Source organism: Natator depressus, chromosome 11, assembly GCF_965152275.1.
Source record: "Natator depressus isolate rNatDep1 chromosome 11, rNatDep2.hap1, whole genome shotgun sequence".
NCBI classification, from domain to species: Eukaryota; Metazoa; Chordata; order Testudines; family Cheloniidae; genus Natator; species Natator depressus.
In genome coordinates this window covers 4,740,819-4,884,997 of record NC_134244.1, presented here as the reverse complement: position 1 = coordinate 4,884,997, position 144,179 = coordinate 4,740,819, and the positions used below count along the sequence as shown (strand labels likewise).

The window sequence follows — 144,179 nt, the reverse complement described above, 5'->3', positions numbered from 1 at the left end:
AGGTAGAATCAGGAACATGTTCTGAAATGCATTACCTCCTCAGGAATTCCCAGTCTCTTGGCTGGAATCTTTTGGATGTAGTTTTTAAACATCTCTTCACCAAGTTCTTTATAGTTTGCAACAGCGGTTTCTGAAAATATTACTCCCTATATTGAAAACAAAAAGCACAGTGAGATCAAAGTATTGTTGCATAAATTTAAATTCTGAAAAATTTAAAACCCTGACACATTTTTACCATCTAAACAGCACTTGGCTGTGAGTTTTTTAAACTGGGCTTGGACAGAATAATGAGACACTTTAGTTATAATGCAGGTAGCTATTAGCATCTTCATTATTAAACAGTGTCATTCAAGTCATTGGTTACTGTTATGCTGGTCTTTCCATTCAAAATCCTAGTTTTCCCAAATTTGCAATTAATTCCTCAATCTCAGCTCAACAGCTCCAAACATTGGGTATAAAATCTGAACCCAAAAGATTTTTTTTGGAATTACAAATAATTAAGATTTGCTTTTATTGAAGGAGAGCAAAATAATCCAAATAGGACAGCCAAAGGTTTCTTCTTGTCTTACAGACCCCTACACTGGCTTTACTATGTGTGTTCTGGTACCACCCAGAGTCCCAGCCAGATTCAGGGCCCCATGTTTTAGGTTCTGTATTGATGTAGAGAAAGAGACTGTCCCTGCCCTGAAGACTTTCCACTCTAGATTAAGAAGGTTGTAGCAGATAGAAGGGATGGAGGAGGGAAGATGAAAGTAACAGCAATTGGAACATAGGGTTACATGACCAGCTATGTTCATAATCTGCATGTTTCAAGACTGTTGGTTTTTTAAACAGGAGAAATGTTCTGAATTCCAACCAAAATTTTCCATGCCATTAATCCATAGTGTGACTATTAAGGTGATAGGAGTCTTACAGGAATGTGGACCACAGCTTTTTTGGGAATTAGGGGAATAGTGTTTAATGCACAAGCAAGTTATTTCCTTTAGAAACACACACTGCTTCCCTCGTACATGTTTCCTTGGTGCCCCGCCCAGATCCTGCAGTGAAAAGTTCTTGGGGGTTACCGCAAAAGTGGTGCACCCATACAGGATAGCTGTGCATATCTGTGTGTCTCCTGACTACAATATGGATTTTCATAATTGACACAGTAATGAAACCATTACAGGCTAGCCAGTAAATAACTGTCCTCTAATGTTAATACATAATTTGATATATCTGACAATTATAGTATTGTGCACTGGGTACACGACGTATTAAAATGCAAGCACTGTGTGAATTAAAAAATATATGTTTACTTATCCGAGATGCTGCTTGGCATATGCAATAATGTATAATTGATATGATTAAATGGATAATTATTAAGTCTTTTTAAAAAGCCAGACACACACATTATGTCTCATTACACACAAGCTATGTTAATTTATTTCCCCAAGACTTAATAAACCTAAGAAACTAGGCAAAAATCTCAATGTTTAACCATCATTCAGTAGTTCTCATTGCAAATATATGATCAATTAAGTTTCACAGGAGCCGGAATGCAGCAACCTCTGAGGAAGCTTGAGTTTCTCTACCTGAATGGAGCTGCACGGTCTGCATCCAATTAAACAGCCCATCCCAACACCAACAATACTGCTTTTTTCTAGATAGGAAGCTTAACTGGACACACACCATCCCATAAAGGCAGAAGGAGGGTCCCCTTGCTGGCCTGTTTCCCAACTCTGACTTCTGTAAGGGAGAATGCAACATGGATTTTGAATGGGAAAGTACTGGGGAAAATTCTGCTCCTCCCACATATCTCTCACCAAAAAATAAATCAAATTTGCAGAAACAGACTCTGGTTTAGGATGCAACTTATAACAACTAGAACTGAAGCAATATCAACATTCAAAGCTAGGGCTGCCACGTCTCTTAATTCACAGCAGCATGCATTTGGAATAGGTAGTTAGTCTTTCCATAACATTATTTAAACCAATTACTCAATACATAATTAATTCCCAGTGATCTGGCAAGCATGTTCTAGCTAGCCTGTACATTGGATTCCTGTCTGTGTTGTGTTTCATTGATACGAATCATGAATAACCACCACCCCCCACTCTTCTATAGTGAATTCTTCTGCACACGCTAAACATCCATTTTTGCCCCCAAATAACCCCATTTTACGTATGAGGAAATTATGGCAAAAGAGTTTAAGAACTTGTTTGACATCCTAGAGAGAGAGATTCTGTGTCAGAGCTGGGGACAGAAGCCATTTCTCAACTCCCAGTCCCTGCACCATCACCACATAACTGTCCTTTCTACATAGCACACCTCCTGAATCACACACTCGTGTACCCCCCATTGAAATACCGAGTGTTGTATATGTTTTCAAAATGTGCTTTTGAAAGACATTTCTCCCCCACTCCCAAGTATCTTTCCCCTAAAGAAGAAAAATAGGGGAAGTGCTAATGTAAACACAGAAGTGGAAGTGATTTTACTGACCCCATGTTCCTGACAGACAGACCATCCAGTCAGTGCAAACAGACTCAGAGGGCCTTGAAGATGTTAAGAACACTTTAGAGTGGTGATGCTAAATGAAATTGAGCGTTCAAAGCAGACATGGGGATTTAGCCAACGTCCATAAATTCTGCATTTCTACCCCCCACGCCAGTTGGCTTTGAAAAATCTTAAACCTGGGACTATATCATTGATAAGTCTGATCATATTGTGTGTTGTTACTTACAGGGGCTACAGAGTTGATTCTCACTCCACTGTGGGCCCACTCTATGGCTAAACTCTTGGTTAGGTTATCCACTGCAGCTCTTGCTGCTCCAGTATGTCTATCACAGAGAAAGAAAGGAAAGAATCCATTTCAACAGATAACACTGTGCTCTCTCTCACCACCCCATTGAAGAATGTAAGAAAAATGTAAGTAACATAAAACAGTAACTACAAAGTTTTTGGCTGAGCCAGACAGACAATTGTATCTTCCAGCTTACTAAACAAACTCCAACAAGCTTGTTCTCCTAAGGAACAGCAAAGAGTCCAGAGGAAGCTTTGCTGAAAGACTACAGGTCATAAGATGGGTATGTGAGATGATACTACGAGGGAACCCCAGTGAACAAAATAATTACACAGCTGGACAGGTAAATCAAGTGCAACTGAAACCCAGAAGTTAATTTGCCAATAGTCATGTGACTATATAGAAGCCCAAAACATGATTAACAAGCCAGACACTGCCCCTTAGAGTGACCTGATGAAACCTCTTTCCATTTTAGTTTTATAGTAAATGAGACGGGGCTCAGGCTCTCCAGCTCTAGGTTTATTTTCCAAATGTGGTATTGGTATATTCTCAGTGAGAGCTCACACATCGGTCAATTCCAGAGCAAACTGAAGTGCGTGCACCACCTTGTGGATCTCTAAGTTATCTTTACACTGACTAGAACCAGACAGATTCCAGCTCTTAGATAGTAAGTGAAAAAAATACTAACAAAAAGTATAGCAAGTGCGTTATGTTGGTTTGTCTATGACAAGAGGCTCTGCTGGAGTTGCATTATGGTTGGGAGCTACCTATGAGCTGTGTGTGTGTGACTTCTACCTACTGTTCATACTCCCCTCTGCAGAGCCTTGGCACCTGTTGCTGCCAAAAATGCAACAAGAGAAGGAAAACTGCTGAAAGTAGATACACACGATCTCCTGCTCAAGAGACAAGGCACAACAGTGAACACACAAAGGAGTCAGCCTGTACTGATCAACCTTACTCCGGTATTTCCACTCAGGATTAGGGGCAGTAAAATTCCTGATCCTGTCCACTCCACAGCTTTCAGCAAATAAACCCCTGATGCTGTACATGAGAAGGTCATTCCAAAACAGATATCCGCATGGTGGGGGTTGGGGGAGGCTGAGTGAGGCTACCTGCAGGACAAGGTCAGAACGTGCTAGGGACACTCTGTGATGGGGTGTACCAACCCTGCACCGGGCCACTGGGACAGGACCAATCACTGTGGGTTGTAGCCAGACAGCCAGCCCCACCCCCCTCAGACCAGCATTGCTGGAAACACACGGGAGCCAAAAACCACAGGGCACTTAACATGAATTCCAGCACAGCCTTTGAAGCTGAGAGAAGCACAGGTGTGCTGCTACAATGTGCCACTGGGAACATATACAACAATTGGGCTCACAGCAGGCAGAGGCGCTGTGACAGACATGGCTCTTAGCCCCTACTAAAACAGCATGATGCACACACACCAACATCCTAGGTGGGAAAATATTTACCCTGATAAAAGAAGTGTCCAGTAGTCGAAACTTATTGTTTCTCCCTTGCAAGTGTGAACTACTCTTGCGAGAGCTGGCGTCACCCCGACAGACCAGCCCCAATTTAGCATAGAAAGGAGAAAGAGAATAAAGGAGTACAGAGGTATAAGTAGGGGACCTACAGCACCATGATTTTGGAGTGCTTTTCACTATCTATCTGCTGGTCAGATAAGTGACAGCCTCCCAAGGCTTCTGCAGCTAAGAGGGTCCCTAAGCCTTGTCCCTTATTCGTCTTTCCGCGGAATTGAGTGACCGATCCTGGCTTGGCACCGCTGGAATCGAGAGATGCAAGGAGGGTAAGAAGCACCCACACCTGATCTCCTATCTTTAGTGTACACATATTTTGAAATAGAGCTCTATACTTTGTTTTCTTTCTTTGGGATTGTAGCTTCAGTTTTGTAACTTGTTTGTGTGTGTAACATCTCTACACTTAAATAAGTAGGCACTAGCAATTTTGTAACCACATGATTAGAATCTAGTTTAATAAATTTTGGTAACCATTTATGCATAAGCCTGACTTGTTTCTCTGGTTTACTGTAAAGCAGCCAACACAATTAAAGAACCTCAGCCGTTTTGGCTATAAAGCCTGGCCATTAGGTGAGAGTACTAAGAGCCTAGCGTTGAGTTGTGCCGCCTCCACAGGGCAAACTCTTGGGGCACCTGTCAGTCAATCCTGACTGCCCGCTGCGAAGGAGCTCTGAGCTCTAGCAGTTAAAGTCACGGGTGTGGAGAGGCTCTTAGTGCTGCCATTGGGGCACCTGTCAGTCAGTGTTGACTGCCCGCTGCGAAGGAGCTCTGAGCTCTAGCAGTTAAAGTCACGGGTGGTTAGGACCTTGGGGCATCCGTCAGCCTAGCCCGGGCTGCCCGCCGCGAAGGGACAGTGCGTCCTAGCGGTTAAAGTCACGGATGGTATAAACGGGCATAGCTGGCACCTCACCAAACATCCCTGGCCATCGGCTAACATGGGTCCAGGATGCCACGCCCCCTCCCCCCTGCTGCACATGCTCCAGGTGGAAGGGACAGATAAAAGGAGGCAGCCCTGCTCTGTCCTGGCTGTCTGAAGAGGAGGAAGGATGTGTGCTGCAAGCCCCTGCAGAGGCACCAGCAAATCCCGAAGCAGTGGGAACCCTGGACCCGGACTATGCTGCGGACGACCAGCCAACCGCAGAGACTGACTAGGAAGCTGAGCTGCTGCCAGCCCAGGAGATTCCTGAGATGAGCCTTGCAGTAGGAAGTGACACAGGGAATGTATTAGAAGCCGATGCTTGAACCTTTAACCAGGAATTTCCCAGCTTCATAGGGCCCTGGGTCAGAAACCGGTGGAGTGGGGTGGGCCCTGGTTCCCCTCTTCCTCTCCCCCCACCCCCCGCACTTGCCACTAGGTGTGGCTACTGGGGGCTAAAGCCATAGACTGACTGACTGCTCTGTCTCACCCATAGTATCAGAGCCCCATAACTGTTATTGCCTGCCCCAGCCAGGAGGCTTCAGGCCTAGACTATTTGCTTTGCTCTGTCCTGCCCAGGGGTTGCAGACAGATTGTTTGCTCTGCCCTGCCAAGAGGATTAGAGCCCCCCAATTGCTATTGTTTGCCCCAGCCAGGAGGCTTGGGAGGCATAAACTGAGTGTTTGCTGGTCCCTGCATCCCCCCTCATCGAAACTGCCTGATGCAACAGGGAGTCCCGATGATTGTGTGACGGGGTGTACCAACCCCACACTGGGCCTATGGGGGTGTCCCCGCTTCACACGCAGGGCCCCCTGTGAGACACTCCTTCTCAACCAACAACCCCCACAAGACCCAAAATCATGCTACAACTAGAGAACAGATAAACTAGTAAATCCACAGTAGAAGAGGACAGCAACACTCTCTGCAGAGTACGACCAGTGCAGAAGTTGCATACACAGAACTCACAGGCAACTTTCACCCACATCACAACTTTTAAAAGAGGCTTCACTTACAGGCTACGCCTACACTGTGCCGCACTGCAGACTATGGGGGTGTGAACTGCAGAGCGCACCAAAGTGTTGCATGCTAACTGCCCCAGGTGGATGCTGTTGGCGTGAACTAACTGGTACAGCAGCACCCCGTTTATTTGATCTAACTGGGGCTGGGACCAGACTGGATAATCAAAAATTCAGATAATCTGGAAAATGGGAACACGTGAGGCTGCAGCGCCATCTAGTGGCCATAGGAGAGATGGCCTGCTTCTGGATGTATGGGCTGGTTGTTCGGTTAATGCGGAGAGCTGGATAATGGAGGGTCGGATAAACGAGGTTCTACTGTACCTAGTCCCAATAACGCAGTCCTCTTTCAAACAACACTACTAATTCGTGCCAGCAGCATCCACGAATAGGGTAGGGTAGTTAGCGTGCAACCCTTCCTAGTGTGCTCTGCAATTCACACCTGTGCACAGTGTAGACAAGCCCCTGGTTTTGTATAGTCCAGCTGGTGTGGAACACAGATTCAATCTATTGCTGCAGCTGTCTCTAAACTCATGATAGATCCCTGTACATACAGCAAATACACACAGAAAGACATGTGGAAACAGTGTGTCAAGGAAGAGCAGTAACTGCTCTTCCAAGCCCTGTTGCTGCCTAGTGCATGAATATTTTCTGTAAGAATAGCCCCTGTTCAAAAAGGAAGCCCTGCTGGGGTTGCTCAGCTGAAAGTGGTTAATACCGCTAGGTCAAAAAGGATAGGAAAGGTAAATAATCTTACGACATGCCAGGAAACCCCTTCCACATGTCAGCTACAATGTTGACAATGGCTCCTCCGTGCTCCTGCATCCAAGCATTGTACACTATATGAGGGGAGGAAAATAACCTACTTAGCATCTGCCTCTTTTCAAATGATTTTTCCTAATGATTAGCACACACAAGTGGGAGTCAAGACTCCTGGGTCTAATCCCAGCTCTGCCACAGACTTTAGGGACGCAAAATCACCTTGCGTCCCTAAACCACAGTCCCCACATCTTGAAAATGGGAACAACATGTATGCGATGTCAAGAGCAATTCATTAGTGTTTGCAAAGAGCTTTGAGAACTGCTGGTGGAAGGATTAGGATCTTGATTCCCACTAAACTACTTTGCATTCATAATTAATAACATGCACTTTTCTATCCAAGGATCACAGTGCGCAAACTTTACATTTAGCCTCCCATCCCTACTGTGAAAGAAGTATTAATTCTATTTGACAGATAGGGAAATCAGGCATTAAAGAGGTTAAGTGACTTGCCTAAGGCCACGTAAGTCTGTGGCAAAACCAGAAACAGACTTTTTGACTCCCAGGCCTGGCTGTAGCCACAAGACCATCCTTCCACTCTTTTCATAACAAACATAGAAGATATATATTTAGTTTAGGATGAGATTAATGAAACAGGCATCCAATGTGATGCAACTGTGTGCAGAGAGGAGGTGGGGGAACAACAGGCAGCCTTTTAAAGTTATTTGCCTACTGGTATTTCTTGCCACATCCAGTCCTCACCTGCCTTGCAGCAGTAGAAGGTCCCAGTCAGATTCGTTTCAATGACAGCATTCCAGCCCTTTGAACCGATGGCTTCAGCAGGACTGGGGAACTGGCCCCCTCCATTATTCACCAGGAAATCGATCCTGCCATGCAGATCCAGGGTGGATTTTACCAAAGCTTCCACCTAATAAAAGTAATTAAAAAAAAAAATCTATAAGAGGTCAATTGGTTTGTCTGTCTATCCCATTTTAGCAGTGTGTGCTCCCCATCTACAAAAAGAATGTGCCAATGCACTTACCAGCCTTCCACAAGTTCAGTGGTTCTCAAACTTTTGCATTGGTGACCCCTTTCACATAGTAAGCCTCTGAGTGCGACCCGTCTTATAAATTAAAAACACATTTTTATATATTTAAACACTATTATAAATGCTGGAGGCAAAGCGGGGTTTGGGGAGGAGGCTGACAGCTCGTGACCCCCCCATGTAATAACCTCGCAAACTCCTGAGCCCCAGTTTGAGAACTCCTGCACGAGTTCTTCTAGGCAACAACCTTGCAACTATACTCAGGCTGTGAGAGCTCAACTTGACAGCTTCAATTAACAGAGGACTGGGCAGAGTCAGTATTTGGATGGGACAGCTCCCAAAAATAACCCAGGTTCTGGAAGTGTCAGTATTGAAATAAAGGGAAAGCTGTGCAATTGGAGGTTATGTTTTTTTGATAAAATGTAAAAATGAAGCATTCAAATTCAAAGTTACTAAAATTCCTATGGCACTTTTCCTGAGATTGGCTCCTGGCCAAATTCCACATAAGGTAATTACTGATGCCTTCCAGTACTTAAATTCACTGCCGTTTTGAATGGATACAATATTTTTAATTCACTTACTGTTCTAAAAGTGGCCATATTGTGTTGCTGGTTATAATGGCTATTATATCCCATCCTCAGAAAGCTCTGCACTTCAGTAGCTGAGGGAGTAATCTTTACACACACACACACCCCTTCATTGTCTAAAGGCCCTTGCTGCTTGCTAAGGGCAGTAATATATCAAACAACAACAATCAGCTTTCTCAAGTGAAACAGGAGGCTATATTGACTACATTCACCACAGACAATCTTCCTGTGTCACACTGCCTGGTTTGGGACACAGCTAAGAATGCCAAAATACAGGGCAAGTACTCCAGACTTGTGGTATATTCCATGAGATTTCACCAAACCAGTAACAAATGTGCACTTCCAAAATACTATACAAGTTAACATGAAGCCACAAACAGTCCCCTTCAGGCATACTAGCCCCACATGCACCACTCAGACAAACCAGACTTCTGTGATAAATGATTATTAAACCCATAAATCACATATATTAGGTTCTTTCAGCTCCAGAGACCCAGCCACTTACCCCAGGTCAAAATATACTTCAAGATTTCACCCAAAAACCATGCTGGTAACCAATCCTTTAGTAAACTAAAACTAAAGGTAAAAGAGAGTTGTTAAAAGGTTAAAATGAATCATATCCATTACAGTTGATTTCAGAGTTTGCATATCGGGATCATAGTAGTGATGTTAAATCTGCTAACTTGCAATTAGTCTCTCTGGTTCACCCAAAAGATTGGGGAGTCCTCAGTCCATTGTTCAGAGCACCCCTTTGTTAGAAATCATAGTCCAGAGATGTGGAGCAGGAAAGAGACAAGGAGGTGATGACACAGTTTCCATATATACCCTCAGCCTATGTGCATGGAAAGTTACTGGTTCAAACAGAGTTTTGGATCACAGGTCCTTATATGCCATTGCTGAGTCATAGGGCATCCACTGTCTCCGTGCCCCCGAACTGTCTTTAGGAGGGGCCCACTGGAAGAGTTGATTCTCGTTAATGGACCAGTCTCGATGTAAATCTGCATTATGGGTGTTACCCAGGAACACCATGATACACAGATTTAAACAGGATAATAATACTTAGCAGACTATAACTTTTCCATCGATACTTTACAGGGCATGCTTTGTATAAGATTTATCTCAATTGTGCAACAGTGGTGATACATCAGTGGTTGCAACAGTGGTAATCTTTCTTTTCTACAGTGTCATATGATTGACAGTAACAACATCATAGAGGAAGGAGTAGGAAAAGAATCAAAACCATCCTAGTGTTCTCTTCAACAACTGCCAAAGGCATATTTGACTAAACAAATATGTTCCTATCTCCTATATAGGAGGAGTGGGGAAGTAATAAGAATACTCCAACAGTACTTATATTCAAATACTGTAAGAGGGTTTTAGAACAGACCATCTATTGCAATTTGCTACCATATTCTGGAGGAAACCCTCACAGTTCCCAGTTGAAAAAGAGGTGACCTAAACATGTCAGAGAGCCAGGAATTCTTAGATTTAATCCTACCTGATACTGACCTTCTCAGAGTATTGGGATAATCACTTAACCTTTCTGCCTCAGTTTCCTTATCTGTAAAGTGTAGCTTTTTATACTTAAAGCCTTGTCAACACAGGAGAGATAGTTAGCGTGTAACGTAATGTAAGACGAACTAATAGCGTGCCCACGGAATGGCTGTGCCCATTCAATTTGCATGTTTTTGTACATGACAGGTGTTTGGTGCACACTAAGCGCATGGCAGCCTGGGAGGGTATTCCATGATCCTTTGCTTCATTGCTGACCCCTGTGCATTTTGGGATTTTTCTCACTGTGCATTGTCAGATCATAGGAAACGCCAGGCAGAAGGCAGTGGAATTCTGGGACATAGGTTTAAATCTTAAAAAAAAATCCCATAATTCTGCTCTCTCCTTCCCCTGCTTCCTCTGTTTCTGGGTAGACTAGTGCCATTTTTGAATTACTGTCGGTAGCACCAACAATGCTCTACGCTATACTGGCAACCGCAAATACACCAAAGCCGGTGACAAATATTCGCCTATTTTTCTATTAAAAAAAGAAGGAATTGGAGACCATTTGAACAGCTGCCCATCAAATTATCCCTTGGATCAATTATTGTGCTCAATTTTTTCCTATAACTCATTTCCCTGTTCTGCATTAGCTGTCATAACAAGGTTCTGAGCACTGTTTATCCCCAGCCAAAAAGAAGATGCAGAGAGTTAATCTAGCATCTGTGGTCACAGAAAACGGACAAAAGAACGGGTAATGGGAATGTCCTGCTGACCAGGCAGATTCAAGAGCAGTGCAATCCTACAGGGGAAAGAACATCATTCACCATCCTTCTCATATACTGAGCTGGCAATATACAGAAGCATCAGAAACAAGAGGGCAGCGTGTGACCTATGTCTCACAAATAGAGCCACTAACTTAGCGCCACATCAACTCAGTAACTATGCCATGGGGGCTGGGGAGAACAGGGAAAGTACCTTGAACTTGACAGAGTTCAAACAAACGAATACAAAGTCTAACAACAGATAAGCTGCTAGTCACTGAATAAAATATTCAGTCTACAGCACGTTAAAAAAAGTTAAAACTCTGTAAGTACCAACTTTTAGCTATTACTATGTATTAGGTGAGTTTCTTTGGGCAGAATGTCCATCTCTTACTGTTCTTCACAGGAATTGTTAACATATTATTCGTGATTTTTTCAACTGCTGTTCAGTTGACTCCTGGCCTATCAGTGAAGATGAGGTGGGGAAAGTGTGAGCAGTACAACTGGGTGAGCTTTTTAGTCAACAGAATAAAAACAATGAAGTAACATGACAATGAAAATAAATTTAAGACTAGAGCTTAATGTCCTTACTTAAGTAGGTGCTTTTTTACCTGCCTAAAATTCCCCCTGGAGAGTTTCAATTTGAGATGGGCATCTTCACCTTTTGTCCTGAACTGTGTGTAGTGTTGCCATATTCTGTTCAACAACAGCTATGTTCCTCTTCAGAAGTAGCTGCATTTCAGTAGCAGGTGAAGTGACTCTTGTACACACTTTGGATGACAGGTATTATATGGCTGAAAATTTATATCCCCAAATAAAGACTTAAGATTGTAAATTAATGGAACATTTACAGCTGCATTATTAGAGTATTAAAAAGGTCAGAGTCAATTTAGTTATGAACTACAACTTACTAAACATCACAGTGAGGGGCACTGCTTAATTCTGGGAACTAAACAGCAGCCTTCCCCCATTATTTACCAGAACAGACATAAAGGAATACCAGTGTGACTGATACCAAGTCACACTGCTTTAATAAGGTGGGTGAAACTGTTGTAACAGCAATGAGAATAAGCTTTGCTGTAGGAAAGGAGATAAACAAAGAAATGACTGAAGTCTGAATTAAATCAAGTTTACTAGTGATTGAAAGCCAACTTGGTGTACCCTCTGGGCAGAATGCTGGGACATGGCGGGAGAAGAAGGAAAGTGCCTGCCACATACCTAGTGACTAGAAAAGGAGTACTTGTGGCACCTTAGAGACTAACACATTTATTTGAGCATAAGCTTTCGTGAGCTACAGCTAACTTCATCGGATGCATGCTGTGGAAAGTACAGAAGATCTTTTTATACACACAAACCATGAAAAAATGGGTGTTTATCACTACAAAAGGTTCTCTCTCCCCCCACCCCACTCTCCTGCTGGTAATAGCTTATCTAAAGTGATCACTCTCCTTACAATGTGTATGATAATCAAGGTGGGCCATTTCCAGCACAAATCCAGGGTTTAACAAGAACGTCGGGGGGGGGGGGGGGGGAGGAAAAAACAAGGGGAAATAGGTTACCTTGCATAATGACTTAGCCACTGCCAGTCTCTATTCAAGCCTAAGTTAATTGTATCCAATTTGCAAATGAATTCCAATTCAACAGTCTCTCGCTGGAGTCTGGATTTGAAGTTTTTCTGTTGTAATATCGCAACTTTCATGTCTGTAATCGCATGACCAGAGAGATTGAAGTGTTCTCCGACTGGTTTATGAATGTTATAATTCTTGACATCTGATTTGTGTCCATTTATTCTTTTACGTAGAGACTGTCCAGTCTGACCAATGTACATGGCAGAGGGGCATTGCTGGCACATGATGGCATATATCACATTGGTGGATGTGCAGGTGAACGAGCCTCTGATAGTGTGGCTGATGTTATTAGGCCCTGTGATGGTGTCCTCTGAATAGATATGTGGGCACAGTTGGCAACGGGCTTTGTTGCAAGGATAGGTTCCTGGGTTAGTGTTCCATTTTCAACTGTGCCCACATATCTATTCAGGGGACACCATCACAGGGCCTAATAACATCAGCCACACTATCAGAGGCTCATTCACCTGCACATCCACCAATGTGATATATGCCATCATGTGCCAGCAATGCCCCTCTGCCATGTACACTGGTCAAACTGAACAATCTCTACGTAAAAGAATAAATGGACACAAATCAGATGTCAAGAATTATAACATTCATAAACCAGTCGGAGAACACTTCTGTCATAAATATAAAAGGAAGGGTAAACCCCTTTAAAATCCCTCCTGGCCAGAGGAAAATTCCTTTCACCTGTAAAGGGTTAAGAAGCTAAAGGTAACCTCGCTGGCACCTGACCAAAATGACCAATGAGGAGACAAGATACTTTCAAAAGCTGGGAGGAGGGAGAGAAACAAAGGGTCTGTGTGTCTGTTGGTATGCTGCTTTGCTGGGGATAGAACAGGAATGGAGTCTTAGAACTTTTAGTAAGTAATCTAGCTAGGTATGCGTTAGATTATGATTTCTTTAAATGGCTGAGAAAAGAATTGTGCTGAATAGAATGACTCTGTCTGTGTGTGTGTCTTTTTTGTAACTTAAGGTTTTGCCTAGAGGGATTCTCTATGTTTTGAATCTAATTACCCTGTAAGGTACCTACCATCCTGATTTTACAGGGGTGATTCCTTTACTCCTATTTACTTCTATTTCTACTAAAAGTCTTCTTGTAAGAAACCTGAATGCTTTTTCTTTGTTCTCAGATCCAAGGGTTTGGGTCTGTGGTCACCTATGCAAACTGGTGAGGATTTTTACCAAACCTTTCCCAGGAAGTGGGGTGCAAGGGTTGGGAGGATTTTGGGGGGAAAGATGTGTCCAAACTACATTTCCCAGTAAACCCAGTTAGAGTTTGGTGGTGGCAGTGGTTATTCCAAGGACAAAAGATAAAATTAATTTGTACCTTGGGGAAGTTTTAACCTAAGCTGGTAAAAGTAAGCTTAGGAGGTTTTCATGCAGGTCCCCACATCTGTACCCTAGAGTTCAGAGTGGGGGAGGAACCTTGACAACTTCAATCTCTCTGGTCACGCGATTACAGACATGAAAGTTGCGATATTACAACAGAAAAACTTCAAATCCAGACTCCAGCGAGAGACTGTTGAATTGGAATTCATTTGCAGATTGGATACAATTAACTTAGGCTTGAATAGAGACTGGCAGTGGCTAAGTCATTATGCAAGGTAACCTATTTCCCCTTGTTTTTTCCTACCCCCCCCCCCCGACGTTCTTGTTAAACCCTGGATTTGTGCTGGAAATGGCCCACCTTGATTATCATACACATTGTAAGGAGAGTGATCACTTTAGATAAGCTATTACCAGCAGGAGAGTGGGGTGGGGGGAGAGAGAACGTTTTGTAGTGGTAAACACCCATTTTTTCATGGTTTGTGTGTATAAAAAGATCTTCTGTACTTTCCACAGTATGCATCCGATGAAGTGAGCTGTAGCTCACGAAAGCTTATGCTCAAATAAATGTGTTAGTCTCTAAGGTGCCACAAGTACTCCTTTTCTTTTTGCGAATACAGACTAACACGGCTGTTACTCTGAAACACACCTAGTGACTGAGGCCCTGTGTGTTCCACTTTGGTGTGACACACTGGAAATCCTGCAGCAGTTTAGATACATAATGAAAAGCTTCTAAGTAAAGACACATGATCAGTCCAGTAGCTCATTATCTAGATACAAAAGGGATGGGAGCTATGCAAATACCTTATCTAATTTGAGTTTAAGTTCTGTTTCCCAGAGGAGTACAGGAGGCAGATTAGAATAGCAGGATAGACATATTTTTCAGATATTTCTGCTAAAGTGGTAGACTGTGAAAGAGTTATTATTTTTGACATTTAAATGGTCATGTTTATGATATCAGAGTAAGCACCCCATTGAGCAAAATGGGGTACTTCAGACCTCTCATGGTTATTGTTTCAGGCTGTCACTCAGGAAGAAAGACAAGGTGGGTGAGGTAATATCTTTTATTGGACCAACTTCTGTTGGTGACAGACAAGCTTTCAAGCTTACACAACACTGCATATTAAGGATGAAAGCATTTGTACTGGTTACACTAAGAGCTTACCAGTTTAACTAATAGTCTAATTTTTTAACTGATACTGTTAAACTGGTGCAAGGGGTGGTTTGAACACTTAATTGACCTAAGCCTAAAATAGCTTGTAGAGCACAATTCTGCAGCTGTGGAGGGCCCTGGGCCCTGCTTACAATCCACCCTGGCAGATTCAAGGAGTGGAAATAACTTATTCTACACAAAGCCATATCCATCCATAACACTAGGTCTTTCGTGGAGGAAGAAAGTAATAAAAGAGAAAGTGGGGGGGGGGGGGAACTGAACATTTTCAGATAAGCTATTTACTCTCCAACACAGACCTTCTGGGGGATTTTAACTAAAAACCAGATCATTCTAGTGTCTACTGCCTCACCATTTTGTCAGCAAAATAAAAAATATAAATAAAATAGTCCTGTTTTTTGTGTGGCTGCCTTTGTCTCCAATCCAGCTCAGCAGCTTCCATACTTTCACACTACAGCTGTCCTCTAAATAATTCACCAAATGAAAGCACATTTTGATATCACTGCAGGGTTTCTTCTGGTTACAGTAACCACAGCCAGTGCAGTGAGAGAGAAAGATTTATCAGCAGAACCAGTTACAGCTCACAAGGGGGAAAATAAGGAAAGAGTTCTGTATTGATCCTGAATTTGAAATTCTCCCTGTATAGATTTTCAGTGTTCAGCTCATGGAAACTTCCTCTGGAAGCAAAAGTAGAGATATACATTGGATTATTCAATCACCTAAAGCAGTGGTGCTCAAACTTTTTCAGTCGCACCCCCCTTTACCAGTAATGGAATCTGTCCACACACACACATCCCTCCAAAGCCGGGCTGGGGGCAGAGAGGGAATGAGGGAAGAGTTGGGCTGGGAGCAGAGCAGGGAGCTGAGTGGAGCTGTGGCTGCAGTTGGAGAGGGAGTGAAAGCAGAGCTGGGCCTGGAGGAGGAGCTGGTCTGCGGGCAGAGCAGGGCTGGAAGCATAGTGCTCCCTACCCATCTCACATGGGGGCTGGCCCCGGCTCCACCATGCGCCCTCCTGAATGTTCCTCCATGCCCCCCTTGTGGGGCACGCCCCACAGTTTGGGGACTACTGACCTAAGGGGTCAATTTTGACAAAGGTCAAAAAGAAGAACTAGAAGACCAGGGTTCCAGTCTGTGCTCTGACACTGAATCGCTTTGTGACCTTGCACTAACCACATCACATTGTGGTAGTTTCATCATCTCTGATATGAGGATAATAAAGTGACCTACTTCAAAAGAGAGAGGCATTGTTAGGATATAGATATTCAGGCCTGTCTGTAAAGGCCTATACTCTAAAAATTTAGGTGTATTCTTATCACTTAGCTAGTTATAGAGGTATAAAAGAAAGAATCAAAATCACTGTCTGCCAGTGTAAGGTCCTTCTCTTACTGTGACAGTCTGAGGCCCTGTGCTTAGGCGAAGATCTTTGGCTAAGCAGCAGAGGCAGCCATAAGCTGGGAAGCCACCGGTCACCTCCTCACATTCCAAACTAGTCACATTGAAATAAGGTGCTATTGGGCTGTTAGGAATACAATCCTGTCCTGATAGTGTTATACCAATAAATTAAAAACCAGCAGGATCTTATTAAAGGGAAAAAGGCAAAATACCACATTTATTGTGAATACAAAAAGAATCATAGTAAGCAGTTAGTTACAGCTATAACATTCCATTCAATCTCGAATTTATTCACACACACACACACAGGTTCTGCAAGGTTGTTATCATAGTTACCAGCCTTAGGAGTTGCTCATGCCAAGCCACTGGCCAGGTGGCCTGGACACAAGGAGGGAGCAGGGCCTTGTCAGATGCTCATCTGATGCTCCTGGAAGTTGCTTTGCAGAATCAGACCCCAAAGTTCTCACTTTTTAGAGTCTCTTCTTATAGGAATTTCTTCCTAGGCCAGTCTGTGGGAATTGCTTCATCATGCTGTTGCTGAATCAATCAGCAGATGGCACATTCCTGATGGCTCCGTGCTGCTAGATGTTATCTTGTTCTTTGGTTCTCCCATTCTTGAGGCTGTTGGGTGGATTCCAGTCTGCCCTCCGGAGGTCCTCTGGTTATTTCCACTTGACGCCTTCTTCAGCCGATGGACACTGGATTCTTAGGCTGGCACCTCCCTGATCATTCAGTTATTATCCACACCAAGCATCCATCCACATACATCCTCTATCTCTATTTTAATCACAATTGTTAATACAACAAAGGGGCGGGGAGTCTCTGGGTGCTGTTTCTGTTGTTAGAGTATTGCTTTGAGTCTCTCTCTGTGCGAATTGCTTTGAGAACAGACTCTGTCTTAGAATGTACTAACACAATTAGCAGCTTGCAAGTTTCACACATAGAGGGAGAGAAACAGTACCAAAAACCAAGAGACCTCTTAATTAGTAATACCCTGGAATTTAAACTATGGGGAATCAAACTCATTTGTGATTTTAATACAGAACTTCTTTAATATGATCCAACAATAGTGCCTATCGCCTCCAGAGAAAGGGAAGTGCCTAGAAGATGTAAAAGGAAACTTGGTTTGATAGCATCCTGTCTGGCAAGAACTCACTTATCAATAGCTGGGATATGAAATTCTCATTTCTTTGTTGTTCTATCACTGTAGTCCCCACTTCCCTACTGTTTATTTGTGTGTATAATCTCTGTCTGGTTCTGTGATTGTTTCTGTCTGCTGTATAATTAATTTTGCTGGGTGTAAACTAATTAAGGTGGTGGGATATAATTGGTTAAATAATCATGTTACAATATGTTAGGAATGGTTAGTTAAATTTCAGTAAAATGATTGGTTAAGGTATAGCTAAGCAGAACTCAAGTTTTACTATATAGGCTGCAGTCAATCAGGGAGTGTGGGGGGGGGAATGGGAACAGGGAATGGGGATGGGGAAATTGGAATCATGTTTTGCTAAAGGGGGAAATGGGAACAGGGACACAGGCTCTGTGTGTCAGAGCTGGAAAGGGGGACACTAAGGAAGGAAACTGGAATCATGTTTGCTGGAAGTTCACCCCAATAAAATTGAATTGTTTGCACCTTTGGACTTCGGGTATTGTTGCTCTCTGTTCATGCGAGAAGGACCAGGGAAGTAAGTGGGTGAAGGAATAAGCCCCCTACCTGGCATGTGTGGAAATATGAATATTAGTGAACTTAAAACACATTAAGAAACTCAGTGAGTAATTGATAGAATCATAGAAGAGATGGGTTGGAAGAGACCTCAGGAGGTCATCTAGTCCAACTCCCTGCTCAAAGCAGGACCAACCCCAACTAAGTCATCCCAGCAAGGGCTTTGTCAAGCCGAATCTTAAAAACCACTCAGGATGGAGATTCCACCACCTCCCTAGGTAACCCATTCCAGTGCTTCACCACCCTCCTAGTGAAATAGTGTTTCCTAATATCCAACCTAGACCTCCCGCACTGCAACTTGAGACCATTGCTTCTTGTTCTGTCATCTGCCACCACTGAGAACAGCCTAGATCCATCCTCTTTGAAACACCCCTTCAGGTACTTGAAGGCTGCTATCAAATCCCCCCTCAATCTTTTCTTCTGCAGACTAAATAACCCCAGTTCCCTCAGTCTCTTCTAATAAGTCATGTGTTCCAGCCCCCTAATCATTTTCGTTGCCCTCCGCCGGACTATCTCCAATTTGTCCACCTCCTTTCTGTAGTGGGGGCCCCAAAACTGGATGCAATACTCCACATATGGCCTCACCAGTGCCAAATACAGCAGAATAATCACTTCCCTTGATCTGCTGGCAACGTTCCTACTAATGCAGCCCAATATGCCGTTAGCCTTCTTGGCAACAAGGGCACACTGTTGACTCATATCCAGCTTCTTGTACACTGTAATCCCCAGGACCATTTCTGCAGAACTGCCATTTAGCCAGTCGGTCCCCACCCTGTAGCATTGCACAGGATTCTTCCGTCCTAAGTGCAGGACTCTGTGATTGTCCTTGTTGAACCTCATCAGATTTCTTTAGGCCTAATCCTCCAATTTGTCTAGGTCACGCTGGACTCTATCCCTACCCTCCACCATATCTACCTCTCCTCCCTAGCTTAGTGTTATCTGCGAACTTGCTGAGGGTGCAATCCATCCCATCATCCAGATCATTAATGAAAATGTTGAACAAAACTGGCCCCAGGACTCACCCTGGGGCACTCCGCTTGATACCGGCTGCCAACTAGACATCGAGCTGTTGATTACTACCTGTTGAGCCTGATGATCTAGCCAGCTTTCTATCCACCTTATAGTCCTTTCATCCAATCTTTTTTAACTTGCTGGCAAGAATACTGTGGGAGACCGTATTCAAAAGCTTTGCTAAAGTCAAGGTATATCATGTCCACCACTTTCCCCATATCCACAGAGCCAGTTATCTCATCATAGAAGGCAATCAGGTTGGTCAGGCATGACTTGCCCTTGGTGAATCCATGTTGACTGTTCCTGATCACCTTCCTCTCCTCCAAGTGCTTCAAAATGGATTCCTTTATGACATGCTCCATGATTTTTCCAGGGACTGAGGTGAGGCTGACCATTCTGTAGTTTCCCAGATTCTCTTTCTTCCCTTTTTAAAAGATGGGCACTATAGTTGCCTTTTTCCAATCGTCCGAAGAGCGCGGAGAATCAAAGGCTAGCAATTGTGGCATTTGTGGATCAAGACAATGGGAGGCCCTTTCACCCGAGATGAGGGAAGTTCATTATGTGTTATCAGCTGCTATTTTAAAACACAATGGAAATCCCTTACTCACGATTTGTCAAACCATTCTTCCACTACAGACTCCATGCAGGATAGATATGGAGTATTTTTATACCAATGTAGGCTACATTTAACTGTCAGTGGAGGGAGTTACAGTAAAGCTTGAGGATTTTAGGTCTCTTGGAAAAGAAAGCTATTCATCAATGCTCAGATGAGCTACAGTGGTCAGCATTACTGAAGTGACAGCATACAACTTCTCCTTCCCAAGGGACCTTGTCGGTTAGGTTTAAAACCAGCTGGTTGGATACCTGGGTTTTAGCATCAGCATCTCATTCCCCAGCCTCCTCACCCCCGGCAGTTTTTGCAATCCTGAAGTAGGGGACACGGACGCAGTCCAGAGAACGCTAAGAGCAATTGGTTGATCGCAGGCACACCAAGAGTCCCAGCTTAGCTATGCCTGGAAGGAAGAAAGACCTGGTGGCATTGCAGGTACTAGGACCCTCTCCTTCACCCATGTCGAGGCAGTGGAGAAGCAGGAGCTGGGCAGAGAAGGCCATCCTTTTCCCATGAAGGAAGAGGAGAAAGAAGCCACCAAAACTCTCCTGGCACCTGTACCCTGATTGTGCAGGTGGCAGAGAAGGAGTCTCAACTCCTCCCATTTTCCACTGCTACACAGGAGATGTGGGGAGGAGGACTCTTCCTCCAAACATCAGTCAGTCAGGGAAGAGCCTCTTCCCCTCTCAGCAGCCAGGAGGAAGGATTGTGGGGCTCCTCCATCCCTGCAGCCTACAGAGTGGGGTACAAGAGCTAAATAGTGATAGTTTCCTTGGAACTTGGGGGGAAAGGGTTTGGCCTGACACAAGGGATACACAGACACTTAGTTTAGATCTTGGCCAGCAGAAGCCGAATGCACACTCCCTCCCCCTCGCACCTGTAACAGCAAGTGTGGGATACTGACTAGTATTCAGTCCAAATTACTAAGATCACTACTGCCTCAGGAGCCCATACTGGTCACCACATATGCTCTAGTCCAAAGAGAGTCATTAGAGACCCAAATTTGCTGTTCCAGATGAAACATCCCTTCATGCACGAAAACAAAATAGGGAAACCCGGATGCTCTTTACACAGCCATGTTCCATAATTCCTTTTCCCAACAGCCTTAACAAAACAGATTTGCTACATTTTACAAAATACTGTCTGTAAAACAACTAGAAACAAGACAATGAGGCAGCAGCACTGTCTTTTTAATTAAAGGAACCTGACAGGTGAGGCACTATTTATGAAAGCCTTTCATTAGCAAGCAGGATTATTTCTTGCATACTTGGTGAAAAGACATTTTAGCTAGAAAGCAAGAAGGCCCCTGAGGATAAAGATTAAAAGAAACATCAAAACTTGCATTCATTAAGTTATTCCCTTGATGTCTAGCATAAATCTCCTCCTGCAGCACTCAATATGGCTTCTTCAGCACTTTGGAGGCTGAAGAGAGCCCTGACAGCCCAAATACAAGCGCTACATGTGGAGAGATGTATCCTCAAAAGCTTTGTGTGATGCAGTTTCAAACTAGGCAGTCAAGACAGAACGAACACTATGTCATCTTCAAAAGATGATTAGAACAGCAGAATAGGAGATCTTTTGGCAATTCTGAAAGCAGTTTCATCCTCCTTAGAATTCCTCTACTCAAGAATCTCTTCTCCAATTTCTCTGAACTGGAGTTACAACTGAGATAAAATTCTTACTTGTCTTTGGAGCCATGAAGGGGTCCAGGAGAGAAGAGATGCCTTGTGTGACACTGTATGGAATAGCCTGTTCGATGGCCCATCAAGGGTCATCAACTGTACAATAAACCCATTGAAAAAAGCCAGAGACTACCCCGATGAGTCAGCAAGCCATGTAGGGGCATGCCAATGGTCAAAGAACTCTAAGGCTTTTCCATGTGCTGTGAAGCTTGTGTTTGGGATACAGAAATTACAAGCCTCATGGCAAAAGAATACAAAAGGCAGCAGCAGCATCTCCATTGTGTCTTCATTCCTCTTCTTACCTCTGGAGTAACTTTTCTACAAACTGAAGAAGCTCTGAACAAAGGACTGAATGACCCATCCAAGCTGTGGATGTGTTCCAGAGGGACTTTCAAGCCCGCAAACTCACCAATATTGCTAAGAACCTGATACATGGACTTTGAATCTCTGTATGTATTTGAGTGCTTTATCAAATAACTCTCTTCTTGTTCTTTCATTTTTCTTTATAATAAACCTTTAGGTTTAGACACTAAAGGACTGGCTTGCAGCATGGTTTTTTGGGTAAGATCCAACCCAATATTGACCTGACAATGTGGCCGGCCCTTTGGGGACAGAAAAACATCTTGTTTAGTGAGCAGAGTTTTTTAAATAAGTTCTCACTGAACTGGACTATGGGCTGCTCGGGAGCCAGAGAAGTGGAATGCAATAAAGGGGGCTGTGTGATTTCTTTTTTAGCTTCTTGATAACCAGTGTAGGGGACCAGGAGCACAGTTTGTGACTGACTGGTGAGTCCAACTTCAGTGTTATCCACCAGTTTTAGGAGAATCTGCTCTCCTTTTTGCAGACTGCCCGGACTTTGGCATTTTCAGTAAGGGCTACCCCAGGCACACCAGGTCACACCTTGCTCGTGTACCTGATCTGTCTGGCTTTTTGTTTTGTATTTTTTAAATAGGAAGGCTTACTTTTCCAAGTGTTTAATTTGAGATATCACAAAGATGATGAGATTGCAGCCAAAAAAGACACTGGTCTTGTGTTTTTATAGTGTAATACAAAATGATACTTAAAACTGCTGTGATGAGTCTTTTATCCCAGTCTCAACTATACTCAGGCCTAGTCCACAGGGCCACAACCTCTTCCCAAGAATCCTCCATATCTGCACTGGATCCCTCCTCTGACAGCGCCACATCTTAGCCATCATCCCTCAATTCAAGGACAGACTTCTTTTAGAGCTTAGACAGAGAGATTGCCAGTGAGCACCCCAAAAACACTTTCACCGCACTCCCTGCAAGGTAGCCAAATGCACTTTAGACAGCATTTACAGCCACTGTTGGCCTGAGGAAGTACCCTGGTAACCTCCACTCACACAAGTATGATTTAAAATTTGAGCAACCTATTGTTCCAGTTATCTGTTTGATCTTAGGAAAGAACTAAATGGTGATAATGTAGTAATCCTTGGAAAGCCCAGAGGTAGAGAATGTAAAACACACACAACTTAAATGGGGAGCCCACGAATACAACAAATAGCACAGAAGTTAGTTAAGAATTACAGACTGTACCTAAGGAACATAGGATGAAAACTGCATTTTCTTATTCAGGACTTCTCATGGATATCAACATTTATTTGAAATCAGACTATATATTAGGGAAGGAAGTACATCTAGTTCTGCTGTCCAAAGTTAGAGAAGGTCCAGAGAAGAGCTCATCAAAAAGAAAGTTCACAGTGATTTGATCCCAATCTGTGAGTATCTATGTGGGGAGGAGATATCTGATAGAGCAGGGATTGGCAACCTTTGGCACATGGCCCGTCAGGGAAATCCGCTGGCAGGCTGGGAGAGTTTGTTTACCTGCACCGTCCACAGGTTCGGCTGTTGCCACTGGCCACAGTTAGCCGTTCCAGGCCAATGGGGGCTGCAGGGAGCGGCAGCCAGCACATCCCTCGGCCCGCACCGCTTCCCGCAGCCCCCACTGGCCTGGAACAGCGAACCGCGGCCAGTGGGAGCTGCGATTGGCCAAACTTGCAGACACTGCAGGTAAACAAACTGTCCCGGCCTGCCAGCAGATTTGTCTGACAGATCGTGTGCCAAAGGTTGCCGATCCCTGTGATAGAGGGTTCTTTAATATGGCTCTTGTTATAATTTTGTATGCTAATATCTGGAAGTTGCAGCTAGACATTCATCCTGGAAATGTAGCACAGATTTTTAACAGTGAGATCAATCAATCATTAGAACTAAGTATTTTGAACAAGACTGATGCCTTTATGAGAGATGTTCTAATTCAACCAGAACTTGATGCAAGAATTTTACCCAGTAATTCCATGGCCCATATTATGCCAGAGGTCAGGCTAGATGACCACAAAAAAATAAAAATGAAAACTATCAAATATCTAATGGTTACTGCATGTGGCTGCAAGTAGGGTCTCTGCCATTCTTTTCCTACCTCGATGGATTCACTGTGGCATTGTGGATAAAACACTTCTCCGTACATCAGTCTTTAAAATGGGGAAAATACCTATAGTAAGAACACTGTAACAGTGCTATTCCTATTTGTTTCTTCAAAAGTGATTTTATTAGGTTCCTAAATTCACATTTAGGCACTTAAATAAGTGTCCTATTTTCAGCGAGTGTCCAGCAGCTTCCATTAACTCACCTTTCAGATGGATGCAAAAGGTTAGTGACCATCCCTAGGAAGAATCTTAAGATGCCAATGCACTCTTTGCAAGGGAAGGGGTTCTCTACCTATTGTCTCAGTGCCTATTTGACTCTGGTATTTCTATCCCCCCTACTTAGATCGTCCTTGTGGCTTCAGTAACATAAGTGGTCTTTTGCCATCTGTCCTAACCTATTATGTAGCATTGCTGATGCTGGTAGATACTGAGCTGAAATTCACTGGCAACTGAATTGAAACAGTGTGGACAGCCCCGTAGGGCCCAGCTCTTCCAGTTGAAAGGCACCAGGTACATTGCTATAAATCTCTTAAGACATTATTAGCTGTTCTGTTTTATTCTATTATTTTGGGCTGGTTGGTTTACGGTAGTAAAATTGACCAGACGGGTTTAGAATGTATATCGCTATTGAAGGGTAGGTATATGCTTTTACATTTTGTTGCGTTTTGAGGCTTTGAGTGCTTAAGGAAATTCACCAGATGAGACAAGGACCACCACCACAGATCAGGAAGTTTAGGTGTTTCCATGAACTCATTCAAGATTGTGTGAGAATAAAGGTCAGACTCAAATCATTACATTTTTGAATGTTTATTTATAAAGTGTAACAACAAGCAGGCAACTCAGACTTCATTCACCTGCCAGACTTCAGAGAGATCTAAAAACTAGGACTGAACATGAACGGTTTTCCAAATTACTAAAGCTTTCTCCAATTTTAAGTGGATATTAAGAGACAGATTACTTGTCTCCCTCTCCTCTGCTCTCAAGCAGGCTTTATGACATCATCCAAAGTCTTCAATCACTTCTTAATTCAAAAGAAATTGGCAAGCAGGATTCAGACAGTTAGTTAACAGTTAATCGAGCCTGTGTCAATCACTTTCAGTCTGAGCCTCACGATCTACAAGCATGAAGACCTGCAGCCATGAGAAGCATTTAGGATTTTCAGCAAGTTTTGGGTCACATAGAAGACCATTCAAATTACAAGTGTTTTTTTTTACAAGTGCTTAAAGAGTCACCGAAAGGAGGTGACTCTCCTTTCACACAGCTGTACAGTACATACTCCAAGCCCATATCACAATGATTTTCCTTCAGCCAATGAAGAAAGATTAAATTCCTTTGGCCTACCTAGGAGCAGCATCGGGGTGCTGTCCAGACAGATTGCTGCAGAGCAACAAGAGGCATACCAATGCCCAGTCCAGGGATGAGTACACTAGCTCCCTGCCTCAACCACTTTGACCCCATGTCCCCCCCACGATGGCCCTTTACAAGACTTCTGAAAGAATCAAATACTGCTGTTAAGCTCCTGAGGTTTGGCCTGCAAAGAGTCTACATTAGCTATTGAACAAGGCTTCCCCTCAGATCAGAGTAAAATCAGGCATTTTGAGGTTGGGTAGTAGTCAATGTTTGACTTCTCTGTCCCATCAGATGTTGCCAGGCCCTGCCTTCTCATGAGTCAAGAAACGAGCAGCTGACCATAAGAAACTGCAGTAGGTATAAGTGGGGCTAGATGTTGAAGTACAGTGATTCTTACTCACAGAGACGGTTAAAATAACCATCAAATCTGACAGGTTTCAGAGTAACAGCCGTGTAGCTCACGAAAGCTCATGCTCAAATAAATTGGTTAGTCTCTAAAGTGCCACAAGTCCTCCTTTTCTTTTCATCAAATCTGAGGTGTCAAATACATTTTTACCAGGGCATATTTGCAGGGGCCATTGCAGGTTTGATGTTCCTCCGCTCCCCACCCTCCCCCCACACACATACACACTTCTCTGGAGCACTAAGTAGAACCAACCCATTAAGGATCAGGTGGGTGTATCCAGTGTAATCATTTCCTGCAGTAACAGGCAACCTCTAGGAAACGGTTAATTTCAGTCCTTTCTGTCTTCTCTTCCCCTGCATCTACATTTTTGTAACAGTAAATCAAAAAATGCTACAATGCCTTTACCTGATCTATGGCATTCATTCTTCTGAGTAAGATCACAGAAGAGCCTTTGAGGATTGAGACAACTTTAATAGCCTCAACACATCTTTAACATTTTAAACACAAGAGTAATTCATCTGGATTACCTCCTCTTCTCTGCGGATGTTGCACTGTATGGGGGTCACTTTGACTGGATTTGAGGAAGAGATTTTAGCAGCCAACTCTTTTGCAGCAGCTTGTAATCTGTCAAGTTTACGAGAGGCAATAACTATATTGCAACCTGTCAAAACAAAACCAAAAACTCTTTAGACAGAAGCTGTTCAAATAGGATAGTTGTATTAGACATTTAATAAGGTAGAGATTTCTTGTAAGACTGACAGCTCATTAATAGTTGCTGACAAGTTAGAGATCAGCAGTCAGTGTTACTTTCTGGTCTCTGAGTTCACATCTCTTTCCCTCATCTAAGCTCTGGAGGTAAGAAGGATCTACAATCAGAGCCAGGCTTATCTGCAGGGTCCCAAAGTGCTAGAGGGAAACTGATTGAAAATTTGGCTGCAATGTGGCCCTCGGGCTAAAAAGTTTGCCCACCCCTGTATTATAGGCTAATCAAGGTGAGTATTTTGAGGCAAGGCCTGGAAGGATAAGTGAAGCAGGACAGGTGATTAAGTGCATGGCACTCCCCCTCACCAAGTCAATACTGGCACACTTGCCACGGCACCTTAGGCAAGTTACTTAGACATGCTGCATGCCTTAGTTTCCCACTCAATCTGTGCAATATAAACCTAAATTACAAGTTGACAAGAGACTGAATTAATGTTTGTAAAGCACTGTGACAGAAGGTGCCTGGGTGGCTTCCTCCTGCACCCCTCTGGGGATCCCCATTTTCTCCTCCCGTAGGGCCCACCTTGTGCACTGACTCTTTGGAGGGATCCCACACCCCTTCTCCCCCACCTCCTCAGAGAAGTACTCCCCCCCAACATCAGCTTTCCCACTGCAAGGGCTTCCCCCATTCTTCACCCTCCCTCCCCCTGTCTGAGAGGCCCCCTTCTTCGTCCCCCCCAGTCCAACGGCTCCCCCCCATTCTTCAACCCCCCCCGTCCAACGGCTCCCCCACCCCCACTCCTCAAGCTCCCCCCTTCTTCACTCCTCCCCGTCCAACGGCTCCCCCTGCCCCCACTTCCTCGGTCCTCGAGCTCCCCCCTTCTTCGCCCCCCCCAGTCCAACGGCTCCCCCCGCCCCCACTTCCCCGGTCCTCGAGCTCCCCCCTTCTTCGCCCCCCCCGTCCAACGGCTCCCCCCGCCCCCACTTCCTCGGTCCTCGAGCTTCCCCCTTCTTCGCCCCCCCAGTCCAACGGCTCCCCCCGCCCCCACTTCCCCGGTCCTCGAGCTTCCCCCTTCTTCGCCCCCCCAGTCCAACGGCTCCCCCCGCCCCCACTTCCCCGGTCCTCGAGCTCCCCCCGTCCCACGGCTCCCCGCTCCGTGCAGGGCCCCCCGGCCCCACCTAGGCCCAGCAGGTCGGCGCTGATGGCCTTGCCGATGCCAGTGCCGCCGCCGGTCACGATGGCCACCTGGTTGCGGAACAGCCCGGCAGCCAGGACCCCACAACACGCGCCCCCGCCCGGCGCCGCCATCTTAGCACAGCGCCCCCCCACCCTTCCACGTGACCCCGCCGTGGCCCCGCCCCCTCCCAGACACCGCCCGCGGCTGAGGGCGGGAGGCTGCTGCGGCGGCGGCAGAAGCATCGTTCCCCGGTCAGCGGCCCCCCAGGACGGGGACAGCGCCCTCTGCCCGCCCCCAGGCAGGCCCAGCCGGGGGCAGGAGTGTCCGACCCCGGACCCAGCTGGGGGCAGGAGCATCCCCTCCTCCCACCTCCCATTGCAGACCCCCCCTCACCCCCATTGCAGAGCAGCTGGGGGCAGGAGCATCCACTCCTCCCACCCCCCATTGCAGACCCCTCCTCACCCCATTGCAGAGCAGCTGGGGGCAGGAGCATCCACTCCTCCACCCCCCCATTGCAGACCCAGCTGGGAACGGAAGCATCCGACCCCCACGCAGGGGGCCAGCAGGTAAGTTTGATTTCATGTCCGGTGATTTTTGCTATCTTGAAGGTGATTTTCTCTTCTGCATTTGACTCAGTGTAACTGGCCGGCTGTTTATTCCCCGTCCCCTCCCCCGGTTGCACCTTTGCAATTCCCAGGTAGGGGAGGTGCAGCAGCAGAGTTCTGCCCCGTTGTACGTGGTGCTGCGGTTTTAAATACGTGCTGGGGGGAGAGGCACCACACCTACAAACTCTCCAACAAGCTGCAGTGGGCGATCTTCCCTGCGTAGGAGCAAGGGCGCACATTCCACCTTGCTCCTAATGCATTGTCTTACCCGGTTGAGTGTACAGATGTGAGGCTTATTCGTTAAGTCCATGCGGCTGCAGTGTATAGAGCATCCCTAGTCTGGGTGTGAGGGCTCCATGCATGCATTTTGGAGACATGTTCCTTCCACGCCTGCACGTTGGAGAAGGCTTCATCCTTGCACGTGCGAATGGCTTATGCATCTTGGAGAGAGGGATTGTATGGCACATGGGCATTTGACGGTACCCTGCTGGCATGCACGTTGGAGAAGAGTTCCCCCATTGCACGTGAGAGAATTCCATATATGTATGCAGGTTGGAAAGGGGTTCTCCCTGCAGGCATACTGGCATGTGAGTGAGCAAACTTTAGACAGAAGGGCGTTTTTTAGCCTGTCCCTTAAAATAAAAGGATGCTCGCACTTCGAATATAGCAAAACAAATGAAATGGGGCTCAGCAAACCCTGCCCTATTCTCCTGGGCACCGGGCAGGGCTGTGCAAAGACCTGCAGAAGTCTGTTGCTGCCTCTGAAATAAAGGGGATTTATGGCCATGCGTTCGGTGACACCTTACAAGAGGAAAGGCGATATTGACTACAAATGGCATTTGCTCCCTTTTCCAAAATTGTGGTCTTGTCCAGGTCACTCAGTCTCCAGCTCAATCAATAAAGCCCAATGTCTATCTTACTACTATAAGTAACTATTACTTGCTTTATTGAATGGAATAAAGAGACTTGATCAGATGTGTGTGTGTATATATATATTTTCTCTTTTGCTCTTAGAGGGCAACAAATAGGTCCCACCCAGCAGCTGAGATTGCAATTCTGTAGATCAGGCACTAGGACAAACCCCCTCAGCCCCCACCCCCTCTTATTCTGCTGTCTGATCTATTCTTAGCTGCATTTCTCCCCCTTTGAAGCTGGTGGATTCCTGCCCACTTCCCCTTGAAGAGGAAATCGTTTTTTAAAAAAGCAAAAGGGGATTATTTGCACATGCATGTATATTCCTCTTAAACCAAGGAACGGTTTTTCATAGGCAAAACCCTGGCAAAACTCTGGGTGTGTGTTTTGTTTTGTTTTTAACCTTATTAACCATAAAATAAAATGCATTGCTCTGAAGTTGTATTTCTTGGAGCTTTATCCTTAAATGACCTTGTGCTTTTTAACAATTCTTAAGAATTTTTCAAAGCCTTCATCATAAGATATAAATTGCTCACCAGAAAAAATAGCACTTGCATTCATGTTAAGCGTGCTTAAAATAATATTTTTATCTCAATTTATCTCCTAACTCCTTACTTACAGGATCATTCATACACATCCCAACTGAGTTATGCACCTATCTGTCTATAGCTTTCTCTAAGCAAATAGCAGCTCTTTAATGTTGTGTGTCTCTCGAGAGGGAATGATTTTTTCAATTATATTTATCTTTCTATGTCTTCTCACTTATTTTGCACAGAGCTAGAGAAAGGCAGCTTGCAGTTTTCTCTTATTTTGAATTGATTCTCCATTATTCTCAAATAATTCCCTAATTTTGTGTGTTTTAATACATGTCAAGGATGGTATCTAGTAGTTTGTAATACTTGAGCCCCATACTCTGAATGGAAAATTCTCTCTTTAGAAACAGCCATTGGTGTGATGAAATCTAACTATTATTGAAAGTGATATAATCTGATCCTTTTAAAATGTCTTGAACACAGCCCCTTTTGTGCTAAAGAAAAGGCAGAGCTCTGGCATTTTTAAATAGTTCCCTCAACAAGCCCAATATCAGTTATTCAGTTGCTGCAGGGAACATTCAGCATTATTTTGAGTTTTGCCCAACAAAAAATAAACGCTGGACAGATCTTTCCCAATCCAACATAGATCATTTTCATTTTTAACCAACATTGGTGTGCCTAGTAGATCCTGTGTGTTGAATAAAGTGCACAGATTGGTTTCTCTGGTCATCCCATTAGATGAGAGCACAAAGATTGAAAACATCATTAACAATTATCTCTGCATATTTTTTCCCGGTAAGAGGTTACTTGGTAGAAGAGGTAGTACTAGCCGGTAAGAATAATTCTCAGTCATCTGTACTAATTAAACAAGTAAGTCAGCTAACAGCTTGGTGCCTCAGTTTCCCGCTCTGTAAAATAAAGGATAATGATAAATAAATGAAAATAAAGGATAAAATAAGGATAACGATTATTTTCCTGGTAGGTGTGGTAAAGATTAACCCTTTAATAATAAAAGCACTTATAGTATAGCACCTTTCATCTGAAGATCATAAACTATAATATGAAGGAATGTATACATTCACACTTTACATATAGGGAAACTGAGGTACAGTTTGCAACTATGCCATTGTTCTTCAGCAAGTCAGAGACAAACAGGCTTGGAATAGAACTCCGGACTTCTGATTCCTAGTCTATGCTGTAACCATCAGACCATGCTGCCTTTCAGATTCATTAATGTTTCTATAGCATTTTGAAGTTCTAAAACACTGTATTAAAGAGCTCAATTGAGGCAAAGTATAGACTGCTGTGGATGGCACTCTAAGACATTCTTTAATTATCTGCCACGTTGCCATGATCTTGAGGCCATATAGAGCCCCATTAATTGCTGGTGGCTGCTGTACATATCCTAAATAGACTATATCAGACAGATCTTTAATTATTCCCGGGGACAAACACTCATCTATGTTTGCAAACTAGGTCTTCAGCTTCCAAAGCACCTGCCTGACTACCAAGCCACAAGCCATTGAGTAAAATCTACACCACTTACATGTTAGTTTTATCAGAGTGAAGAATATCAAATGCCTTCTGTCATAAATATAAAGGGAAGGGTAACCACCTTTCTGTATACAGTGCTATAAAATCCCTCCTGGCCAGAGGCAACATCCTGTTACCTGTAAAGGGTTAAGAAGCTCAGCTAACCTGGCTGGCACCTGACCCAAAGGACCAATAAGCGAACAAGATACTTTCAAATCTTGCTAGGGTGGGGGGAAGGTTTTGTTTGTGCTCTTTATTTACGTGATTGTTCTCTCTTGGGACTGAGAGAGGCCAGACAGAAATCCATTTTCTCCAACCCATCCTAATCCAAGTCTCCAATATTGCAACCAGTAGAGATAAGCCAGGCAAGGCGGATTAGTTTATCTTTTGTTTGATGTGAATTTTCCCTGTGTTAAGAGGGAGGTTTATTCCTGTTTTCTGTAACTTTAAGGTTTTGCCCAGAGGGGGATCCTCTGTGTTTTGAATCTGAATACCCTGTAACGTATTTTCCATCCTGATTTTACAGAGGTGATTTTTTTACCTTTTCTTTCATTAAAATTCTTCTTTTAAGAACCTGATTGATTTTTCATTGTTCTTAAGATCCAAGGGTTTGGGTCTGTGTTCACCTGTACAAATTGGTGAGGATTATTATCAAGCCGTCTCCAGGAAAGGGGGTGTAGGGCTTGGGGGGATATTTTGGGGAAAGACGTCTCCAAGTGGTCTCTTTCCCTGTTCTTTGTTTAAAACCCTTGGCGGTGGCAGCATACTGTTCAAGGACAAGGCAAAGTTTGTACCTTGGGGAAGTTTTTAACCTAAGCTGGTAAGAATAAGCTTAGGGGGCCTTTCATGCGGGTCCCCACATCTGTACCCTAGAGTTCAGAGTGGGGAAGGAACCCTGACACCTTCACTCTCCCATCAAGAAAAGTTACTTACTTTTTGCTGAGATTTGCAATAGTTCTTAATCTGTTAGAAATGCCATAGTTTAAATGTTTAAAAAAATTAGATCAATGTTTTGTGAGCATTTGCCTTAACTGTGCCCTGCAGGGACAAGTTCTGTGGGGTAGTGGAGAGCTCCACTTCTTTCCCTCCCTTAGGACACTGCCATTTATGAAACAGAAAACTACCCACTAAGACCTGGACCAAACCCACCAATGTCTGTTCATGTTGCCACCACAAGTAATGACTCAGGTTCCTACCAGCCTGCGTTGTGTTTGAACCAGTGTATTAAATTATTTCTTCACAGCAGAGTTTACCCAGGCTCTTACCCAGGTGTTGCCTCTACCCTGACTACTGTCCACACACACAAACCTCTCATCTGGGTTTAGAGGTGCTTTAAACCCAGCTTGCTGGCACAGTTAGGAGATATGGGTTTGAGCCTGGGTTCTGCTTTAACCCAGGCTGGTAACACACCCATTTTGCAGTGTGGACACGGACTAATCAACATAGGTGCTGATAGTCCTCCAGTGTCTTCCCACAGTTCCTTCTGGGCCATACTTTCTTCCCCGCTACGTACACCTTCCTTCTGTACCAGAAGTCACCTTCTAGTTTATGTACACCAGTTTGGCATTTAAACCCCACATTGTATGCAGCACTTCGACAGTATTTGAACAGTCTTTGGGAAGGAGATAGGGGAATGGACCAGGGAGGATGCAGTGGAGGAACCAGTGTGATTTCCTTAGCAAGGTACCGTGCTGCCAAGATGCCTTCCACCGTGTCTCATGCCTTGCATCTGCCTCCTGTTGCCAACATGAAGGTTGCATTAAAGCCAACAGCTGGATCAGATCATCATTCACAGTAAACTCCATGCCTGGTCATGGGTTGCAACAAAGGCGGAGGACAGGAAGTTGTTTACATTAGTGAGCTGGCAGGCTAAGAACACTTCCACACAGGTCTGTCGTTCCTGGGCCAAAGTTCTCTCACAATACACAGTGAAAGAATTCAGAGAACTTAAGGCAGCGCTAAGAGCCAGGGGATAGCCCCCCAGAAGTCCTAGCCTAGCTCCTCAGGTGGGCGAGTGCAGCACCAGCGTGGATGCAGTCACACAGGTCTGGGACATTTTAAGCTTTTGCAGTAGGGCCTCTCTATCCAGGCTAATATAACCTGGGTACTAAGACCTGGTGATAGTCTCCCAAGCTGACTCTGCAGTGAAGATGTACCCTTAGAAGTGATATGTTCTGTGTCCTACTGCCGATCCCCTGAGCCATCCAGTTCCTCCCTTTAGAGGTTCTCTCTAAATATCCTAGATGATATTTATTGTGTGACGTGTAAGCAGTCCTGGATCACTCCCTGTGGACACTTCCAGTTCTGTCAGGTTACCCCGTGTAGCTGTTAAGTAACTCTCTGTGGGCCAAATCCTGGTGTTCTTACCCAGTTTACACTCAGGCAGAACTCTGAATTGAAGTCAGTGAGCATATTGGCCTTGTGTAAACATTTTTCAAAAAATCCACCTCTACATTTGGTTTTAGACAGCCGTCTCCAGTGGACCACACAGCAGTGACCTTTAGCTTTATAATTAAAAAGGAAACTCTTTTTCCTCCATGTACCTTTCCCCCCACATGGGTTCTCCCACACATTGCCTTGTTAAGATAAGGACTTGTAAGTCTCCCACCCCTTCATTCCAATAACCACATTCCAGCCCTTCCCCCTTTCCAAAGTTTTCTAAGTGGCTACAAATTGTGACTCATCCTCTCGTTGGGTTAGCAGAAGCCATTATCACAGCCCATGTTGCATTATGGGTCAGCAAACCCTGGGTACAACAACTGGCCATCAGCAGGTCTTTCTCGCACATGCACTCCATTTAGAGGTGGTTCAGCCCTAAAGGTGGGGTAGCTAGGGAAAAAACAGCTGTTTCCAAACTCTGCTTCCATGTCATCCAGCAAATAGCATTGCCATTGGGCTGGCAAATGAAATCCTTTCAAATGAGCCCTCAGTGTCTGCTGTGTTAAACATGCAGGACTCTGAGCCCACTGGCTGAAGTAGGAAAATGGGGACGTGTGGGGGTGTAGAGGGATGGGTGGAATTGGGGCGAGGAGAGGAAAAAGTGTCTTCACTTTGTTTCCAGAAGAAATGTAAGCCCAGGTATTAGGTTGAGATTTTCAAAGCAGTCTAGCACATCTTCTATTAAAATTATTTGTGTTACCATAGCATCTAGGAGCTCTAGTCATAGACCAGAACCCTACTATGCTAAACATTGTACTGTGAGACGTGTGTCTAAATCTCTTAGATTGCTTTGAAAATCTCAAACTTTTTCTCCCCAGAGGTTATTCTAATATCAAAACCTCGGGTCTCTTCAAAAGCTCATGTACACGTGTCACTCGTTGAAACTTCTGGCACAAGATAATACATGATAGAAAACCAGTCTCATTCCTGTGGATAAACTTGGAAGCTTTGCATTCTTTGTCTGAAAATGAGGACTTGTGGCACCTTAGAGACTAACCAATTTATTTGAGCATGAGCTTTCGTGAGCTACAGCTCACTTCATCGGATGCATACTGTGGAAATTGCAGAAGACATTATATACACAGATACCATGAAACAATACCTCCTCCCACCCCACTCTCCTGCTGGTAATAGCTTATCTAAAGTGATCATCAAGTTGGGCCATTTCCAGCACAAATCCAGGATTTATTACCAGCAGGAGAGTGGGGTGGGAGGAGGTATTGTTTCATGGTATCTGTGTATATAATGTCTTCTGCAATTTCCACAGTATGCATCCGATGAAGTGAGCTGTAGCTCACGAAAGCTCATGCTCAAATAAATTGGTTAGTCTCTAAGGTGCCACAAGTCCTCCTTTTCTTTTTGCGAATACAGACTAACACGGCTGTTACTCTGAAATTTGTCTGAAAATGTTTCTTTCTCCTCTTCTACCAAATCTGGACAAAACAACCTGGAGGCTGGGGTGGAATACACTCTGGTACATACTATCTTTGTCCTAAATAGGTAGATAAGCAGTGTTCGGGGATCCTCCATAAGGGAAAGTTTTATGCAAGGGAATTTAACAAGGCATTTTGTTTGGCTTTTTTAAAGCACAGCTTTTCTTGTACAGTGTCTGCCAGAGTTCAATAAGGCTGCTTTGCACGGCAGTGTTATCCCTTGACATTTGGGAAAGTTGTGGAATAATGGAGAAAAAAGAACTAATTCATAAAACAGATATTCTGTAAAGCACCCTCAGTGGAACGACTTAAATAAATCCTTTGAAAATGTCATCTAGAAACAACTGAGTGATACTTTGGAAAACTCCTTTTTAAAATGTTTTGGCTGTAATGTATCCTATAGAATGTTACTAGCAAAGAGTTAAGACTGTCACAAAAAGGAAACGCAAAAGAGGCCCAGTTCAGTGGTCTGAGTATAGGGCTGAGAGCCGGGAAGTCCTGAGCTCTAATCCTAGCACCGTTACTGATTCACTCTGTGGCCTTGAACAGGTCACCTGAGTGTCGTCACCTGAAAAGTGGGGCTAATAACAAGTATCTCTCGGCGGTGTTGGGTGTCTCAATTAAAGAATACCTGTAAAGTGTTCTGTGATGGTCAGCTATCTTACTGTGTTTTCCCCTCTGTTCTGTTCCTTGAACTGATATGTTAAACCACTATGCTCTGATCTTTGAAATTCTGCTACAAGATTGACGTCTCCTGTGATGCTTGCTGGGCATGGCCAGTTGGCAATGGCCTGGCAGAGGGTCAGTGGGATTGCTTATCACTTCATTTTGAAAAAATGTTTAAGTGATTTGGAACCATCAAGGTATGCACAGAGAGGAAGGATGGTCCAGTGGTTAGAATCCTAGCCTGCGACTTCAAAGACTTGTGTTCAATTCCCTGCTCCACTACAGAATTCCCGTGTGACCTTGGGCAAGTCACTTAGGGCTTGTGTAAATGAATGTGTAGCTCACTGCAAGCTTGGATGTAACTCCATGTTGCACTAGCCTGCTGGGCACTAAGCAGGGGCGCTGGAACAATTTTTATAGTGAGGGTGCTGAGAGCCATTGAACTAAACTGCAAACCCTGTATATAATGGAAACTACTTCAAGCCAAGGGGTGCAGCAGCACCCCTATTTAGGGTTGCAGGCGTCCGGTTTTCGACCAGAACGCCCAGTCAAAAATGGACCCTGGTGGCTCCAGCCATCAAAAGTCCAGTCGGCGGCGCAGTGGGGCTAAGGCAGGCTCCTTGCCTGCCCTGGCTCTGTGCAGCTCCCTGGAAGCAGCCGGCATGTCCGGCTCTTAGACGCAGGGGCGATCAGGGAAGCACCGTGTGCTGCCCCCAGTGCAGGCTCCGCAGCTCCCACTGGCCGGGAACCACAGCCAGAGGGAGCTGCGGAGGCAGTGCGGGCAGTGCACACCGTGCAGAGCCGCCTGGCCTAGGGGCTGGACGTGCCGGCCGCTTCTGGGAGCAGCGCGGAGCCAGGCCAGGCAGGGAACCTGCCTTAGCTCTGCTGAGCCGCCAACCAGGAGCCGCCTGAGGTAAGCGCCGCCTGGCTGGAGCCCGCACCCCAAACCCCCTGTCCTAGGTTGGAACCCCCTCCCGCAACTCTGCCCCAGGTCAGAACCCCCTCCCGTACCCTAACTCCCTCCCAGACCCTGCACCCCCACCCGCACCCCAACCCCCTGCCCCGGGTCAGAACCCCCTCCTGCACCCTAACGCCCTCCCAGACTCCACACCGCCTCCTGCACCCTAATCCTCTATTCTAGCCCTGAGCCCGCTCCCAGAGCCCACACCCTGAACCCCTCATTTCTGGCTCCACCTTGGAGCTGGAGCCCTCACCCCCTCCCAGACCCCAACCCCCTGTCCCAGCCCAGTGAAAGTGAGTGAGGGTGGGGGAGAGTGAGCAGCGGGAGGAGAGGGGGCTCGGAGACGGGGCAGGGGTAGGGCATCAGGGAAGGAGTGGGGCAGGGGGCGGGGCAAGGGTGTTCAGTTTTGTGCAGTTAGAAAGTTGGCAACCCTACCACTAGTTCCAGCACCTGTGGCACTGCATGTCTGTGTGGACCCTGCTGCTGTGCGCGAAACGTTCCCTACTGCACTTTGATCGAGCCTGCTTTGAAAGGGGAGTAGGTCAAGGCACGCTAGGGGGACTTTTTAATGTGCAGCAGCCAGTGTTGCCATAAGTACTGATAAAAAGGACTTAAGTATAAGTGCCAAGTACACATTGCAGAAGTCCTTATAAGTACAGGTGTGCTGTGGAAATCGTGCTTATGTATTTATAAGTAAAAGTACAAGTAGAAGCACAAGTACTGTCAACTCCCGTATTCCTTGCAATTGTCTGGTCTATGTATGGACAACTACCTAAATAATGTGAACACATAGTGGAAGAGAGAGAAGAAGAGTAACAATGAAATGTTATTCATATACATGAACAATGGATTAACAATGAGAAAATATCTTATAAATGTAAATACGTTCACACACGCATGCCCCCCCGAATGTGGGACAGTTGGGAGGGATGTGATTGTTTGAAAAAGCTCTTGCAGAGAGGGAAAAAGTTGTTTGTATTTTAAATACCTTTTAAAGTGTACTTAAGACAAGTACTAAGTACATAGTATTTAAAATTCTTAAGTACAAGTATGTAGTGTGCTTCAAAACAGGTAAGTACAAATGTACTTAGGTGCACGGGAACTCTGGCAGCAGCGGGATCCACATAGACACTTAGAGTGTGGCAGGCTAGTGCAAGGTATATTTACACCCCAGCTTGCTGTGAACTAAGTGTTCGTTTAGACAGGCCCTAAATCGCACTGTGCCCCAGTTCCCCATCTGTCAAATGGCGATCCTGGCACTTCCCTGCCACGTAGGGATGTTGTGAGGGTGAATCCAGTAAAGATTGTGAGGTGCTCAGATACTATGGGAAACAGAGGCCAGATAAATACCTTGAATAAATGAGCAGACATAAAGCTGGCACATGTAAATACCAGCTCTTATTACGGTTACCTTCTTCCCTCTTATTGTTTTGCATGTTCATTTGTTGCACCATACAGTCTAATTTCAGACAAATTATTCAGGGCAGAGATCTTGTCTTGCTATTTGTTTAGACAGCATCTAGGAAGGCAGGTTCCTGATTTGCTTGGGACCTTGGTGTGCTACAAATAAGTAAGAAGGAGTGCTGGAAGCGCTCAACATACTGGATGTATTTATCTGTTTTATTTTCTGTGACTATAAACATAAATAAGTACAAAACTGATGCTAGTTAGTGTCCACTGCTCACGCTGTCGTCTCACCTCGGCTCTGTTATGAACAATCCCCAAAAGGCTGTGGCCAGAACAGAACCCTGTTTTTAATGTACCAGGGATCAAAGGATTTTCTTAGCTTTCTGAGAGGCTTTTTCTCGTACTCTGTTTTCGTGAGCAGAATAATATCTTATCTTTTAATGGAAGTAGGATCAAGCCTTTGCATTGACTTAAATTAGTGCAGGAGAAAACCTTGAGACCCTTGTGTGATAGAGTCTAATGTTGCCATGGCCGCCCTGATCAGCAGTGCTACTGTGAAGCCCACCCAGGGTTCTTCCGTCTGTGTTCTCACGGAGATTAATAACCAGTTGCTTGGCTAATAAACTGCTGCATGCTCGCTCTGAAGCCCTGGCCATTGTCCTCTTCCTTACCCCCTGTCGTGGATTATTAGATTCGTGCCTGCTCTTGTGCTCTCATGGGGAATGCAGTCTACTCTGATGATATGCGTATGGAAATTATCATGCTCCACCTACACTTTGAGACTTCTGCGGGGTGGAGTTCTCACTGGGTGATCGACAGAGGTCAGTGCAGGAAATCACCTCTGAAGCAGGACTGCCAAAGCTCGCCAGCGCCAAGTGCCACTTTTGCAGAGGTGTGAGGGCTGCACCCACTCTGCATAGCTTTTGCAAAGAATGAGATGCTCGTTACTGTGCTATCTGCTTGTGTCTGTGTCTTACGGAGCCTTTTTTTGAATGGGTAGAAACTGCTCATTGTTCGAGTTCACTAGTGCTGAGTACCAAATCCCAAGGCATTCCCAGAGAAGAGGAGCAGGCTTGGGCTCCAACCTGTTAATTCACCCGGGCCCATGAACTGCCCCAACATCTCTGAGTTGACAGCTGAACCAGAGGGTGGACTGTACTCTGGGCACCCTATTCCTAAAGTGTTGCTTTTATTGATGTGAGAGAGGGTGCCATTGCTTCCCAGGCAGGCTGAGCATGAGGGCAGGCAAAACACCAGCCAGATGTATGGTGGGGAGACAGCTGATTTGTTTGTGGTGCGGGGTGATCATAGTTGTGTTTTTTTTTTTTTTTTAAGTTCAGAACAGACACCCGTGATCATCTAGACAGACCTCCTGTATAACACAGGACTTCCTGAACTAATTCCGGTTGGAACTAGAGCAGATCTTTTAGAACAACTCCAATCTTGATTTAAAATTTCCCTGAGATGGAGACTGTAGCACAGCCTTTGGTAAGTTTTTTCCAGTAGTTAATTACCCTCACTTTTAAAAAATTGTACCTTATTTCTAGTTAGAATTTGTCTAGCTCCAACTTCCAACAACTGGATCTTCTTGTAACTTTTGTCCAGTAGATTGCCAAGCTCTCTCTTATCAAATTTCTGTTCCCCGTGTAGGGACTTATAGACCACGATTAAATCACCTTTAATCTTCCCTTTGATAGGCTAAATCAACTTCAGGAGCCCAAATTTGTTAGTCTCTAAGGTGCCACAAGTACTCCTTTTCTTTGTGTGAATACAGACTAACTCGGCTGCTACTCTGAAAACTATAATACATGTTTTCCAATCCTTGAATCGTTATTGTGGCTCACCCTCTCCAATATATCGGCACCCTTCTTGAAGTGCAGATGCCAGAACTGGACACAGTATCCCGGCCGCAGTGCCAAATACAGAGGTAGAATAACCTCCCTACTCCACATTCCCCTGTTTATACATTCAAGGACAACATGAGCCCTTTTGGTCACAGCGTCACACTGGGAGCTCAGGTTCAGCCGGTTATCCACCATGACCCCACATCTTTTTCATCGTTACAGCTGAGGGCGCTGCATTAGTTTTGCCTTCAATTTTTGTGTGCGTTTAACCTAGGTCACAGCTGAATATACTTAAAAAACAAACCAACCCCTTCCCCCCCCAACCCGGTCTGTGGTTTTAGGGCTGTTTTTAACTTCTACTGGCAAGTTTTGTGTGGGTTGCTGTCCAAGGGTTAGGAGACTTTCTGTCTACTCTTTGAGGCAGAGTGGGCTGAACACAGGCTGAGAACCTGGAAGTCCCAGATTCTAATCCCAGCTTAGTTTCTTTCTGTCTGTCCAGTTTTTTAGGGGGTTGCCTATCATTGTGGCATCTGAGTGGCGCCAGGCCACTGTGCTGCAGTTTTCCCCATCCCAGAGGGGCATTAGGGTTAATCAGCTGCTCTGTGTGCAGTGTCTTTCAGGTGCAAAGCATGATGTAAGCTTTATGTATTAGTACTGGACTTTTCAGGAGAACCTTAGAAGAGTGTATTTATGTGTCCCAGGCAAGTCTCTGAAGAATAGCACCACTTGCATGAATTTACTCCCCAGCCATTTGTTCCCTCAGCATGCGTTTTTTGAAAAATCCTCTCTCAAAATTTAAACAAGTGCCTGTGGACATGGACAACTTCCAGAGTTAGTATGTCAAGAGCGGACTCTTTGCGCTCTCTCTGAAATCAGTGGGTGGTTTGAACTGGAGGGCAGGAGTATTTCTCTATTCTTGGGTAGTCCATTGTTCTTTTATATTGATTAAGGTATGGAGTGTTAACACCTAGTTAACTAACTTCCCAAGCACACTGCTGCTCTATGTAAATGAGACATTCTACAATGCAGAGAAGCAGCAATGTCCCCAGGAAGGAATCACTTTTTTTTTCTCAAAAAGAAAAGGAGTACTTGTGGCACCTTAGAGACTAACCAATTTATTTGAGCGTGAGCTAGCTCAAATAAATTGGTTAGTCTCTAAGGTGCCACAAGTACTCCTTTTCTTTTTGCGAATACAGACTAACACGGCTGTTACTCTGAAGACTAACACGGCTGTTACTCTGAACTCTTTTTTTCTAGTTGCTTTGTATTTTTAACCCCCTTCTTTCTTTTATGTGACCCCTCCACAGGCTCTTTCACAAGGTGCAGAAGGGGGCAGGAGAATTGCTATATGATTTTTCTTTGCCTCTATTTAGGATTGGATGGTAGTACTATCCCAAACTCTACCTAAAACCAAACTTCACCCACAAAAGACACCATGCTAGATTGGACTACCACTCAGAAAAGACTCTGCACTTCTTCAAAATATCATCCCTATTCTTTCTTGCCTGCTTTAATAAGGATTGAAATGATTTAAATCAACATTGTTAACTTTACTAAGGTGTAAGAATCAACCCCTCCTTGAGATGGCGTGGCATTTCATCCCCTGTTGGCGCTCCTGTTTCAGGCAGTCTGTCAGGAACATTGCACTGGTTTCACTCCGCTGACAATTTGAAGGTTCTGTTTGCAGCTGTAATGGCTGGAGGCTTGTGCCAAGATTTGCAAAAGTCCTAATGATTTTTGGGTGCCTAATATATGCATATTTAAGTGTCCTGCTGACCCTATTATTGGAATACCTCTTTGCACACTTCCTGATGACTAATGAAAATTTATTTTCTATATGTAAAACTTCAGTGATCTTTTGATTTTCAACTTTTCAAGCCACCCAGAGGCAGCTGAACACAGTCTTTCCTCAGGTATTCAAGTAAAACAATTAAAGTTTTTTACTATAAAGCTCTGTGTGTGCATGTGTATAAGAGAGAAGCATAAATAAAACTTTAGATCAACCAAAATAACTCCCCCCCCCCCCCCAACCCGAATCCCCAAAACGTGTGACTTTGTATTTGTGGGAGGGTCATTTTAGACTATATAGCTGAATCTAAAAATGTTCAACTTTTTCCCAGCATTTGTTTAAATAAAACAATGTCTCCACATTTAATGGGCTGTAAATTATGATGATGTCTTTAAATTCCTGTTGAAGGACTGCTTCATGCATTAGGCAGGACTTTAATGCTCAGTCATGCAGAGTCTTCTAATCATTTAAATGTTCAACCTAGATCTGCATTGCTGTATTTAGATCTCCACCAAAGTATCTGTGCCAGTGCTATCTCACAATCGGTCTCTTCATTTCCTAGATTCGGTCTAGTCTGAGAATTGCATGGATCCTGTGGATGCAGGATGGATGTAGGGATCATCCACCAGGATGCAGTTTACACTGCTTGCATGCTGAGGGCCTGTTCCTGTGTCCTTTACTCAGGCAAAACTCCCATCAAAGTCAATGGCATTTTTTTAATATTAATAGTGGCTTTGCTTGAGTAAAGAATCAGGCCCTGAGTTTTTTATATGGAATGGTAGTAAAAAAATTTCTACACAACCAAAATACTTCATTGTAACGTTTTATTTTTCCTGGAGTCGTCTTGATTTCCCACCCCCCGCCCCCCCGCAACATAAAACTCACATTTAAAAAAATCCTTATGCTTGTTACTAATAGAAATGCAGATTATTAAATTGCAGGGTTTTTAAAAATCCAGTTGACTTTTCACTGTGTATCACATCATTCAATTACTATTTGCATTAACCTCATCTTGCATAATAAATCTATGGTTTATCTAGATTAAGGCAATTTGCACCATAGTTTCACTGCTGCAATGGTCCAGTAGGGATCCTAAATTAGTTAGTTTCATGTATGTTGCTTGCCAGTTTCACCTTTTTGTTCTCCTGCCAATGCTGCTGTTTGGTTTTGCTGGCATTGCAGAGGAATGTTAAAATCTCCCAACAAACCATGCTTATTTAGTCTATTCCTATTAAACACCCACTCCCATCCTGGCGGCTTTTGTTTCCTGTATTTAAATTTGGAACATACATTTAAGCCTGGTCCATATTAGAAAATTTGTATTGGTGTAACTAAATTGATTTTAAAATCAATAAATGTAGATTCACATAAGTCAGTTTAAATTGCTCTTAAACCAATTTTGCTTAACGTGGTAAGTTAGCTGGAAGTGCCTCTTTAAAAATCCGCAGGAACCTGCTCTTATACATGGAGTTAAATGTGACACTCTATTGATTATTTGTCCTCTCTCATTTTAGGTTGGAAATGGAGGATGTCTGTTGGATGCTGTGAGTAGGATGCTTTCGCAAGCCAGAGCATCCCTGCTAATCATTGCCTGATCAATGGCTCAGAAGTGCAGGAGCTGATAGATTTTTAAACACCTCCTCAGAGATGCCTGATGAGACGCTTCAAAACAGCAGCGGGATGGAGGAAGCAGTGCAGAGGGAGAACAAGGCTGGAACACGCAGCCCGCACCGAGGCTCCCTGCGGAGAGCTGTGGCTACGGCAGTGACCTTTGATGGAGAAGCCACTATGGACAGAAGGAAAAAGAAAAAGAAAGAGTCCCGTCCAGAGTCTATTATAGTTTATCGGTCGGAGAATGAAAATAAGGTGGAAGAAGAGCAGGCGGATGAGGAAGGAAGGGAGAGAAGTTCAGAAGAAGGCTCTAAGTTCTTGGGAAATTCCGTGGCAGATGGTACGTATCCCCAGAAGCTGCAGCTGACACCCAGATTCCACTAGCCATTGAGCCACTGAACAGTAAAATATATTGATCCATGTGTAAATAGGGTCACTAACTCTTGCCTGTCTTTTTTTTTTTCCCCCAAAGGTATGGGGAAGGATAAAACTTCTGGAAGTCTATCCTCCTCTTTTGCGGCTGAGTGCTCTGAACCGCCATGGGCATCCATGGGACTTGAGGGTACAAGCCCCTTTTCAGATGTAGTTTTTATTAGGGTAGATGCTGCGAGTTATTTTTTGAGCTTCCGTATCTTTACTTTTTGGAAAATTCGGCATTTTCAATTTACAAATCAAGCGGGTTTTTTTATGGTTTCAGGACGGGTGGGCTGGTCGGGGAGCACAGGAGGAGAATCCAGGGCCGCCTTTCCAGCTCCGCTACTGACTTTTGATGTGACCTTTGGCAAGGCACGTTAACTTCTACTCCTCAGTTTTCCCTGTCTCATAATAGCGGAGAGGGAGTTTGTGAGGCTTCAGACATGAAAGTGCTTTGAAATCCCAGATAAAAGGCACCAGGGGTTATTTTTTGGTCTGTTTTCTTAGCCACTTATTTGTTTGAATATTCTCCCCATTGGTCCCCCTCTTCTTAAATCTTTTTTTTTTTATGTAGCTGCTAATTTAGGGCCTGATGCAGAGAGATGTTGAGCACCCCCTCCTCCCATTGACTTTGGGATCAGGCCCTCTTCCCTACTTAGAACTGCATGTAAAGCAAATGGATGGGAACTCGGGCTCCAGGTTGATCAATTCTAGAGGCTCTTTCTGGTATAGTGCCATAGGGAGAGGGCATTGGCTGCAGCCTCCTGTTGATACAGTCTCAGCATAGCTTCCTCTTTGGAAAGGGACTCCTTGTCAGGGTCAACAGTGAGCACTTTCAGAGCTGCTTTCACCCAGAAGGGCATATGGAGATCTCTGCACGGGGGCGAGTCCCTGCCAGGTCTTCCAGCCCTGCCCATCTATTCGGACCCATAGCTGATAAGGGAGGAGAGTGGTGTTGTGTGTGGGGTTTTTTTTTTTGCGGGCAGGGGGTGCTAATAAATAAGGAAAATTGCAGTGCATGTTTATTCCATCTCTTTCCCTGTGCAGAATGCACTGCTGGTATTCACAGTCCAGTTAGATCGCTGCATCTCAAACCTACTGTCCTGCTGTGTTTTCAAGCCTCAAAAGGTTTGCAGACAGTGGACACTTCAGTTTTAAAGTATGTGCCATTGTCCCTTCATTGATGTCATAACTGAATTGCTACTTTCCCCAGGGAATATCCATATCCTGTTTTAGGCTTGCAAACTTGTCTATTCCCACCTCTGCCCGTGCCTTCCTCTGACTTGAGCAACCACTCCTCCGCCTGGTGTCCCATTCAGGCAATAAGTCTGCTTGGGCTGGTCAAGCCAGCTAATGATCCCTATATTCTTCCAGGACTGGGCTGGGGATAGGATTTGTTCCGTCCCTCGCTGTGGAACTCCATCTCCCTGTTGGCTGCCTTTAGATTATGCTGCATGTCCCAGGGACTTCCGTTGTCTCTTTCTTGCTCGTTTTTGGCCCCTTCCTTTGCTTTTTGTTATTTCTGTTCTCTTCCTGCCCCTTTCTTCCCCTGACTTTCACCAATGTGGACTGGATCCTTTGTGGTGGTGACTGGTTTGCCTGGGTCTGTCCGTGTGCCACATCGTTTGATATTGGGCCCTATTTGGGCTGATTGACTTTCCCTTTAATTCTTTTAAAATGTCTCTCATGTGTTTATGGCCCGTGGAGGGAAACGTTTGCAATAGGTGCCTTACAGAGCAATGAAATAAATATCTTTAACTGGGACTGTTGCAACTCCCTTCTCTGTGGCCTCTACAATCCCAGCTCTCCAGCAAGGACAGATTGCTCCCACCTGCCTTTTCATAGATCCAGAGAATGTAACCACCACCACCTTCATGAGCTACGTCGGATTGCCCAGACTTGTTTTGAAAACTCTCTGTGGACTTGCTGCAGCCTAAGTAACAGACCTGGGGCCAAATTCAGAATTGATGTGTAAGGGCGTATAACTGGGACCCCTCTAACCACTGTGTAAGGCAGGGTTGGGCAAACTACAGGATGGATCCGTCCCGTGAGCTGTTTGAGCTCCCACTGGGGAGCGAGATCTGGGGGTTGGCCCGCTCCGGCTGGGGCACAGGGTCGGGGGCCGTACCACGTGGCTCCCAGAAGCCACGGCATGGCCCTGCTCCGGCTCCTACACGCTCAAATGGCCCCTCCGGCCCTCCAATGGGAACTGCAGGGGCAGTGCCCGCAGATGGGGCAGCGTGCAGAGCTGCCAGACCGCGCCTCCATGTAGGAGCTGGAGAAGGGACATGCTGCTGCTTCCGGGAGCAACCTGAGGTAAGCGTCGCTCGGAGCCTGCGCCCCTGAGCCTCTCCCCACGCCCCAACCACCTGCCCCAGCCCTGATCCCCCTCCCGCCTTCCAAACCCCTCGATCCCAGCCTGGAGCACCCTCCTGTACCCCAAATCTCTCTTCCCCAGCCTCACCCCAGAACCCACACCCCCAGCTGGAGCCTGCATCCCTTCCTGGACCCCAACCCCCTGCTTCAGCCCAGAGCCCCCTCCCGTACCCTGAACTCCTCATTTCTGGCCCCACCCCAGAGCCCTCACACCCTCCCGCACCCCAACTCCAATTTTGTGAGCATTCATGGCCCGCCATACAATTTCAATTCCCAGCCATGGCCCTCGGGCCAAAATGTTTTCCCACCCCTGGTGTAAGGGGCTCTGAGTTGATGTAACTTAGAATGCTTAAGAATGGGGGCTATTTTAACTTAGTCTTATACCCTTTAGTTGCTTTTCTTGCTACATCGTATCCCTTGTCATGCAAATTATACCAACTTAGACTTTCCTTCCCCCCACTTCTGAATTTGGCCCACTGAGTATATTGTGGTTGGTGTAACACGCATGTTGAGGGGACCAGAAGAGAAAGTTGCACCATTTTAGAGTCCCCTGTGAATCTGGCCCATTCTCTTTCCTCTACCATCTCCCCTCTCTTCCTATAGCAGTTGCCTCTTGTTTTTCCTTTTACACAGCCTCACCAGTACAGAACCTTCTCCACTCCTGTCCTCACAACCAGCGTCCCTGGATAGCTCCACATTTTCTTCCATTGTCCTGTGTGATCTCCTGCTTGCATCTCTTAGCTTCCCTTGCCCTGCCTTTTTTATATTATTATTATGATGATGATTTGAACTCTAACTGTATTGTCTAATTCCACGCAATGTCTCTGGGGATTTGCATGAAATGTACTTTAAAAAATAGTTCTCTTGAATGTTGATGAAATTTATCTCCATTTCAAGGTGCCTGGAGCATGCCCTTAGACAGCCGATATGTTACTTTAACTGGAACTATCACAAGAGGGAAGAAGAAGGGCCAGATGGTGGACATCCATGTTACGCTAACGGACAAAGAGCTACAGGAGCTGGCTAAGTCAAAGGAGCCTCCAAAAGATGAGACACCAGAAGGGAAGAAGACTTGCGATGTTGGATTGGACAGGGGCCCCCATGTCCTGCTCTGGAGCATCATCTGCCTTCCTGTCATCTTTGTAGTGTCCTTTGTGGTTTCCTTTTACTACGGGACCATCACTTGGTACAACATCTTCTTGGTGTACAACGAAGAGAGGACCTTCTGGCACAAGATCACCTTCTGCCCCTTACTGATTATCTTCTATCCTATCATAATCATGGTCATGTCTTTCTTCCTAGGCTTGTATACGGCAGTTACTCAGATTGCGTGGTCTTTCGGTGGCTGGTGGCATGCCGTGAGTGATATGGAGAAGGGATTCTGTGGCTGGTTGTGTAGCAAGCTGGGCCTAGAAGACTGTTCCCCATATAGCATTGTTGAGCTGCTAGATTCTGACAATATCTCAGGTAGTCTGTCTGGCAAAGGCTCTGCACAGGGTGTTGAGACTTCAACAGTTTGAGGCTTTGTCCTGCCTGTCTCTGACTTTCTTGTTCACATGTATTCTGAATGGTGCACCACACAAAGAACTATGCTGCCTTTTTTATCTTGGAGCACACACGTAGAGAATGAAAACTTGGGAGTTGGGGGGAAGAGGGGACGTGAAATGTGTACAGAGCACCAAAAAATGCCGGATGAGAATCTGGCATTTGTTGTCAGGTGAACATGCATGGTTATGTCATAGGGCTGCTTAGCTGATCTCTTTAATATTTGGTTTTAGCAAATCACAACTGTGTGTAATTGTGAGAAGATCCAGGTGTGTGGGGTTAAGGTGGGAAGCTGTACAGGTATGTTGGGAAGAGTGGCAAAAGCCCCGTACTTCTGCAAAAGGCCGTTCTAGTTTTCGGGTGGAAAGGATGGACCATATAATGAATATAGACCTAGCTAAAGGAGTCTGTTCTCTGGACAATCCCTGTACCCAACACCTGCTGAAATCAGGAGATCTGTGCTTATGTGGTGCTAGAGGCTAGATTGAAAAGTGCATGGTGTTACTAAAGTTGTCTTAGAAACCAGTTGTGACAGGTTCGGTCACAGAGACCCCCTTGGGACTGTCACCTGATGTGCTGAGACTATCTCTGAGCCATTTTTCTCTACCAGCGTGGGATTCCAGAACCCTGCCTTGTTGACACAGACACGCTAGCCTGATGCAAGACAGACCCAGGTCTGGTCCATGCCCCTAAAGACTTTAATCAAAAACTGCTCAGCAGGTCACCTATCTCCAGCACCGAGGCACCCAGTTCCCAATGGGAGCCAAACCCCAAATAAATCTGCTTTACTCTGTATAAAGCTTATACCAGATAAACTCATAAATTATCCCCCCTCTGTAACACTGATAGAGAGATATGCACAGCTGTTTGCTCCCCCAGGTATTAATCACTTACTCTGGGTTTATCAATAAACAAAAGTGATTTTATTAAGTATAAAAAGTAGGATTTAAGTGGTTTCAAGTAATAACAGACAGAACAAAGTAAGTTACCAAGCAAAATAAAACAAAACACGCAAGTCTAAGCCTAATACCTTAAGAAACTGATTACAGGTAAATCTCGCCCTCAGAGATGTTCCAGTAAGCTTCTTTCACAGGCTAGATTCCTTCCTAGTCTGGGCCCAGTCCTTTCCCTGGTACAGCCCTTGTTAGTTCCAGCAGGCATTTTTGGTGAAAAGCAGGGGCTTTCTCGTGACTGGGACCCCCCCCTTTGTTCTGTTCCACCCCCTTTTATATCTTTGGCACAAGGCAGGAATCTTTGGTCTCTCTGGGTTCCCACCCTTCCTTCTAAATGGAAAAGCACCAGGTTTAAGATGGATTCCAGTATCAGGTGACATGTTCACATGTCCTGTGAAACCCCTCCATTCTTCCGGGGCTGGCCCGCACTTATACAGGAAGCCTTTCAGGTAAATAAACCATTTACGACCAATTGTCCTAGTCAGTGGGAGCAATCAAGATTCTAAACCACCATTAATGGCCCACACTTTGCATGATTCCAGTAGGACCTCAGGGTTATACTTCATATTCTTAGTTTCAGATACAAGAACGACACATTCATACAATTAGGATGAACACACTCAGTAGATTATGAGCTTTGTAATGATACCTTACAAGAGACCTTTTGCATGAAGCATATTCCAGTTACAACATATTCACACTTCTAAACATATTTTTGTAAAGCATATGGAGTGCACCGTCACACTGGTGTGTTGGGAAAGGTGTTTCACAAGTTCACACAAATGCAACAAACCTTGCAAGTAGTCTGGCTGCTGCAGCGAAGAATGTATAGTGGTTTGAAAGGCAACCTCCATTCTGAATATCTGGTTTGGTGTGCAAGCAAAAGCTGAGGTTGTGTCAAAAGGTTCCTCCTTTAGCAGCATAAGAAAGAAGCATCTCCACTGAACAAGAACCAGGAGTTTGTGCTTGTGAATGCGGAGTGTGTTTGTGTGGAGCAGTAGCACATGTGGTTAGAGCTGCACAGATGGTATGTGCAGAGGGAAAGTCTTTCTACATAGATAGGAGGCAACGGAATGGCCTGTCTTGCTGTCCTGATAGGGCAGTGAATCTGCCCCTTGGGAATGGGAGATCCTGAGCCAGTGTCATTTCGCGCTAATGCAAAATGCATTAATGTCTCTGGCTGGAAATCCCACCCCCATTACTTGACTCCATACAGTTAATCATACTGAGCATTGATGGACTTCAACCTTCATTTTAAGTCTGTCCCCTTCCCCCCGTATTTCATTGTCATGGATGGTTTTCTTCTTTTGGAGACATTCATGGTGTCATCACCTCCTGGAGGAACGTTTTTAAGGCATTTAAAGCCTGGCACAGAAGCTCCTTTCTGATCCCTGCCTTGACTGTAAGGTTTCGGACTGGGAAGGTGGGTGGTAGTTGAGTTACAGGTGTCCAAGAGGTAGTTGTAGTTCATAAGTGCTCTGCACACACATACCGCTACAGCAGTGGTCTTCAACCTTTTTTTCGTTTCCAGACCTCCTAAAAAATGCTGAATAGAGGTGCAGACCCTTTTGGAAATCTTAGACATAGTCTGCCGACACCCAGGAGTCCGTGGACCACAGGTTGAAAACCACTGTTCTACCGCAAAGTTGGTGCCAGCGAAAGGCCTGGAGCCTGAGCCCTATACTTCCACATCCCCAAGGTACAGACATTAAGGGCAGCAACCAATCAATCTTCCCCTTCACTGCCTCACTCCCAGCCTGGAAGGACCCACCAGTCACATGCGTGGAGATAGGTGATTCATAGTCCATGTGCAATCTATTCAAACAGTGTGGCCTTCATGGGTGTACGCACCTTTCTCCCCTACCAGAGGGCTTATATGCTTTAGTCTTGGGGTTGCTGAGAGCTTGTTTCTCACACATTGAGCATAGCGGGGACACTGACCTTCCCAGCATGGGGACTTGGCTTGTTGAAAACTGTGTGTGTATGCCTGACCTCTTCCTTCTGCAGCTCACTGCTGGGCATTTACGACTGGCTGGATAGGATGCAAAGCAGCCTCCTGTAAGTGCAGCTGTATTTCCACATCTGGGCTTGCTCCAGCTTCACTGTTCTGAATCTGGTGCCTGGAGAAGTAAACAAATGACAGCACATTGGCAGGCAAAGCAGCAAAACCAAATGTGTGCCAAAGAGATAGGGAACAAAATCCCAGGAGCAAAGAGATTAAAGCCAGCCACAAGCAGAGCCTCTCGGCTTCCGTGAATAGCATCATATGTTAAAGAGAATCTCCTGGTCTCTTTTCACATCAAACTAATCTCAGTAGAATTTTACTCTTCCCGACACTGATCCCTTTTTCTGGGCATTGATCAAACCTCTGCTTACATCTGTAGTTGTAACAAGGATTAGGATTTCGACTTGCAATTGTGTCTTGCAGGAAAATGAAGAGAATGCCGCTGGCTCCTTGGACTTGCTGTACAAAAATCTAAACTGCTGGGCACACTTTTGTGCCCAACACCTGGGAAGCCCCTATACATTTGGGAGATTTCTGAATTTGTAGTGCCGGTGTCTTTTAAATCACTGTGCAATGTTCAGCTCCTAAACAAATGCTCCTTAACTTGGAAGGAGTAGGTGTAATTATGGTAGGGGAGGCAGAAACTCTGGACCAAAGACATTTGAACCAACTCTGGACTGAAGCACAAATTGTGCCAATCTGTTATTCTTTGGCTTTATCCCCTCAGCCAAGGATCTCAAAGCACTCTGAGAACTTCTGTGAATCCTTGCATTGCCACTGCCAGGTGGGGGTGCTATGCCTATTTTATAGGTAGGGAACTGTGGTATGTGGAAGCTGAGTGACTTGCTAGAGATCACCCAGCACCTCACAGGTCTAGCCATGAATGGAACACGTGAGTCCTGACTCCTGGTCTCCTCTAATAGATATGGTCTATTTGCAATTGTCCAGTAGCCCAGTCTCACTTTTATTAGCAGCTTCTTAAAGACAGTGGGTCCTCTCTGGTAGGAAACAAACCTTTTGAGACAATAGGAAATACCTTCCTCTCAGAAAATCACAACTCTATTCAGCATTGGGGCTAATTCAAGCAAAGGTGGTGCCTCCCACAAAGCTGGTCTCCTGGAGTCGTTTTCCTAGGGGCCTGACCCGCCGCTTTTTCCTGTCTTCTGACGTCTGTAGTAAGAAATGCAAGAGGTAAGTGGCTGAGCCTTGGCAGTCTGTTTCAATTGGCCCAGGGCCACTGATCCATTCTGAAATACCTCACTTGGGAACAGCAGGTGCACAGAAGTCTGGAAGAGCTTAAGTTGTACAAAGCTGGGAGAAGGTTAGTCATGAGAACGCTCCCTTATGAGACACTGCCAGCCTCCTATACTCCTTACAAGAGCACCAGGTTGATTCAGAAGACTGTTTTGTTTACTTTGGGTCCGCTGCATAGAGTTCACAGTGGGTGCTGGGGGCGGGAAGGCAGCCAGGCAGGCATCACTGCAGGTGGAGAAGGAAGAGAAGAGCAGTTCAGCTACTATTCAAGTCAAACAGTGAATGCTCAGACCTGAGTCAACAGCATAAAGGGCCCTTTAGCTTCCAGATGGCAAATACTAGACACAACACAGCTTTGTACAGTGTCTATTCTCTGCTCTGCTCTTGGATTCACCCAAAAGATGGGAAGCTGCCTGCTGGAGAGGAGCAGCCGAAATCAAATGTGTGCCTCTTACTGCCACGTACACCCAAAGGAGGGTCAGACGAACTGTCCTCCTCATACACGCATTACAGTTAGGCTGCTGGACATGCTGAAATTGCCCTATGAAGCCCTTTGAATGGGCTATACCTGGACGATATGTAATCTGTTTTCTACTTGGAGCTAAATACCAGGTCTGCGCCTACTCCTGTTGTCCTCGGTAGGATGGTCCACCACTGACTTCAGTGGGAACAGGTTTGGACCCTGGGTGACTTCTGGTGCTATTTGTAGTAGCTTTAGGACCTTTCGAAAACCAAAATGCTAGACTGTTCTGGTTTTTTTCCCCCTCCCACCTACTTGCCTAATGCTGCAGAGTATCCGTAAGCTTAAGAACTGGATGTGATTGAAAAAAAGCACAACCGCTTGCTTCATTCCTCCCCTCGCTGTTTAAAAGCTCATGAATCTTTTTGCTTGGGTGCCAACCCGCAGGGATCCCCAGGAATGGGTCCCAGTGGCTGAATGTGTATCCGGCTGCCCTTGTTTGGATGTTGGTTTTCATGTAAAGGAACAGTCTCTGTTGCTTTTTGACTGTGCTTTCCCCCTCCCATCCTGGCTGGCCTGGTGGAGAGTAAAGATGCATCTGGCTTTGGGAGAGTGACACGCTCACCTTCTTGCTTGACTTTGTATTAAAAAAAAAAAAAAAATCACACAATGCTATTGTTTTCTGTGCTGATGAAGGATCATAAATTGTCTCTGTCTAGAGTCTCAAATTAACGTTGTGTCTGAAATTATTAACAAGTCTTTGCATTGATGCATTCCTGTATGGCGCCAAGACAGTCTTCGGGCACTGACTTCCACCTAGCTTTTACTTTTTATTACACAAATGATCACTCTTTGGTTTGATTTTCCTCGCCAGTTATCCACTGGGCTCAGAGCCAGCCAGGTGCACATCTCTCCAGTGCTAAGGCTTTCACATTCATGCTGTAGCCTGCAGCTCCTGCAGGGCAGTGGTGAAAAGCTGTTTGTTTCAATGACTCAAAGATGAATGGCAAAGCACAAAGAAAGTGTGTGCCCTTTACTGCTCCCTTGTGATGTCTAAAGACGGCATGCAAGGTGTGGGAGTGGGTGATTCCTCCATTTTGGAGATAGTCACTCTGGACTTCACCCTCTTTGCTGGAGGCAGTGGCAGGAGCCATCAGGTGAAACTGGAGTGGTTTTACTTGAGGAGAGAGGCAATAAGAAGGCGCCGATCCTGGGCTATATCTAAGCTGCAAGGGCAAAGGTGGCTTTATGCTCCCTCGCCTTGTGTCCAGTTACTGACCAACATTGGAGTAGCCTCAGGGTTGCTCCAACTTACACCCTTCTGTTAGCGGGCACTCCAGGGAGTGTCTGGGCATAGAAATGCCCTAACCATGCCTCCTTTCTTCCCACAGATATGCCCCTAAGCCTGGGCTGGGTATATGGGAGCTGTTATGGGAGCCTTACACCCGCTGCAGATTTTCCCACTATGGGAGAGTCCTCCATTGGCCTATAAAACCAGCATTAGCATTGCTTTGTGTGCCAGGGTGGTCTTAGCCAGGGAGAGCTGTCACTCAGATTTCAAACCCCCTTTCCCATCTCTCTTCCCAGGGACTCAGAGAATGGCTAGATAATACCACCCTCTGTTTGCTGCAGGCCTCAGATTAACTTGTGACTGTGCTGGCAGCCATGCAGTTACTGCGCCGACCCAGGGCAGTTTTATACATTTGCTAGAATTTCATAGACGGGGAAGAAACTCCCTAGAATTCATTAGTTGCTGAAATCGTTCAGGGGATCATTTGAGAGTCCCCTGTTCCTTCCATGCTAGTGATAGTAGAGGAGAACCCACATCTACCCATAGGACTGAGAGAGAAGACAGGGTTGCATACTGGAACCCACTTACGCTTTGGTTGTGTCTACTCCACACAAAAATACCCTCATGGCAGCGACTGTGAGCCTCGGTCAACTGACTCCGGCTTGCAGGGCTTGTGCTCCGGGGCTAAAAATAGCTCCAGCCTGACCCCTACTGTCTACTCAGCGAGGGGGGAAGGTCCCAGAACCTTGGCTCCAGCCTAAGACCGAACATCTGCTCTGCTGTTTTTAGCCCCTGTGGCGTTAGCCCGAGTTGATTGTGCTCTGAGACTTCTGCCATGGGCTGGGGTTGTTGGGTTTTTTTGCAGACGTACCCAAAGACTCCTTGCTGCTGTTTACAGCTGTACGAGGGAGCTTCCCTAGGAATCCAACGTTCTTGACCATTGTGCCTGTCTGTACCATTTGAAAGTGGGGTTGCTGAGTCTGGTTTCCCCTTGCGTCAGTAGAAACATCAAAGGACGTGCATCCCATGCTGACTTACTCAAGAGCAGTCCTCCTCTTCCTGGTAGGGGAGGGCAAACCCTTACTTAGACCTTCTGTGTTATCTTCTCTTGGCCAACAGCGGCTACTCCTTGAAAAAAACTGGCTCATCTTTCCCAGTAAGGGCTCAGTGGGGGACAGAGCAGCAGAATAAGACCCACCAGAATGGACACAGAGGAGACCTAGCTTCCTTACAACAAAGTTCAGGCATCCGTAAAAGACTGGTGGTACCTTATTATGTTGTCCTGAAAATGGTAATCGGGTGTTCCTGGTATGACGCATGTTGCCATGAGGGAATTCCCTTGCTGGAGGAGCAGATACGAAATTCCTCCCTCCAGTCCAGTGTGAAGGTTGAGGGGGCTCAGGATCCTGTTTTGATGGGACAGGACCAAGGTGCTGGACCTAGGGAAGAAGGTCGTCAGCCTATTTGACCTATCACCTCCAGAGTTGTTGGGACACCATTTTTCAGGGGAGTATAAGAGATAAGTAAACAGTTTCTAATAGTTGCTCTAGCACAGGGGTGGGCAAACATTTGACCCTGCGTAGGCCACTCCTGACTGCACCCTTTCAAGCAACAGGCCCCAGCCCTTCACTTCTCTCCAGGTGAAATCCCTTGATTCACCCCGCTGGTAGATCAGGCCTCCAGCCTACAGCGTCCCTGTGTACTAACCATGATTCTTCCTCAGGTCTGGCCAGTTTGGCCCCCTAAACAGATTCACTTTTGGGAGCGATGACTATGAGATGATACAGAGACTCAGAATGGCATCTTCAAACCAAAATATTTATTTTTATCAGTAGATGTGACAGGACCCCTGGGGTACGATCTGGGACTGCTGTGCCCCTTTAACTCTCCAGCGTAGACTGGCTCTCATGATGCTTTGCTAGTGACAAGCAGCAAACCCCTTCAGGTGCTGTTATCACTCAGGAGCATACAGAGACACACCCAGCTAAATTGCATGAATGGTCTGTAAGTCACTCATGTACTGTATAGAAGGAGACACCAGCAAATGCCCCCAGCCAAGTGTATTAACTGCAGAAAGATAGATTTTAAGTGATTATAAATAAGGCTGTGATGAAGTCACGGATTCCATGACTTCCAAAGATTTCCGTGACTTCAGCCAGCGCTGGCTGGAAGCTGCAGGGTCCTCCCCGCCTGCGGAGGCAGGGAGCTGTGAGGTACCCAGGCAGCGGGAGCCCCCACAGGTCCCGGCCACCGCCAGTGGCAGGCGGACCCCCTGCAACTCCTGGCCATGCAGGTAGCACGGGGATTCCCACAGCTCCCCGCTGGTGGCAGGGGGGATTCCTGGAGCTCCCAGCAGCTATGGGTGGTGGAGGGACCCCTGCTGTTCCCTGCCACCGTAGGCAGCAGGGGGTATCCCCAGAGCTCCCAGCTGCCGCAGACGGCAGGGGGGACTCCCAGAGCTCTCTGCCTCCGTGGGCAGCAGGGGGGACCCCTGGAGTTCTCTGCAGGAGGTGGGGGGGACCCCTGCAGCTCCGAGCTGCCAGCAGAGGGGGACCCTGGAGCTCCCAGCCCTCCCTCAACTGCCCAGGCTCCCCATTTGGTCATGGATATTTTTAGTAAAAGTCAGGGACAAGTCACAGGCTTCCGTGAATTTTTCATTACTGCCCATGACCTGTCCCTGACTTTTACGAAAAATATCTGTGACAAAATCTTAGACTTAATTATAAGTGGCTAGAGATGTTTACTTTTTATTTTCTTAGGTCACTATGCATTCTAAATCCTAAATGCTTAAGAACGGCCATACTGGGTCAGACCAATGGTCCATCTAGCCCAGTATCCTGCCTTCCTGCAGGGATCAATGCCAGGTGCTCCAGAGGGAATGAACAGAACAGGTCATCATCAAGTGATCCATCCCCGTCGCCCATTCCCCGCTTCTGACAAACAGAGGCCAGGGACATCCAGAGCATGGGGTTGCATCCCAGACCATCTGGGCTGCTAGCCATTGATGGACGTATCTTCCATGAGATCATGGAGGTGATCAGTTAGAAAATACAGCTAAGGGGGGATATAGATTAGAGAGGAATAAAGGAAATGCAGTTTGTTTTACTCTAGTCGGGCTGTCTCATGCACTTGCAGCTGTGCTCCTAGCAGTTCAAAATATGAAAGGCAAACTGCAGTGCTTCTACCATGCCTGTGCTGGGCATTAATCGAGCAAATCCTGGTTTAGCTGGCACAAGGAGAGCATGCTCTTAATTCCTTCCTTCCACCTGCTGTTTCAGTGCATCTCATCAGACCATCAAGGTGGCAGCTTCCAATCTGATTGTTAACTGTGGCATTTCTGTGGCATATTTCTGATGTTAAAAAACTATTTGCAGTGAGTTGCCTTTCTTTGTAATTAGATACAATTAGTGGAACCCTGGAGATTTTCCTTAATATTTAATGGTAGAAGAAGTGTGTGAGGTGTCAATAAATGCCACTGATTTTGATAGCCCCCATAGAGTTTTATTCAAATGAGTACCCCTGTAATTTAAAAATGAGCATCATCAGGAACCAGGGCACTAGTGTCCACATAGAACAAAGAGCAGAGAGAGGGGGCTGTACTGTTCCCAAAGAACATCTGTAATAATAAGATACTTTAGTCTGTCTGGTTTCAGAGTTTTAGTCTGTCTGTCCTCCTACAATGTGTGTAGCATCCCTGCCCTCTACCGAATGACGTGTTAGACCTGATCAAATGTCTGTGAGTAAGGTTACTTTGTGGTGACCAAATGCAAACTACACTAATGCTCTCTCTGAAGTGTGGATGATTATGTTGCCCTATACTGGTTGCAGTCCACAGAGACTATAAACCTTGATAAGGACTGTGTGAAATATCTTGCTACAAAATGAGACATGCAGAGTCTCACCATTCCCCTGTGATTTCATCAAAAGCTTGCAAAGTATTACTACGTATGCACTAAGGCAGGACCTTTTTTGAAAGTCCATTTTCAGTGAAAACCTCAAAGATTTGAAATTTATTTTGAGAATCCAATTTTAAAAAAAAAAACCCACGTTTGTCAAAAGTCACAAAAAAATCCAAATTTTTGCAGAAACAAAGTCTCCTGGCTGGAAATTGCAAACATATTCACATTTCCCTCCACCATTTTGCACAGCCACGCCTGTGATAGTTTTGTGGATTAGCACCAGGTTATATACACGAAGAACAGAATCTTTGCTTTTGAATCTGAAACAATTCTGGCTGCGATTCAAACAGTACTGCATATAGCTCCGCTCCGTTGCATTGCCTGACTCTCTGACTATGTGAGGCTGCTTCCAATGCCCGAAATGGAAGCATATTAGGGTTTATATCAATGAAAGGCTATTTATAATAATTAAAGGCTAAGAAAAGGCTACTCTGGAGGCTGGCCATCATGTTAAGCTGCATCACATCCTAAAATATCCTACTTCTGGGGTGCACAAACTAGATAGTTGCTCCGATAAAAACTGCTTCCCCAACCTTCATCCTTCCAGCATAATTCCAATCAACTTCTAGTAGCTGGAAGTTAAGTGGGACTTCCAGAGTGGGTTCATCCATTCCGCTAGGAAAGAGAGTCACGCACAGCCTTTACAATGCAGAGGTTTGCTCTCTGCCTGCCTTACAGACAGATGAAGAATCTCTTTCCCCCGTCCCTCAGCCGTCTCTCTCTCTGATTTGATGAATGTGGGACAAATTCCTCCTCCATGAGGACTAATCTGTGGCCCTCGTGAGTGTGTGTATGCGTGCAGGCACACTGTTGGTGGGGGTGGGGATGGTGGGATTTAGAGGATTTCATTTATTCTGAACCAAATGCAGAAGCTTGATGGCATTAATTATTTTAGCCATGTCGCCCAGAAAACCACACTGCGTGAAAGCATTTCCTAGGAAAGCAGCAGCTGCATCTGGATTGCTAAAGGCAACAAACAAACAATAACCTACTGCATAAACACTGGAATGCAAGAGAGCTACAAATGACCTGATTGTGAAACTGAGAGCACGTGAAGAATAAGAAGTGTAGAATGGTGCTTCTTCTGAGATAATCTAGTTTTCGGTAACATATAGCACAATAGTGGCCAGTGCCTCGTTTCTGGGCAGAATGTAGCCCTGCTGAGTTCTACCATGCCTGGTTTTTTTTCCTGCTGTCCAAATTGCAATGTAATTTGGCCCCATATTTATTATCTCTTTCTCACCTATTTACCTTGTCTGTTCTCCTTTATTCCAGATTCACCCCATCTATTTGCTATTCTTTTGGAAGGTTTCCACTCCTCCTATCAACCTGGAGCCATGACCTTTGATAGAAGAACCCTCTTGACCTACTGTTTAAGGACTCAGTCCTGCAACCCTTATATAAGCAACCCTAGTGAAGCCACAGGGGCTACTCATGAATAAATAAAATCAGGCACCAAATTGGAGGTAGCAATATAAATCATGGTAATGCAAACATATGTTGGAGCAGATTTAAACATCTAACCCAGCAAAATCTACTTCAGAATGATTTTAATACTGGGGACAGCTGTCAGGTTGCCAGTAGCTTTACAATGAGTAATATTTTGTCTTTTGCAATACTAGAATTAAAGTGTCTTTCATCGTCCCCTTTAGAAACTTTTTGTTAACTCAAGGATTTAGAACTTAGTCATGACAACAGTACTCGGAGCAGAAACCCGGTGTATCAGGGCTCTGCTGCGGGGGAATCTTTTAACAACAAATGTTTAAGAAGTGGAAATTCAGGGAAGGGCTGTTGGGTTTTTTTGTTTTTGTTTTTAGTCTTGGGTACTTTTCTGCAGTTGTTGAATTCATAAATCCCTTTGCTAAACTTGGGATCCTACTACAAAAAATGTACTGGCTGGTGAGTATGTTACTAATCCCCTGCACAGGAGAAAATGCTTGATCTGCTTAAATGTGATCATGTTGCCCTCCACTGGCTAGTCTACAAAGAGGAAAAATAACCTAACATAAGCTACAGTGACATCCAAAAAACTATGTTAAAAGATCTTTAAGGTTGCAAATCAAGAATAAAAAAAATTAGGAAATGCCAGATTTAAGGTTTAAGTTCAGGCTTTCATCATTATAACTTGGGGTGGGGGGTCAAGATTTTCTCCCACATGCATCATAGTACCCTGGGCCTGCCATTAGCCGCTTGCTTCACTATGTGAAACCTGGGGCAGACTCCCAGGTCATGTCTTGTTCTGCAGGCCCATGTAGTTAAAGCTCTGCCCTGTAAGAGGACCCATGCAGGTCTCCTAATATGATCTGATGTAACCCTTCTGTGAAAGGTTATTTATTTCAATAAAGTTATTGATAAAGTCCTTTATTGATAAGATATTAATAAAGTCCCCCAGACGTTAACACTCCCCACTCCATTTCCCACCCTGTGGAATTTTGGCTGCAGGAACCCTTAGTCAGGATCTACATTATGTTGTATAGCTCCAGCAGGGAGAAAGGCGAAAGAGCTATCGCTCACCTCACCCTGAACCCATTCACGCTTGACAAGGGCTGCCAGGCCCAGCTGGGTCACAGCTGCAGCTGCCTGGATAATGCACTCCTTCTTGTAACAAAACAGGGAGGCTATTTTCCTTGCTCCCTTGGAAAGGGGCTGAATGAAGTCAAACAGCCTCCTCATAACTACTGCCTTAGGCTGTGTTTGTTCAAGCCAGGCCTTGTTTTCCTGGGGTACCAAGAAAGGACCAAAGGCAGAAAGGAATGAGAGCACCTTCTGTTGAGGAAGGTGACGAGATTAGGATTCCCAGTCCCTTTGTTGCAGGCAGGATTATCTGGATTGCCCTGGCTTCTTCTTCTGTGTAGATTTCACATGTTTATTATTTATATCTAGAGCCTGGCATTCTGTAAAATGAAAATAACCAATTAATCAAGTCTCTTTGGCAGGCATTATAAGCAAAGACATTTCAGTTTCAATCCAGGCCAGAAATGCTCTGGCATCCCCAGATGGAGCCCATTAATCAATCCTGATGACAAGGAGGCTCTGTGTAGACTTGCAGGAGATGAGATCAAGAACTGAAACTTGATTCAGAAGTGATTAGAGAGGGTTTCTTTCGATGGTGTAAATAGACCCCAGGAGGTGGGGAGTGAGGTTGTTTGGGTTAATTGTCTGTGTATTTCACTGAGATATTTATAAAATCACATATATTCAAGGATGGATATTAGGAAAAACTTTTTCACTAGGAGGGTGGTGAAGCACTGGAATGCATTACCTAGGGAGGTGGTGGAATCTTCTTCCTTTGAGGTTTTTAAGGTCAGGCTTGACAAAGCCCTGGCTGGGATCATTTAGTTGGGGATTGGTCCTGCTTTGAGCAAGGGGTTGGACTAGATGATCTCCTGAGATCCCTTCCAACCCTGATATTCTATGATTCTGTGAAGAGACAGTAACAAATGCCTACTGCAGAAGAAAGAGGATTACAAATGGGGGGACGATTACATGGTTTCAACTTTTAACATTGAGTCAGTTTCCCCAGCCTTTCCGCACATCTGAGCCAGAGCTCTGGGCCAATGCCTAGGACCAGGGTTCATTGGGGAATGGACGGAGATGGTTCTGAGCCAACATCTGGAAGAAGGGTTTTGGCACAATGCCTGCAGCTAGGTTTCTAGGTCAACTCTAGGGTTTCAGGGGAACACCTAGGCCATGGTTCAGAAAAAACACCAGGATATTGAGCAAATGCTGCGGGCTGGAATTTCATCCTTTACTCTGGAATAGAGTAACCAAAAATCAGGACCTCATTATCCTCTTTCAGATCCCTCCTTCAAACTCTCCTTTGCTGTGAGGTGTACAAAAAACTTTACAATGGTTAAGAGGCTGGTGCACTGAGACCCCTGTGGATCACACTGACCAATATTGTCCCATTGTTTCCTTGTATTTCCCCATCCATCTGTGTGCCTCCATCTGTTGTTTCTTCTCTTACGTTCTCAGGGTGATGACCCGGAGCAGTGAATGAATAAACAAGGCAGTGCCTTGTTTCCCCCCCATGCAGTTGTTCCCTGGGTTTTCCCTGTACCTGCTTTCCTGTAACATTTTCACTATGCTGCCTAGCTACCCTGTATTTCTGGACAATGGGAGTGTGCTGGGGTGAGGGAATCCCTTAAGCACCAGCATCCTCAAAGCAGGCTGACACAGGATTGGCGCATTGGTGGGTTTTGGCAGGAACTGTGTTCAGAGATCATTGGACAGTAAGACGAGGATGCCATATATGATAGACATGGAATTGCTATGTACTAATCTATGAATTAGTAACCGTTTTATGAAGACTGTGTATGACCAGGCTAGTGAGGGGAAGTGATTGTATATTGGGTTCCTAGAATTTTTTTTATGACTGTATTGCTTTAATTTGTTAGGGGTCTGTGGAGGGAGCAATACAGCAGATCTAGGTAAGGACACCCCAGAACACAACTGAAAGACCACTGGTCAAGCTGTTAGCTTCAAGAATCTTGTCTCCAGTCCCAAGTAAGCTGCAAGGTTTGTTTTGCTGAAGTTAGGCAGCTAGAGATCAAAAGAACACGAAAGAGCTAAAAAGTTTTTCTTGGGGGACAAAAGAGGGTTACTTGTCAGCAAGTCTAGGGAGACGGGCTGTGACAGAGACTCTGTGGAGGGCGTCTAAGCAGGGGGCCTTCCCAGAGCCAGGGAATCAATGGCTGGAGATGCAGACAGAATGTTTTATCGCTTTTAAGATATGTTTTTTCTGAAACATATTCATTCTAAATCAGTGATACTTTGCTTTAAGGAGGCTGTGTGGTCACTGCTTGCCACTGTCATTGCCCCAGCAGGGACAGAACTAGAGGGTCTGCAATGAAGTCAGATCTGGTGAGGTCAATCAGAGCTGATACACAGAGGACTGCAGCAGAGAATCACCAGACTCCACTCTGAGACTCCCTAGAGCACCCCACAGTGGGTGAGGGGACTGAGGTCATGGAGGCTCAATTTAGGGGTGGGTTCCATCCCTGGCCCTCCTCCATTTCACCTCTCCCCCTTTCCCTCTACCTTCTCCCTCTCCATCCTCCCGTTCTCCTCTCCTCCTTTCCCTCTACATCTTCCCCCTCCGTCCTCCCCTTCTCCTTTCCCCCTGCACCTTCCCCCTCCATCCTCCATCCCCCCCCTCTCTTTCCATCTAACTTCCTCCCGTCCATCCTCCATCCCCCCCTTCCATCTAACTTCCTCCCGTCCATCCTCCCCTTCTCCTCTCCCCCTTTCCCTCTTCACTTTCCTCCCTCCATCCTCCCCTTCTCCTCTCCCCCCTTTCCTCTACACCTTCCCCCTCCATCCTCCCCTTTTCCTTTCCCCCTACACCCTCCATTCCCCCTCTCTCCCTTTCCATCTTCACTTTTCCCCCTCCATCCTCCCCTCTCCTCTCCCTGTTTCCCTCTCCCCCTTCCCCCTCCATCCTCCCCCTCTCCTCTCCCCCTTTCCCTCTTCACTTTCTCCCCTCCGTCCTCCCCTTTTCCTCTCCTCCTTCCCCCCTACACCTTCCCCCTCCATCCTCCCCCTCTCCTCTCCCCCTTACCCTCCTCACTTTCCCCCCTCCATCCTCCCCCTCTCCTCTCCCCCTTACCCTCTACACCTTCCCCCTCCATCCTCCCCCTCTCCTCTCCCCCTTCCCCTTCCCCTCTTCACTTTCTCCCCTCCGTCCTCCCCTTCTCCTCTCCCCGTTCCCCCCTACACCTTCCCCCTCCGTCCTCCCCTTCTCCTCTCTCCCCCACACCTTCCCCCCCGTCCTCCATTCTCCCCCCTCCCCCCACACCTTCCCCCTCCGTCCTCTCCCCCTTCCCCCCTACACCTCCCCCACTCCCCGCCGCCCCGCCCCGCCCCACCCAGCTGCAGCGCATGCGCGGGGCGCTCGCTAGGTGGCGCTGTGGGGCCGGAACGCGAGCGCGGCGGGGCCGGTTGCCGGCCGGACGCGGAGAGCGCGGGACCCGCCGGCCCGGTTCGGGGCGCGAGATGGCGCGGGGAGGCGGCAAGGTAAGGGCGGGCGCGGGGGGCTGGGCAGGGTCCTCCGCGGTCCCATAAGGCTTCGGGCCCCTCTCATCCCTGTGGAGCGGTTCCCCTCCCCGCTCCCGTGAGGGGGGCTCGGGCGCTGGCAGCGCTTCCTCCTCGCTCCGACCGGGGGCGCGAGCTGGGCCCGACTCCCTCTGCTGCCGGGCCAGCGCCTCCGCCCGGCCAGAGGTCCCCTCCCCCCCCCCCCCGGGGTCCCGGCCTCTGGCTGGTCAGTTCCCCCTCACCCGGGTCCCCATCCCCCCATAGCCTCTGCCCACCAGTGCCCAATCCCCCCCCCCCGCGGGTTTTCAGCATCTTCCCGGGCCGCCACTCTCCCCCCCCCCCCCCAGGTGTCAGCCTCTGCCAGTGGGGATGAGTCTTTACCCCCGTTGTACAGCTGGAAATGGGGGCGTGACTGGGCCAGGACCACCCCCACCCACCCCCGGGCCAGGCTGCGGCCGAGCTGGGAGCCAGACCCTGATCTCCCCACTCTTGGCCGAGTGCCTGCATCACCAGGTTGTCCTTCGTTCGTAGAGGGTGCCCGGTGAAGAACCGCTGCTGAGAGTGCCTTGCCCGCTCCGCCCATTGGCCTGTTTTCCCGGGCATGCTCCCAGGGTGCAGCTGGGTCACTGCCAGGAGTGTGAATGCACCGAGTATTGACATACCCACTCCAGCTAGCTCCCTCAAAGTAGAAGCGAAGACGTTTCAGTGCCGGCTGCACAGAGCTGCTTGCCCCTTCTCTCTTGTGCAGCCAGCACTGAAGCCAGCATCACGGTGTCTTCACCTTTATTGCTAGTGAGAGTCCTAGTAGGTCTACACCAGGGGCAGGCAAACTTTTTGGCCTGAGGCCTACATCGGGTTTCCAAAATTGTATGGAGGGCCAGTTAGGGAGGCTGTGTCTCCTCAAACAGCCAGGTGTAGCCCAGCCCCCGCCTCCTATGCAACACCCCCCACCTTCTTGCTCCCTGATGGCTCCCCCGGGAATCCTGCCCCATCCAACACCCCCTGTCCCCTGACCACTCCCGGACCCCCCACCCCTGACTGCTCCCTGCCGCCCCATCCACCCCCCCCTCATTCCTTACTTGCCCCCCGGTACCCCTGCCCCATCCAACCACCCCTTCTCCCTGTCCCCTAAATGCCCCCAGAACCCTTGCCCCTGACTGCCCCCTGCCACCCCATCCAACCTCCCCCTCCTTCCTGACTCTCCCATCCAACCCCCCCGCCCCAACTCTCCTGCCTGCCCCGCCCCCATCCACACCCCCGCCCCCAACTCTCCTGCCTGACCCCTTACCGAGCTGCCTGGAGCACCGGTGGCTGGCGGCGCTACAGCTGCGCTACCTAGAGCACCAGGTCAGGCCGCAGCTCTGCAACTGTACTGCCCAGCTGCCCAGAGCATTGTGCTGCTCTGAGGCTGCGGAGGAGGGGGAAAGCAGGGGCCGGAGGTGAGCCTCCCAGGCCAGGAGCTCAGGGGCTGGGCAGGAGTGTCCCTCAGGTTGGATGTGGCCCATGGGCCGTAGTTTGCCCACCTCTGGTCTACACACTGACCTTCACATCCACGGCTGCAATGTGGATATACCCTCGTCTACTTTGCCTGAATCCAGATCCCTTCCTCGGTTAAGCACTGGGAGAGTCATGAAACTAGGCCCCGTGAACTGAGGTTTAGGACTGTAATAGTGCCTTTCTGTAAAATGCCACCTGGTTTCAGCTTAGATATCCAGAAAGCTTTGAACACGGTTTCAGATATTGTTAATCCTGTCTGCATTAGGAAATTTAACTGCTGCCTGAAAGGGGTTCCAGCAATGGATTCTTGAAGCTGATATTGAAAATTAGATGCAGGCTAATCATAGAACTGGAAGGGACCTTGAGAGGTCATCTAGTCCAGTCGCTTGCACTCAAGGCAGGACTAAGTATTATCTAGAGTCTTCTAGACCATCCCTGACAGGTGTTTGTTCAACCTACTCTTAAAGATCCCCAATGATGGAGATTTCACGACCTCCCTAGGCAATTTATTTCAGTGCTTAACCACTCTGACAAAGTTTTTCCTCATGTCCAACCTAAACCGCCCTTGCTTCAATTTAAGCCTATTGCTTCTTGTCCTATCCTCAGAGGTTAAGAAGAAACAATTTTTCTCCCTCCTCCTTGTAACAACCTTTTATGTACTTGAAAATGTAGACCTGAGAGAGTCGTTTTCAGCACTGTTTCAGAAAGAGTGTTTGGCTTGTTGGAGAATGGTGTCTGTCAAGTTCTCTGAAATGGTATTGGAAACAATTTTGTCTGATCTATCATTCAAACCATTTTCAGTATCAGTTTAGGGAAAACCAATGTAAGCACTCTTCCAGTGTGGACCAGGTGAGTGATCCATCCAATATAGTAAGTAGCCTGTCTCTGACAGTAACAGCACTAGATACTGCAGAGGAAGAGTGCACAAAGCTTAGTAGTGGACAATAAAAAAAGAGACAAGGTGGGTAATATCTTTTTTGGACCAATTTCTGTTGATGAAAGAGAACTCTGGGCAAGCTCAAAAGCTTGTCTCTTTCACCAACAGAAGTTGGTTCAATAAAAGATATTACCTCACCCACCTTGTCTCTCTAATATCCTGGGACCAACAAGGTTAGAACAACACTGCAGATGACACACACAAAAAGAGCATTAAAAGAATTGTCCCTATGCATCTCTGGCAGATTAAATTCCTTGAAGACATGCTATCAGCTTGACTTTTTAAAAATAAATTGTTTGAAAACATAGTTTTCACAGACAGCGCCTTTTAAATAGAATGACCTGAATTTTTAAAAAGTGCCTTTGGACAAGTAATAAAAAGGGGAAGTTTCTTGCTGATACTTAGAGGGGTGTTTGGTGTTGCTCTCAGGTCCACCCAAAAGGTGTTTAACTCTCCCCCCTCCTTCTTCGAGCATGTGCCCCCTTTTCAGTTTTCTTTCTTGTTACTTGTACTGGCAAACACCATGCAAGTGAGGTTCCCTTGCAGAGCACTGCACAAGAATAATCTCATCATGCTGGTGCATGAGGGAGGAAGTGCAGTTGACGATACACAAAGTGCTGTTAAGTGCACAAATAAACTGAACAAAAAGGGTTTTTCTTTAATCTTTCACTTTCAGTAAAGTTAAATGCAACTTATTACAATAGTAGGTATAAAATGTTCAGATGGAACTGTGGTTTTTCAAGTGTCATTTTATACCTTTTCCATAAAAAAGACAGCAACAGAAAAAGAACATTTCTGCTGTTTCTTTCTGCTCCACTGTCTCAGAAGCCCCAAAAAGATGAGGATAAAAACTTATTTTTGGCAAACTTAAAGTGAGACTTTTTCCCAGCGATTTTTGGCAGCGTTAGGTTTGTTACAATCTCCTCCCATGGAGAAAGTAGATCTAGCTAGTGACTTAGCTACCAGAGACTAGTGTATAAACCCAGGTACCACTGTTTACCTGGGTATCTTTGTACTCAAGGTGTAATGCAGTTTTATATTAAGTAGACATGACCAAACACAATCCATACATTTCCTCACCCCACCACTTAACAACTGCTGCTACAAACTCCAGAAAGTGAAGTGCTGTGTTGTTCTACAGTCAAGGCTGTCTATACATTTAATAAATCTCTCTAAATGTATAGCGTTTGATTATTTTCTTCATTCTTATTGGCTATAACATTTCAGTGTTTTACTTAAAATAGTTTTGCAGTATTACCTGGAAATAGAAGCAAAAGATGAGTAATAATACTTTTCACTTCCAGTAGAGGATCTCGAAGTGCTCTGAAAATGTTAATGAAGTTTTACAGTATCCTTAAGAGAACCAGGAGTTAAAGTTGATGCAAAGGGATTGACTTAGCCAGGTTAACACAGTAGGTCAGGGACTATGACCAATATCTGTTGATTCTCATCCTGTGCTTTAATACCCAGATTCTTCCAATTCTGTTACTTGGCCATTCATTATTATTAATCATGTTTATTACTGTAGTGCCTATGGGTCAACCAAGAATTGCGTCCCATTGTGCTAAGCATTGTAAAAACACATAGTCCCTGTCCTGAAGAGCTTGCTGTTATGGGTTGGGTTAAGGCTTCTTATGGCCAGGCATGCTGCTGCCTTATATTTGAAATAAATGTAAAGAAGCCATTGTAATCAGGTGGCTGAAACAACAGCAGTAACACCCCAAAACATAGGCATATGGAAAAGCTGAGTAGAAGCTTAATCTAAGAGGGTTCAAATGAAAGGGCTAGAGCTTTAATTGATGGAACTGTTTTGGTCAGCAAGTGAGTATCTGTTTGAGAGAGACAGCAAAGGGAGAGATACAGAGAGCAGAATGAAAGCCAAGCAGATACAACCTGGAAGCATGGTGGGTGGCCCTGGGATAAGCCTAGAGAAAAGTTTTGCATCAGAGTGCTGGTTGAAAGAGTTTGATGCTATGAGCAGGGAAGCTGTTTGCTGATTTTTGGTTCCTTTTGTGTTTGGAGAAACAGGACTTAAATTCTTTGTAAATAAACAAGATTGAATCAAAGATATCTGAGTCCATCATTAATTTCTCCCAGGTGGAACAGCATGAAGGGCCCCGAACTTAGACTAGCCACTTGGATCAAAAGGGATAACATTACTATCTAAATAGAGCAGGTGGACACAGGGTACGGGGAAGTGGTATAACAGGAAAGCAGGGTGAACAATGTGATGGCAGCAAATGTAATGTTAGATGTACACTCAGATGTATGTTCTTTTCAGAAAAAAGATGACTGACTCCAAGCTAGAAAAAGCCCTATTTACCAGCAGCCCAGCAAAACCACACATTTTTGTTCTAGGCTTGTGTAATTTTAATTTGCTGCCCACCAGACAAGCTGTTGATGAGCACTTAAAAATCCTTGGTTCAGCCTGTGGCTGAAAATGAAAACTGGCCTTTTGTCACTTTCTTTTCAAATGCCACCTAAGGGCATAACAAATGGATGATTTGCCCATCTAGCTCCTTTGCTGAATTAATCTTCTGGCGTTGTTCATCCAGATGACACAAGTATTTAACAAAAAGAAAAGGAGTACTTGTGGCACCTTAGAGGCTAACATATTTATTTGAGCATAAGCTTTCGTGAGCTACAGCTCACTTCATCGGCTGCATTCAGTGGAAAATACAGTTATTTAGGTTCATCAAGACAAGTGGAGACTGAGGAACTTCAGAGGGACCTAACAAAGCTGGCTGAATGGGAAACACAATGGTAGATTAAACATTAATAGGTCCAAAGTAATATTGCTTCCAAAACTGACACACTGTTTGTGTGGTCCCTGCTGGCACACCGTTAACTGTCTGTTAATGTACTTTGATCTAGTCCCATTTCAAAGAGGATAGATCAAAGCGCATTACCCAGGTGTTAATGCATGTCAACAGGGTCCACGCAGAGTTAGTCGGTGCAGGCTAGATTCAAACCCCAGCTTGTCGCAAACTAAAGGTTCATGTAGCTAAACCCTGAGACATAATACTGGACTAATAGACCACTAGTTTGATCCAGTATGTGAAGTCCTGTATTCTTATCCTCTGCACAAACGTGTCAAATTAGCAATTAAAATAACAGTAGAGATTAGTAATGCAGTAAAGTGAAATGTATGTTTTATGTTGATCAAGGAGTGAATTAGCGCCTTTAAATGATTTCACTTAAGTGTGCCCCATCATATTCTAATTGAGTTTGGTACTTTCTTCCAGGCAGCCATAGTGCTGTGTATGGATGTAGGCTTTGCAATGAGCAATTCTGCTCCTGGAGAGGAGTCTCCGTTTGAACAAGCCAAGAAGATGATGACGATGTTCGTGCAGCGACAGGTACGTGTGATTTCCGTTTGAGTATTATACACTTAAAAGGTTAGAAATGAAAGAAGGAAAACAGTGAGGCTTGCTAGACTCTTTTCTTCGCTCTTTTTATTTGATTACATTTTGTTTAGCTGGGAAAGTAGTTCGAATTATTCTAAATGACTGTTTCATGTGAGAGCAACACTGGCCTTTCTCCCAGCAGATTTTTGTGGATGACAAGTGCACCAAATGCATCCGATGAAGTGAGCTGTAGCTCACGAAAGCTTATGCTCAAATAAATTTGTTAGTCTCTAAGGTGCCACAAGTCCTCCTTTTCTAAGTGCACCTAGCTTGATCACTCCCCTTTTTTAAGCTAGAGGAGACTTTTATGGGAAAAAGTGCTGTCTTCTTATAAAATGTTTCAGCATTGTTAAAATTTAGCATCATGTAGAATTACTCTAGGAACTGAGTGATCTGATTTTACTCATTTCCCCCATATGTTGATCAGTAGTACTCATAGCAGCATGCTAGCTGAATTTAATTCTAAGTTAATGAGCTCTGCATATGCATACATTTTGGAAGGGCTGTATATGTGGTAACATGGAGTCTGCTGTAATTGATACCTAGTTGCAAAATTTGTATAATACGCTTTCTATTTTACATATGTATGTACAACACAGTGTGTATTTTTGGATTTTTTTTTTTTTGTACCTTCTCCATCTCCAGGTATTTGCTGAGAGCAAAGATGAAGTCTCTGTAGTTTTGTTTGGCACAGATGGTACAGAGAATACCCTTGCCAGTGGTGATCAGTATCAGAACATTACTGTACAGAGACACCTGATGCTACCGGATTTTGATTTGCTGGAGGACATACAAAACGCGATTCAACCAGGCTCTGAGCAAGCAGACTGTATCCTCTCTGGCTGTACAAAATCTCTGAACCAGATAAAGTTGCATGGAGGACTGGGAGCTTATGTTGTGAAACTGTACCAGAAGTGTTGTTGAAGTCATAACTACTATTAAACATATATTGTCCTTTTGAATTTAGGAGTTGACAGTTTGCACAAGGGCCAGTTTTCCAGATTAACCAATTTTCAAAGTTCTTTATAAGACGTTAGGGGGAGTCTTGACCCCAGTGAATTGTTTCTAGTATAAAGTACTGAGTTAATTAAGCTTTGAGCACTTCTTGTATCTTCTCCATGAGACTGAGAGAGAAAAATATACAGCAAAGAAACAATGTCAGATTAGGGTCCAAAAATTTTTTTTTCAAGGGACTTAAAAAGCCTAATGCAAAATAGGTTTTCATCAAATTAAACCTATGAAAACCTTTTTTAAAAAAATCAGCGCTCCCACCAAAAGGGACGCCCAACACAGTTGCGTGTGCTTAGGCATTTCAGATTGATCAGTCCTCATTTCACTGTGAAATGCACACATTATGAAAAGTCACTTTTGTTAGTAACATAGGTGAGAGTTTTTGAAAGTGTTCCTCTGAACATTTCATTTGACAGTTTTTCCCATTTCTCCCTGTTCTCCTTCTCCACCCAAAAAATAATTGTTTCAAGCTGTAGTCAGGTTGGCAGAGCAGCATCAGGGGAGCCTGCAGCCAGTCAACTGTATGTTGCCACAAACTGAATCATATTCTTGGTTTGATGGGTAAGGAGGTATGTACATGGATGCGCTCTATCAAGGGACTTAGGTGTGTAAATCCTGTTTTTAGGCACCATTGCTATTAACAGAACTCCAATTCAGCTGCCCCCTAATCTGTAGATGCCTAAACTCACTTGGTACCTAATCTTTTTCCTCTGGGTGTGTACACTGCAGCCTCACTCTAGGTGCCTGGTCACCTATCTCCCACCTGAGCATGCACACTACTGCCTTGCAATAGGTCATCTGGACACCTCTCTCACATGTAAGCCCCAGAGTAATTCACAGACTGGGAAATATAGGCGTCTGGCTGCCTAAGTTGCATGATGGGGTCTGATCCAGTAGGTGGCCTCTGAGTATTGCTGCTGGATCCGGGTCCCTCAGGTGAGTTCACACACAAAAGCTGGGGATGGAAGCAGAGGAACCTCTTGTAACCTTTCGCCCGGTGGATAGGGTACTCACCCAGGATCTTAGAGACTCCCGTTTAAGTCCCCTGTCCTCCTGAGAGAGAAAAGGGATTTGAACAAGGATCTGTCCTCTGTCAGGCTAACACTAGGCTATGGAATATTCTGATATGGGTCTCCGTCAGTCTCTCCAGTTGAAGTTGTTCCACTTTAATTGTTCAATTGTTTAATAAAATATGAATTGAACCAGTGAAAAAGTTAGTGTAACTATATAGCCTAGTGGTTAGGGCCTTCACCTGAGAGGTAGCTGATCCCTCAGGAGGAGGTGGGACTTGAACTGGGGGCCTCCCACATTCCGAGTGAGTCTCCTATCTATTAGGCTAAAAGTTATAAGGGAGGTCTGCCACCCCAACCCACCAGGCTGTTTTGTTTCAGACCCCCACACAAACTTAGGTGGCCTTCCTTCAGGTCATGGATTGCTATCAGAGCTAGGCGACTCCTTGCAGCCTGGACTAATGTGCCTATCTCTGAGAGAGGGGTGGGACTTAATACCCCCCCTCTGGTTGGCATCTCTCACTGGCTAGCTCAGGCGGCTCCCAGCCTAGTGTGCTGGCTTTGTTGTTCGCAGTCTAAGGTGCCTGTCTCTCCCCATTTGTTGTATTGGTAGCCTAGGTGCCTAACTCAGTCTGTGTGGTTGGCAGTCTTGTGCCCATGATTTTCTAGGCACCTAAAAGTTAGGTGCCATGATGCTCAGTATTGCGGTGCCTAAGTCCCTCTGTGGATCTGGGCCACAGATCTCTGAGCACAGAGATAAGAGCACATCTTCAATTAAATTACTTGAGAAAAGAAATGTATCAAGATGTCAGAAATAGATGTTTATTATGAAAAGGGGAATTAGCATGAAAAATTATGTCATATTTTGAAACTACATGTAGTTTTCAGTCATGGATTCCAAATAAAGAGATGATGATAATACAAAAAGTCTAGGTGATAAATGTTTTCATTGGGCTTGATCCTGCTCCTATCAGAGCTTTGCTCTTGACTTCAATAGCAGGATTGGTCCCTAGTAACAGTCTTCCCTTTAAAAGTGCAGGGAAAATAGAGGGTTGTAGGAAAGGCAATAGATCGTTTTAATAGGTGCTAGTTTGGTTGTCATACACTAAAATGCTTTAACTGTCTCTGCAACCACTAAAATAAAGAGAAAAACATGCATGTTTGTGACACAGTCTTGTTCTAAATGTCTTTTGTCTTTAACTCACTTAGTCCTGGATGCACTTGTCGTGTGCATGGACTTGCTTCAAAAGGAAACAATGTAAGTACTGCAGCCTGAGGACTTGCACAAGAATTCTGAAATGGAGTTTTGAGATCTGAGCTGACTCCACTTTAATGCTGCAAGGTTGTGTGACGAGGGAAGAAGCTGCTTTTTAAAAAAATCACCACAATGAAAAGCTATTCCTAAAAAACCCACTAGAGAGACCCAACCTCCCCAAGCAATTTAAGTCACTTGAATAAGAGCTTGCCCACATAGGGAAGTTATACTGGTATAAACTACGGGCTTGGTTACACTTACATTTTATAGCGCTCTAACTTGCTGGCTCAGGGGTGTGAAAAATCACCCCCTGAGCGCAGCAAGTCAGAGCGCTTTAAAGTGCTAGTGTAAACAGGCTCCAAGCGCTGGGAGCCGTGCTCCCAGTGCTCGGAGCTAATCCCCTCGTGGAGGTGGATTACCAGGAGCGCTGGGAGAGCTCTCCCAGCACTCGTGTGCAACCACACTCGCACTTCAAACTGCTGTTGCGGGAGCGCTCCTGTGACAGCGCTTTGATGTTTCCAGTGTAGCCATGCCCTAAGATGTGAATCTAGACCAACATAATTATACCAATCCAGCTCTTTGGGTCGACACCCATATTTTGGTTATAAGAACGCTTTTGTTGCTTGGGCGGGGTTTAAGATAACTGAATAAAGCCACTCTTAACTGGTAAAACTTTCCTGTGTAGACAAGCCCTAAACAGGTTTTACAGTGTGCTCTTCAGATCAATAAATTTGGACTTGTTTGGACTAGTGAGGGAAGTAAACCCTTGAGAATACCTTGTATCCAACTGCCTAGGGATGAAATCCATATACTTAATTGGAGCATCCTAGCTAATTGTCACTGTCAGGAAGGAGCTTAAGTGTACAGAAGTCGCCTCTAAGGGTATGTCTAAACTGCTGCTGAGATCAGGTTTCCCAGCACAGGTGGACAGGCATGCGCTAGCTCTGATCGAGCTAGTGAGCTAAAAGCAGAAGTGGGGCTGTGACAGCCCGGGCAGCAGCTTGGGCTAGCCGCCTGAGTATATACCCGGGGGTTGGGTAAGACGCACTCTGCGGCTAGCCTGAGCCACCTCCCCTGCTGCCAGGGCCCCAATACTATTTTTAGTGCACTAGCTGGAGGAGTATGTCTATGCATGCTGGGAATTACACCTCCCAGCGGCAGTGTAGACAAATCCTAGAGACCTGCCTAGATAAAGAAAAATGCTTTTTTCAGTTGTGTGAGCTTAACAGGATTGGGGGAAAAAAAACCCTTAACATCCATGTAGACACAGTTTAACACCTTTATAATCATGGTCTTGCAGCCTCGGAGGAAGTAGCCAGCACCTTTAGTAAACACCATGGACCAGATCTTCATTGGTATACACTGGCATAGCTCCGTTGACTTCAATGTAGTTAAACTAATTTATGTCAGCTGAGGGCCAGGCTTTCCATTCACTTGGTGGGGAAAACATCAGAAAAAGGACACGGACTTCCCCTGAATAATAATAAGAAAGAACAAACCATGCTGACTGGATGTATTCTTGTTGTACTTAAGGGCAGCATGTCTTGATGTTTACTTACTTCTGTTACAAGAAGTTCTAAACTTTATTAGAGACACAGTTTTACATTTTTTTAAATAAGTGTTCAGCAAATGATGCAACAGGATTGTTTTATTTCTACAAATCTTCTGTTTTTGTTGTTGAAGAGGAAAGAAATATGAGAAACGACACATTGAGGTGTTTACAGACCTTAGCAGTCCCTTCAGTGAGGATCAGCTGGAAATTATCATCGCTAACTTGAAGAAAACGGGAATCTCACTGCAATTTTTGTAAGTGTGGAAATAGCTCTAAAGCATCTTTACAGCTCTGTGCCATTTTCATTACATAATTACAACCATCTTAAATTGTCTGCTGTTGTGGTAAGATACTGTGGTTTGGTGTAAAGGTGCCACTCCCTGTAATATTATTATTATTTGAATTACTGTAGTGCTTAGGAATCTCAGAACAGGACCTCATGGTGCTAGGAGCTATACAAACTCGGAAATAAAAAGATGGCCTCTTCCCCAAAGAGCTGGCAATCTCAGTATAAAACAAGAGACAATAGATACAGACAGACGGGCGGATGTGGGGAATACAAGGAAACAATAAGTATTGGTCCGTATGATAGGCAGTAGACTCGGCACACCAGCAGCCTAACTATTCTCAGGTTTTTTTTGTAGACTTCACAGAAAAGGAGGATAATGAGGTAACTGGATTTTTATGGGGAGCTCCTCCCAACTGTGAGGGGCAGCATGGAAGAAAGCGCAAAGGTGTTTGAAAATTAAACAAGTAGGAAATTTAACAGTAGAAAATATACAGGTATTGTCAGGGAGATGGAATAGATCACCTCACAGGTCTTTTTCTAGACGGGCTTCTGTTATTCTTAGATAACTTAATGACATTGTTTAGGGTACAGCAAAATATCATTTCATCTAGAGATGCTAGTTAAACTCTAACCCAGATTGTAACCTACAGGAAAGTGTCAATTTTATTCATGAATTCACCAGCTATTACAGGCTATTAAAACCTCCTACAGAATAACAGTTATTACAGGAATGATGAATAGCACAGCTATAATTAAGGGATTGGGAGGGTACTCTTTGCTGGGGCTTAGAACTGACATTTGAAAGGGCATCAGGCTGAAGAAAGAGTCAATCCAAATGCAATTTTTGTCTCTCTTTTTTTTAATCATCCAAAATGAGTTAGTTGTTTTAGTTAAGTAGTAAAATAAATTAACTGTTTTTAATTGTATTCTTAGCTTGCCGTTTCCAGTGGATGATGAAGATGGAAGTGGGGATACGGGCGATGGTCGACATTCTGATATGTGCAGAAACTCTTTTCCAAGGAAGGGCTTAACTGAGCAGCAGAAAGAAGGCATCTGTATGGTGAGAAAATTGATGTTTGCTTTAGAGGAAGAAGGAGGCCTGGATGAAATTTACACTTTCAGGTAAACTTGAATACTCCCCTTTCAGATGCTGGAAGTTTAGTTTCTAATTTCATCCACAAAAAGCTTTAATGAATGAGGTGGCATTTTGTAGTTGTGTAACTTATCACAAATTTGGGTGGGTCCTTTAAATCAACTTCAGTGGCTTTGGTTCAAAGAACAGATATGAGAATTATACAATGGAAAGTGAATTTTCCTTCATATGGTACTCTGTCTTTATAGAAAGTATCCCTTATTCCTCCTCTGTCTTGTGTTTCTCAGAATTTTTTAAGGAGGGTGATCCTCTAAATGAGACTTCAGAAACATATTGAATATAAGGTATTTAGCAGATGAATGCTATTTTAAAATGTGTGTGCAGTGCATGTAAAGCATTTGCACATAATGGTAGCCCTGGTTTCCTGGTCTCAGATTGGTTGCAGATCAACTAGTTTATCAAACTCCCCCAGACAGATTGTGACTGATGGTTGCTTCTTGAAGCTCATGGCTTAATAGCAAACTGCTGTGCTATTGTGTCTAACAATGGACTGTTTCAGTAGAATTGCTAATGCGAGGATAGAAAGATTGTTTTACGGTTTGGTGTCTCCACAGTGAAACAATAAAAATGTGTTTTGTATCTTAGAAACACTGCAGTTGCTGCTATGCCTGAGACTTCTCCCCGACAGGTGTTTTAGATTGGTAGCTTCCTCCCCTCATCCTGCCCAACTTATCATTTGGTACCTCTCTTCTTTTGTAGCCATTATATATTTTTCCTCATCTCGGCCTCCATGGCTGGTTAGAGTATGTTATATGAGAAGGGAAATTTAGACCTTTTATTTGTGAGGAAATATAACACCGCTGCTACGTATTTATTTTCTATTTGACTACAAAGCAGCCTGAGATTTTTCGATGGCAATAAGAACAGGCTTTGTTGCTGCACCCCAAAACCAAACCAAACAATATATTTTTGATCATGATTATCCTTTAGGATAATCCACATGCATGAAACTATCAGGTGTTCTAAGTCTCCCCCGCCCCAAAGCCTCCCCCAGCCTCCTTTCTCAGTCACTGTGGAAATACCACTATCCTGCCTGTCACTCAGACCTGTAACCTGGGCATCAGCTTTGACTTGGACCTTTCTCTGTCTAGGTCCTCACCTCAGGCTATATCTAAATCCTGCAGATTCTTTTTGCATAATGCCTCTTAGCATGTAGCCTTTCTTATTCAGTCACACAGCTAGAACTTCAATGCAGGCTCTCATCGTCCAGCTTCTTAATTACTGCAGCATCCTTTTTTCTGGCTGTGACAAGCGCAGTCTTGCCCCACTCATATGCATTCTGTCTATAGCCATCTGTAGTGCTGCCTCTTGTCTTATACGTAGATTATACAGACTCTTCGGGGCAGGGACCGTCTTTCTGTTCTGTGTTTGTATAGCACGTAGCCCAATGGGGTCCTGTTCCTTCACTAGGGCTCCTAGGAGTTATTGTAATACAAATAATAAATGCCTCTTTTATCTTTACCTTTCCTATCCTGGGCTATAAATGCAGTACAGCCCTGCTTACTCCCTGGTTTCAGGGGAGGCCTGAAACCTTTGGATAAATGGGGGTTTGGCTAACAGATTAAAGCTTTAGTGCAGTTTAAGTTGTTTAAGAATATATGAAGCTTTAGATCAGTTTATTCAGCTTTTATAAAGCAACCTTGCAAAACTGTCATGAAAATTTACTAACCCAGACACAATATCTCCTTTCCTCTTTTTACTATGCTGCTGATCAAAAATATTTTTCCCCCTTATAAAAATAAATAATTTATCCAAGCAGATGGGCAAGTAGAATTTTGTAATATGGTTTTAAGGTCTGATATTGGTTTAAACTGGAGGGGGGAAGTCAAGAAACACAATGTGGGACCAAGAAGGCTGGCTACAGGGCAAGAGGCATTTATGCTGTCTTTAGGCTTTTTTTAAAATGCAAGTTTATCAAAGTCCACGTGTATGTAGATATGGAGTTGTGTATTATTTAGTAATCAGTTAACTATTGGCCTGTGCTGTCTGCAAGTCTACAAGGGCAAAATTTGCTTATGGACTTGTCTTCACTGTCGGGGAGAACTGGGAATCTATTTCTTCTAAATAACATAGGAAATTAAATCTAAAGAACTCTGTTAATACAGCATTAAGGTAGCACAATTAAGCATTAAAAAGTTAAGAAATGTAAAAGTTAAAACTGAGTTTTTTACTTTAACTTAGCCCCTTGAGTGCATGAATTATAATAGTTTTTAATTACATGGACACAGGTTTTTAAATACACATGTAACCTAGGTTGTACAAAATGCTATTGAATTATCTTGCATTATTTGATATGACTGTGGCTATGTTTATATTGCCAAAAGGGTGTATTTTTTACAGTGGGATAACTAACATGTGTTAGGTAGTTAAAACCTAATGGAGACAAGATGCAGGTAGTTTTTACTGCATTGTGGCTAGGTGAAGTCAACATTATACTCCCCAGCTGTGGTTGACCTCTCTGAGCTACATAGCTGTAAAAACTACATAGCCTTGTCTCCACTAGGATTTTACAGCAAGATAACTACTATCTAACTGTAAAAGCATGCCTTTGTTGGTCATGAAGACACATCTTTGTGATCATACAAAAGATGTAATGTAATAAATATTCCCTGAGTTAAGACTGTATTTTCAATCTTAATTTTCACATGTTCTGACTTTGAGCTGTGCAACCTTATGCAATGTTGTGTTTTGTAATTTTAATGTACAGTCATTTAAAAAAACCTTTTTTTGCCTTGTGAGGTTTTTTATCTGCTGTTTGGCTGAGAGATATTCAAAGTAGCTGATTTTATCCTAACTGAGCTGCGAAAAGAGTGTGTATTCATTAACAACTTATTAAAAATGTGTGGAGTGTTAAATACCAAACAAACAAAATAATGTTAATTGAAACAGGATTCTTTATTTTTTCATCTCCAGCCCAGGAAACATCTTACCAGTTAGAGGTGTCTTTTGTAATTTGGGCTGTTCAGCTAGCTAAATTACTTAATTGGGTTAATGTTAGCTAACTGCAAAATGCTTCCTAAACAACTGTGTAATCTCTTCTTCCCCATAAGAACTGACATGCTGTCTTTAACCTTAATGTCATAGAGATTTTAGATGGAAAACACCTACTAGGTCACCTTCTCTGCCCCCTTCTTACTATGATCAGTAACAGGAATGTTCTATGTAGTTTATTTTCTAGTGCTTTGTGCAATCCAAGCCAAGCCAGTTGGGCTTCCACCCTTTCCTGAGGAGATTGCATTTTCTGGATTGTTTTATTTTAGCTTATCAAAGAATTCATCTCTCTTTTTTTGATTCTTTAATTTAGAGAGAGCCTGGAGCGTCTTTCAATGTTTAAGAAAATCGAAAGAAGACCTATGGCTTGGCCTTGCCAGCTAACTATAGGTTCTAATCTGTCTATAAGGATTGTGGCATACAAATCAGTAAGTTACTAAAATCACATATTTAAGTATACTTTGGCAGGAGCATAGTTAGCTGCACCTTCATTTTTTCCTTAAAGACAAGAAAATTAAATACCTTAAGCTCGATGAAGGAAAACATCATGGTGAGATTTTACATGCGCAAAAACCAATAAATCTAAAGTTATAGTTCTCACAGCAACCATAACTTTGCCATATTAGACATGCATGTTAAAGCATTAAAGTTAACAATATTCAGAAAGAGAAAGTAATTCCTATCCACAGTGTGACATTTAATTGTATAAAATTTACAAACCTGACTTAGGGTGCTGCATTCACATGGAGCATTCCAACTGGCTGTCTCTGAAATGCCCAGAAATAAATGAGGCTTAATATTTTCCTTATTTCTCATTGGAAATTGTACTTTTTTTTAGAAATAGTAATAAGGATACCCTCAATTTGAAATCACATTTGTGGGCATAAGTGTTTTACTTACTGTTGTTACAAGTCACATGTAAGATTCTAATAACTTTAAAGGATTAGTGAAAATATTTTCTCTCTTTTTTCAGTGTTTGCTTTTTGCAATTTGACAGGACCTTACATATAGTCAGTTTCACTGTTCAGTCTGTTTCCCCTATTGTTTGTGTGGGTCTTTCACACAGCAATAAGAGGAAAAACATTTTAAAAGTAGGAAAACGTGTAACACCACAGCTGCCTATCATGTAAATAGTAGCTAGGCAGCCATGTAGTTCAGTGATACTGAAGTGATTTTGGTGAAATAGAGTTTAACTGGTTCATCACCTGAACCTAAAAATAGGATTCTCTTCAGTATTCTGTTGCTTCAAGGCGAAAGATTCTAATTCAGTAATATGCCTGATGTCTAGAAGGTGGATTTATTAGGCTTGGGTAAGGTCTAATCACTACAGGCTTCCCTTGCCAGCTTCCTGTTTCTCCTCATTTATAATAATAATTATTATAAGTATTTGATTATGGTGTTGTGCTAGGCACTATACTAAGGCAGAGTAAGAGACAGCCTCTACCCCCAAAGAGTTTACAGTTTAAATAGGCAAGACCAGCAAGGGTTGGAGGGAAATGAGAGCCATTTGTTTAATCTGAAATGAGAGTTGTCAATATAAGTAGAGCACTAGTGATGGTCAGAGCAGCAAATGCTGTTTTCAGCAAAAGCTGTTTATTGGTAAAATGACCCAGCACTTGGTCAAGAGAAATGATTCTAGGAATTGATTCTCATGTTGTGGTGGGGACCAGCCCCAAATGAGATTTAAATATTCCTTTTCTTTCAATATTGACACAAAGCTCACAGAAGAGAAGGTGAAAAAGTCCTGGACTCTTGTGGATGCCAAGACCTTAAAAAAAGAAGATGTGCAAAAAGAGACTGTCTACTGCTTGGATGATGACGATGAAACAGAAGTTCAGAAAGATGATCTTGTTCAAGGTATGGGTTATTCTCTCTGTGCCCTCTTAAGACATTTAGGCTTAAATTTTAGAACTTGTTCTCCTAAGTCACGTAAATGTATTTGAAAATCCCACCCTTAGGTGCCTAAAGACGGATTTAGAAGTCCAACTGTGGCCTTAGATTGTAAACTCTTGGGTGTAGGGAGCTTGTCATCTTGTATATTTGTAAAATTCATATTGTTGCCACTGTAGCTAGAGCTGCAAGTTTCTTACAAAGACAAAATAATACAACAACAAAAAATGGATACAGCAAAATAAAACAAAAAACCTCATCCTGCAGTTGTGGCTCCTGGTGCACTAGGTCGCACTGCCACTTCATCATGATCAGCGTATGATGGCTGGCGGGATTGCTGGGCCAAACCCGAGCAGTGCTGTGACCCCGTGCGCCAGGTCCAAATACCCAGAGCAGGAAGCCAGGCCCAGCCCTGCAGGACCAGAGCCACCACTGCAGGGTGAGTGAGGGGTGGGCTCACTCTCCAATCCCCACCTCGCCCCAGAATTCCCAGCACCCTCTCCACTCCCCATCCATCCCCTGTGTGGATAAAATGTGGATAACACGAAATAACACAAAATAACCTCCCACCCCAAAATTATAAAAAAATAAAAAGAATTTCACGGGACTCTAATATTGCAATAATAATAATGCCAGGTAGGAACTAGAAGGCAGTGTAGCAGTTCCCAAGCTGTGCTCTGTGGAGCACTTGTGCTCCATGGTGGATGGGCTGGTGGAGGGTGCTGACTTTTTTTTGTTTCCAGGTGTTAAATTGCATCAAAATATATCTAAAAATATATCAAATACTTTCCTACCGTTATAGCAGTTGCTTGCATGGAAAAGTATGTGCCACAAGGATATTATACAATTGTGAATGGAAGGGGCTGTGGTCTCTGTGATGATGAAAAGAAGGGGGTGTTTAGGGGATAATCTCTCTGTTAGATGTGGTTCTCACCATGAAAAAGTTTGAGAATTAGCTTTACCATTTAGACTAAAAGGAGGTTTGAGGTGCCACAGTGATGGAATGCAGGACAGTCCTCACAGCATGTAAATTTGTGTTTTGCACAGTTTAGTTTCTCTTTGAATGCAAAGAATTCAATTTCTTAGATGAATAAAGGCACATCGTCAACTTGAAATACAGTACATTTTTAAAAATTTGAGTTAAAAATTGTTTCAAGGGCTATATCTGCTTCTCAGTCTCCCTGGGTATGTCTACCCAGCAAAGAAAAACCCGCAGCTGGCCCATGCCAGCTGGCTTGGGCTTGTGGGGCTGTTTCATTGCTGTATAGACTTCTGGTCTTGGGGTGGAGACTGGGCTCTACGACCCTGTGAGGTGGGAGGATCCCAGAGCTTGGGCTCCAGCCTGAGCCTGGAAGCCTACACAGCAATGAAACAGCCACAAGCCCAAGTCGGCTGGCACAGGCCAGCCGTGGGTATCTAGTTGCTATGTGGACACACCCCTATACATTTTTGAGGGTACGCAGTCACATTTTGCTATTTTAAAAAATGTTTCTTTCTCTTGGTGCTATTTAAAAGTCTTACACAAATGGGGGAAATAGAATAATTATACAGGGGAGACAGTGTATATGACTACAGAAGGTCAAGTGCACCAAGTAAAATGAAAAAATAGAAATTTTTTTTTCTCAACTCCTTTAATTGTAGTAATCTTAGGTGTTGTTTGTAACAATACACCAGACCCTCGCTAGAATGCGCGTCTATATAATGCGAATTCGGATATAACGTGGTCGCGGCCATGGATCCCAAATTTACGGACAGTAGAGTACAATTTTTTTGAGTATAGACGCGATAAATCGACTGCTGAGCACTCTTCTGTCAACTCTAGTACGCCACCAGAACGAGGAGCACAAGCGCAGTCGACGGGAGAGCGTCAGCTATTCATGTAGCTGAAGTTGCGTATCTTAGATCGACCCCCCGCTGTAGTGTAGACAAGCCCTAAGACGATTGCTGTAGGCCTAGAACGCCATACAAATGTAATGTAATAATAATTTACAGGTACAGTACTGTATTTATCTTTAGAAAGATGTCAAAAATGTCGGGCAAAAGGAAGGCTTACTCAGTGCAGGAGAAATTGGACGCTCTCGAACGACTTAGAAATGGCGAAACCCAGGCAAAGATTAACCGCAATATTGGCATTAACGAGTCCACCTTTCGTGGATGGCTAAAGAATGCTGACAAGCTTGGAACTTACATTCATAACCTGGATGAAGAGCATGGCCTTCAAAGAAAACGAGCCCGTTTAGCGAATGATGCTGATCTTGATTCTGTGGTGTACATGTGGTTTGTGAAAGAACAGCAGAAAGGCATTCCGATCTCTGGTCCGCTTATAGCCATGCAAGCGGAAAAATTCGACTGGGAACTTAATGGCAAATTCAGCAATTTTAAGGTGAGTTCAGGTTGGCTATGGTGATGTCAGAAAAGACACGGAATCTCTCAGATTGCAGTTTCAGGAGAAAAACGCTCTGATGACGACGACGCGCAATCGTACCCTGCAAAGCTGAGGGAAATTTTACAGGCAGAGGGTTACTCGGTGGAACAGGTTTACAATGCAGACGAAACAGGAATTTATTATAAAATGTTGCCTGATAAAACCCTGGCTGTCAGAACAGATGAACGTAAGAAAGAAGGATATAAACAGGCAAAAGATTGCCTTACTTCCTTGTTTTGTGTGAATGCAACAGGCAAGCATAAATTAAAACCATTGTGCATTGGAAAGTCTCTCATGCCTCGGTGCTTTCATCACGTAAATGTGAATTGCCTGCTGTTTTTGTACAAGAACTCCAAAAATTCCTGGATGACCAGAGAGATTTTTGAACAATGGTTCTTTACCGAATTTGTCCCTTCTGTGTGAAAGAAAGCTGTTCTTTTGCTAGACAACCGTCCAGTGCATCCTCCGGCCGAAAGACTCAGAACCGGTGACAGTAAAATATGGGTTGAATACTTACCTAAAAACATGACTTCCAAAATCCAGCCGCTTGATCAAGGTGTTATCGCCATTTTTAAACAGCACTATCGACAGAACTTGGTACGACAAATGATAGAAAGCAAGTTGTCTGTCACCGATTTTCTGAAGAAGTTGACTATAAAAGACTTTTTTACATTGGCGGCAATTCCTGGAATTTATTACGCACTGAAACGATAAACCGCTGTTGGATGGTGGGACTGAGAGAGTTGTTTGGCCACCCGCTCCTGGAAGAAAATGAAGAAAGCAGATGACAGTCTGACAAGGAATTCGACTTTGAGGGATTTACAGAGGAGGAAGTTGGAAGAACAGACATGGAGTGGATGCAGGAGCTGTGCCAGCAACTGTCCGGGCTCGGGGTAACTGTTCTGCCACAAAATATCGCGTCCCGGATAAGAGGTGACGATGAAGCAGAAGAAGTTTGTCCTGTTGCTGAAAGTCTAACGGATGACCAAATTCTTCAGGCCGTACGACCAAACAACATTCCAGAAGCTGAAGAATTGGCTTTCGCCGTGGAAGAAGAAGAGGAAGATGAAGTGAACGTCGTTCCAACATCAACTGCGACCGTAGCTGGCTTAGAGACTGCTTTGAGATGGTTTTAGGCGCAAGACGTTGAGCCTATAAAAATCATGCAGCTACGTAGCCTTTTGCAGTTTGCTAAGTGGAAGCAGCACAGCAGCAAGAAGCAAAAGCAACTCACCGACTTTTTAAAGAAAAACTAGACTAGTTTATTGTAATGTCGACTTTAAAGCTCTCATAAAGCAACACTTTTTTCCTCGTTTATTGTTTCCGTCAAGTAGGAGTTTATTTTCTAAGGTTTTCTTTACTTTATGGATGTGACATTTACTGTATACAGTAATTTCAATTTAACGTGGTCCCTGCTATAACGCGGTACTTGGCATGGATCCCAAATCCCATGTTCTAGCGAGGGTCCGGTGTGGTAGGTTAAAAATGTTCATACATCTGTGTGATTTTAAGTTAACTGTGTCTCTTTCAGCAGAGATGATGTAGTTAGGAAAAAAGCTAGTAAGTAATGTTAATTTAGTGTTCTGTGCATGTTTCATAATTTCAAACTTAAAAAAAATCCGCTTATATTATAGGGTAGATTTTAGGTAGGGTTCTCTTCGAATTCCACAGCATCTTTTCCTGCTAAATTATTGCCATCACTCCAGTTAATTTGGGGACACTTTCTGTTTCCTTCAGTATGCTTAAATGTTTCAGATGAGTTTGTAATTGCCACGTCTTCAGTGAGAGCAGGATTGGGTCTTAAATATGGATCTATCCATGCAGACTTGGGGGGGGGGGGAGGGGTACATTTATTTGCCTGTTAGTAGTAGTTGTCTAAGATGGCACGGTCCTTGGATCTAAACTAACTCACCTCTGGATAGTTTTTATATTTTGGGATTTGATTAATAGACTTTAAGGCCAGAACTGACCATTATGATAATCTAATCTGACCTCCATCATAACGATGGGATTTTAGCGAGCGATTCCTGCACCACACCCACATGTAGTGGTTGAGCTACCGCATATTTTAAAAAAGAGGCTAGAAGTTTAAAATGTTGGTAACAAGGCTACGATATGTTGCAATATATTGAAACACTCTTGATCCTTCCTCACACCAAAGCTGCTGCCTGCTTCCTCAAGCAGGGTCAGAACATTCTAGAAATCTTTGAGCATTCCTGACCTCCTTCTGCTGAAGTCCTGATCTGTGAATGCCTGTCAGATACTTTCTTCAGAGAAAAGCAGTAGTAAATAGGTACAATTTACTTTTGATTCCAATATCAAAGTAAACTAAAGAGACCAAAGATGTCTTCACCCAGTGGCCTGACGTTCAACTGCAGTTAAAGAGCTCCTGATGTTTCATAGATATTGTTGAAGAACATTCTGTTTACAGAGTATTCTGCACATTGAGCGTGTTTTTTGAGTTTTGCTTTTTCGTTTTCTTTTCAAATTCCTAAGGAAGTGTACATGCAAACAAGTTCTTCATTTTGGGATGTTCATTGCTTCTGGTGTTTATTCCCCACCTGAAGACATCATCCTCAGGCTCTGACAGCATCATCAGCTAAACAGAAGCTAATTGTGGTATTGCAAGCAGAATATTGTAATTTCAGATTGGGGAATAAGCAGCAAGAACCAGGTGATATGCTCCTAAGAAACAAAGATCCTGATTTCATGCAAATATCCCTAGTAATAACAAGCAAAGGAAGCCAAATACAGAAATAAACACTAGATCAACTAGTCTCTTTATAGAAAGGTTTTTGGTTTTCCATGAGGCATCAGTAGTTCTTTAATATCCATTTTAATGGCACTTGGTCTCTGAATTTTTTGTGGATTCCTTTCTTTGAGTCTCCTGCTGATTTGTGTTATGTTTTTGCTATTTTCATTTGCAAGGAGTGCTCATGCTCTTTTCACTGAGTATTGTTTTGTGAGTATAAGGTGTTGGGCAGTGTGATAAGTAAATATTTTTTTCTTTCCTGATATCTGCAAAAGTAGGTACATTTTATGTAAAATGATGCACAAGGAGTGTAACTGTTTTTTGTGATTTGCAAATTGTGTCTATGGAGTGTGTGATTATTTTGTTAACAAGAGAAAGTAATTTGATGTAAATTACAAAATTAATCGTATGGGGTATAGCTGTGGGGCATGCATGCATTGTTAAAATATTCAGAGTGCTAATTTCAGTGTAAGAAATGTAGGCCCTTATGCTTAGCAGATGCTCATCTCTTCTTCTCCAGGGTTCCGCTATGGGAGCGATATAGTTCCTTTCTCTAAAGTAGATGAGGAGCAAATGAAATACAAAACCGAAGCAAAGTGTTTTTCTGTACTAGGATTCAGCAGATCATCTCAGGTGCAGTATTGAACTTCTTCCCACTCAATTACTGGATAACTGTTGAATACAGGTCAGAGTCACCAGGGGACAATGATGCTGTATTATGCTCCAGTGAACAGGTGCATGTTGTGTGGGTGGCTGTTATTAGGTGTGCAGGGACAGTTCACATTTGCTGTGTCCAGTGGATCTGGACTCCACATAGGTCACTATAAAGGGGGCATTTGAGCAAGGTTCATCCGTGTGGCCTCTGGCTCATGATTATACAGAGCCAGTGGTCACAAATCCTCATGTAGGGGTGGCGGAAGTATTGCAATTCCTACTTTAGCCCAGGAGCTGAAGTAGTGGTTGAAGAAGAAGCTTCAGAATTGCCCCAATATCTGCCAGTGGCAAGGAAGTGGATTCCTCCTTCTCCAGTCCCTGGATAGTTCTCTGCACAAAATCCTCTGGCTTTGTCCAAGTCTGTGTGTTTATTTCACTGTACTACCAATAGAAGCTCACCAATGTTTGAGAACTCTTGGAAGCTAAGTGTCTTAATTCTAACGCTTTTAGGATTAAGTTATGAGCTGTGGTTTTCCTCGTTTTCATTAAAGTAACAAAAATTAAATATAGTGATTGGTTCACAAAATTAGGGCTCAGAAGCAGTAAGTGTAGGAAGATTATTATATATCTTTTAAAAGTAGATACATACACTATAGAGAGACATTAAAGAGTGTTTGTGGATATATTCTAACTCTTTTTATTGGAAGCATTCATTTTGCCATGCATCACCATGGCATCTGGGAGCCTTACAAGGCTTAAAATGAGACATTCCCTATCTCAGTAAGAAACCAAACACTTTGCCTTCCTGCTATCTACAACTTCGACAATCAGCTAGGAAAGCAGGATTTAATCATTTGGGAAGTCCTGGACAACGAGATATCTTGCCTCATGTTCTAAAAATGGAATATACACATACGCATACACATGAAAGCAGTAAATTTTAAGCTGGCACTACTCTTCCCTTTCCAGGAAATCCCCGATAGTAGTTATGGGCATCTACACATCCTCCTGGAGTCCCACAGGGCTCAGTCAGGTTGCTTCTTTTATTCACTATCCATGGTGAAGTCATTGGGGGGATCATAAGATACTGAGCCTCAGTGCTAGCAGTATGCTGAATGCTCCCAAATCTACTTCTCTGTCTTGTCAAGTCTCCCAGATGATACAGTGGCTTGACAAAATAGGGACCTGGATGAAAAGCAGAAGGATCATTAGCCATCACCACGAAAAACAGAGGTGATGCTGGTCGGCAGAGGGCAATACATAGAAAGCTGTCAGACGCTGCAACCATCCCTCTATTGTCCACAGGTGCTCAGCCTCAATCTTGCTAGATGTGTCCGTGAACTCTTTTATAACAGCAGTGGCCCAAAACATCTTTGACTAGACAGGAGTTTGTGCCATTTCCTTTCACGTGAGAATCTAGTTACAACAGCCCATCCCTTAATCACCTCCAGACTGGATTATTATAACACGGTCTGATCATGTGGGCACACAGAAAGTAAAGCTTCTACTTTAGAAAGCTGCCTTTCTACTAAGCAAAACAGACCAGCGGGAACACACTGCGCTAGCTCTTCACGGAACTACATTAGTTACTTATCCCGTTCTGAGTCCAATTCAAGATTCTGAGTAGCTAAAGTCCCTTATTTGTTCTAGAAAGGCCTCATCTACCATCTCCTCCTGATTTGCCCCTTTAGAACCTAGTTTAAAGCCCTCCTCGTTAAGTTGATGAGTTGTTGTGTAAAGATGCTTTTCCTCTTCTTGGTCAGATGGGTCCCATCTCTTCCCAGCAGTCTTCCTTCCTGGAACAGCATGCTATGATCAAGAAAGCCAAAGCCTTCCCGTCAACACTGTCTGCACAGCCATGCATTCATTTCCAGAAAACACATATTCCTGCCTGGGCCCTTACCCTCAGCCAGGTGGATGTACAAGAACACAGCCTGCACCCCTGACTCCTTCACCTTCACTCTGAGAGCCCTGTAGTCACTGCTGATCTTCTCATGGTCAGACCTGACAGAATTATTTGGTACCCACATGAATGAGCAGTGTGGGGGTAGTGGTCAGAGGGATAGCTGAGCCTCTGTAACGTCTTAGATGCGGGCTCCAGCAGGCAGCACACCTCCTGGGACATCATGTCACACTGGCAGATGGGTGCTTCTGCCCTCTCAGAAGGGAGTCCCTGGCTTCCACCACCCTACTCTGCCGCCTACGTGGGTGCAGTGGCCATGAACTTCCCTGCCTTGAGACAGGTGGCTCCTCCTCCTCAGCCATTGGGTCTGCTCCTCCCCTCCTTTTCCAGTGCAGCATACTGCATGCAGCATATTAACCAGAGAAACTGGAGCAGTTCCAAATACAGGATTAAAGAGGGAATAAACCCACCTTATATCATTTTCTCAATGTACCGAAGCAGCTTTTTCAGTCATTCGCATCCCTCAGGAAAGAAGATCATAAGGCATCTTCTTATTACTGTTTTTTAAACTTTGATTTTTAATTTATAAGCAATACCATGTAAATCAAGAAATCATAGAAGACTTTAAAATACAGAAAGGAGATGTTAGTTGGCAAACCAAAGAAAATGCAGCGACATATATATCTAGGTATATGTGATGCTTGACACCATAGTATTTCAGCTCCTAAAGACAAATAGGAAGGAATAATAGTAGGTACAACAGGTTGACTTCAAGAACTTCAGGAATGGTGCTGATTTCTGAAGGTCAGATCCTCATCTGGCATAAATTGTCATTGACTTAAATGGGGTTACGACAGTTTACAGCTGCTGAACATCTGCCTCCAAATCTACATCCAGGAGCCTTATTATCCACACGTTCAAAGATTTTTAACATACTGAAGAGAACCAGTACCAGGCATGCTTCAATCTTGTCTGTAACTTTCTAAGTAGTATTAAATAACATGTAGAACTGTTCACTCCAAGACAAATGTTCTATGAGCCCAGTATTTCATTTCTTTATTGCCCATTCATACCTAGCAATGGCTACCACGTGTCCTGGAATTTGTTAGTTCAAGTCTGATCTCAGATCTGAGAATTTTGCCAGGTTGTAAAAGCAAAATGTGGATGCTGAATCGTATCTGTCCCAGTGAAGTGTAATTTTCCCTTTGGCAACCACTGCCACTCTCCATACAGACTAATAAGGCTAGTGTAGCACCTTCCAAACATCATTTGATAGGATGGCAGTTCTCTGACGAATACTGCAAAATATGAGTAGTGTTCCACGTTGTGTGGTAAATGGAAACAGAGCAACGTATAAGTTTTATATGTACCGTACATAGTAATTAAATGCTCTGGCCTTACATGTGGGTATTATGTTTGTTTCTTCTAGTGTAGAATTAATTAGTTGGTACAATTAAAAATGACATTTGTTTTAGATCAAAACTAATAATTTTAGAAACTTTAATTTATAGATCCAGAGGCATCACTACATGGGCAACCAGGTTCTGAAGGTCTTTGCAGCAAAAGATGATGAGGTAAGATACATTAGTTTTAAGTTGAGTGGGGGCTCACTGTGAATTAATGGTAATGAGTCTGGCAGTAATGATGGTGTAGGGATCCTTTGGTGTTACTAAAACAAATACATTCTTCACTATGCAACTTACAAAGGTCCAGATCCAGCTCTCATAGAGGTCAATGGGAGCTGAATTGAGCCCAAAATGAATATCATGTGTCCAATCAGAAATGAGAAATTTGTAAGTTTCACTGTTGTTTAATTATACCTGGGAAGGCTACAAGTGTTTGTAAATGGTGGCTTGATTTTATGTGGATCATTGTATCTCAGACTGTCTCATGGGAATGCAAAGTGTGGTTTGTATTTTTTTCAAAGTTTGAAATGTTGCAAGCTGATGTAAAACCTCAGCAGAAAAAAATACAGAGGCAGTCAGCAAGGTTTCTTTCCCTACAAGGGCTAATGATTATGAGGAAAAAGGAAAATAAATTACTATAACCAGAAAAGGAGCCCAAACTCTCCAACTTGGGGTTCAAGCAAGCCTTATTACTTCCTAGCAGCCATTTTATAGTCCTCCCTCTGAACATCTGTGCAAGGGGACAGGGAACCTGACTTGAGGTTTAACCTTTTGTTCACTACTGACTATGTAATGCCCCAGCACTCAGTCTCTCTCACATTTAAAATGAAATCTGGGTCTACTCTCAACATTCAAGAAAATAGGAACTTCAAAAACAAAGCCCTGAAAGTACCATTTCTTCTTTCCTTTCTATCCTGCAGTTTCACTTAGAACCCTTTCCATGTTTGTTTTGAAATGGTGATATGTACAGGATCTAACGATAGTCCCTACTTTTTAATATATCCACTGTCGTGACCAGATCTGAACTGTGCCTATTGCTGTGTCTTTTGGAGGTAAAAAGTGGTGTTTAAGTCAAGCTGCTGACTAAAAGTGGAGACGTCCTCGCCAGTGCTTTTGGATTCAGTGTGAAAGTTGGTCTGAATAGCTTTTAACGAGGGCTTGTATGAACTTGCAGCTCTTTCTTGACAGGCTGCAGCAGTTGCTCTTTCTGCCCTGATTCATGCTTTGGATGAGTTGGATGTGGTGGCCATAGTGCGTTATGCTTATGACAGAAGATCTAATCCTCAGGTTGGCGTAGCCTTTCCATGTATCAAGGATGCATATGAGGTAACATTTTGACCTTATATAATGCCTTTCTTCAGAGAGTCTCTAAATCCATTGTTTGCAAACATTAATTTATGAAGTTTCACAACAAAGCAAATTACATATGAGTTTGCAGTATGATAAGGCAGGAAAAGAGGCCAGCGTGATTTTGGGTTGGACACAGAGACATCAAGACACAGAGCAAGGAGATAATCTCGTTTTACTATAAATCTGTGATGAGCCCATATCTGGACTATTGCAGTCATTTCTGGGCATCTAAATACCAACAAAATACTAAGAAATTGGGAATTCTGAGCAGCTAGTTAAAATCATTAAGATGCTGGAAGAAATAACTGAGGCTAGAACCAGTAGAGCTCTGCTAGAAATGTTGTTAACTTTTGCTATATCTCCCCCCCCCCCCCCCCCCCCCCGAATCTGTGAAATCTGGGTGGAGATTTGCAGGGTTTGGGCTATTCTTTAGAGTGAACTCACTGCAAGTGCACATGGTAGAACAAAACGGTATGTTTAAACATGTGTCTTTATTGTATAGTTTTAATAATAATGACTTTTATTTTACCCTATTTTATTTTTAAAAATGTCCCCCTCACCTCTCTGACATCTGTCTTCCCCCCAGATCTTTGAATTCCCCCATATCATTGGTTCTCAACCTTTTCCATACCATGAACCTCTTATAACTGAAAAGTGTTTCAGGACCTCATTGCCATTCTAGCTATAAAGAAAGGGAGGTGTCCATGAACCTGCTAGAACTTGTTCGCAGCCCCTGGTTGAAAACCCATGCTCTAGATCTTCAGTCAGACATTTGATTTTTTTTCGTAGCAAAGCAATCAAGAAGGGAGGGGACAAGAAAAAACATTCAGTATTTGCAACTTTAAAAGTTGTGGTCAGATTGTTCACTGACTTATACTCCATGTAGCGCTATAGGATGCATGTTAATGCAGAATGTGGGTCTAATAGCTGTCAAAAGGGTTTTCAGACATATCTCGCTGCACTGAATAAAGCACATGAGTGGGAAGTTTGTGCTAAAGTAATCAGCAGTGAAATAGTTGACATTTAATGTTGTTGTCATTAAGTTTTTTATTTGACATCCCATTGAATTGAATGGGGGCTGGACTTGAAGACTTGCGTGTCGTAGGTGGTCGATAAATCTATCACCACTGTTCCGGTTTTTAGATTGCACTGGAAGCCAGCCTCAGTGTGACTAGTAATGGCAAGATCCTGGTTGTAGCAACTCCATCCTGATCTGAAACCAGCCTGTTCCTTTGGCAGGGTGGCCTCAAAGATGGAGTGAGATGGACCAGTAAGACCCTCTCCATTAACTTGCAAATTGTGGAGAGGAGTGCCTTTGGGTGATGGCTGGTGGCATCATTTGTTGGTTTCCCATGTTTGAGGAGGGTAATGACTACAACCTTAAATCAGCTTTTTGGGATCTTTATCTTGAATGTAATGCAGGGACTAGGTCTGTGAACCTTGGTTGTCCGTTTGGTTCCAAATTCTTAAGGAATTTGTGGTAAATATGGGCCTTGCCAGCAGCTTTTCCACTTCCAATGGCCATGAGGGCCATGTTTATTTCTTCTTTAATATATGGGAATGATAGCAGTAGAGTGGCAGGGCTTTGTGAGACATTTAGAAAGACCTCTTTCTGACCCTTCTGTCTAGTCATCTTGTCAGTTCTCGTCTTCAAGTTATGGAGAAGGTGTGAGACAACAGCACTGGCCATCACTTTTGATTAGTGGTGTTTTACTAGCTCAGCAGCTCCAAGTTTATGGCGTGCCCAAGCTTTATGACTGGAATGGGTGAACTCAAGACTCCCCACTGTTTAGTTCCGGGGTCGGCAGCCTTCGGCACGCCAGCCCACACTACTTCCTGTAGCTCCCATTGGCTGGAAATGGCGAACCGCGGCCACTGGGAGCTGCAGGCCACTGTGCAAATGTAAACAACCTGTCTCACGGCCCACCAGTGGATTACCCTGATAGGCCGCAGGTTGCCCACCACTGGTCTAGATAATACTTAGTCCTGCCATGAGTGCAGGGGACTGGACTAGATGACCTCTTGAGGTCCCTTCCAGTCCTATGATTCTATGACTTCTCAAGGTCCCTCGCAGCCCTACATTTCTATGATTCTACATTTTCTTTATTTCATGCCTCTCAGAGATATTGTTTGAGTTAGTCTATAGACTCTGGAAGATAGTGCTGGATTGTTTCACATTGCATTTGGGAAGGTTTCCTTTGAAACCAGAAGGGCTAGAAATGTAGTTTTTTAAAAAAAATGAATGCTTTACATTACACACACCCGCACCCACACACTGAAATACAAAAAAATCCCCAATGAGCCCCTAAAAGCTGTACAGTATTGCAGAATTTCTGCAGCATATGTCTCCAGTGATCTTACTTGTGAGAGACTGTTCAGAGAGCTAAATATGTATAGGTTGGCTAAGCAGTGGCTACGGTGGGGGTGGACATAAGTCTTTGTATTTTTAAAGGGTATAAACATCAAGGATGGAAAAGAATTATTTCGGGTGCCGTGAGCTGGAGGAGGTATATGAATAAACAAAATTTAGGCAGGGAATGTCAAAAACAGCTTTTTCTGATGGTAAGATGGAGTCGGCTACAGAGCAGTCTCTCACGGGCAGTGATGAAAGCGCCATTGCATGGCATATTTAAAGCTGGTCTGGACAGAGCTGTAGGCAACAATCCTAAACTAGCAGGATGATGGACCAGGTGAGCCAATAGGTCTCATAAATGGCTAGAGCATTACTGACCCAATTTTTTTTAATCATCCTGATATTGGTGAAAGTAATAATTATGTTAAATATTGTACTTAACATTTGTATTGTACCACAGTTTTTAGTAAATCAGACTATTTCACTTTGTACAGTTTCTAGATTTCTGATTTCCTTATACTTCTGCTGCCCTTACTTCTGGGACTAACTTTGAATTTTCACTTCAAGTTCACTTTCTTCTCTTTTGTTTTTCCCCCCCTTAGTGTCTGATATATGTGCAGTTACCCTACATGGAGGACTTACGACAATACATGTTTTCCTCTTTGAAAAACAATAAAAGGTACACTCCTACAGGTGAGTTAGGTCCTTACTGATTGGCTGCAGTCTAATACCATAACTTTAAGTCACTCTAAAATACATGGAATGTTTGACTTTCCCTTGAAAACATAATCTGGTTTGGAAAAAGTCATTTTGGTCAGCTCATCAGAACTTTGTCTGGTTAGTTGGAGACTGAGTGGCTCTAAGGATTGTACACAGCCTTTCAACACTATACTGCAGGCTAAAGTCTGGCTCAGGTTAAATGATCACAGGCTGTCATCTGAACCTTTATGATTTTAGGGAGAACTGGTTAATCCTCTATGACCCAGTCAGTCTTTGGCCTCTCTTTTGAGACTGTCAGCAAAGGGTTTCTTTGTGATGGAGTTCACACTGTAGACCTCTGTACTTTAGGAACTGGACTGAGAACCAGCAGCTCCTTCAGATAGGCCGGGGTGGCCAACCTGTGGCTCCGGAGCCGCATGCAGCTCTTCAGAGGTTAATATGCGGCTCCTTGCATAGGTACTGACTCCGAGGCTGGAGTTACAGATGCTAACTTTCCAATGTGCTGTGGGGTGCTCACTGCTCAACCCCCTGCTCTGCCCCAGGTCCTGCCACCACTCCACCCCTTCCCCCAAGGCTCCTGCCCTTTCCCCTGAGCCAGCCATGCCCTCATTCCTCCCCTTACCCTGCCAGAGCCTCCTGCACACTGTAAAACAGCTGATCGTGGCCGGTGGGAGGCATGGGGAGGTAGGGGGAGGCGCTGATTGGCAGGGCTGCCAGTGGGCGGGAGGCGCTGGGGGCTGAAGGGGGTAGCGGTTGGGGGGCTGCTGGCATATTAATGTGGCTCTTCGGCAATGGTCATTGGTAAATTCTGGCTCCTTCTCAGGCTCAGGTTGGCCACCCCTGAGATAGGCCATCTAACAGCCACCTTCATATGCATCCTATGATATAATCTACAAGTGCAAAGCCGGTGTTTAAATTTGTGTGCAGGCATTAGTGCTGAAGAAGCAGGCACACACAGGTGCTGGAATTCAGACAGGAGGCCAAGGTGAAACCCCACAGTGTTTGCCTCACTGTCCCAAGAGTCTGGAGTAGGGTGGATTACTGGGGTAATGTGTAATCCAGACTGTGCTCTGGATGTTCTAATTTGTTGTAAGGCCCACTCTGAAAAGGAACAAGAATCTGACAGTCAGGACATGAAGGATACTATGCGATTCCTGATTCGCTTTCCATTTTCTGCCTGTAACAGGCAGTTTGAAAGCAAAAATTCAACAACCCATCTTACCAAGGCAATAATTGACTATTGTGAACTGAGTTAATTTACATTCGTAACTTTTAAAAGTTGCATTACTCCATTTAGTTCTCCAAACCAACTGTTCTCTTCATTTTCCAAGTGGCCTATAAACCTTCTGTTGCAAATAAAAACATCTTGGAAAAGAAGAAAAATGGAAGCAGAAAGGCAGCAGTAACTGAGATCTTCACAAAACTGAAAGGCTCTATAACTTCGTATTGTAGTCCTTAAACAATGCAGGGTTTTCATTACTGTGTTGATTATCCATGTTCATTATCAGCCTGTCTGTATCCCCAGGGAATATAAAGCATAGTGAATTCTTGGGCATTTGATGCCTTTGTTAAAATCTCATATTCTGAAGTGAATCTTTGTGGGTGAATTATTACAAGCAGATCCTTCTGCAAGTGTATTTAATCTTTTTTGTGCATATTTATATTTGTTGGTTTAGAGGATCAGTTATCTGCAGTTGATTCTCTGATTGATTCTATGAGTTTGGTTTATGAAGATGAAGATGGGGAGACAACCGAAGACATATTTAAACCCAGCAAAATCCCAAACCCTCAGTTTCAGAGGTTGTATCAGGTGAGATGATAAACCTGCAGGTTAAAACTTTTCCTGTTTCTACACACCCCTCCTTCTCTTTCTCAGAGTTGTATGAAAAGACTTGGATTGTGACAGGTGTAATTTAAATTAATTAATCCCTAGATCCTGAGTGACTACTAGCTTGTGCCTTGCCACTGGCATCAGTTTCAGACTGAATATTTCTAGCTCCCTGCATCATAAGGGTTTGAACAGGCAGTCTAAACAAAGCCTTATCTAAGGAATCCGAGGCCAGTCAGGATATGTTGGACCGTTTACAAGTAAAGTATGTGCTTGAGAAACAGCTGTATCTTCTTTCTAGGGACAGAACCCATGTCCCATGTTCTGTTTGCCACTGTAGACCAACTTATGCAGAATTGCCCACACAAACACTGTCCTTCACTGCCCTTCTACTTGCCTGGTCCAGTGCAACATAATCAGTGCAGTATCCCTTGTTATTTATTTATTTTACTTGGCAACAAACTGAAAGTGTATGGCCAACATAAAATTTGTTTAGTATCAGATTTTTATACTGACAATGCATAACTGCATGATAGAAATTATTGCTGGGAAACTGGAAGTTCTAACAAACTGGGTAATAGTTGGGGCCTTTGTCCCTCAGGAAGGCAAGTTTGTTTTGTGTTTTGGCAAGGAGGAGGCAGTTAAAGAGGGGATGCCCCACTCCCCCTTCTTTTAGGCGGGGCAGAGATTGACTTTAAATCTTGGGAGGGCCTTAATTCTTCATTGTCTACCCCAGGAAACTTTTAAAACATCCACCTGCACCATCTGCTGCTGCATCCAGCAGTTATAGATAAGTGTGTTAGCTTGATGTGTCTGCTAAAATGATCAGCTGTGAAACAGTTAACAGTGTTGACACTTAAAGTATCCTCACTGGGCTTCAGAGTTAACACATTTTAGAGATAAATGGAGCAGTTCACACTTGATTCAGAGCTATTGTTTCAAACTGTCTGCATTTTGATTTACATTTGTTTCACATCTGAAGGTTTTCTTTGCAACCATGAAGGCAAGAGACTTAATTATGCCCCAGAATGTAAGGGTTCATTTTAAAAAAAGATGTGACAAATTCAAAAAGATGGGCAATTATGATACAATTTATGCAGCTGCATAATCATGTTATACACAGGGCCATGGATAGAATCTTGTTGAATGTGGGTTTCTGCTCTGAAAAGTGACTAAAATGGCATTGTGGGGTCCATCGTTATTGTGTCTCAATGATTCCAGATGAAATTTGCGCATTTTACAAGTTAAAAAATGTTTTTCCTACGTGTCTGCAAATTCAGCCTGGGTTCTGCGAGTCATCCTGGGTTTGTTCTTTTTACTGCATTGTCACGTCACCAGAAATAGAAGGTTCTGTGGGCCAAATTTTGTCTTCAGTGACACAAGTGTAACTCGACTGTCTTGAAATCCTACCCTCAATGACCCATGCAGAACCCAGCATTCTATTCAAGTTCTGCCCACAGATTGATTGTACAGAATGCAACCGATTGCAAGATTTGGCTAGCAGAAGCTTTGTTACTTCATGATGATATTTGAGATGGAAAGACCCCAGCATGAGGCAAGCCCCAGTGTGAGTTTGCAGAGTTGAGAGGTAGAAAAAAACCAACCATGGTTTTATTAATAAATGGAACAATGTTTTGATGGAATTTCCTCTGCTTTTTACAGATAACATTTTAAACTCTTGCTTCAGTGGACAGTCATGTTTTGGAGATATCTTTGCTTCGTGTGTCATTGACTTCCAGAACATAGAATCATAGAATATTAGGGTTGGATGAGACCTCAGGAGATCATCTAGTCCAATCCCCTGCTCAAAGCAGGACCAGCACCAACTAAATCAGAATAATGGCATTATCCCAATGACTGATTTGAGAGTACTGCTGGAGGGTCACTGTGTAACTGTAAACATTTTGGTTTTAGAGGAAAATAGAGGGAAAATAGGACTCCCTAGGAGAGGCTGCTATTGGTGGGGCATTCATTTTATTATTTACGCTAGTGGCCAGAGGTCCCAGTCAGGATTGGGACCTCATTGGGTACGTCTACACAGAAAAGAAAAACCCAGGGCTGGCCAATGCCAGCTCACTCAGGCTCGCAGGGCTCAGGCTTTGGGGCTGTTTCATTGCTGTGTAGACTTCTGGGCTCAGGCTGGAGCCTGGGCTCTGGCACCCTCCCACCCCACAGCGTCCTAGAGCCTGGATTCCAGTCCGAGCCCGGAAGTCTACATATCAATGAAACAGCCCTGCAGGCCCAACCCCGTGAACTGAGTCATCTAGCACAGACCAGCTGCGGGTGTCTTGTTGCTGTGTAAACATACCCAGAGTGCTAGGTGATGTACTAACAAAATAAAATACAGTACCTGCCTCAGAAAGCTTACAGTCTAAATAGTAAGCCATAATCTACTAGTTCCTTTCTACTTATCTCCTAGTTCCTGCCATTTCGTTAGTATAGGTCTATTTTAGCACAGTTTCTAGGTAGAATCCTGAGTGTCATCTGACTATGCAGCCATGTAAAGTGCAGCAAAATTGCTCTTATTTTTGAATTTGCTGCCTAGCTGCATTCCAAAAACTAAACTTGTATTTTTTTTAAAAAAAGAATTGTACCTATTGCTCGTATGGGTTGCCAAGAAAACCTTTACAATATGCTGTGAATATAACCAGTACAGTGATGTCTACATGAATCCACACACAGCCTGAGAAAATGCCTCTGAGAGAAGCAGGAACTGCCCCATTCATCTCACTGAGGTGTTACCTCATGAGGGTATTTAAAATGAGTAGCAGTGAATGTTGATGTTGAAGCAGAAGCATTTAGATAAATTACCTTTTCATCTCTGGAAGCAGTGGCTGATATTGGTGTTGGTCCTGCTTTGAGCAGGGGGTTGGATTAGATGATCTCCTGAAGTCCCTTCCAACCCTGATATTCTATGATTCTATGATATGAGAGGGTGCAAAGGGATGGTAAATGGCTGTCAGAGTTTGCTGGAGTGGAGGATGAGGAATTCAATCCTCCCTCCCCAATACAAAAGCTTCAACTGCCTCGTTGATGCCAAAAAACCAAAACCAACTCCTGTATCTTCCTGGGTGGGAAATCGACTCTCCTATCTAGCTATCAAAGCCTCCAGCTTCCTTCAACATCTTCTGTGATGCAGTTATTTCTTTTCGGTACAGAAATCAGCAGCACATTGTAAATTTGGGGGCAGCGTACAATAAGATACATTTAATATCAAAATAAAGAAGTAATAAGTTACACCGGGCAGATTGTGCTGTACTGGGACTGGGTGAGCAGGAAATTAATGAGGGAAAGAGCTTGGATGAGAAGGTGCTGCATAATTTAAGGGTTTCTGCTGTACAATCCAGGTCTAATATCCCACATAGGACATTGCCCCTGTTTATATGTTACATTTAATTCACCCCGATGTAAGCACTGAGCCTGTAGGTGCTCCTGCACTGAGGTTTTTAGGCTGTGCAGCCGTGGTGGGAGATGTCTCCAAAAAGGTCCATGTGGACATGGCTTTTGACTTGATGCAGAGGACAGGTGACAGAAGGTAGACAAGAGAGGTTGAAACAGCGACTGTGGGGCACTCTCATTGGAAATGAGACCGGAATAGATCTTTCAAAAGGTTGTATTAAACCAGTTACAAAAACAGATCTCACTTGAACTTCTAGACACCTGGAGGTTAGCCAGCGTCCTAACACTTTGAGGACCAACTGGTTCAGAAGCGTTTTGTTGAGGCTGTCTGCCTGCTGCTAGGGAAAGCAAGTAGGACTCTTCCTTGCAGTCAGTCCAAATTGGCCCTGTCCATCTTACCTATCTAGGAGACCTTCATTCTGTACGCATCACTATGGAATCTGAGTTCCCTAGGGAGCCCTTTCACTGTGAATTGCCTCCTTCTGCTACCAAATCCTGATCCTTCCTTCAGGCTAGGAATGCAAGGCACATCTGGGGTTTAAACAGAGCAGACAGTACAATGCTGACAGCTTACACAAATGGGAGAGTGAGCCTGGAAGCAGGGTAGCAGTATGAAGCTGCCTGGTTGCCAAGGGAAGTGGAAGAGGAATGTTAGGCTCAAAGGAAAGGGGAAGCAGAGTGGGAGGGACAGACTGAGATAGAAACTTCAGGATAAATATACAGAGAGTTCTAACTATTTAGCTTAGGTGTTTCCAAGGTGCCTATCACCTCGCTGACCTGCTCCCTCACACGGCAGCCAGAAGCCCTCTTTCTTGTGGAACAGTCTCTTATCCTCTTATTCTAAGGGTTAAAATAACATCAAAAGCCTTCGCAAAAAGAAAAGGGGTACTTGTGGCACCTTAGAGACTAACCAATTTATTTGAGCATAAGCTTTCGTGAGCTACAGCTCACTTCATCGGATGCATGCATAAAGCGGCTGCTACTCTGAAACCTATCAAAAGCCTTGTCACACCCACAAAAGCAGCTGGGTGTAAATAAATGTAGGCAGCTCTTGCTTCTCAGTCCACCCTGTTACTGCAGCTAACTCACAGAGGACCTTAGGATACAGTAGCCTACAATACATATTCAAATCAGATTCACAGTGTCTTGCTTTCGTGAGTTTAATTCAGTCCCCTAACGCTGTTTTAATATTGTTTTTGTATTAAACGAGCCATGGCTACAGCTTCTAGCAACATCTTTATTCTTTTCCAAAATAATTATGCCTTAAATCATTACAAGTGTTTTTCAATCTGTTGTTTTGTGCGACTGTCTCCTTTGGAAAGTGTATGCTAATGCGGATTGGACTCTGAATGGCAGCATGAAAGAGCATCAGTATTGATGTGTAACATATGATAGGGATTGGTGTTATTGGCACCTCTTCAGCATGAATGTGGAGGGGTTTTTTTTTGTTTTTCTTTCTTAAATTGAGGTCATGCCTGACAGCCAACAAGGGACTGTTTGCTTGGCATTTTGAATACTTACCCACACATTTACACCTAATATATATTGTACAGTGCATTTCAGTAGCAAATGTTCCTCAGATATACCAACATACATCTGCACTGGCTTCCCACTCATTTCTTATCAATTCAAAAGTGCCTGCTTTGTTTTAAAACTCTCCATGGAAATTCTTCAGCCCACCTCATTGACCTGGTCTCTCTCTGTCCTCCAGTTTATCTAGCACTGGCCTCCTCTTTGTCTACTGTCTTGACACTGTTGTGAAAGAACCTTCTCTTCCATAGCTCCTGCCATCTGTTCGAGCCTTCATGTGCCTCTGTCAGCCTCGTCCGTTCTCTCACTCTTTTCAAATCTAATCTGAAAAAGTATCTATTCTCTTTTCCCCGTGCTTTTAAATTTCTCTCTCTCTCCATTTGCATAGATACATAATGACTTCTGTTGTGAATATCCAGATATGATTGACCCAAGAGGAAATGTTTTCTTTGAGGGACAATAAAGCTTGATGTTTACTGAAGCAGGAAGTCAATGTATATATATATTGTTACCTGTGTTCAGAATGTCTCCATCAGAAATATCTGAAAATCTCTCTCACATGACCATGAATTTAAACAGTCATTTCCTTTGAAACTAACATTTTAAAGGTAAATTGAAGTTGGGCAGCTGGAAGGAGAAAGCAAGTGTTTAGTTCCTGGGAGTTAAGTAGTAATTTTCACAGAATTTATTGCAGCCTTTGAGGATGCACTCCTTTGCTTGTCTGAGCTGTTTGGTTTATATTGTTATTGACCTGAGATCCTCGGGAAGTTTGTCTCATCATATGACTATTTTCAGCCAATCTTGAGCCAGGATATTTCTCACCTATGTAGTAATATTTATTGTATAAAATTAAAAGATGTTTTGCCAATATGGATGAATTGTAAAATACAACCTGAAAACCCTTCTCCTCACCAGCCCATTCATTATCCTGACAGTGCCTGCAGCATAAGGCTTTTCATCCTGACAAGCCGCTGCCACCCATTGAACAGCACCTTTTGGAAATGTTGGAGGTACCTCAAGAGGTGAGAGAGAAGTGCCAGGCTCCTCTTGAAAAAATAAAGGCACTTTTCCCCCTGAAAGATGCCGGCAAGAAGAAAGAACAGAAGACTGCTCAAGATGTCTTCAAAGACAAGTAAGTTGAAGGGGTTTTTATGGATTTTTTAAACTAAATTGTTCTTGAAGCATTTCAGATTGTTTTTGTTGAATATAGCAGGCTTGAAATACTTTGTACATGAGACCAATCACTTGTGGGTAGAATATCTTGTGATGCCAAACTGTCTGTAGATAGAGCACACTACCACCAGGTACTCTGTCTGTGTAGGATATTTGTTTTTGTTTTTGTTTTTTTTTGGTCCCAGTATCTAGTTCCCAGGGTGCAAGGGATTGTGAACTCTGTGGTCTGTGGAGACAACACATACAGTTTCATGGGAACATGTGTCAGAAATGGGAAGGAGTCTAAAAATATCTGGAGAACGTGTACAATGTACATTGTTAATGTATGTATGTGTTTCGTTGTCGAATGAGTAGTAATAAAATGCTTTGAATAAGGACAACAAAAGGTCTCTTTCAGTTTAAGATAATATGCATTATAAATATTTCAGAGCTTTAAACTAGTTTTCCGTCTTGGTATGCTGTTTACTTTGTTCAATAGCTTCTATTAGAATGCCAAGTCAAAGGAAAAGCAGCTTGATTTTCATAATATAGTCTGCTATGTAATACGCAGTAATTTCTTGAAAAGCCAAGTCATTGTAGGCTCCTCCAAAGACTTATTCTGATCAACAATTTTTAGAATAGAAATTGTTGCTGCTATTATTAACTATGATGTGTTTGCCTCACTTGTATTTGTACAGTTAATGTAGTTAGTCCTTTCTCTTACCCCTGGGGGCAAGGTCTCACAGCCCCCTCTGTCTGTCAACTCTCTGGTTAGCTCAGATAGTCTTTCATCCCCTGGTGAAGGGTTCTCTGCAGCCATTTCCCTACATCGTGCAGTAGAGCTCCTTCTGCCTGGCTGTTATGGGAAGATCACACTAAGACTTCTCCTGTCCCTGGTATCTAACCCAGGTTCTTCTTTGACCCTGGTCCTCTGCTTTTTCCTGCCTCTGTCTAAGGGATTCTTATGTCTAGAAGCCTTTAAATCACATGCTTGCTCCTAGTCATATGAGTTACAACTATGATTCCCAATTTCCAGTGGCCAGAGTCTGTAACAGATGAACAGATCACCGAAGGATCAGTGCACTGTTAGATATATTTACCTTTAAACTACACTATACAGAGGTGGCATTAAATTTTGGGGTTCCCAGTGGGGCTGATCTTATGATGTGTGTGAGTCTCCAGCTTCTTTCATATATATCCTGCTCTCCTTGTCCCTAGTTCATGGTCTTCAGAGTGTAAACTTTCTGGGACAGTGCCAATAGTTGGAACAACCTCTTTCCTTTCCAGTTGCAATAGGAGGATCTACCTTCTGCCTATCACCACTGCCCTGGGAGAGCTGCTTCTGGTGTTGGAAGCCTTAAGAGCTGGTTCCCACAGCTGACCTATTTTCTCCCCTCAAGGAGATTTGATGGGCAGGTGCCGATTATTGTAAAGCACTGTGAAGTTTCTGTCAAAGTGCTAAGTATTATTATTATTCTACCACCGTTATTGGAACCAAATAACTTTATTGACATAATTTAAGGTTCTGACCTATATCATCTGAAAAGAGGAGATTTGGTCTGAAATCAACAAGATGAAATTCAATAAAGACAAGTGCAGAGTACTTCAGTTAGGAAGGAAAAATCAAATGCACATCTGCAATGAATGCTTAGGTTGTAGTACTGCTGAAAAGGGTCTGGGGATAATAGTAGATAGCCCATTGAATATGAGTCAGCATATTCAGAGTTGTGAGAAAGGCTGATATTTTGGGGTATATTAACAGGAGTGCCATATGTAAGACACAGGATTTAATTGGCCTGTTCTGCTCCAGCTGAGGCCTCACTAAGGCCAAGTACTGTCTGCAGTTCTGGGCACCACATTTTAGAAAAGATGTGGATAAACTGGAGAGAGTCCACAGGAGAGCAACAAAAATTATAAAAGCATTAGAAAATCTGACCTATGAGGAAAGATTAAAAAAGTGGGTGTATTTAGTCTTGAGAGAGGAAGACCGAGTAGTGACCTGATAATAGTCTTCAAAGATGTTCAGAGCTGTTAGAAAGAGGACGATGATCAATTGTTCTCCATGTCCCCTGAAGGAAGGACAAAAAGTTATGGACTTAATCTGAAGCAAGGAAGATTTAGGTTAGATATTAGGAAAAACTTTCTATTATAAGAGTAGTTAAGTTTTGGAATGGGCTTCCAGGGTAGGTTGTGGAATCCCATCATTGGACGTTTTTAAGAACAGGTTGGACAGACACCCGTCAGGCATGGTCTGGGTTTACTTGGTCCTGCCTCAGTGAAGGGGGTTAGATTTGATGACCTCTCGAGGTCCCTTCCCACCTTACATTTCTATGATTTGTAATTTGAGCTATCACTGTGTTCCTAACCTCTTAGTGTTTATGGTACTGTAGGAGGTCTTAACTGAATCTGTCCTGTTTTGTACCATTGTTTGTATTTCAATGTCTAGGCATAGAATCATAGAATATTAGGGTTGGAAGAGACCTCAGGAGATCATCTAGTCCAATCCCCTGCTCAAAGCAGGAACAACACAAACTAAATCATCCCAGCCAGGGCTTTGTCAAGTCAGTCCTTAAAAACCTCTAAGGATGGAGATTCCACCACCTCCCTCGGTAACCCATTCCAGGGCTTCATCAATGGGATGAATTACACAGTGTGATGACCTTAGTTCAGGGGTGAGCAAACTACAGCACGGGGGCCACATCCGGCCCTCCAGATGTTTTAATCCGGCCCTCAAGCTCCTTCTGGGGAGCAGGGTCCAGGGCTTGCCTTGCTCCATGTGGCTCCCGGAAGCAGTGGCATATCCCTCCTCCAGCTCCTACGTGTAGGGGCAGCCAAGAGGCTCTGTTTGCTGCCCCTGCCCCAAGCACCACCCCCACAGCTCCCATTGCCCGGGAACTGCAGCCAATGGGAGCTGCAGGAGCGGTGCCTGTGGACAGGGCAGCGTGCAGAGCCACCTGGCCGCACCACCATGTAGGAGCTGGAGGCGGGACATGCCACTGCTTCTGGGAGCTGCTTGAGGTAAGCGCTGCCCAGAGCTTGCACCCCTCCCGCCCTCCAAACCCCTTAGTCCTAGCCCAAAGCACCCTCCTTCACCCCCAACCCCTCATCCCCAGCCCTACCCCAGAGCCTGCACCCCAAGATGGAGCCCTCACCCCCCACCCCCACCCCAACCCCTGCCTCACCCCACAGCCCCCTCCCACACCCTGAACTCCTCATTTCTGGCGCCACCAAGAGCCCGCACCCCCAGCCGGAGCCCTCACCTCCCGTACCCCAACCCCCAATTTTGTGAGCATTCGTGACCCGCCATACAATTTCCATACCCAGATGTGGCCCTCAGGCCAAAAAGTTTGCCCACCCCTTGCTTAGTTCTAAATGTCCTTCCTTTTGTCACTTTGAGTTTAGTATATGTAACATTTTTGTTTAGTAATAAATATTGAGAAGTAATTTTAAACAATTCTCATTTAGTACTTTGTGCCTTTTATTTTATTTACTCCTATTGAATATTCAGTTCCACTGGTTGGTAATGCTCACCACTTCTTGTCCAAACCCAGATTGTTAAATACCTTGCTTTCTATTTCATTCACTGCTTTGTTTGTGCCTGCTTGCCTTTGTGTTAGCACTATGGCAAGGTTTATTAATTCAGGATTACAATTCTGGTTCTTCCTTTCTGTGTTCCAACCAGTAATATAAATACTTGGTACTTTTAACAGGTCAGTTTCACAAAGCTGAAAATTTTATGAGCCAGATCAACTGGGAGAACAAATTTAAATGGAAAAATGTGAACAATAATTGGAAACTGTTTAAGAACATTTTACTAGATGCCCAAAAAGCCATAATCCCACAGGTGAAAAAACTGGCCTCGTTTAGAGGGGAAGTAAAAGCAGCCAAGAAAAAAATCAATGAATAACAAATAGAAAAAAGGGAATGTTGGTAGCAAAGAAAAATCTATGGCCAGCAGATTTAAGGACAAAAATAAAAGTTTTAAAAATATATCAGAAACAAAAGACATTCTGCTACTGGTCTATTGCTAGATGTGTCCAGTTCCTCTCTAGAGCTGAGCCATCAGTGGTGGATCCCCTGCTCATTAATTAATCGTTGGTACAACACATCAAGAGTTGTGGTGGATTCCCCATCACTAGAAATATTTAAATCAGGTTGGATATTTTTCTAAAAAATATATTAGAGTTGAAGCAGGAATTAATTTAGGGAAGATTGTGTTACGCAGGAGGTCAGACTAAATGATCACCATTGACCCTTTTAGCCTTTAATTAATTAATGAAACTGTGAGAGAGATTTCTGTTTCAAACTCACTAAAATTCAGAAACCTAAACTGGTATTAAGGAGAAGATGCACAGTGCTATTAAACATTTGGTTTTGATTTGAAAGAAACAGTACTTTTTTCTTTGATCTAAATGTAAGTGGTGTTTGTACAGTACTTTGCGTGTTGATTTGAGATATGTTGTTGTTTATCACTGTCTTTTAAAATAAGGCATTATGTGTCATGTGAATGTCATCAGTACAGTTAGGACATTCCTTGGAGGGAAAAGTCCCAATATTGGCAGCATAGTCCAGTGGACTGGATCCTGGACTTGCAGTCAGGAGACAGGGCTCTGTTCCTGTTTGTACCACTGACTCTGTGTGATCTTGGCCGAGTCATTTCACCTCTTTGCTTTTTAGTGTCTCCACCTGTAAAATAGGGATAATGACACTTGTGCAACTTTGTATGCCTCTTTGACATCTTCAGATGCGAAATGTTGTTGTTGTTGTTCTTAATCACCAATACTATTCATGGCAAAGCGTCCTCCAATACGTCTGTTAGTCTATAAGGTGCCACAGGACTCTTTGCCGTTTTTGCAGATCCAGACTAACATGGCAGCTTCTAGGTTTTTTATTTGATGTCTCCCATCCAAGTGTTCACCTGGTTCACCTCTGCTTAGTTTTTGAGATCTGATGGGATCACAGTATAAGGTGCTACGGACTAGAGGCAAGCTATGTTGATGTAGATTTTAATATTCAGTATTCATTAAGCAGTTTCACTTTTATTGAGCCCTAAAAGGTAAGAAGTTCAGTAAAACAGAAATTTTCCTTTTTCTTCCATGGGGTTGCAGTGAAGAGGTAGGAGTCACCCCTAACCTCACAGTTTGGGAAAAGCTGTTATATAAACTTAGTAGTCAAGTATCAGAGGGGTAGCCGTGTTAGTCTGTATCCACAAAAACAACGAGGAGTCCGGTGGCACCTTAAAGACTAACAGATTTATTTGGGCATAAGCTTTTGTGGGTAAAAAACCACTACAGATGCAACTTAGAAGTGGGTATAATAATCCAGCCTTTAAATTAATTTTAAATGGGCAGTTCATTAATTTTTCTTAAATACTTTTTACATTTCTAAAATGCAGCTAGCTAATCAATATATTACGAGTAACAGATAAACTTTAAGAGCCACATCTTCAGCTAATGTAAACTGGTATGTGTCCATTGGCTTCAGGGGAACTACACTGATTTACACTAGCTGAGGATCCGGCCCTAAGTTTAACTACAACTTTATTTTTTTCATAGCACTTATCATACCTGTAATATCACAAAACACTTAACAGCATTAAAAATAATGGCAGAGGGACAAATAAAAAATGAAGCACTCACAAGGGTGGAAGCATGTTTTCAGAGGAGATTTTAAGCGAACATTGCACTGCTATAGTGCCTTTCATTCAAGGATCCCAGTACTCTTTAATACATTAATTAATTTACCAGTCCATAACCTATGCCGTGTTAGGTGAGTATTACTTTCTCCATTTTACAGATGAGTATATGGAGGCATAGCGTGATTAAGCAATTTTCCCCAGTGTTGCTTGATATAATATGCCAAACTTTTACAGTGAGTGAGAAGCAAGGCTATGTCAGATGACAGGAGTTGCAAAGGAGGAGGATTTCATCCCAACAGTGACAAAACTAAGCGAAGGGACAGAGGAGACCAGTGATAAAATTCAGGGAGAAAAGTAGAGATAGGTGTGGTCTATAATGTAGGTAGGAGCTCACTATGGAGGGTGGTAAACAGGAGGGTTGGAAAATTTCTTTATAAAATTAGAGCATTACCTTTCATATTCATGGGATTTTTAAAGCCAGTTTCCAGTTACTAAGAATGCAAAACATTGCCTGGCATAGTGTCTTTTTCTCGTCCTTACCTTTTTTAGCTTCTGATTTTCTTTGCTGTAGTTTCAGGTCTTTTCAGAATACACTTTTATTTGGTTCTATTTTGGGTTTCTTTGAACAACTGTTAACAGTAATGGATGTCTAATTCGCAATATTTGTAATCATTCAGTAGCTCTCAGTCATTCTTACCTCAGATTGATTGTCCTGTTTCAATAGCCTCTACATTTATACTGAAGAGCAAAGAACAAAATTATACACATCTTTGATTTTTCCCATTATTATTAACTTGATTTTCTTCTCCCATCACTAAGATGTGCTGTTAAAGTTTGCCATATTATATTAGGTGACAGAATTCATTCTTCTGTTTGAGTCTTCACCGTGGAGTATGTTATCTGTGAGGACAAAGTTTGAAGATGGCCTAAAACCATAATTAATTTAAAAAAATTAAAACTTGTCTTTTGAAAGTATTTTCAGATATAGTTTAAGGCCGTTCTGAGAGAGCTCACTCCCATACCTAATTGGGGTTTGTCTAGTAAGTTTTGACAGCTGTAAGTGGAAGTTGATAAAGCTCTGGAGTACACTGATGCAGAAGATGGGTTATTAGACTCTCAGCTCTCTGTGTACACAGATATCTAATAGCTATCAATTCCATGACAGGAACTGGCAAATAATATTTGAAGGGTAAATGGATTTCTTACTTAAATGTTAAGTTTCCATTACTTGCTCTGGCAATTTCATCTTTAAAAGGAATATGATGTGAATGCTAACGATCATGAATATGCTATAAAACTAAGCTGGGCTGCCTGAGGATGTGGACTTCCCCATAATGGGTCTGGCAGTATCCCACATTCCTGGTGGTGGGAAAAAGTCTTTTGTCCAAATTCAACCCTAGGATAGGTGGGCACGTAATCCATTGACTTCCGTGAGGGTTGTTCTTGCTTACACAAAGGTTGAATTTGATTAATTGTTTCTGCTGGCGGGTGCCCTCTCCTCCTGTCTGCTGTAGGAAGAATAAGGTATGGAGATTTAGGTTAGATATTAGGAAAATCTTTCTAACTATAAGGGTAGTTAAGTTCTGGAATAGGCTTCCAAGGGAGGTTGTGGGATCTCCATGATTGGAGGTTTTTAAGAATAGGTTGGATAAACTCCTGCCAGAGATGGTCTAGGTTTACTTTGTCATGCCTCAGTGCAGGGGGCTGGACTTGATGACTTCTCAGTGTCCTTTCCTACATTTCTGTCATTATATGGTTTGTCCATAGCATGGAGACAATCATACAACAAAAGTGTCACCCTGGTCTTCTCTTTTCATCATATATTGCACAAATACACTGACTTGTTGCTCAGGTGGGAGGTTGATTTGTTTTGATTTGCTGCATTTAGTTTTTTGTCATCTTCACTTCCAGCAATGAAGATGGACCCAGTGCTAAGAGGGCAAAAGCTGAAAATGAAGAAGGCAGCTTTAGCATCGCAAACCTTGCTGAAGGCAGTGTCACCACTGTAAGCACATCTTTACAAATCCTCTCTTTCATGGGAAAGACTAGTTCTAGAGCCTCCCTTGGGGACTCTTTCTATATCTTAACTGAAATATATTAATGGAGGGGCATCTCTCATCTGAAATACATTTGATTGAGAATTTTGAGATTACTTTCTGCTGGATGTAAAATGAACTGACTAGCCCTGAATGTAGTAGCCAGCTAGCTCTGACTGCTTTTAAGGCAAAATTCTTCCTTCCCGACATGCATGGAACTCCCAAGAGCTATTCCATAGGTGTAAGGGAAATAGAATTTCAGAACTGAGATTCACTGTTAGATACAAGAGCAGAATTTGTGCTCTTTGTTTTCTCTTGTATCTTCTTTAAAAAACAAAATAAAATCCTTCATATTCCATTTTTCCAAATGTTGCTATGATTTCAGAACCTATTGTTTGTATTGCTTGGGGATACAAATCACGAAATTGGTTAATTCTGCCACCAAAGTTAAACAGGTAAATTAGCTTCCTATCTGTTAGGCTTCATTGGCATGCAAGTATGTGTTGGAGCTATGCATCTTCCTTTGCTTGCTTGATTTTGGTGTCAGAGAAAAATAGTTATTTTATATAAATTAAGATAAAAGGATATCTCAGTTCTTTTCAACACTTGAAATGTATGACATGATTAAAAAAGAAAGAGGGCTGTGCTCATTTCACACCGAACATAAAAATCAGATTTTCTAATAGCATAGCATGGTATACTTTTGGAAAAAAAAACAAACAAACCCCAACCCACTAACAGATGGGCTTTCAAAGAAGCAATTTATTAGAAGATCTGTGTAAGAAATGTTTGCTTGTAAAGCATTAAAATATAAAATAAATTTAGAAGAATTTTGACTTACTGTTTAGGGAGCAGAATTTAAGTACACCTTTTCCCTGAAGCCAAAAGGGGGACCCTCAGAGGCAAAGTATTACAGGATGCAAACTGCAAATGGATTGGCTACATAGCCTTTTTCCATTCCCAGACCTTTACTGTGAAAGTTACTTGCAACCTAAAAAATTATATACCTTTTCCTTGTATTCTTTTCAGTTTGCTGTTACAATACTAGGGGCCAAGTACTTCCCTCAGATCCACAAGCCAGTACTTAACAGAAGGCAGAATTTGGCCTTAAAGAAGAATATAACATTGTGGGTTAGATTTATCAAGTAGGGAACAAAGCCAAGAGCATTTCTCCTGTATCTTTGGAACAGTGGAACCTTTCGAAGAGAAGACGACTGACCTCATATTTTGTTCTGACTCAGAGTTAATGTGGTACTCTGGAAAAAGGATGCTAAGCAATGTAGATGTGTATTTCTGTAGCTCTTCTGCCCATTTGTGAAGTGAATCTTTCTTTATGCCTGACGTGCTTTTAGTTCCCTTAGATTTTGTGAGGTCTCTGCACTTGCAGGCTTTCTCAAAGTGTCAGTTCTGAAATGTCAGACTGGACCAGAAAGGGCAGCAGTTAGCTGAATTGAGTATTAGCTTTTCATTTCCAGTGTCTTATTGGAGGGCCAAACCAACTACTCTGTACCCACATTGCTAAGAACTCTCACTCCTAATTAAGCATGTGTTAGGACAGTGGTTCTCAAGCTAGGGCCGCTGCTTGTTCAGGGGAAGCCTCTGGCAGGCTGGGCTGGTTTGTTTACCTGCCGCGTTCGCAGGTTCTGCCGATGGCAGCTCCCACTGGCTGCGGTTCGCCGCTCCAGGCCAGTGGAGGCTGCGGGAAGCAGCGCAGGCTGAGGGATGTGCTGGCCACCCTTCCTGCAGCCCCCATTGGCCTGGAGCGGCAAACCGCGGCCAGTAGGAGCCGCGATCAGCCAAACCTGCGGATGCGGCAGGTAAACAAACCGGCCCACCCCGCCAGGGGCTTTCCCTGAACAAGCTGCAGCCCTAGTTTGAGAACCACTGTGTTAGGATGAATAAGCAGTCTTTGCTACAAAAAGTCTGAAAGCTGAACTAGCCAGCAGCCTGAATTACTGTACTTCTGACCTCCAGTGCCTAGAGAATGTGATCAGTTCATAGGAGGGAAGTACAGGAAGTGTAAGTTCATCTTGTATAGCTGTTCATATCAAACCTAGCCTTTGATCAGGGTTAACATTGCATCCCAAGAATTGTCTTTTATTTGACCCCATAATACCAAAAAATGTAGCTTCTCCATCCATATTAAAATAAATTGAATTGTAAATATTTCTGTTGATATACAGGAGGAAAGGGGAGCTGTGCATTGTCATGTAGTATAATCATTCCTCAATCTTTTGTAGGTTGGAAGTATTAACCCTGCAGAAAACTTCTGTGTTCTAGTGAGGCAGAAGAATGCGAACTTCAAGGAAGGTAAGTTGCTTTTATCGGTCTTAACTCTATTTAACAGCATCTTCAGTGTTCAAATGTCCATAACAGAAAAATCATCACCACAGTTGGCACTAATTGGCTCTCTTGTTGACAGCCTCAGCTGAGGGCAGGGATTGCGTGAACGGTATAAACTGAACATTCTGCTCACTTATGGAGAAGTGGTTTTTCTGGATCAGGATTGAGGCATGTTGGCAGGACAACATGTGAGAAGTCTGTCCTGCTACTGCTGATATATCCTGTTCTGTGAAGAAATAAGAATTTAGTTTCTAATAATCTGCATAAATAAATAGGTATCCCCTATTACTCTCGTGAGTAAGTGAATGAGGATAGGTGAAATTAGGGGAGAAGTGAAAGTGAGAGTATGAATAGCTAGTATATGAATGATGGGAGATAGGAAGGCAGCACTTGTATGTATTAAATGTGCACTCAATCAGCCTATTATTCAGCACTCAGAAAAGAAAAGAAGGGGGACATTGATGTAGAGAGAAAAAAGAAAAGGAGTACTTGTGGCACCTTAGAGACTAACCAGTTTATTTGAGCATGAGCTTTCGTGAGCTACAGCTCACTTCATCGGATGCATAGCATATTGTGGAAACTGCAGAAGACATTATATACACACAGAGACCATGAAACAAAACTTCCTCCCACCCCACTGTCCTGCTCGTAACAGCTTATCTAAAGTGATCATCAAGGAGGGCCATTTCCAGCACAAATCCAGGTTTTCTCACCCTTCGCCCCCCCCCCCCCCCCCCCCCCCCCCCCCCACAGACACACATACAAACTCACTCTCCTGCTGGAGTGAGTTTGTATGTGTGTCTGTGGGGGGGGGGGGGGGGAGGGTGAGAAAACCTGGATTTGTGCTGGAAATGGCCCTCCTTGATGATCACTTTAGATAAGCTGTTACGAGCAGGACAGTGGGGTGGGAGGAAGTTTTGTTTCATGGTCTCTGTGTGTATATAATGTCTTCTGCAGTTTCCACAATATGCTATGCATCCGATGAAGTGAGCTGTAGCTCACGAAAGCTCATGCTCAAATAAACTGGTTAGTCTCTAAGGTGCCACAAGTACTCCTTTTCTTTTTTCTTTTTACGAATACAGACTAACACGGCTGTTACTCTGAAACCTGATTGATGTAGAGGCGAGAGAAAGTGCAGACTGCAGTGACCAGTCCATTAACTGTGATATTTGCACGTCCTGATCTTGAAATTCCAAGTACAATTTCCTCTGTGTTTACACCATTTCCCTCCCCTCACCCTTCTGGGGTTGGCCATCAGTTTAGCATAATCTCTAGGAATCCTGAAAATATTCATGGAGCACAGTTACAGTGGTTTGAGTAAAAGACTTAGAGCTGCAAACGAGATCCAACCTGGAATACAATGAGAAGAGTGATCCTGTACCAAGGCGCAGACAGGTGCAGCGGTTTCAGGTGGTGCCTCCCAGAAAATGTTAAAGGGACCCTCTGTCTCTGAAAACCTTGGCTTTCAGGTATGGGCAGAATGTGTTCAGAAATAGTCTTCACTTGTTTGAGAACCTGCTCTTTTGCATTAAAGCCCCCTTCTGGTGACTGATAGTGATTGCATGTTAGGAACAAAAGCACAAGAACAAATCCGCACAGACACACCCCTAGAATCCCGACCAGGGGTATTCTATCTGCTACCCAAGATCCATAAACCTGGAAATCCTGGACGCCCCATCATCTCAGGCATTGGCACCCTGACAGCAGGATTGTCTGGCTATGTAAACTCCCCCTCAGGCCCTGCGCCACCAGCACTCCCAGCTATCTTCGAGACACCACTGACTTCCTGAGGAAACTACAATCCATCGGTGATCTTCCTGAAAACACCGTCCTGGCCACTATGGATGTAGAAGCCCTCTACACCAACATTCCACACAAAGATGGACTACAAGCCGTCAGGAACAGTATCCCCGATAATATCACGGCAAACCTGGTGGCTGAGCTTTGTGACTTTGTCCTCACCCATAACTATTTCACATACATTTGGGGACAATGTATACCTTCAAATCAGCGGCACTGCTATGGGTACCCGCATGGCCCCACAGTATGCCAACATTTTTATGGCTGACTTAGAACAACGCTTCCTCAGCTCTCGTCCCCTAATGCCCCTACTCTACTTGCGCTACATTGATGACATCATCATCTGGACCCATGGAAAAGAAGCCCTTGAGGAATTCCACCATGATTTCAACAATTTCCATCCCACCATCAACCTCAGCCTGGACCAGTCCACACAAGAGATCCACTTCCTGGACACTATGGCGCTAATAAGCGATGGTCACATAAACACCACCCTATACCGGAAACCTACTGACCGCTATTCCTACCTACATGCCTCCAGCTTTCGTCCAGACCACACCACATGATCCATTGTCTACAGCCAAGCTCTACGATACAACCTCATTTGCTCCAACCCCTCAGACAGAGACAAACACCTACAAGATCTCTATCAAGCATTCTTACAACTACAATACCCACCTGCTGAAGTGAGGAAACAGATTGACAGGGCCAGAAGAGTACCCAGAAGTTACCTACTACAGGACAGGCCCAACAAAGAAAATAACAGAACGCCACTAGCCATTACCTTCAGCCCCCAACTAAAACCTCTCCAACGCATCATCAAGGATCTACAACCTATCCTGAAGGACGACCCATCGCTCTCACAGATCTTGGGAGACAGGCCAGTCTTTGCTTACAGACAGCCCCCCAACCTGAAGCAACCACTAGCAACCACACAACAAAAACACTAACCCAGGAACCTATCCTTGCAACAAAGTCTGTTGCCAACTGTGTCCACATATCTATTCAGGGGACACCATCATAGGGCCTAATCACATCAGCCACACTATCAGAGGCTCATTCACCTGCACATCTACCAGTGTGATATATGTCATCATGTGCCAGCAATGCCCTTCTACCATGTACATTGGCCAAACTGGACAGTCTCTACGTAAAAGAATAAGTGGACACAATTCAGACGTCAAGAATTATAACATTCAAAAACCAGTTGGAGAACACGTCAATCTCTTTGGTCACTCGATTACAGACCTAAAAGTGGCAATTCTTCAACAAAAAAACTTCAAACACAGACTCCAACGAGAGATTGCTCAATTGGAATTAATTTGCAAACTGGATACAATTAACTTAGGCTTTGAATAAAGACTGGGAGTGGATGTGTCATTACACAAAATAAAACTATTTCCCCATGTTTATTTCCCCCCCCTACTGTTCCTCACACGTTCTTGTCAACTGCTGGAAATGGCCCACCTTGATGATCACTACTAAAGGCCCACCCCCTTCCCTCCCCCCCCCCCCCCCCCCCGCTCTCCTGCTGGTAATAGCAGTGTAAGTGAGAAAGAAACTGCTTTGAAATGCTGGTAAAAGAGAGAATCTACTGTTTTTAGGGGGAGGGGATTGGGAAAAGATTTTCACTTATTTTGGATCATGAATTCTTTCTATGACACCTTGCTTTCCCTTTCCCCCCACGATCCATTTGTTGGTTTTGGCTGTGCTTTTCTCCTGCCCAGGGAAAGACAGGGCTCCTACCTTGGTTGCTCCCCCAGTAGGAGGTACTTTATTGGATTTGCAGGTGGCCTCTAGACTGGCGGTGGTCAAAGTGCAGCCCATAGAGTTCTACAAGGAGGCTCATGGTTGCCAGCTTTTTTATGGATGTTTGGCTGCTGGAAGCTACATTCTTGGGATGCAGTCGTTGTTCCATCTTGATCCAAGCAGCCAGGTCTCTTTTCTGAATGGGCAGTCTCCGACGGCCACACCTCCGTATTAATTTCAAGCTACTCTGTTTTTTGCGAAATAAATGCAGCAGTCAAGATTAGCAGCGGTAAAGCAGAATACCTACAAAGATCCACAGAATGTCATAGTTTGATGTGCTGATATAAAAGCATAAGAGGTCACTGTTAAGATTTTGCATTAAAGTGTAAGTTGGATGAAGTTGGGTATGCATTGCTGCCTGTAGGAGATAGAAGTGAAAGCCTTATGGAGGGTGTTAACAATAGTGTTTTAGGCAAAATGAAGATGGAAAGGGCTGCACAAGTCTTTCTGCTTAGTATTTTCATTCTTTTAAGGTTTTGAGTAGATGAAGTATGTCCTGCCATAACCGACTGCCACTAAATGTGGTGTTTGTTTGCTAATCAAAACAAAAGGTATCAGCAGAGTGTAGTTCATGGGTATTTCACTCAGTTCTTTGCACCTTTGAAACATAGATTGATGTGTATGCTAAGATGTATATTAATGTATGAATACCGTCTGTTAAAGCTTAAATCACAGTTTATTGCTCAGAAGTTTGATAGTCAAAACTCACTTAAATTATAAAAAAAATGGCCTGTTTTTTTAAATGGTTTTTAATTAAAGCAAACAGCAGAAATCCCCTCATTCAGAAATTGTATTTGACATTGTACTTCCAAATCTCAGATTCATCAAGATGCAGTGGACTATACTGTAGGCTAAAGTGGAATCCAAATAAAAACCATAAATAAAATGCTCTGTTGCAGCAATTAATTAAATCATGCAGGAAAGCGATGTAAGCCACAAATACTAAAATTTGCATAATGGACATATTGAAAACTATTTATATTTAAGGTTATATTTAAACTTGTCCGTTATTCAGTAGCTGTCCCTGAAATGGTTGCCATCTGTGTCTGGATGGCTTTTGTCGCTTCCAGCAATCTGCCTTCATTTTGTGTATGATATGGGCTATAATTACAGGATATGGTTGTAAGGAATGTAGTTCAGATACCCATTAAGGAAGAGAGATGGGAAACACTGTGTAAATAAAAACATTTTCAGCACATTCATTTTTCTTCTTTAAAGCCTTAATAGTAGCTTGATATATAAAAAAATTACAGACATACTTTTTAATGGCTTGATATATTGCTTTCTTGTGGTGTATAATAGTGGACCCTGCCTTCAACTTACTGAATGGTTTTGGATTTTTATTCTTTTGATAAAAGAACAGGAGGACTTGTGGCACCTTAGAGACTAACAAATTTATTTGAGCATAAGCTTTCGTGAGCTACAGCTCCATTATTGTTTTGGTATCATACTTAAGGAGGGAAATATTTTTTTCTTGCAGGAAATGTGAAATGTAAAGCCCCTATGCAGAGAAAGATATATTATGTGACATTCAAATAGTTTATTGAAAAAAGTAGCCAGATACCAACCTCCATTTCATTATTTTAAAATCTGACATACAAATGAGAGAAAAAAGAGATTGTGTTCGATTTTGCTTCTTTATGAGGTAGAAGAAATGCCTGAGAGTCTTCCATGCCAGGCAGAATCTCAATTTCTAATGAAAAATAAAAAAAAACGTGGAATAAAAAAACCCACCTGCGCTGACTGAAGACCTAGTCAAATGACTGTGCAAGAGCCAAGAGAATAAAAATTGAGCTAATAAGAGGAGAAAGGATTTTTAATCTGACTGTTTTAATATTTTGGAGAAAGGAAGGTATTTTTTAGACATTAAAGTTATATAGGTGTTAAAAAAGTAGTATTTTAAAGATCAACCACGCCACCACCTCCTTTCTCCATTATTAAGGTGAGGACACTAATGATACACATCTTACACCATCCCCAGCAAGTTCTCCAGCAAAACCATTGAAGCCTGGACCTGATGTTTCTGGTATTTCCCAGGTTAAAACAACAACAACAAAAACCCAAGCATGAAAAAACCCTTCAGAAAGGCTTGACAGAATATTTTTTGTTTTAAAGACACGAAGAAGGATACAAGCTGGTCCTGTGCAGTGACTATGCTAGCACTTTACAAGAGTGGGCTCTAGCTTTATGGCATTCATGGCAGAAAGCAGTGTGCGTGCTAAGTAAACAGAGGGCCATGTGCTGAGTTTCACAGTATACACAATGTGTAACCCTTTTAGTTAGCAGAAGCCAGCTCATTGAAAGTATATTGTATCTATTGGGATTGATTAGAGAATGTCCTGATTTCAGACAGGCACAAGGGTTGTCCCAATTTCAAACAGGCAGGGGCAGAAGCACTCTCTGAGACTGGCACTCCAATTTGTTGTCAAACCATAATCATCTTCACTTTGTAATTGAAGCGTTTGTAGTTTGTTGCTGTACAGTACCACTTTTGGCTGACATGGTCTGCTGTATTTGAGGAGGCCAACTTACTGGTGTGATAATTATTGCGGATGAAGCTGGCATTTTTCATAGTCTGTGTTTTTTTCAAATAGCTTCACTCTCTTGTTTACTGTTCATGGCCACAAATATATCATAGTATGCAGTCTTGCTTAGAGTAGGTTATAAGTGCTCAGTCATCCACAAAGAGCAGTTCCTCTAATAAGGGCTTCTGACAACTTTGTCAGTGCATGCAAATAAAATAGATTAGTTTGTCTGAGTGAAATCTAGTCTTTACTCCAGGGATAGATCACGAGTTGCTTCACCTACCGTTGCTGCAAAGAAAAGTCTGAAACACAGCAGGGACATTATGCACCCTGCCGTTATTATAGTGCCAAAAGGGTTGAACATCATTTTACCTGGATAGACTTTTACAAGCATGCTGTCTATTCTCCAGTTGTTGGATAATAGTGGACATCTTATCCTGGCAGCCATATTTTCTTATAAGTCCCCAGAGACTAGGGTTGCTGACAGGCTTGAGTTGGATTGATAAAAGAATGTGCAAAGATCTTTGTTTTGTTCTGTGAATTTTCCTTGCAATTGTTTAGCAGCAAAAATCTTATCTGACAGCCTCCATTGTGGCCAAAACACATGCTGGTTCTGGCAATGTGGTGTCTGATGTCCAGCAATCAGTTCAGATTAGAAGAACTTTCAGTATTCTCCGAGTAAAGAGGCATTGCTGCAATTACAGCTGTGGAATTTATGGTGAAGAGCACTGTAGAAATGCCTAGAAAGAATTAGTAATACCACTATCACTCTTTGAGTCTTTCTGCTTGTTGCAATGTTGTCAATTTTTCTTACTCCCAGACATTGCAGAGAAATGACATTAGAGAGTCAATCAGTGCATTACATCCCCATGTATAGATCCCAGCAAGTATCCTGCTAGGCCTAGGAGACTCATAGTGTTTCCATAGCTTTGCAAATCTTCTCATAAGTAGAAATTATATCCAGGTGGTTTTACATCAGATTGTTTCATGTTAGTAAGTGAATTGCTGTGATGATAGATTTGATTTGGAAATTTAGCAAATGTTCAAACTGGGGTGGTACTTTCTTGATAAGCATCTCTGTATAAAGAAGTGCAACAAAGATTTTTAAGGTTTATTACAAGACACTAGTATTTCTTGTTGGTATGTATTTGATTTTAGTTCACCTGTTTGCTTACCACCCCAGGTATCTTTCATATATCAGAGATAGTTTGGACTTTGCTGCCAGATATACCAAAATCCATGACTGATTTGATGAAAATACTTAAGCCATTAGAAGATTTGTGTATTAAATTGCTTGGAAGTTCTCTGTAAATCTGCCTCTTATCTGCAGATTATTGGTCACCCAATGCAGTCGCTTAGCTGCTACCAGTTATACCTGTCATTGTATGTAGTCTATTTCTCCTCAATATCTAATCAAGCATTGTTATGTTGTATTGTGTTTTGGCCCAAACACAATACAAGATTATATATCAGTGTTTATTCACTACTGCGTCTTTAAAGCAGTGCAGTTCTTACTTCTTAACTACTTGGCTTGAGGACTTTAGAAGTTGAACTTGTATGTATGTTTATTGTCTTGGAACAAAGTAGCTACTGCTTGATTGATTTTACCTGCTAAGGTGACACTTTACTGAGGTATGGTAGTTGCATTGTGCAAGAAACTACTTGGAGAGCCTTGTGGGCTTGGCTACACTTGCAAGTTAGAACGCATTAAAGCAGCCCTGGGCGCCTTAACTCACGACCTGTCCACACTGGCAAGGCACTTAGAGCGCCTGGACTCTGCAGCTGGAGTGCTCCTGTTAATCCACCTCCACGAGCAGCATAAAGCTTGCTGCGCCTTGGCTGAAACGCCCCGGCGTCAGTGTGAACGAGGTGTTGCATTACTGCACTCTGATCGGCCTCCGGAAATGTCCCATAATCTCCTTAAGTCAAGTGGCCACTCTTGTCATTGTTTTGGAATCGCTGCAGGAATGCGGATATCCCCTTTCAAAGCTCCGTTTCTGACAGCCGGCATGCTTATCTGCTGTGGGATAAAGCAAACCATTACTGTGGAATGCTGTGTTTGAGACAGAGAGGCGGGCGAGAGGGGGGTCTGCTGCTGTCTGAACTTACAAGACAGCATGCTGACATGCTCTCAGCCCCCCAAAACACACTGTCTCTTCCCCCACATACGCACAACACACTCCCTGTCACACTCCCCACCCACTCTCCATTTGAAAAGCACGTTGCAGCCACTTGCATGCTGGGATAGGTACCACAATGCACTACTCTCTGTGGCTGTTGTAAGAGCTGCTAATGTGGCCACACCAGTGCGCTTGAATCTGACAGTGTGGACACACTGCCTCGCTTTCCCTACTGTGCTCTCTGAGGGCTGGTTTAACTCACAGCACTCTACATCTGCAAGTGTAGCCATGCCCACAAACAGGAATTGAGAATTCCTTGAAGGTCAAGTTTGTGGAACCATTCCTAAATTAAATGCCACCTCTTACACCTGATGATGGAGATGATGGAAGTCTTTGAAAAGCAGAACAGTTTTCCAATTAGAATCTAATTCTTCACGTGCTTGAGTTACAAATTGATGATCGTCATGGTGTAACAGTTCAATATTTTTTCGTAGTTCCTGTAACTGATGAGCTCTTACTCTGAGCACTGTCATTTCTTACAAATCATTATGATTGGAGCACTGGATGATTCAGGAGATTGGTTATGGGGAAGGGAGCCTTTCATCTGTGGATCAACTAGCTCTAGTTGATAGTGCCTGATAAGTTTTATCATCTGATGGTGAGTATTTTGATATGGAATCTTATTCACTAAGAACTGTATTAGGACCACAAAACAACCATCTCAGGTGATGCCAGTCAGTACCCTTGTTGGCAAGGAGGACAAGGGCTGAAATGAATAGATATATAGAAATTGACCTGCACTTTCAGCAGTGGGATAACCCCTCCATGTCAGGGCAGCGTGAGCAAGCTTGGGCTGCTTTGCAGTGGATAAAAAGAGGACAGCAGTCTTCAGTGGAGTCGATCTGGCGTATTTCACTAAAGGTTAAAAGAACAGGAGTACTTGTGGCACCTTAGAGACTAACAAATTTATTTGAGCATAAGCTTTCGTGAGCTACAGCTCACTTCATCGGATGCATTTTTTTTTTTCCCCACTGAATGCATCCGATGAAGTGAGCTGTAGCTCACGAAAGCTTATGCTCAAATAAATTTGTTAGTCTCTAAGGTGCCCCAAGTCCTCCTTTTTGCAGATACAGACTAACACGGCTGCTACTCTGAAACCTTCACTAAAGGTAGAAGCACTAGTAAATGTATCTTGCAACAGAGAATGTCTCCTCCATTGACAGAGAGATGGACTGGATGAATTAGTTGCTCTTCTCCTTCTCTAATATCTGATTCTGTAGTTTGCCCGTCATATAATCATGCAATTCCTTATATAACCCAATCAGCTGTACCATGGGAAAGAAGTAGGGAAGACCAAAACTTTCTGGCGGTGAGAGGGAAAATGCTGACAACTGGGACTGCAGGTCAGGGTAACACAGGAATTCCATCTCCTGCAAAATGAAGTAGTCCTTCTCTCTAGATAGAAAAATTACAAAAGAATGTATCACACCAATGTTCTGAAGTGGATAAAGGCTCTCAGTTCAGATCAGGTAAGGTGTCCATTCTTAAAGGCCCTCAGTGTTTGGGGCCCATATATGGTACATCAGAGACCAACTCTCCGATCAAAAGACACCAAGACAGCTGTGCTTCTCTGGGACAGTTCAGCTAATTGTGTCCAGGATGAAGCTTGAGAGGCCAGAGATAAGGTATTCTTAGCCAAGAGCCCCCATCTGTGGAATGACCTACAGCAGGAGATAAGACTGAAGGGACACCTGAGTCTTATCAGAGCATGTTGCAAAACTCATCTTTTGCCAAAAGCACAAAGGCTTTCCCATGACAACCAAAACCAAGAAATCACAAGCGGGGGCTGGTGGGAAGGAGAAGGAAAGGAAAGAAATAACAAGCGGAACTGTCAAACCTATCAGAGGCAAAGAGCAGAATCCACTGTGAACGACTTTGTGCAGTCCTTAGTTACTGTATTCTGCTCTATCTATCTAATGGCAGCCTAAAATCAATCGCTAGGTAGACTAGCCGGAGCAGGGACTGTGGGACACTTGTGTCCTTGCATGTAACATTCATTAATCATTGCTCTTCTATCTGAGGACAGACTTGTTTTTGACCAGGCTCTCCCATCATATTAAAAGACTCTCACTTAAAACTATGGTACGGCCCCTTCCTCACATTATAAAGTTGCATCATGACACAATTTGGGTTTTTTTTAAGTCCCCTAGGACAAATCTCACAAAGTAGCAGTCCAAGATTTCTAACATGTAAAATTCCATGTTCTGATGCCTAACAATGCTACAGAAATTAAAAAAAAAAGAAAGAAAAAAAAAAGAGAGAAAGAAATGTAAAAGAATAAACGAAGTGTCTGATAATTCCTAGCAGTGTGCAGGAATCATTCTGACAATAAAGACTCGTATTATACTCTCTTAGTGCCTGGGGTTTTAATTTAACACATCAATGAAAAGGCAGCATTTAAAAGGAGAGAGGGAAAAAAAACAGCAGGACTTGCTTTTATTAGTGCAATTTGTAAGAAATTAGAACATTTAATGAGAAAATCGTTAAGCATGAAAAAATGGACTGACTTAACTTGTGGAGTTCAATTTAGTTTGTTAGTTACTGGTAAAGTAAATAAATAAATAAGTGTTGTGACCATCCTGTGTGGAGGAGGGGTGAGCCTTTTGTGTATTTGAATTCAATTTTTTGTGCCATCAGCCAAGCATTGTACAGAACCATCGTACATTTCCTCCTCTATGGACATCATAGATTCAACAGATAATGGGGAGAGTGTGGGGTGCCTCTTGTTTTTCAACCTTTGTCAGAATAGCTATTGTCCTTTAAACTAAGTTCAGGTGAGTGTTTTGCAGAACATGAAACCGGTGGCTAGTTGCATATGTGGTTTAGAGTCTGGAGAAGAGTGAAAGGGGAGTAGAATACAGATTCAACAGTTCTGGAATCTTCTGTATTTCTCTGACTCCAAACTTAAACCAGCGTGTCTACCAGTGCTACCCTTCTTGGCTTTTCCCAGTGCTCTAGCTCAGTGGTTGTCAACCATGCTGTTGCCCTGCTTGCTGCCCCCTAGTGCTGGCCCTGGCTTTTAATCTACTGGCTAGGCAGAAAAACAGTTGTGGCACAGGTGGGCTGTGGCATTTTTATAGCATGTTGGAGGGGCCTCTGAAAGAAAAGGGTTGAGAACCCCTGCTCTAGCTTGCCTCAGCACACCTTGGGGTTGGTGTCCACTGCTTTGATGAGATAATCCAATGGAAGATCAGTACCATGTGTTGTCATATAACAAGCTTATGTCTACTGCATGTAAGAGAGTTAGGGAAAAATCCTGTCTTCCCATCAGAGGGACTGGGGTATGCATCATAAGTAACAAGAGAGAATAATGTATTGGTTATTGTATATGTCCAGTAGTTCCCATGGTGTGCCGAGTGCTGTCCAAATAAAGAAGGCATGATGCCTGCCCTGAAGAGCTCACAGCCTAAGATAGACAAATAATCAGAATGAAGGGGGAGGAGAAGAGGGAAGCAACTAATATATGATTATTCTAGCAAATATATATAGAAATAAGACATGTTAGTTACACTTACTTCTTAAATTCTTTTTTAGCCTGACGGTATGCTTGGACTGTGGTTTCCTGAAAGCACCTGTTAAAATACCCTATATGTTCTCAGTTCTAGCAGACCTTTTGAGTAACTGGTTATGGAGTTTGTATGTTATAATGACTACTCTAGTGATGATGGTCTTTATTAGCTATTAACGGAAATTATAAAAGCATTATCATTTGCTTTAGTTATTATCCTGAGTTGCAATGGATTGGGACTTGCAAGTATGTACATATAATGTATGCTTCAGCAGACTGAACAGCACTTATGATAAACAAGCCTTAAAATACAACATTGCTGAGTAAGTAAGTCTAAGTAGAATGTTTTTTGGGACTTGTTATATATTGTACTTGCGTTTTAGTTTCATTGGTGTTGTAGATGAAATATGAAATGCTTCAGAATTTGAAAACTAAATAACTTCTCCTCATCCATCTCTGCTATTTTGTACTTCACAGCATCATTTATCACTGGGAATCTTATGTATTTAACAGTATTACAGTAAAATGCAGAAGTTCGCCAAATGAGTATAACATATGGAGAAGAACTAGAAAAGCAAAACTGTAACTTAATCTGAGCCTTTTCTAAACTTACGCAAAGGGAAATCCTTCATCTGATTACTAGAGTTGCTGCTTAGCTGTCAGAGTTATCCTGGCTATGTCCCATTGCCCATGTCTGTAGGTAATGAATAGGCATCCTCACCATGACCTTTTTGGGGTGTATGTACACAGCAGATGAAGTTGGGCAAATATTTTTCACTAACCATTAAGCAAGTAAAAGAACAAAATGTGGGAGAATACTCAGGACTTCCACTGTCTTTATTTTTTGGCATTTTACTTTTCACATTTTCCAATATGTTTTACAACTGTCTGCCTTCTGAGTCACTCAGCAGTGAGGATTCAATTGGTATTCCAGTTCTTACCATTACATGTCTGTCTGTCTCTCCTTCCCTCTGTCTCTTTCTCTCTCACACAATTTATGTAAATGTAGATATATAGACACATCTTCCCTGGTATTGTTTACACTATGTTCCACTTTGAAGAATGATTAAGATGACTGTACTGAGGGCTAAAATGTATTCAGAAGGCCCTGGTAATAAGATATCTCTAGTAACATCCACAAGTGAGAGTCTAGCAACCAGAGATTATTCTGTTGCTGCAGCTATGACATTATACCACTTATGGAAAACCTAACATGTTCATTGAAATGTGTGTCTTTCATAGGTGGTTTAGGCATTATACTTAGTGAAGTAAAACAGCCTCTCTCAACTTTCTGATAGTAGGTGCTCCAGTTCTACTGTCCAACAAGCAAGCAGGGTCAGTGCTAGTTTTCTTGATCTCAAGTTGTAAATTCTCCTGCCTCAGCCACATTGGGATTTGTTAGAAATTTTATATATTAAATTAAGATTATTTTCTGTATCTGAGAGTAGGGACTCCATTATTGGGTGAGATGAGCAGCTTGATGCAACATTGATATGATTGACTTTTTTCACCAATAGATGTGCTGTAGTTACGGAAGAACAGACTTCGGGAGAAACAGGCAAAGTACAGCCAGCTAAACAGAAGGATTTGCTTCCTTCTGAAAGCATGCATTCCCTCTCTTTGTCTTCCAGTGAGCCAGCAGCTGATAAACCGCATTGAACAGTTTTTGGAAACTAAAGGTTTACAGTACTACATGAAGAGCATCAACTGTATTAGAGTTTTCAGAGAGGAGGCCATTAAGGTAATGATAATATGCGAAAACTCTACTCTGTGTCAGATGTCAGGGCATAATGTGCAGACCTACTATGTTCCTTCAGCGATTATGACAAGCTAGCAACAGGACAAGATCAACAGACCTAAGTCAATTATACCACATTGGAAATTTAAAAGAGATTTTAATGTTGTTTTGGTCCTTTGGCCTCAACAGAATAAGGACCAGATACTGTTGTGGCTTCTTAATGTGAAAAGACAATACCTGAGACCTAGTGGTTGCAAAGGAGAAATGTGCCATTCTCCAAATATCTTCTTAGACAAAACTAGTCACAAAAGAGTGTGTGCAGCTTTGTGAAATGCAGTTTCTTTTGTAAAAAGAAAAGGAGGACCTGTGGCACCTTAGAGACTAACCAATTTATTTGAGCATAAGCTTTCGTGAGCTACAGCTCAATGCATCCGATGAAGTGAGCTGTAGCTCACGAAAGCTTATGCTCAAATAAATTGGTTAGTCTCTAAGGTGCCACAAGTCCTCCTTTTCTTTTTGCGGATACAGACTAACATGGCTGCTACTCTGAAACCGGTTTCTTTTGTGACGCCCTGCACATTAGAAGCTCTGGTTCTAGTGGAGCTAGATGAATGTGCAATGGCTTGGAATGTCTTTTTTCCTGTTCCCCATGTTAGGTGTCTTTATGATACATTAAGATTACAGCTCTTTGGTATTAAGCTAACTTTATTTTTCTGAATTATCTTTGTTGTTGTTTTTCCAGCTGGCAGAGGTGCAGTGCTTTAATGATTTCCTCCGGGCCCTGAAAGAAAAGGTGGAAGACAAAACCTTAGCTGATTTCTGGGAGATTCTGATACAAGGTATGATGACAATTGACTCTCCCTCTGCATCTCCCACACAATTTTTCTTCAAATGGTAAATTGTGTGAGGGGAATCTACATGTTAGCAGTTGGACGCTGAAAATGAACACAGACCAGCATTTCTAGTGTAGAGAGTTGGTGCATACCATGTAAAACTTGTCTTTCGTTACTATATAGCTTTGTTTTGCACTGATTTCATATAAACAGTATTTCAGAATGCTATACCAAGTTAAATTCAGTTACAATGGTAAATTGATAGCACAGTGAGAGAAAAATTAAATGGTGCAGGGCAAGGAAGAGACAATATTTCAGATACGTTTTAAAATAAACGGAGAGCTGATGCACTGGAGAGAGAGAGGAAGGCTCTCCCAGATGGCAGAAGCTGCAAAGAAGACTCATACACAAAGTGATCAGTGACATATTTCAGTGATGTAAGAGTGACCTGCAGGAAGGAATATGTAGTAACATGATGCACTGATGATTAAACTGAGGAGGAAGGCAGCATACTTCTAAAAGACTTGGATGGACTAGGAGCAAATGGACTTGGACTTCTAAAAGACTTGGATGGACTAGGCAAATAAGTGAGGATTTTTATGAGCATGAAAAACCTGATGCTCTAAATAGTCTTCCCTTTACTTGGCACGAGTGCTTATGAAAATATACTCTAAATGCACAGTTGCCTCTTTTCATTTTACGTATGGTAATATATAATTTGCTTTTGCATAGCACTTTTCATACAGAAGGACTCCCAACTACATATAGAGGCAACTTGCACCCATTGCTGAAATCCAGCCGTTGCTGGGATAGAGCATAGCAGTTGTTCAGCAGTGCACAGTAACAGCTTAGGACATCACACGAAGAATATCATATCCAGTTGAAACTGGGGAGGGAGAAAACAGGCTTGAGGAAGTTTAATTAGACACATAATAAACCTTTTGAAAATACTGGGTTCATAATGGAAATTTGGACCAACCAAAGTCATGCTGGTATGTTCTGTTGTAATAATTTACAGATAGTACAAACCAGAATTTCCAGCAAGATGAACAATTTCGGGAGGAAGAAGAATTTACAAATACAAGCTGCACTATCTGAGATTTGCATATTGGGAAGATAAAGTGTTTTCTGCATAATCTGTCTTGTAAACATTGGTTTGTGTGGCAGAAGTGAACTTCTCTTGGATGATTAGAAGTTGGAGGGTCTACTGTATGTTTGAAGTATAATTTTTCCCTAGATTTCATATTTGATCTGTGATTTCAGTGTCCCAATAATTTGTCATAATATATCCAGTTACTTAAATGGATGCCTCCAGTAAAGTATAAATATGCATTAATTGTACTTGTATGTCACCATAGTTGACTCACCTGTGAAAACTACCGTGTCCTTTTAATTTGAGATTATTTTTATTTTATTTTTGTCAGTGATGACACATTTAGAAGTTTGAATTCGAAACACTTTCCATTTATAACATTGAGTGGTTTTCAGGTAAAGCTTTATAATGATATTTTGATATGATTTGATTTTCCTCAGATGGAATCTCTTTGATCTCCAAAGATGAAGCAGAAGGTAGTTCAGTGACTCACGAGGAAGCCAAAAAGGTATTGCTTTTAAACTTTTACTTATCTGTATAAAGCCTTTGCTATTCCAGAGAAGCCATTTTCTTATCTGGACGAACCTTTAAGTGAACGAAATAGGGCCTGGATGAATGGAGAATGGAGTCCTTGGACAATAGAAGTTAAGGGGCCTCAACTCGGGGAAATTTCTCCCTTAATGCGCACCGTATTATATTGTTTCAGACTGCCTGCAGACAGGGTGTGTTATTGTCTAGACATATTTTCCAGACGAAACACTTCAGGAACTCAGTTTAGTGGAGCGGCAACAGGCTGTTAGTATGTACAGGACTGTTGCTGGCTTCTGGCACTCTGAAACCTGTTAGAATGACGTCCTCCTTGATCTGGGAGAAGTGTAATCTAGTTATTAGAGCATGCGTGTGGAAATCAGGAACTTCTGAGGTCTAATCCCAGCTCTGGCACTGACTTCTGTGGCCTTGACCAACTGACAACCTTTGTGTGTCAGTTTCCCCTTTTGTAAATGTTGCACAACAGCGCACTGGAAACAAAAGGTGTTAAATGTTTGAAGGTATTCCTTATGCATAACAATATTGGCAGCAATGAAGGTGCAAAGCACTGCAGTTAGCATAAGGAACAGAATGGGGCATGCAGGGCAGCCTGTTCCAGTGAAGGCAGAAAGGCAGTTTGAAGGGAAAGTAGATACAGTGGTGGCTGAATCAAGAACTATTTTTGTATTTATCTTCAAGAAGATGAACATAAATCCTTATACCCAGCTGGCATCCATGGTTTAAACATAGCTTCAGAGGGAGAGGGCTTCTGTGTACAGATTCCACGGTTGAAACCCCTAAACATTTCAGCTGGAAAGCAACTTTCCAGCTGAAAAAGAACTGCTTGGAACTGCTCAAGCCTCATACTATTAAGCAGCAGGGTTTGGTGTAGATTCTTCATGTCTAGTGAATAGATGTGAGGCTGTACTCTGGAGACCACTGTCCCTTTTCACCTGAAGCAGCTGCAGAGACATATGTGCACCTTAAGATGACCTTGGCATATTCACATCTCACTTAACATGAGGAAAAACACAGAAAAGTTGATAGAAAGGGGGTCAATGAAATGCTATGGTACTATAACGAAATAGGAAAATCCAACACACTGAAGCTAACACATATACAGATTAGAGTTGTCAAAGCTGTCAAGAAATTGGTTCAGCCAGGAAGGGTCCATGGCCTTTTTCTGGTCATACATAACTATGCAAACTATATTTCTCTTCCCAGCCCCATGTACCGAGAGAGGTGGCATTTAGTTATTAGTTTTATTAGTTACTTAAACATTTCACTCCGAAGGAACTTCATTGTCTAGAACAAAACCAACCCTAGTGTCCATAATATACACTACATGAAGTTACCTTTCAGTTCTTAAAGCCCTCTCTATTCTAACAAAGAAAGCACAACAAACCAACCACTGGCTGAAACACTGAGCTTGCCGTGGCTGTACAATACCATGCATCCATTCACACACAACACAGAAGCAAAGCCTAGTAATAGGTCTTTGCTTGTGGCTTCCCATCTAAACTAGGGAGAAACCTGTGTAGACTAAACTCAGATCTGGCTGACGTGGTGCATTGCAATTAACCATTATCCTACAGTCAGAGCTCACAGATACATTTTGTAGTACATTCTGCCTTGCAAACAATTTGGGCTCCTTGTCTCACTGCACCACTAAGTGAAACAATATTCTGGAGGAGCAAGAAACAGGGCTTCCCCATCAAAGTAATCTATTGGACAATGGCTAGTAGACCGTGAGTTCAGGTCTCACCTCTCCTATTCATTGGTGCATTTCAACCTTTCTAACCATGGCCTCATATCCTTACCATAGAAGGCAGGCAACTATCATTAATTTCCTCTAATTTTTTAAGATAAGTTAACTGAGATGTTGCACAGTTCTGGCATAGCTAGCAATAGAGCAAAGATCAGAGTTTTACAGCATGGCAGACCCAAGTCTCAGCCGCGCTATATTTCAGAACGAATGTGCCAAATCTATTTGCTTGGCTATTTTGTCTGTAACCACCGCTGACCCTAGACGACACCCCCTTCCCAAACCCAGGAGGAGAGTCCTGATTCCCAGCATTTTATTGTTCTCCAGATTCTAAGCATCCTATGCAAGGCCCTTTTCCTTAAATCCCCACCTGTAACAAATTGCAAAAAACAGTTCATTTGATTCACACACTGAGAAAATATACTTTGAAATAGATTTTATAGTTAAAATCCACTAATGTCAGTTATGTCACAACATGCAACAAAGTACAGGTGTTCCATGTTTCAGTAATTTGTCACACATTTTGATTGCTTGTGTCTTGCACTGGTAAGTTTGAAGGTTGAGAGGTGTGCTACCAAGGCAGTGCCTTGTTTTAGGCGAGAACACAAAAACCTCTGCTCAGGAGTACTCGGTACTATGTGAGTAGCTTCAGAAGTCCCAGAATACATTAGTACAGCATGAGATGTAAGGCACATGCTGTATATGAATGCTGCATGAGGGAGAAAATTAGAGCAGAAGGCTATTCAATACAGTGGCAGCGCCTTTGGGGTTCTTTTTCTTTTAGATAAACTATATTGCTCTAGTGTATTTCCTTACTTTCCTTCATTGAGAAAAATGGTCTCATTGTCTAGTCTTTTCTGTAATGATGCAGATGGGAAGTTACTCTTTAGAGCATAGAGATGATAGGTTAATAGATCAGACTTGCCAAGTGCTTTTTCTGGTTGCTTTGGGAAAGATAATGGATTTCAGCACAACTATTATATGTAATTTGCTTCAGCATAAATGCAAAACAGATCTTGTCAGAAAAAATCAATTGCAGATGTTTAGTACTTGATGGAAACTTAAAGCTTCAGGTTATTGCTAAGCAAATTTTCATCTCAGATTTCCTTAGATTGTAAAGTGTTATTTACACCTAGTTTAGAGTAAAATGTTAATTCTGAGAACTCTGAACAAATGTGCAACTCTCACAGATCCTATCTGATGTCAATTAACTATGTAAAAAGGGATTTGCTCTGGTGAAAAAACCCTTTCAAAGCTGACAGTAGCATTAACTTTAGTTTGATTATATGTGTTCTATACTACCAGACTCAAACCAGTAGGAAAACGTGCATGAATGCATAGTGTATTGGCACTGTGTAGTCCTTCCAGCTCTGTAACCTTTTCCTATTTGTGTTGCCTCAGTTACAAAGGCAATAAGATAAGTTGAGCAGTGTATGTTAAATGTGTTATGATGTAGAATAAAGTTTCTATACAGTTCTCGGCATCTGCTATTCAAATGTAAAAAGGATCTAACCTTTGGATAGTGAGACAAGTAAGGTGGATATTGTATACAAAAATGATTAAAAAGTGACATCACATTTCTTTCTTATTCTGGTGGATGTGATACAGGGTCCTTTCCCTCTAAATTAACTTTCTGTATACACTGAAGCTGGGAGAGTGGGTCAGAGGAAGAGACCTAAAAAAAATTGGGACCAGTAGATATGCTTCTGGTGTGTGGGTTTTTCCACTCTCCTTGGGGATTTAGAATTAGGGGGTTCAGAGAATGAGGGACTAGATTACTACCTGGGATGGTAGCAGAGTTCAGCAGATATTAGAAGGCCAGGGTAACTGCTGAAATCCTTTTTTCCTCCCCTTTCCAGAGCTGTGATTTATGTTGTTCCTGGAACATTTTGTAAAAACACATTTTTGCTTCTTCTGAGGGTATGGCTACGCTGCAGAGAGTTTATCAACATAGCTGCATTGCCATAGTTATGCCAGCAGAACCCTGTAGCGTAGACCCAGCAGGGAAGGGGTTTACCTGTTGGTGTAGAAACACCACCTCCCTGTGCAAAGGTAGCTAAGTTGATGGAAGCATTCTTCCACGACACTGCTGTGTCTGCTCTGGGGGTTAGGTCAACGTAGTTGTTGGTCAGGAATGTGTTTTTTTCACATCCCTGATTGATGTAGGTATGTAGACCTAGCTTTTAAGTGTAGGCCAGGCCTAAGTATGAAGTGCTGTCTTAACAGTGATGGATAATGCTCAGATCATATAAAAAAGGGGCATTCTACCACCTCCGCCTACTTTAACTCTCTGATTTGTATCTATTTATTAAAAAGAAAAGGAGTACTAGTGGCACCTTAGAGACTAACCGATTTATTTGAGCATAAGCTTTCGTGAGCTTCATGCATCTGATGAAGTGAGCTGTCGCTCATGAAAGCTTATGCTCAAATAAATTGGTTAGTCTCTAAGGTGCCACTAGTACTCCTTTTCTTTTTGCGAATACAGACTAACACGGCTGCTACTCTGAAACCTGTCTATTTATTGTTACCCTTATTTACACATCTGACACTTCAGATGAAGGGAGAATGGAGATATTTAGCACCATTAATCCCCCACTGTATCTATCTCACCTACCTACTTACATGATCCCCCTTATTGTAGTGAGCCGGTACAACATCGTGCATCAACTATGGGAAAGGGACTGAGAGACTTTTTCCATTGGACCATATGAACTGGAACCATAAACTCACTGAACATTAAATCCCACCAAATGAGGGTAGATCCATCCTCATCATCGTATCCACTCATTATACTCCACACCTGAACATAGCCATTATATGGACAACATACCCCCATAGCTCAATGTCTGTACTTTGACCCGTTAAACTTTTACCTCCGATCGGGGAGATTGCAGATTATGTATTCCTTACGCCACCCGCTCCTAAACCGAATTTCGCACCCCTTGATAATCTGTACCTTATTCCCTGATAACCAGAAACTTCTATGCCTAAACTCTGTACCGTTTTCTTTTTACTTCAACATTATCTTAATAAAATTATTAAATCTGAAGTCCTCAGATAATCAGAGATCTGCTTCAGAAGCCAGCTGTGTTTGTGTAATGAAAACCAGCTAAAAATTCAAAAAGGTACTTACAACCCTTCTGTTTTAAGTTTAATTCTTCTCAGACAAAAATTTTCCTTTTGCTTCTTACCTAGAGCCACTGCTGCAGTACCCTTAAATTACAGAAGACAATGCTGGAAAAATTCCTGTAATATTAGATGCTTTAGTCCATCTCCACTGCCACTTTCTCATCTAGGGCAGGGTTGTTCCCAGATACATATTCTCAAGTGTTATGTACAGTCTTCTTTTAAGTGGCCCAGCTGTGGAGAAGGAGGGGATTTCCACTTTTTCCATTAGGATAATTGCTAAAATAATATTAACTAACAGTAAGATCTTCAGACTGTGGAACACAATTCACTTAAGTCATGTTCTGTTTTTGTGTTTTCTTTGCTATTATTGCTGATAACTTCTTGCCCTTATAAAGTAATGGAACAAATAGTAAGAGAGAGAAATAACTTAGAGATAGTTACACTTTAGGAGCTATCTATATATGGACCTCATTATCATAGCATCTGAGCTAGTTATCTTTACCCTTTTTTTATGATATGATACGCTAAGTGGAGGGCATCTAGTGAGTTGCACTGGCTTAGTGAGATAGAATGTTTGGGCAGGTTTCAGAGTAGCAGCCGTGTTAGTCTATATTCGCAAAAAGAAAAGGAGGACTTGTGGCACCTTAGAGACTAACCAATTTATTTGAGCATAAGCTTTCATGAGCTAGTGAGCTGTAGCTCACGAAAGCTTATGCTCAAATAAATTGGTTAGTCTCTAAGGTGCCACAAGTACTCCTTTTCTTTTTAATGTTTGGGCACATTCATTATGTAAAGATCTATTTGATAAAGAAAATCATTCTAACCACCTACACGTTTGAGGTTTTGTTTAGATCCAGGTAATTAATTGAGTTTAGTGGAACCAGGATTTGGTCCTTGGATTTTATTTAGCAAAAATTTCTAGTCTGTAGACTTGCATATGTGTAAATTATTATGAAGGGGAAAAGTAACTTTTTTTTTGTTCGTGTGTCTGTTTGTTGTTGCTGTTTTTAAGCATTCATAGCTTCAAACATTATTGGTCATAAAATTATCTTAACTCCCTGTATATATGCACCCCTCATCCTTAGTCCTGAGGAAATTTTCTGAGATTTGACTTTAAAGTGCTACAGGTTGGTGATGAGGATGAAAACTCAAACAAAACTTCAGCGGTAATTATTGGAGTCTTTCTATATGGAATTCTCAGCTCATGTGGGTTTTTGTTTTGTTTTGTTTACACCTGTCAAAATACTTTCCATTCATTTAATGCTAAATGGCTGACTTTTGTCTCCATAACTCAGATGAATTTTTTTTTTTTTTTCAGTTCTTGGCCCCCAAAGAAAAACCTGCTGAAGCTCCGTCAATGGCTGGTGAAGGTGGTGATGTGGATGATTTAGTAAGTATCATGAAGACATGATATGGCTTTATGATTAAAGTAGTTGGATTGTTTCAGTGAGAGGGATAAGATTTTTAAAAGCAACAGGGGTGAGGACTTGCCATGGACTTGTGTCCTAGAAAACACATAAGGAATTAAGGCACAAAGGAACCCCTATGAAATACTTAGTTGCTATTGTAAATGTAACCAGATAGTAGTGTCATAATGGCAGGCACTGGGCTGTGCTGTTACACTTGCGCTGTTTACATAGATTAATCCTCTCCTTCCCAGTGTTTAAAAAAAAAAAAAAAAAAGCCATTCAGGCTACTCTTTTGATAGCAAATTGTTATAATTTAATGTAACAACACTTTGGAAAGCCTGAGCTGTAGAGCAGCTATTTGTGTGGGTTGAAAAATAAAAACCATTAAGAAAAACATATTTTAATCTGCTCAATTAACCTAGTACAGACAGGCTTGCGGAAATTCAGGCATTTAATGGGTTTATTATGTATAAACAATTTAGCCTCTTTTTTTCCCCTTTTTCATGCGGAGTCATTACAAATGAAACATATCTGCAAGGCTTCAGACAATAGTCTATCCAGTCTTAGAACTTTCATGGCTGGAAGCTTTCTTCATTTGCGCTGTGCTGGGTAGCTTAAAAAAAAAATCTATACATTGCATTTACGACTTCGTGGTAATACAGTTTTGGCTGATTCTCTGCTCATTCATGAAGACACATAGAGTACGAGTATTCCACAGGCCTTTCATATTTTATCATAAAGTGTGTATCCAAGTGCGTTAGGCTGTACATACTTTTTTTTCTGATTGCCATCCCTACCTAACCTGTGAGAGCAATAACTTGAAGCCAGTGCCTCTTATTCCAAATTTATCATTTTCTTTTGCAGCTGGACATGATGTAAGTGGCTGGACAATATATGGGGACCTCTGAAGAACTCTGTGGCAGGGGGCATAAAATAGCCATTGAAGAGAAGATCCATCATCCATTCTTCTGTTGGTAGAGGTTTCTTGAGAGAGAACAGCAGTTTCAAAGGCACTTCTATTTGGCATAAACCTCAGAGCTGAATCAACTGCAGTTAGTACAAGACTTAATGTCGATTATTTCAATCTTCTGTACATTTTCTGTAGTAAATCTTTTTTCTAAAAAGAAGTTGTTTCACTCTCAATATTGTAATGTTACTATGGTATTTCAGATTCCAGCTAACCACCACTAAATTTTAGTGAGGGCCAGTGTTGGTGTCTTACATCATTGGTGTATTATTTGGAGAGAATGAAGTATGGAGGTCGGAGTGAAATCACAAGATAATATAGAGGAAGTTTTAGTAAGAGTAAATCAGTAGCTTCCTAATTATAAAGGAAGAAAGACATCACTTTTCATGGTCTCTGTCAAATCAGGAAAGGGAAAACCAGTAGGTATTTTCGGTTAAAAAGAGTAACTTAAAATATTTCCAGTCCACAGATTCATAATGTATTTGCTCAAAATATAAAACTGAGTCTACAGTACACAGCAAAATATTTCCATCATGTTGATTTGTCACAGTATATCCCAATCAGTGATTATTCTTTTGTTTTTCTTGTTTGGATCCTCTTTCCCAGCATGAGACAGTAACAGCGTTGTTTAGAAGTTATCTTTCATTTTACTCTTCAGTCTCTGCCTATTTCAGTGAGGACCATCACCATCCATTTGTTATGTTCTCCTAATGTACCTGAAGGCCTCATTCTCTGCTTGATGCACCTTCAGGTCCTCCACAGACTTTAACTGGTGCATTTATCTTAGCTATCTCAATCCTAACACAATGAATGAGTCACTTGTTCCCCTCTTGTGCATTGCAGCTAATTGCTAACAAGCTTCAGAGGAATCTTTTAGAGTTAAAAAATTGAAAGTACTCAGCACAGATGATTATGGTATTCCAAAAGATATATTGCTACACACAGTGCTTGCCACAAGCAACCAGAGTGAAGTAAGTGGTTCAGTTAGGACTGAGAAGACACCTGAATTCTGCTTGGAACCAGTTACTTGGTCATGGTATCCTGTGATAGACTTATACTGCAAACACTTTTTCTGGGATTAGTTTGTTAACGCCTTATTCATTGTTAAAAATATGTCGTCTTGTTATTGTTAACATAAGCATACTATATGGAAGGAGGTTGAGACAACGGTAATCTGTAAGACTCGGGCTATGCTTAAAATGAGCTTTGATTTGGAATGTCTGCACTTCTTATAGAGTGATTCCAGGTTCAGGTAACACAGTGTCTCCTCTCCCTTCCTGGCCACACAGGAACACTCTCTCTACCCTACTCTCTCATTGCCCCACGTTTGGGTCACATGTGGATGATGGCCACCCACACTGAGTTCAGAATGAGTTTCGTAGATCCATAGATATTAAGGTCAGAAGGGACCATTATGATCATCTAGTCTGACCTCCTGCACAATGCAGGCCACAGAATCTCACCCACCCACTCCTGTGATAAACCTCTCATCTATGTCTGAGCTATTGAAGTCCTCAAATCATTGCTTAAAGACTTCAAGGAGCAGAGAATCCTCCAGTAAGTGACCCGTGCCCCATGCTACAGAGGAAGGCGAAAAACCTCCAGGGCCTCTTCCAATCTGCCCTGGAGGAAAATTCCTTCCCGACCCCAAATATGGCGATCAGCTGAACCCTGAGCATATGGGCAAGATTCAGCAGTCAGATACTCAGGAAAGAATTCTCTGTAGTAACTCAGATCCCACCCCATCTAACATCCCATCCCATTGGGCCTATTTACCATGAATATTTAAAGATCAATTAATTGCCAAAATCTGAGAGCATCCTTTGGAGCTGGCTTCCCCTGGGGCTGATTGGCAGCAAATAGACTGTTGGCCGAATCACCAGAGCCTTAGTGTCCCCCAGAATATTTTTTTATAATTTTAAATAATATATAACTGGCTACAAATCCATTCTTTTGAGTGTTTTTTATATCAAATATCCATGTTGTCCACTGGCTGGTTTTTAGTTTTCTTATTAAAAAAATGGGTTAATGCAGTATTTCAAGGGCCTTTTTTTCAACCCATTTTGGCATTCTTTAGAACCATATCGGCTAAAATCAGTTCATGATAGACTGTTTCCTACCTTTTTGGAAGAGATATATTATGACTGTTGGGGTGGCCTCTTAAGACTGGAGGTTGCCTAATGAAGGTGGTCTCTTACACAGTTTTCATTTTAAATAAAGCTAGCTCTGAACGTGAAAAGCCCTGTATAAATGTCAAGTGTGATTCTGTTGTCTGTGTTTTACAAACATTAATCCCCACAACACCCCCATGAGGTAGGTATCCCCATTTTACAGAGATATTTAATGGTCTTGGCCAGGCCCACAGGGGGATTTAGAAGTCCTTCTGTGAGCCAGGATTAAAAACAAACAGTGAACATACATAAGTCAATATGGTGGTATCCCACGGGATAGCCTGCTGCTTGCACAGTACATTTATACTCAGAGTTGCTAGATCTGAAGAAGGTGAACAAGGATTTAAAGGATTTAAGGAAGGTATTAAATGAAACAGAATGGACTCCTAGGAAGTACCTGAGACTCTTTCATTCATTCTAACTCTCCCATCATTACGATCGTAATAGTTCAAGATGTAAAAGACTTGCTGCATCACTGAGTCCATTACCTTGCAAGGACATGGGACCAAGGACAGGGTAGGCCCATTACTCCATGGGCCAGGGGAGAAACAATAACAGAAAATGTGGGAATGGCAGAAGTGCTAAATGGCTTTTTTGTTTCGGTTTTCACCAAAAAGTTTAATAGTGATTGGATATCTAACATAGTGAATGACAGTGAAAATGAGGTAGGATTAGAGGCTAAAATAGGGAAAGAACAAGTTAAAAATTATTTAGACAAGTTAGATGTCTTCAAGTCACCAGGCCATGATGAAATACATCCTAGGTACAAGGAGCTGACAAAAGAGATATCTGAGCCATTAGTGATTATCTTCTAAAAGTTATGGAAGACGGGAGAGATTCTAGAGGACTGGAAAAGGGCAAATATAGTGCCCATCTATAAAAAAGGTGAATAAGGACAACCCGGGGAATTACAGACCAGTCAGCTTAACTTCAGCACCTGGAAAGATAATGGAGCAAATAAGCAATCAGTATGCAAACACCTAGAAGATAAGGGACGGTGAGCATGGATTTGGCAAGAACAAATTGTGTAAAACCAACCTAATAGTTTTCTTTGACAGGGTAAAAGGCTTTGTGGTTGGGGGGAAGCGGTAGATGTGGTATATCTTGATTTCAGTAAGATTTGTAATACTGTCTCGCATGACCTTCTCATAAACAAACTAGGGAAATACAGCCTAGAAGGAGCTACTATAAGGTGGATGCATAACTGGTTGGAAAACCATTCCCAGAGGTAGTTATCCGTGGTTTGCAGTCAAGCAGGCAGGGCATATCAAGTGGTGTCCTGCAGGGATCAGTTCTGGGTCCGGTTCTGTTCAATATTTTCGTCAGTGATTTTGATAATGGCATAGAGAGAACAAAGTTTATGGATGATACCAAGCTGGGAGGAGTTGCAAATGCTTTGGAGGATAGGATTGAAATTTAAAATGATCTGGAGAAATGGTTTGAAATAAATAGGATGAAATTCAATAAGGACAAATGCAAAGTACTCCTCTTGGAAGTAACTATCAGTTGCACACGTAAAAAATGGGTAAATGATTGCCTAGGAAGAAGTACTGCAGAAAGGGATCTGGAGTCATAGTGGATTACAAGCTAAATATGGTAACACCCATTGTTTCATGTTCTCTATGTATATAAAATCTCCCCACTGTATTTTCCACTGCATGCATCCGACTGAAGTGAGCTGTAGCTCACGAAAGCTTATGCTCTAATAAATGTGTTAGTCTCTAAGGTGCCACAAGTACTCCTGTTCTTTTTATGGATACAGACTAACACGGCTGCTACCCTGAAAGCTAAATATGAGTCAACAGTGTAACACATGCAAAAAAAAGCTAACATCATTCTGGGATGTATTAACAGGAGTGTTGTAAGCAAGACACAAGAAGTAATTCTTCTGCTTTGCTCCGCGCTGATTAGGCCTCAGCTGGAGTACTGTGTCCAGTTCTGGGCACCACATTTCAGGAATTTCATGGACAAATTGGAGAAAGTCCAGAGAAGAGCAACAAAAAATGATTAAAGGTCTAGAAAACATGACCTATGAGGGAAGATTGAAAGAATTCGGTTTGTTTAGTCTGGAGAAGAAAAGAGTGAGGGGGGACATGATAATAGTTTTCAAGTACAGTAGAACCTCAGAGTTATGAACACCTCGGGAGTGGACGTTTTTTGTAACTCTGAAATGTTCATAACTTTAAACTGAACGTTATGGTTCTTTCAAAAGTTAATAACTGAACATTGACTTAATACAGCTTTGAAACTTTAGTATGTATAAGAAAAATTTTGCTTTTAGCCATCTTAATTTAAATGAAACAAGCACAGAAACAGTTTCCTTATCTTGTCAAATCTTTTATTTTTAAACTCCCCCCCCCCTTTTTTTTTTAGTAGTTTACATTTAACACAGTATTGTACAGTATTTGTGGAGTGTTTTTGTTTGTTTGGGGGTTTTTTTTGGTCTCTGCTGCTGCCTGATTGCATACTTCTGGTTCCAAATGGGGTGTGTGGCTGACTGCTCAGTTCGTAACTCTGGCATTCGCAACTCTGAGGTTCTACAGTACATAAAAGGTTGTTATAAGAAGGAGGGAGAAAAATTGTTTATTTTAACCTCTGAGGATAGGACAAGAAGCCATGGGCTTAAATTGCAGCAAGGGCGGTTTAGGTTGGACATGAGGAAAAACTTCGCAATTGTCAGGGTGGTTAAGCACTGGAATAAATTGCCTAAGGAGGTTGTGGAATCTTCGTCATTAGAGATTTTTAAGAGCAGGTTAGACAAACACCTGTCAGGGATGGTCTAGATAATTCTTAGTCCCTTCATAGAAGACATATCCTAGAACCAAAGGGTTGCAGAGTTCTTCTGCTAATAATATGGGAAGAGCTAACCTTTTTCTGTCTCTGAATGTTGGAATCTTCCTGATCATGGAGCCGAATACTAAATTTTACCACTTTTCTCTTGGTGCTAGGGATCCCTTTCCTGTTCTAAAGAAGTCAGTAGGAATACTACATTCACTGCAGTGACTTTTGTAGGAACGTACACCTTTGTTATGGGATGAAGTGGTATAAAACTTGTGGAGATGGGGAAATTACCAGCGTTTTATATAAGTGCCTGGAGTTTCGACTTAAGAGTGTCAGCTTTTGGGGCAAGAACAGTCTTTTTGTTCTGTATTTGTACAGCACCTAGCGCGATGGGCTCTTGGTCCATGAGTGGCACTCCTAGGTACTGCTGCAGCACAAATAATGTATGGGAGGGGAGAAATTCTCTTCTGATGTCAGCTGGTCATAATCCTGAAGCATGAAGATTGCTAGCCATTGTCTATTTTGTTATAAGCACATTAACCTAGCTAGTGAAACTGCAGATGGTACTAAGTATCTGATCTTCTTCAGCTAAAATAAGCAGTTATTCATACCTGTTAGTTTATTCCAGAAGAAAACTCATTTTTTCACTGAGGTCTTGGCCTCTATACCCCTTCCCTCCAATCTTCATTCTGCTCCCATTTCTCTCACTTGGACTGCAACACAAAGCAGACAGGCACTGGAACGATGTATATCCGTAGTGGTGGGAACATATGCCATGAAAAGCCTCCCCTCTGCCCCAGATAACATCCGAAATTCTTTGAGGACCAAATTGCCAAGAAAAGTTAAAGTGCCTTCCTTGGAAGGGTGACCACAAGCAAGTATGGCACTGGCTGCTGCAGAAGAGCATGGTTGGCTTTATAGGTTGTGTGGAATATGTACATAGCATTTCAGAGCACTGTTTAGTAGGCAGAGTGGTCCCATGGGTGAACTACATGAAGCATGCCTGCCAACCAGCCTTGGGAAGAGCATGTTAAGGTTGTAGGCAGTTTGAGCTATTTTTGGCTTTTAGTTATCAAACCTGAAACCTTCAGCGGCCTAGGTTGCCTCACGCTAAAGAAAACTACCTTGGCTTTTCTAGTTCTTTTATACAAGAACAAAAACAAAAGAGATCAATGACATTAAATATGAAGCAAAATTGAAATCAGAACTGTAGGGGCAAAACATTAGGCTGAAAGACTGTCCAGCCTAACAGAAGCTAGAGCTCTCAAAAGCTGAAATGCTGGATGTTAAACTTAGCTTTTGAGCATGTTCTGGTTTAATCCTGTATGTTTGAGTGGTTATATTTTCCTAGGCAGCGAATTCTGGTGTATTTTCTATGTATTCAAATTTCCTAGGCAGCAAATTCTAATGCACATTGTGGTCCTCAGTAGCAGCCCTTGTCAGTTCCTTCCGCTGAACACAGGCATCGCTAGTTCACCCTGTTCTAGTCTTTCCCAGGTGCAGATCCTGGGAGCCTTCTCAGTCAGACTGGGAGCAGCTGAGGTTGGAATTGATGCTACTGGGTTCTCTGCTGTCTACGGTTAGAAGGAGAGAGATGGGCTGATTCCGCTCCCCTCCTGAGGCATAAGGCCCAGCCTCCCTACACACTGGAAGACAATGAAGCCAGCTCCTGTCAGGGTGGGTGAAGATCAGGACCATAAAAGGTCTGGCACGCCTGCATTTTTTCTTGCTATCCCCAGTTTTCTTTTACTCGTTCCCCCTTCTGGCAAACTGACCACTTCTGTGGTCACAGGGACATAAGCCTTGCCAGGCTGGATCAGACCCCAGGTTTATCTAGCCCAGCAACCTGTCTCTTGAAGTATCCAGTGCAGATTTTCATAGTTTCACAGGTTCCCAGGCCAGAAGGGACCGTTGTGACCATCTAGTCTGACCTGCTGCATAATACAGACTGTAGAACTCCCTGAAAATAATTCCTAGAGCTGATAATTTAGAAAAACCTCCAATCTTGATTTAAAAATTACCTGTCATGGAGAATCCACCACGACCCTTGGTCAGTTGTTCCAGTGCTTGTTCCACATTTGCTGCTGATGGGTTTTTATACCTTCTTCTGAAGCATCTGGGATCCTGGGAAGCATAAATAGGGGGACCTCGAGTATGAGTAGAGAGGTTATTTTACGTCTGTGTCTAGCACTGGAGAGGCCACTACTGGAATATTGTGTCCAGTTCAATTCAACCCACACTTCAAGAAGGATGTTGATAAATTGGAGAGGGTTCAGAGAAGAGCCACAAAAATGATTAAAGGATTAATGCCTTTTAGTGATAGACACACAGTGCTCAATCTATTTAGCTTAACAAAGAGAAAGCTCAGGGGTGACTTGAATACTGGCTATAAGTACTTACATAGGGAACAAATATTTAATAATGGGCTCTTCAATGTAGCAGACAAAGGTATAACCCAAACCAAGGGCTGGAAGTTGAAGCGAGACACATTCAGACTGGAAATATGTTAGAAATAAGGTGTACAATTTTAACAGGAAGGGTAATTAATCATTAGAACAATTTACCAAGAGTTGTGGTGGATTTACTAAGAGATCTGCTGTAGTTCAAACAGGAATTAATTTGGGGAATTCCTGTGGCCTGTGTTATACAGGAGGTGACAGTGATCCCTTCTGGCTTTATAATCTATGAATTACTTTTCATTTATTGACAGTGAACTTCATTTGCTGAATTTTTGCCCATCTACCTAGCTTATTGAGGTCCTTCTGAAGTTCCTTATAGTCCTCCCTGGTACTGATTAAGCTAAACAACTTTGTATCATTTGTATATTTTGCTACCTCACTATTTGCCTTCCTTTCCATATCTTTAATAAATACATTAAGCAATACGAGACCTTGTATAGAACCTTGAGGTGCTCACTGTTAATCCTTTGCCTTGATGAAAATTAACCATTTAATCTTACTCTTTGCTTTGTGTCTCCTAGCCAGATTTTGATCTGAGATAATACTTTGCCTCTCACCTCATGACTACTTAGCTTCTTGTGTAGCCTCTTGTGCAGAACCTTGTGGAAGGTCTTTTGAAAGTCTGCATAAATTATGTCAATTGATTCTCCTTTTAGTGAATCCAATTGATTCTCCACTATTTTATTGACATGTGAAAAGAATTCTAAGAGATTAGTGAGTCACGATTTTCCTTTGCAGAAACTGTGCCGGTTAGATCCTATCCTGTCATGATCTTCCTGGTATTTTGTTGTTTTGTTTTTAATTATTCCACCAGTTTGCCAGGTACAGGTGTAATACTCCCCCAGATTACCTCCAGAGCCTTTTTAAAATATAGGTATAATAGCATTTGCTACCCTCCAATCCTCTGGAACAGTTTTTAAACAGCATAGAGCCAGAATTGCCTACACGGTAGGACTAATTTTGGGCATGTGACTGTGTATGTGTATAGCTCTTGTGGCAGAGCTCCGACCTTGTCCCCGTGGGTCCCACGCTTCCAGGCGGTTTATGCTGGCCTCAGAGGCTCACTCCAAGCCTCCATGTAGCCCTTCTCTCTCTAGGGCCAGGGATACAGTCTACTGAGCCCTTTTCATCATAAGCCAGCAATGGAGGTTGGTGAGAGAATGCCCACAGTCTCTGTTGCTCCTACGGCCTCATGCCAAAACAGTTTAGATGCCTGTCCTGACAGGGGCCTGTTTTCCCGTCCCAGGAGGTGTTTCGGTAGTGGTGGGTTGCGGGGAACCCGGGCCCGTCCTTGACTCTGGGTTCCGGCCCAGGGACCCTAATGGCAGCAGCTGTTGGCAGCCAGCCTTTTACTGCCAGAGCTGCTACATTTCCCTGGGCCACTTCCCCACAGCTCTCCTGCTTCTCCCTTACTTTAGGGCTCCCTTACCAATGACTTGAGGGTGTCTTCATTAACTAGC

General features: G+C 43.3%; 3 protein-coding genes across 7 annotated transcripts in view; 2 read left to right on the top strand and 1 right to left on the bottom strand.

The window, feature by feature from the left end:
- The window catches only part of PECR (peroxisomal trans-2-enoyl-CoA reductase), a 29,603-nt gene extending 1,938 nt beyond the window's left edge, over positions 1 to 27,665 (bottom strand). For both annotated transcript variants that reach the window (XR_012641345.1, XM_074966767.1), the window contains exons 1-6: positions 27,522 to 27,665; positions 26,168 to 26,301; positions 7,771 to 7,936; positions 7,007 to 7,088; positions 2,720 to 2,816; positions 36 to 146 (exon numbers count right to left, since the gene is read on the bottom strand). Coding sequence is in view for 1 of the 2 variants with exons in the window: in XM_074966767.1 (XP_074822868.1) it covers positions 36 to 146; positions 2,720 to 2,816; positions 7,007 to 7,088; positions 7,771 to 7,936; positions 26,168 to 26,301; positions 27,522 to 27,651 (720 nt within the window). In the remaining variant the exon portion in view is untranslated. The remainder of the gene's footprint in view (positions 1 to 35; positions 147 to 2,719; positions 2,817 to 7,006; positions 7,089 to 7,770; positions 7,937 to 26,167; positions 26,302 to 27,521) is intronic.
- A 278-nt stretch (positions 27,666 to 27,943) lies between these two features.
- Positions 27,944 to 54,203, top strand: TMEM169 (transmembrane protein 169). Of its 4 annotated transcripts, XM_074967050.1 has the most exons (5): positions 27,992 to 28,086; positions 39,345 to 39,497; positions 41,732 to 41,766; positions 43,157 to 43,593; positions 46,941 to 54,203. In XM_074967050.1, the coding sequence occupies exons 4-5, from the start codon at positions 43,290 to 43,292 to the stop codon at positions 47,561 to 47,563; spliced, it is 927 nt and encodes a 308-aa protein (XP_074823151.1). In that variant the 5' UTR covers positions 27,992 to 28,086; positions 39,345 to 39,497; positions 41,732 to 41,766; positions 43,157 to 43,289; the 3' UTR covers positions 47,564 to 54,203. The 4 variants fall into 4 exon arrangements, with proteins under 4 accessions (XP_074823148.1, XP_074823151.1, XP_074823150.1 ...); XM_074967049.1 differs by lacking the exon at positions 41,732 to 41,766; XM_074967051.1 differs by lacking the exon at positions 39,345 to 39,497 and having other exon boundaries at positions 28,034 to 28,086.
- Positions 54,204 to 63,428: 9,225 nt separating this feature from the next.
- XRCC5 (X-ray repair cross complementing 5) lies at positions 63,429 to 139,162 on the top strand. Its single transcript, XM_074967046.1, has 21 exons — positions 63,429 to 63,525; positions 69,223 to 69,336; positions 70,030 to 70,213; positions 72,615 to 72,663; positions 74,344 to 74,466; positions 75,435 to 75,623; positions 78,959 to 79,073; positions 80,364 to 80,502; positions 86,233 to 86,345; positions 89,781 to 89,843; positions 90,864 to 91,001; positions 93,981 to 94,071; positions 95,775 to 95,908; positions 101,791 to 101,987; positions 109,557 to 109,650; positions 111,922 to 111,991; positions 125,478 to 125,587; positions 126,327 to 126,423; positions 127,951 to 128,018; positions 134,251 to 134,322; positions 135,206 to 139,162. The coding sequence occupies exons 1-21, from the start codon at positions 63,505 to 63,507 to the stop codon at positions 135,218 to 135,220; spliced, it is 2,196 nt and encodes a 731-aa protein (XP_074823147.1). The 5' UTR covers positions 63,429 to 63,504; the 3' UTR covers positions 135,221 to 139,162.
- The last annotated feature ends 5,017 nt before the right edge of the window (positions 139,163 to 144,179 follow it).

Excerpts from the sequence above, each read along its gene's own strand:
- XRCC5 (XM_074967046.1), top strand. The coding sequence starts at position 63,505 with ATGGCGCGGGGAGGCGGCAAG. Across the intron at positions 75,624-78,958 it reads GATGAAATTTACACTTTCAG|AGAGAGCCTGGAGCGTCTTT; the intron begins GTAAACTTGAAT and ends TCTTTAATTTAG. Across the intron at positions 79,074-80,363 it reads GGATTGTGGCATACAAATCA|CTCACAGAAGAGAAGGTGAA; the intron begins GTAAGTTACTAA and ends ATTGACACAAAG.
- TMEM169 (XM_074967049.1), top strand. The coding sequence starts at position 43,290 with ATGCCTGATGAGACGCTTCAAAACAGCAGCGGGATGGAGGAAGCAGTG. Across the intron at positions 43,594-46,940 it reads GGGAAATTCCGTGGCAGATG|GTGCCTGGAGCATGCCCTTA; the intron begins GTACGTATCCCC and ends CTCCATTTCAAG.